The 124,261-nt window shown below is 39.3% G+C and overlaps 2 protein-coding genes and 1 non-coding gene across 3 annotated transcripts; 2 read left to right on the forward strand and 1 right to left on the reverse strand.

Moving 5' to 3' along the window:
- The first annotated feature begins 3,350 nt into the window (after positions 1–3,350).
- LOC104379105 (bifunctional heparan sulfate N-deacetylase/N-sulfotransferase 3) lies at positions 3,351–62,985 on the forward strand. Its single transcript, XM_009986302.2, has 13 exons — positions 3,351–4,331; positions 25,564–25,651; positions 28,492–28,646; positions 32,273–32,458; positions 34,849–34,977; positions 47,718–47,900; positions 49,888–49,984; positions 50,847–50,970; positions 54,872–55,046; positions 56,076–56,246; positions 60,878–60,987; positions 61,571–61,673; positions 62,866–62,985. The coding sequence occupies exons 1-13, from the start codon at positions 3,351–3,353 to the stop codon at positions 62,983–62,985; spliced, it is 2,622 nt and encodes an 873-aa protein (XP_009984604.2).
- Positions 62,986–69,994: 7,009 nt separating this feature from the next.
- LOC147528674 (small nucleolar RNA SNORA24) lies at positions 69,995–70,125 on the forward strand. The gene has a single exon (XR_015222189.1). It is a non-coding gene; the product is annotated as a small nucleolar RNA SNORA24 (small nucleolar RNA).
- A 6,929-nt stretch (positions 70,126–77,054) lies between these two features.
- Positions 77,055–119,425, reverse strand: PRSS12 (serine protease 12). The gene is made up of 13 exons (XM_086611788.1): positions 119,086–119,425; positions 110,376–110,514; positions 107,941–108,119; positions 105,659–105,809; positions 100,908–101,086; positions 100,154–100,295; positions 98,989–99,185; positions 95,658–95,799; positions 89,381–89,586; positions 88,640–88,718; positions 86,437–86,559; positions 78,852–79,132; positions 77,055–77,362 (listed from the first exon to the last, which is right to left on the reverse strand). Exons 1-13 carry the CDS (start codon positions 119,423–119,425, stop codon positions 77,055–77,057), a joined length of 2,466 nt encoding a protein of 821 aa, XP_086467914.1.
- Positions 119,426–124,261: the final 4,836 nt, after the last annotated feature.

Here is a 124,261-nt window from a genome sequence, read left to right on the forward strand (position 1 = left end):
AAACAGTCCTTAAGTAAGGGAAAATTACATAAGCATCAAGCCGATTCAAGAGAGCATTTAAAACTTGTAACTTATACTGTTCCTTTCCCCTTCCTTCCTGTCTTCAGTGGTGGGGATGCCAAGTCTGACTGTGTATTGGAGAATTCCTCACTCTTCAGAGTCAAACCTCGCATCTGTCTTGATGTTTCCATCCGCTTCTCCTTACAGCTGCACTCTAGCCCCAGGAGGTACTTGCAATTAGGAACTAAGTATAAAATGACAGAGGTTTTCGTGAAGAAGATAGAGGTTTCTGGGCTGGCTCCAGGTTTTCTGCTCAGTGGAACGGCGTTAGGAAATGTGTCCTTGCTGCAAATATTTCAAGTGCTCCTGATGGCTTACTTTAGCAGCCCTTGGGTTGCAACCCTTCTGTAATACCTCATTCAAACAACTCGTGTCTTATCAGCCTTTTCTTTTTATGAGCTTAGGTCACTGTAAATTATTCCTGCTCCAGGCAGGATTCTCAGGTTCAGGTGACTGTCTGGTCAGCAGGCTCATAAGGAAAGAAACTTCTTAATCGTACTGCGGAGAACTTCCTCTCAACAGGACTTGGGTGGTTTCTGTCATAAGAATAGGAGTGGTTTAGGGCTATGTTAGAGGAGCTTAGGGCTAAAAGAAGCAGACAAGCATTGTGCCTGTTGCTTGTGTGGTGGGTGACTTCGTGTTGTTTGAAGAAGTGATTCAACACACCTTTGTCAGCAAGAGTTCTGCCTGCAGGCTTGCATCTCTCTTCTGTGAACCAGGCCTGAGCTCCATGCGGGTTAAGGCAGCCAGGTCTGTGGTTATTCAAGATAAGGAGGCGTATGTACAGCTTTTCTACAGAATGCAGTAAGTATTAATTTTAGCTACTAAAATTAGGAGTTTCTTGGCATGCAGGCAACTGAATTGGAAATGCTAAATGAAGAGAATCCTTTGTGTGTGTAATGAAAAATCATCTGTCTGGAAACATCTCTGTGGTTTTATTCATTCAGGATGGAGCTCCTTTGTCACCTGACTTCTTACCATATTAAATGTCTCTTTTCTGCTATCTAAACTGATATTCTTGAAGCTAGTGTGACAAGGATCGCACATCTCAATACTTCAAAATGTTCTTTGAGTTATTCTAAAGGTACTTTCAGATTCAATCTTTATGTGTTCTTTAACTTCTTTTTAGATATATGCCTCTAGAAACTGGGATTAATATATTTTTGTCTAACACTGATGAATGAGCTTATACACCTGGGTGAAAGGCAAGTCTCCTGTCTCAAAGCTTCGTGAAGGTCTTTGTGCAGCTGCAGATAAGGCTCAAGGCTGTCTGTTAAGTCCACCCAGAACGGAAAGGGTTAATATACTGGTAACTGAGTAGAAGGTGAAGAGAATAGAATGTATCTAGAAAGCAGGTTTATTTGGCGAGATGCAGGTTTAAAGGGAATCTCAATTATGAATGAGACAGCTTATGTATGCTTACTCTTGGTGTTTAATTTTGCTGTTTTGATAAATAGGATGCCATGTACTTTCTTTCCCTTTATCTCATTTTCTTACTCATTTATTTTCACTTTGTGCTCCTCATGGTACTGGGAGGATGAGTCTTTGGGATTTAAAGTTGTGAAAGTTACATAGGTGCTGTTAAGTACATAATATTTTTCGACTTTGAAAACCCAAGTGAAAGGCTGGCTCCTTCACAAGGTAGGATGAGGAGCTCTTGTCAAGTGGTTAAGTGGACCAAGTACATGACATGTTGTTTGGTTTTGTTGTGGCTTTTTTTTTTCACAACTCCTCCTTTTCCCCCCTTTATAAGTATGTAATTAATCTTTTATATACTTCAGTTTCTTTTGGATCAGAAGCTGAGTGTCTTCTATTATCATCTGCTCGCAGATTCGGTACTGAAGGTTGTCAGCCATTCTAGGAACCAAAATGTCTTAAAAAAAAAAAAGCTCAGTAAACCTTAGAAAGTAGAAAACATGGGGTAGAGTTTGAGTGGATGTCATTTATTATCATGATGGCACAAAAACTATTTCTGTCAATCTGTACAGAAAAGTTCATATTTGATATTGGTTATATTTACGGAGCTTCTTGGTATTCACTTTTTAAGCCCTGTTTTATTTTTTAAAAAAAAAACAACAACTGAGCATGGAAAGATTAAGCTCTCAGTCTGGAAACAGCCATGGTAACATTACACACATAGCTTATCCTAGTCCCATTTACAAATGGGAATGGATATGCACTCCATTGTGAAGTCACAATAGCATGTTCCAGATCTTCTTACCCTTAGTATTTTTTAAAATCTGCTTTTTCCCTTTATAACTTACGGTACCTAATTATTTTATGCTTGTCACATTGTTCAGTTGTTTTACTAGAAACTTTTGACAGCAGTGGTGCTGTTGGCTTGAAAAATGACTGCTTTCCTTAGGTACGGGTTAAAGCATAAGTATATCCTTAGGGTGATGTGCCTCTTAAGTTAGTTTTTGATTTATTACTCTGTTTTCTCAAATTTAAGACCTGGATTATTTTATGCTTTTTTAAAACAAAGAAATAAGAAGTGCTTCCAACAATTTCGAAAACAATACATGGTCTGGTAAAATACTATTTGTTTACTTCTAATGTAGGAAAAAGTGTAATTTCGTTTATAAAATACTCTTATAATACATGTAATATAGAGTATATCAGCATGTATGTATATAACAGTTAAAATGTGCGTGTTTTGTTAAGAGCTTCTTGGTTCTTCAGATATCAATAGAAGACAGAATTTGTTTGATCATGTAGACTGACGTTCTCTCAGCTTCAGGGTGGAAAGAAGAGGGTTATAAATTTTCTACAGTGTTTGGGTTGTCAGCAGTTATCTGCTTGGAGTTAACTTTTATCTTTGGGTAAAAAGTTCTCAGAAAAGCAGGAGGTTCTTTGCTGCGGTGTCTTGATTTTCAGTGCCTCCTGTGTTTACCCTCTTTACTTCATATTCTGGGGTAAGGAGCCTGTGAGAGAGAGAGATATTCAAATGCACAGGGCAACTAGTGGGAGCGGGAAGCAATAACACTACTAATGCAAAATTTTTTGAGAACCATCAAAGTTTTGAGCTGTTCGTTCCCAATCCTCTGATTGACAGTGATTTCTTTGCTCACCATTACTTTAAGTATGATGATACTTCACAAGTGTGATGCCTCAATTAAATCTATGATTTTCTTTTTCTTCTAGAATATACCTTCTGTAGAGCTTTGTGGAAGACAGACGTGTGTGCTGCAATGGTGACATAAATATTTCAGAGGACTGGCACAAGTTGTTGAGAATCTGTGTTTGTTTTTAACGCGGCTGTCGAGAACAATCTAAGGCAAGTAAACAACATGAGTTTTATCATGAAACTTCACAGACATTTTCAAAGAACAGTTATTTTGCTGGCCACTTTTTGTATGGTGAGCATAGTTATTTCTGCGTACTACTTGTATAATGGCTACAAACAGGAGAATGAACTTCCTGAAATCTCTTCAGAAGCAGAATGTGGTGATCTTCAACTGTTGCCATACAAGCTGATGGAGATGAAGACCATGAAGCCTATTGATCCCCTGAGGACAGATCTTGTAGTGCTGGTGTTTGTGGAAAGTCAGTACTCAACATTAGGCCAAGATATAATAACCATTTTAGAATCTAGCAGATTTCAGTTTCACATTGAGATTGCACCTGGAAAAGGCGACCTCCCGGTGCTTATAGACAAAAATAAAGGCAAATATGCTCTCATAGTGTATGAAAATATTCTAAAGTATGTGAATATGGACTCTTGGAACAGAGGCCTTCTAGATAAGTACTGTATAGAATATGGTGTAGGTGTTATTGGATTTCACAAAGGCAATGAGAACAGCTTGCAAAGCTTTCAGTTGAAGGGCTTTCCTTTCCACGTCCACAGCAATCTGGGTATTAAGGACTGTTGCATTAACCCTCATTCCCCACTGCTCCATGTGACTAAGTCTTCTAAGCTTGAGAAAGGTCCCTTGCTTGGAAATGACTGGGCCGTTTTCCAGATTAATCATACAGCTTATCAACCAGTGATATTTGCAAAAGTAAAGACACCAGAAAACCTGTCACCACCTGCTGCTAAAAGTGTTCTCCATGCCACAGTAATTCATGACCTGGGGCTCCACGATGGGATTCAACGAGTCCTTTTCGGCAATAACTTGAATTTTTGGCTGCACAAGCTGATTTTCATAGATGCCATCTCTTTCCTATCTGGAAAGAAGCTCAGACTGTCCTTGGATAGGTACATTCTGGTTGACATAGACGACATCTTCGTTGGGAAGGAGGGAACAAGAATGAACACCAACGATGTACAGGTAAAGTATGTGCACAAACTAATGATCATTACTGCAAAGTGCCTTTTTTTTTTGTCTTAAAGTGAACAGCTATTAATAGTTGGAACTCACGGAGAATGCAGGTCAGGAAGTAGTGATGCAGCCTGTTTGGGCCTTGAGAGAGAAGCCAGATTGTTTGGCATTGAGAAGTCGCTGGTTCCAGGTGTAGCAGTTCGTTCCACCTCAGGCTGGAGGAGAGTCTGTGCAGTGTCTCTTGTACCTGTACGAGAAAAGAATGTAAGATAGGACGACTCACTGGTCACTGTCACTTGTTTTCTCTCAAGTGACAGGCAAGTCCCTGCTTAGCTAAGTTTTGTGAATGGGTTGGTGGGCACCTCTGAATTCCATTCCCCTACTATATATGGAAAACAGTCTTCCAAAAGGAAATTAAAGATAACTAGTTGCTAAGTAACTGATAAAGAAAATGAGGTGAGAGTGGTAGTGTTTTCACACATCACCACACCCCACCCAACACTCGTAATTATAATTGCAGAGTGTTTAACTCTCTAGTCCGATGATGATGATAGCTTCTAAGTACATGCTTCAGTGGCGTTTGGAAACAGCACAGGACTTCTGGGCTGGACCCAAGAGCTATTCATATCTAATCTGTGTATTGCTAGTCTTAAAAGTAGGAGGTAAATGTCGTAAGCAAAAGTAAATGTCAATATAAATTTTGAAGAATAGACTGGATTATTAGCTGTTTGAAACAGGTTTCAGATGTCGGGAGTTGGTTGCAGCATTTCACCTGTCTCATCTCTGGTTTATGGCTCTTGTTTGCAGGCAAGGTTTGTGTTAATACTGGTCTTAAAAGCTTGTTCTGTCTCTGAATGACTTGACAATTCCCATTTTAACATTTCAAGTTGTACATTCCTGAAGGTTGTTTCTCACCCTCTGTTGTGCTGTTCAAGTGAGGTGGTGGTTATGGGTCAGTAGGAGTAACACCTTAACATTATTTCTTGCTGTGTACCTGAATTTCTTTTTGTGAAGAGTGTTGTTACAAAGCAGGTAGTTAGAGATCACCTTGCAAAACTGGTGCTTGGTCTAGAAGCTAAAAACCTGTAAGATGCTGATTGTTGCTCTGTTTGCGCTAAAAATAAGGGAGAATGTTCGGTTAGAACTTTTATAATGGAAAGAGAAACTGGGAAAAGAAAAGGCAGTGACAGCACTGCGTGCAGTTGATTGTTGTTTTTGTTTCATTTTTTAACTAGTTTTTTTAGTTTTCAGTGTTAATACATTTGTCAAGCTGCAGGAACTCTGCATATATTGCTTCCTTAAACAAAAGGGTTGAACTTGTAGTTAGACTTTAATTTGCTTTAAAATTGCAGCATGCACTCTTTTCCAAAACATTATTTGCACATGCAATTATAAATAACATATCCGTCCTAGACAAGTTGGTGTTTTCCTTATGCAAAAAAATGGCATGGGAGAGAGCTGAAATAAGGACGAAACTCAATAAATGGGGTTTCTGTGTAGACATGAGTTTGGGTGAGCAAGCATGCTTTGAGAATATCCTAAATGCAAACTCAAGTTGCAGGACAGAAGGTCTGACCCACATCACTGGCAAAACTCCTGTTGTTCTGCAGAAGCAGCAGTTTCTGGTAACAAAATATATAAAATAAAGCCTGAATAAATCTCTTGCTGTGTTGTGCCGTAGCAGTTTGAAACAGTATGTTTTGTATTGTTTCTCTTTGTGAGTGACACTGTAGGATTGTAATTTTTTAGGATAAGTTAGGATGATTAATTGCCAGAATTACTTACCAGAAACAGGAGGCTATTGAGGCAAATTTGATGAAAGCAGAAACAAAAGGATAAGCTGTATTGTTTGGGGAAAATAATTTGCGGTATGTCAGAACGTTATCTTCCCAAAATAAAAGTGTCAAATTAAATAGAATTAATATCAAAGTGGAAATAACTTCTAAGTAGGATAATTTCATTTACACAGAACTGTGTTCTGAAACAGTGGAATCTGGAAAAGTGTTTCCTTCTGTTTCTTCATCTACTTAATGTTAAAATGTTCTATTAAACATGTTGTTAGGGCTGTCAGATGCAATGCATCTTCATTACTATTAATATCAAAGGAGTTATCTTCTGTCACACAATGACATGTGGAAGGAATGAAATAAAAGCAATTTGGGGTAGTTGAAGATACGTTATTGTAAAGTCTATTCGTGGATAAATGACATCCTATTAACCAGGAGTGTTCTACTGAGTTCTGCTGCATTGGCTGTGACAGAATTGCGCGCTGCAAGTGTGAAAGTAGGTTGCTAAATGTAGACTTTGTATAATTTCAGTACTCATTTCTACTAAGCTTACATTTTAAATAGTAGCAATATAGAATGGGTAGAATGTTTTTTTGTGTTTTAATTTTGTTCTACATGTCTAAATATTTTCTGGATATGCTCACATCTGGTAGGACTGTGAGCTTGCTGAGAGTAAGGTGAATGTTTCTACATGTGGTCTGTTAATGCAAAGTAACCTGAAACACTTCAGAAAGCTGCCAAAATGCAGAGAACCTCTAGGATTGGTTCTGCCTATTCCTCTGGGCAGGACAGAGTCAGAATCTGGAGGGTTAATGCAGAACTGACAGCAAAAATAATCACTCATTAATGATTCACTACATAACTCAAGAAGACAGCGTTTGTCTTGGGTCTTCTGAGAAAAAGGCTTCTCTCTGTTGAGTGTACAGCGAACCCAGATTCGCCTTAGAGGGACTGATTCGTTAGACCTCTAAAGTTCAGGTTCAAGTTAAGTGAGCAAGTTAAAGATCTGTTTCTATCCTGTTCTTTCTTTGTAAGAGTTAAAATAGAGGGCCATCGTAACAAAACATATCCTGTAGGATTGATGTAGTAGAAGGTAGTTGTTACATTGCAGTTCACAGAAGTGCAGAATGGCTGAGGTCAGAAGGCACCTGGAGGTCAACTGGTCCAACCCTACCCTACTGAAGCTGGGCCATGTCTAGGCACCTTTTGACTGATCCTGATTGTGTCTAAGATCAGGTCTTTGAGGGAATTTCTTCTTCGGGTACCTAAATGAGATTTGCAAAGTGGCCAGAATAGTTAATATTTGAATGTTACGCTGAACCGCCCTCTTCTTTAAAGTTTATGAATTGAAATTGAGCACTTAGGAAAACTGCTGTCATAAGGTTAAGTGGTAATTTTTTGTCAGTATTATATATTGACCTCAGAAGAGGTCAAGTCAAAAGCACTCTCTAGAATAATGTCTTCTGCACCTCTGAAAATGAGGTAAAGTGGTGGTACTTCAGCTTGAGTATCTATAGCGTCAGGGACGCGAGTGTAAAGAGCCCTTCTGAAAATTTTTGACGTGGTTTATCAGCCTAAATCCTGTACAACTAATAAATGGTTTGTTTTAGTAAACAACAGATGAAGTTTATTCTAGTTTCACCACAACTACTTCAATTAAAAAAAAAAAAGACTCAAACAACTTGAGACCGTACTTCAGTTTTTTAGGCTACCTGATTGTTACAGATTTTCCTGTCACTGTATAAACTCTGGACTGATAGAACATAGTTCTTCAATGTGACATACTGAGTAGCTGTCACTTGGCATCAACAATAACTATCCATCTTCATATTTATTTACTTTAGCTTCCTCTGGCATAATAGAAATAATGGAAGAGAACATTTTCATACTCTAATTGCCTCCCACTTTGAAAATAAGCTTGGTAATGTCTTCTCAATGCTCATTTTTCAGTAACTTTTTTTCTCCCTAATGTCTGTCAGGCAGGAGGGACCATTATGCTGTGACAATGTTATATTTTATTTTCCTTGTGTCTTTTAGAAAACTAAGAGCCTGTGCAGTGCAAATAATTCATTTAAATGGACACACAGAGAAAATCTATCTAGATATCCACAGAGTAATTTTATCTTAATCGACCGTGATTGTCCTGGCTGACAGTCTACTAATTTAATATCTTTTTTGTTATAGTTACACTTTGTGAAACTTTTATGACTGTAAAGCATTGAGATTTTTCTTAGGAAAAAAGCAACTGATAATAGGAAGAAAACTAAGTATGATTTTCTTCCTGTTGACAGTTTGTGCGGTGCTGATGGTCTAGGGTGTAAGTTGGTCTACCTTTTCCTTCATTTCCCCAATACATGCACTTTCTGTGTTTCCTTGAGAGTTGGCCACATTTTCAAAATGAAAAATTACAACACCGTGAAATTATTCTTTCCAAATAATTAACTGTGTGATCTCCTCTTGACTGTATTGTCCTTTGTGTGCTTTTCAGAAGAGACATTTTGAATTGAAGTCAGGGTGGGGATCTCTTCACTTTCTTCCTGTAAGCCTGATCTTTTTCTACATTTGTAATTATTCTTTTATAATTGCCAAGGAAAAAGCTTCATATTACCTGTATCTGTTATTGAGGGGGGGGATGATTTTTTTTTTTCTTACTGTGTTTTGTGAGGGCTTAGGCAATGCATCTGTTAGTGTACGTGCATTGAAATGGGAAACACAAGCTTGAATCTCCAGTCTTTCAGCACTGGAATCATTGATTAGACAGCAAGAGCTGTCCTCTTAGGGATTCGTTTGCGTATCATCTGTGCCAAGCAGCATTTTGGTAACGGGGAGGATTTAACTAAAAAGAATAAGTCTGTAGCATTTTAGTCTCCATCACTTGTGCACTCTGTCATCTTGCCCAGATTTTGAGGTTTATAATGTAGACATCTAGATCAGAGCTAGTCCTCTGACTTTCCGTAGTAGACAACATAGGAAAAAATCGCTCCTCTTTTGGCAGGCGCTGGCTATGTGAATTGCACCTTAGGAGTATGTATTTGTTGGTTGTTCATAAAATGCTTCTAGAGTGACTAAGATCAAATGTGAACATTTGCATTTGATCAGATCAATCTTCTTCCATGTTCCAAAGCCAATGCTCTCAATTTTTTGTTATTTCTTTAGCACATTGATGGCCTGATCTTTTGTTTAATATAATTTTGTTTAATAACAAACTTCTCTCCTAAGAGTTTATTGTTTATTCACTGTATTACAAATTCGTCCGCATTAGTCAGCACAGCTTAAATTACTACAGTTGTTTAAAACCCATTAAGTGTCTTTTCACCCCATGTAGCAAATGTGGAAAAAGAAACTTCCCATGGTAAAGCATACTACTTGGATATAAATTTAAAAAATACAGTGACATGTCTTTTCAATTACACTTGCGTAGGAATGACCTAAATATATGCCTCAGAAGAGAGGCTTAAAGATATTCTGTGTTAAGGCAGAATGGCTAAAGGTGCCACAAAGCCTCAACTGTCAGGACACAGGATGGTTCCTGTCACAGGAGGAGGTCTAATTCTCTAAGTTAATTGCTTCTTTATCTATAGGATCACATAGAAGGTTAGAAATGATAGATGTGTCATCAAACGTGTCAGCTGCAGAACCACCAGAGATACTCATGTCTATTCATTTGCACTGAGCCGTAAATCTTTCCTTTGGGGAAATTCAAAAAATCTTTTTAATCACCTCTTTAAATGACATAATGAATTAACTATTAAGATCTTTTGTTCTGTTAAATCATTTTATGTTCCCAATCCATTAGCCTTAGTACCTCTATGGCGTTGTTCAATGTGCTTGCTCTGTGTGTACATATACCCTTTCTTAATTCGACCTGAAGTTCCTAAGGTATTTTATATTAACATGGCCAAAATAATAAGTAAAATTTCATAGATTTCATAGATTTCTAGGTTGGAAAAGACCTTAGAGATCATCCAGTCCAACCGTCCCTAATCCCCCATTAAACCATATCCCTAAGTAGTTCATCCACCCTTTTCTTAAACACATCCAGGGATGGGGACTCAACCACCTCCCTGGGCAGCCTATTCCAGTGGCTGACAACCCTTTCAGAGAAGAAATGCTTTCTAACATCCAACCTGAATCTCCCCTGACTAAGCTTATACCCATTTCCTCTTGTTCTATCACCCATCACTAATGTAAAGAGCCCTTCCCCCACCTCCCCACCATCCCTTCTCAAGTATTTGTAGGCTGTAATCAGGTCTCCCCTCAGCCTCCTCTTCTCCAGGCTAAACAGCCTCAACTCCCTCAGCCGCTCCCCATAAGTTTTATTTTCCAGCCCCTTGACCAGTTTAGTCGCCCTTCTTTGGACTCGCTCCAGGAGCTCAATATCTCTCTTAAAGCGAGGGGCCCAAAACTGGACACAATATTCCAGGTGCGGCCTCACCAGTGCCGAGTACAGGGGCAGAAAGTACTGTAAAAAGTACATTCTGCCCTTAAAAAGAGGCAAAGAAAAGGAATATTAACTGTGGTGTTTCTATAGCTGGCTGATGCCCTAGGAAGACTGATTTAACATCTTGAGTATATTGTTTCAGATATACTAGTGTGGAATATTATGCACCGTGAGGCAGCAGAGAATTAGAATTAGATCTCGGAACTAAAATATAACTGTAAAGCAAATTATTAAAATTGCTTTATATATTTTATGAGCTGCTACCAGCATATAGAAGGCTTTACCAGGCAATCATATTAACATTTAACTTGTAAAAGCAAATTGGTTTATGTACCAACTTCTGTGAGTTTTAATCTAGTAAGATTGATCCAACTGCTGCTCAGTACAGCCCAACTCTCGTTCTTAAAAGGAGAAAAGCTGGATAAAAGTCCTTGACCAGAGGAGGATGGCTGCGGAGGGGTGATGGGGACAACACTTCTGAGACTACCAGGGCAATGCTGGGAATTCCATGTGTGCTTCCTGCGTAGAGCTAGATACAACCAAACCTCCCGGAATAAGCTTGGTGCCAAGATTAATTATGCAGCTTATCCACGGTGCGCGAAGGCAAAAACCTTGCATGGTAACTGTGTGGGTGATAATAGCCAGGTTCCACGTGGTATCTCTGTGACTGCCAGGCGAACAGAGAGAAGGCTGCCGCCTTTGTGTGTTCCAATGCCCCTGGTCCATGCTTATGTTGACTCCATGTGGGAAGGATTGAGGTTCAGAAATGTTTGCACACACAGCACTGCTGACCCCCCTGAGGCTGTGGGATAAGGATGGCCCTCCGTAGGAAACGCATAAAGAGTGTGTATGCCAAATAGCAGCGCTGGCCTGCTCCTCTGTGGCTGCGCGGGGAGCCGTGCCTGTACCAGCATGATAACTGCGTTTACCTGTTCTTACTGGTTGGTTCAACTACCTGCTTCGTTCACCTGTGCCATGCTTCTCAGGCATGGCAGCTGTCAAAAGATGCTGTGTATCTAAGCCATCTTGTTCTGCGTTGAAAATGTGAGAGAAAGTGAGCACTGATTGACCAGTGGGTGTTCTTTCTCCCACGGAGGCTGTTCCTGTTAGCAGCTCCAAGCGTGAGGAGGTTCGCAGTGCCAGTGCTGCGTCTGTTACGAGCAAACCGAATTTCAGCCTTATTCCTGTTAGTTCAGTGCCTTGTGTTAGTTCTGCATTTGCTGGATTTCGTCGCTTGGCTTCTTTAGGTTGTTGGTGGTGTGTTGGACTTGTTTTTCTGAAAAATCACTTTTTGGAAAAATAAAGCAGTTGGATGTGGTAGTCCTTAGTTCCATTGAACCTAGGAGAGTCATCAGGTCTTAGACACCGAATTTTACAACTCAGTACTGCCGTGCTGCAGCCTTTGAGGCCTTCAGCAAAGCAGTGTTTCATTGTTAAGGAGGGTGATATTCTATGTATCCGTTTTCCTGCCTGCTTCTGCACCTCAGCTTAAAAGATGCCAAGTATTTTCTATTCCAAAGGAATCCTGTGGAAGCTCTGCACGTTCACACGTGTGCGCAGCCTGCACTTCTGAAGTGTCTCGCATGGGAGGGTTGGGTCAGGAGAGCAGTACCGCCGTGTGCTTCCCCGTTTGTATTTATTGCCTGCTAAGAAACTCGACTGCTGAGTGCAGAGTCCTCCGGAGTGTTAAGACAAAAGATATCTCAGAAGGACAAGGCAGGTCACTAATCATGAAGTTGTTTATAGCCATTTTTTGTTTCTTCTGCTTAGTTTTGCAATGCTGGAGTAACTGAATCTCTCTCTTTTTTTAAGAGCTGTGACACTATACGCTTTCATGCAAACTTAATCTTGAAACAGTGATTTTTCAAGGATTGTACCATTTCCTCCTATTATTAATTCAGTGGCAGGGAACTAAGAGAAGAGAAATACATCTTAATTGCAATTTTTTTGTTGTCAAAGATGCTGCAGAAACTGCTTCTCAGTATGGTGGTGAATCCCATGAGTTCTTTGAGGGCAATGAGGATTATTTGCTTCAAGCTCTTCTGCCCCAGCACCACATTTGACCATTTGTTATGCCCTCCCTGGTCCTTGGTCTGTTTTCATGTTAGAAACAAAGTAAGGAAATCATGGCTTCTGTGAATCCACTGTTGATTTCCCAAATAAGCAAATGTGCTCTATGGATGCAGTCATCTACATATTTCCAGAAAATTACAGTAATTTTTTTAACTTTTTAATTCCCGACACTTCTCTGTAGTGGTGAATGCTTTGCTATCCTTAGGCCGAAGGAACTCTCTTACCAATGGTGTCTGCCCCTTGTATTCTGATTCCTGTTCTTAACAGAGTTGTGTGATGTGAGAGCTATTTTATTTCAAACTTAAGCAATTATACTCACCCGAGATCAAGTGGACTAACCGAATACTTTGTAACACTGTTTCTGTTTTTTCCCTTGACTTATTTTATTATGGAGAGACATCTTTACACTTGAGCATAAGGCTTCCTTTCTAAAGAAATCCACGCAAGTGCTTGTGTCCACGCAGTGTGCCAGCCTTCAGTGATCAGTCTTGGTTCACAGCCATGTAGTTAGCAAGTTCTGTCTTCCTCTCTCTTCTCAGAAACTTACACTTTCAAAATGTGTGTGAATAATTTCATGGATGAGACAAAAATGCATGTGATTCTGCACGCTTTACTTTGAGTATTGTCCAACATCACCTGAGCTTGGATCTGTTTGGGTTGATCCATCCGGCCACGAAAGTGAAACTCGCCATTCTAAAATTTATGAAGTGAAATGTGTGTCAAGACGTATTGAAACCTTAGTGTGCACTGTTCAAATCTACTGGATAATTTGTCTCCACTGAAAAAGCTTTTTCAAAGTTTCGAGATTAATGTTTTAAAAGCTGTCTGTTGTATATACCTGAGTTTGTAATGTAAGCTGGTTTGAAATTTAAGCTGACTGTGAAAAATAACATTTTACATCAGGAAAGTACTTAATCTTACTGACTGAGGAGGCTTCTAGAATATTGTGCTCAGTTCTGCACCACTTAATCAGAAATATTTGGAATGGTAAGAGACACCAAGAAATGTCTGAGCAAAAAATGAAAAAATGAAGGCTAAAGAACTCAGTAAGTAATGATGACCAGAGCAGAAAGCAATAGGCTGCAGATGTCTGCAGGGTATAAACAGTGAGAATGGATAAAAATATTTCATGTAAGGCACAGAGATATTTAAATGTAGGCTGAATAGCCATAAAAGTGGCAGAACAGAGGCTAATATCCAAAATGAAGTAAAAGGATTATGTAAGTCTTTAAAAATTAGATTTGGCAAAAGAGGATGCAATATGCCATTGGAAGGAATATAATATTGGCAGGGAATTTGTACTAAGATGTATTCTTGATCTCTTACAGTACCATCAAATGCAGAGCTCAGTTTGGAATAGTGCGTGTTGGTTTGAGTCTGCAAGGGTAGAATTTAGCCAGCTGGGATGTTTATCTACATAGATCTAATTTCTGTAATCTTGTCTTGTAGAAATGCAAACACTCATGCAAAAACAGGAAAGCTCTGTATTAACACTTCTAACAAAATCATCCTCCCATGTTTCACTAAAGTCTTGGGTCTTTTCTGTGTATTACGTCCCTTAAACTGCGTACTATGTAGGGATCAGTGAAGCTGTCCAAATTTTTCTTAACTTGAACTAAGTTCTTATCATGTCTTCTCCATGTTTTCTACATATAAAAAATATGGCTTGAGAAAAGAGTTCCTGTTATTCTATTGTCTTGCTTTCTCTTTTTCTGCCATTTCTTTGATATGGATGGTGATGTAGCAGGGGAGTTTCACTCCGCAATTCTAGAACTACTCATAAAGAGAAGAGAAGGGAAAAAAAATATTTGTGACCCTTAGCTGGTGAGCAAGCTGAAGACTGAATTCCCAGCTGTTTCCCACGTGGAGCTTTCAGTCGGAAAGAGAAAATTAAAATCTTTTGGTGAAAGATTTTTTTCTAGAGATGAAGCTGGAGCATAGAGAGAAAAAGAGTTTTCAGTACACCTCAGCTCATTGCAAACATAGGGACAAAGGTAGACAGAAATTTTTAATTAGAACAGTATTAAGGAAAGCACAGGAATCTTTTTTGCTCTATTAGGAAAAAAAAACAACACAAAAAAAAACCCCAAACAAACAAACCTAAGAAACATTTGTGAATTAATTGTGTCATCAGCGTGTTGCCCAGCCTGTGGAATAGTCAGTTTATTTAACATGCCGGTGATGTGGTAACTGTTGTCCTTTGCTAAACAGGGAGAGCAACCACCTCTATTGTGGTTTTTATACAGAGGGTTTGAATCTTCATTTATTTGCACTTTATTTGTTCTCTAACATGTAAAACTAAACTTCAACAGAAATATTGTGCTTGTCTTACTAGAGGGGAAAAAAGTGTAAACTAAGAAGTGAACAAACCCCAAACTGTTTCTCTGATTACTACCAACATTTTAGACATAGCTTGTAGTGTCCAATATCTCTTTCAAGGTACCTAAAGAGCAGCTTGTTATACCTTGGTCTGTGGCCTTAAGTTTTCCTGTGATCATAGAACAGATGTATATCGTGATTGTAGCCACTATTACTCAGTGGCTTTCTAAATACCAGAAAAATACTGTAAAAAATTAAATGCTTTGAATTTTGTGTGCTCTGAAAAAATAGAGAAATACCACCCACTATTGAGCTGCGATCATCTATATAATGATACAGACAAAATTTTGAAGTCTTGTTTATTTAAAATTCTGCTGAGCAGGAAGCGCAGTCTTCGGGGCTTACAGGGACAGGTGAGTCTTAGTTTATCCAGGCTCGGGCACTGAGGTCCAGAGAATACTGACAATGAAGAAAAAATAAGACTGAAGTTTTTTTGGAAGGCCATGTTCATGGACTGCTGGACTTTGATATATACAACACTGACACCCTGTTTTTACTTTCATTTCCTAAAGAAATTGGGTTTTTTAATGTCCCTGTTTGCCTTTGTCAGTTCAGCAATTAGACTGGAAGAAGGTAGATGGAGATAGGGCATAAGGAAGGAGTTTTTATGATGAGGGTGCTGAGGCACTGGAACAGGTTGTCCAGAGAATTTGTGACTGCCCCATCCCTGGAAGTGTTCAAGGCCAGGTTTGACAGGGCTTTGAGCAACCTGATCTGGTGAAAGATGTCCCTGCCCCCATGGCAGGAGATTAGACTGGGTGATCTTTGAAGGTCCCTTCCAACGCAAACCATGCCGTGATTCAATGATCAATCTAACAATGTTTGAACCTGCTGGCCAGTTTTGGTCCAATGTGACAGTTACGGGCAGTTCTTAAAGACAGTTGAATTCCTGCTGATGTTCTGAAGTTCAGCGTCGGGTAGGACATACACAAAGCAGTGCCTGCGCTGAAGCAGAGGTTTCAGCGTGAGCTCTGCATTTATCCTTCGCTTTGACCTGCCCCTGGCTGATCCGTGTGCTGTGTCTTGGAGCTTGCAATACACATGCTGTCCGTTTTCCATCTAGCCAGGGTGTGTGGGCAGAGCAGGGAGGGAAGGAGGTGCTTCAGAGACCTACCTGCTGGGGAGGGTAGGTCCTAGGCAGCGGTGCAAAAGGGAGTGCTGGCTATTGCACTGTGGGAATAGCGATTTGGGAAGCAAATCTATAGGAAGCTAGGTTTTATGGAATGAATTTCTTATTTTGTATGCAGGCCATGGGTGTAAAGGTAGACTAAATTGCATCTCTAAAAGTGATGGTGTTTTGAGCAAAGTCATGTAGCCACTGACAAACTCATCAGAGAGGAGCAGATGTAGTGACCCAGCTGCAGCTTCCTGTGCATTCAGGTGAGGCCACCATGGTCTCTGCAGCTGAGAGATTAGGCCTAGGAATTCTTCCATCGTTGAGCCTTGTGTATATTTTCACATTCCATGGCTGTACAGAGCCACACGTTGCCAAGAGCAGGGCGAAGGGGCCCTGAGCAGCAGAGCCAGGCAGTGTGCCGTGGATACGGAGCACAGGCTTTGCTGCAGCAGAATTAGGTCCACACGGGCCAGCCCGTGCAGCGGAGGACTGTCTTGCTTGGAGAGTAGCCCTTGGCCTCCAGCCAAACTCTGCTTGCGGTGCTTGTTGGCTGTAGTGAAAGCTGAAGCTGGAGCTGGCGTGTGAGGAAGCGTTAAATAAGAAGCAAACATGCTGTTGATAGCCAATGTGGTACTAGGAGCCTGGATAATAACCTCTGTGCTTTCTGAGCTGGATGAGTAGGAACTATATGCACCATTGGACTGGATAGCCACGACATTGTGTTAGCTTGTACGGCAAAATATTGTGCATCCTACCAAACAAGATCTGAAGCTGTGGAAGTGTAGGTTGTCTAATGAGGGAGTGCAGATATGAACGCTTTGCATCTGAGGTTATCGCTTGAACCCGAGTTTTTGAGGTCTGACATTTACTGGTAGCTAGACAAGTGTCTACATGAATCAGTGAACAACTTACAATTTATCTACTGGGATGCAATGGAGACGAGCCAGGCTAAGCAGGCACAGCAAAGTGGCCCAGAAGTGAACTGGAACAGGATTTGAACTCCTCTGTCACCCTGAGAGGTGGCCCGTCGTGCTCGGAGCTGAGGCAGCTGCCGAAGGGCTGTGTGCGACACTGCAGCGCGGCCACCTGAATGCTGTGTTGTGGCTAAGAAACATCAGTTTCCCACTGTTCGGGTTCCAGATCACAAGAGTCTGACCGGATAAATATGAAGAGATTTGAAATGCGTTTTAGAGTCACTTGGTTTTTACTTTGAGTTCTGTTATGCTCTGAGAATTTACCTATTCGTACTTGGTGTTTCATAAGCAGATGAAGTGTTGGGCAAAAAATGCAAGAACCAACAAATTTTCTATTTAATCCTGTCAGACCAAAATCCATAGAAAAATATCGTATGCAGCAGTAGGATGTTTATTAGTTCTGCTTTAATTGGCTTGGAGGGGTTTTTTGACCTGTAATTAAAAGAAATGCAGGTTTTTATTTAACTGCAGAATAATGAGATCATTTAGCTGTTTAGTAACAGTAGCCTCTTTTGTCAAAGTACAGTTTAATTAAGAGCTAATAATGCAGAATTTCATATAGAATCCTGAAAACAGCATGCTAGTTACTTTATTAAATAGTTTTGACACCAAGTATTTAAAACCTTCAACTTACCTTGCCATAATTAGCTTATTCTCATTAGCTGCTATCTCAACCTCAAATGAGAAGCTGGTAAAAGAAGTTAGAAATATTTCTTAAAACTCGTGGTTGTACAAATGATTTACCTAGATGAAAGAGCCTAATTACTTGAAAATGCATAATTGGACTGTCATCAAGATCATTATTGTATGCGATATTAAAAAAAAAAAACCTCTGAAGGAAGACCGAATAACATTAAAATAGTGTATTCTGATGAAAAAAACTTTGCTTGAAATCATCTGAGACGTTTTCCAAAGTGGGTACTTATATTTTTAGTATCCCTCAGTGGAGCTCGAATTCAGATACCTAGTTACAGCATCTGTGCACGGAAAATAAAGTTGTGGCTCCTGAATTTTTTGAAAATCAGGTCCAGCGTGTCTTTTATCGGACACTGAAAAAATAAGATGCTTATAATTGGGCTCCAGTCTGGTATCTTATCCATGCTTTGAGGAGAAGCTGGGTTACCCAGTTAATGGTGCTTGTTGAATTTATTGAAAAGACTCACACTGACTTCTTTCCCTGGTGAGAGTGGGCCATAATGTTATAGGAAGTCAGGTGAGATACTCAAGTGAACGGATCTGGCGAACAGTCCAAATTAACCCAAGCATCAATGGAGCCTTTGCCTGTCCTGCACGTGAAAAAGTCGGGCTCCAAGGCCCGTTTCATAATTTAAAAACACAAAGCTGCAGGTAGAATCTAGCTGTCGGTAAACTACAACAATTTTTAAGTAACTGAAACCAGGTACTTTGTTTTGTCTGCAAGGAATTCTTGTGCAGGTATTTTCTGTTTTAGTTTCCACTATGTTACATGACCCTTCGAAAATAGATACCCTGCTGGTACTTTTGAACTGTTACATCTTTTGAAGGACTTGGTAGACTTAACAGAATCCATGTTTTTAATCGAAAGGATAATTTGTTTTTTTAAGCTACTGTATCTTAACAGTTCCCCCCCCCCATTTTAATTTTGTTGTACAAAGTAGCAGGAATAGTTGTCTTCAGCTCACGTGGAATCTGATTCTTTAACTTGAACATATGTATTGTCAGCAGTTTAGATTTTCTGTCCCTGTTTCATCAGTCTTTCTGTCTTTGCCGAATTGTGTCCTCTTGGACAGCTTGCTTCCACCAACTTGTAGAGGAGCGTCCTTTCCCCACTTACACAGTTTAGGATCTATTACTAATTTATGGTCTCTGCCAGCTAAACAATTTGCTGAAAAAGCTGAAGATTTTTTTAGTTTTCTTCTCTTGTCCTCTCTGTAGTGTCAGCTCTTTTAGGAGAGGTCACAGTCAAAGAAAATTTTAAGCTTTCTCCTTCTTTTGTCTGAAGGATATTCAGAATGTTTTTTCAGATACACCCAGTACACCCAAAGCAATTATTCTCTCTGCTGCATAGATTAAATGTTTATGGTAATGGGTGTCAAAATGCTAATCTTGGAAATCCGGAAAGAATAGACATTGAATTTTAATGATGTTCCAAAATACATAATTTATCATGAGGGGAAACAATTTTCCTCAGAAGCAAAATAGTCTGTCTAATAAAATAATGATTCCCAACCATTTGGGACAGACCTTCACTGAGGCAGCCTTCTGTTTCTTGCCACATTGCCTCTCACTGCCTCCAAACACCCCAGATCCTTGCCCACTGCCTTCCCATCCCCAGTCATTGCCACAGTTTCTTGAACGCCTGCCATCACCATCGCAGCGCTTCTCGCTTTCAGGCCTCTCCCACACTGCTGCTACGACATTTTGGGTGGATCCCCACTGCTCCCTTGCCTAGGCGGTGTGCCCCCTCCTCCCTTCTCTGCCATCAACCTCAGCAGTGCCGGGACAGACCTGGGACTGATCATCAGGCACAGCTGGTCAGCCTGGGCTCTGTTCCGTGCCACACCATGCCAGGTGTTGCCTCTAATGTTGGACACTTTGCCAGTGCCTCTAAGCTTATAGGGGCTGGTATATAAAACATGATAAAGCAAATCTCAAAATATATCTGGGAAATTTCAAATACTGATTATTGAACTCTGAATAGAAGCAGAGTGCTCTGAAAAATCATAGTTTTTTATATGCATCATAAATGCAAGCTTCAGTCACGTGTATGTTATGTTCCTGAATTCTCTTTTCCGTTTCCTCCCCAAATTTCTTTCCCCCTCTCCCTTATAAGCAGGTGAATTTTCAACGTGGATAGAAGCTGTAGAAAAGACCAAGTTTTGCAGAAGGGAAAATCAAAGGAGGCAGGTGGTGTGGGTATACATGTGCAGGCAGCTTCGGTTGCAGGACTCTTCTCAGAGCACGGGCATACTCAGGAAAGGCAAAATGATGTCACAAAAAGTGCAAAGTAAAAGGACATCTCATCAGTTACAGCTCATTAAGCTGCTGTATTAAGAAGTCCACTCGGAAGTTAGAATGGCTTTAGTCCTGTTTCATCCCTCTCTTGCAGGGATTAAACTAAAGAGGAAACATGGTACAGAAAATTAAAGGTACTTCTGCATAAGAGCTCTCATAAAGGGGCTTCACGTGCTTAACTCGTGCTCTCACATTACACCTTCTACCTTTTCAGGAAGTCCTTACCTTTATTAAAGAGCCAATATGGCATTAGGAGTTTTCCTCAAAAGCAAAGTAGTTCTTCATTTAATGGCTCCTTTAATAGCAGCGTTAGGCTTGAAATAGTAAAGCAAGTGTTGAGAGATGAGATCTGCTTCCTGAAAAAGGGGAAAGGAGATAACGCTTTTTGGAAAATTATGGAGCTGACCTTTCTTGCTTTTGTTACTAACATGAAAGCATGTACTGATTTGAAGTTTAAGATATTAACGCTGCAGCATTGTGAAGCTGTGTCTATCTGCTTGCCAATTTAGTTGAAATCCGTGCAATTACGAGTAAAATTAACAGCGTTCCAAATTATTTCACTTTTCCGGTGGCTAAGTTCTTTCATTTTGAGTAAGAAAATAGTTGTAAATATGCTGGTATGACTACAGAAACAAGTTATAGGTCCTTTTTGGTGAAGCAGAGTTCAACAAAGCATTCTTGATTTGTTTGTTTGAACAGCCAGGATGTTTAGGTCTGAATATTTTTGTTGATGCTGGAGAAATTACTACGGTCTGTTTACCAAAGACAAGTTGACACTTGTGAGACTTCTCTGACAGACTATAAAGTGAAATCATGTAAAGAGATATTTGAGGACAGGAGGCAGGATGGTTTCCTGGCTATGGAAATGGAAAGCAAGTGTGGCAATACAAGTTTTATCCTTGGCTTTACTGTTGGTTTACTTGAGCAAGAGCTTTTGACAGCCTGTGTCATTTGTCCGTGCCTCTGTTTGTCCTGTCTGTAAGATGAGAAAAATCAAATAAAACTATTTCCTTTATAAACAAAGTTGGTATTTCTGAATGACAAGTGATAAAAAGAGCTAAACATTATGGTTATCAAGAAAGGAGGCCATCTATACAAAGGCAGGAATTTTCATACATTTTCATTGCATGAATATTTCAGTTAAAGAATGACTCTCTTGGTTCCTTCTGTTCCATTTGTGTTCTTAGAGTCCATTTTCTCCTAAATTCCTCAGTCAGTGAGATCCCGTTGGCATTTACAGCAGCTTACGTTTGCTGAGATGTTTCTTCAGAAATGAAATAGAAGCAACTTAAATGGGATGATGCTGATAAATCATCTGAGAATCTAGCTTTATTTACAACATACATGATTTCTTATCTTCCTTTCAGTATACTGTAAACTTGTCAGATGCAAGGACTGAAAGAACTCTGTTGTTTTGCTGTTGGGATAACTGCTGCCTATTCCTTGGTTTTAAACAGGGCCTTTTGCTGAGATTATTCTGGGCTGTTGGTGAAGGACGTCTTTCATCATATATTGAATTTTCACGTTTGATTTCTGGCATAAAGAATTTCCTAAACCTAGTATGTGAGTGTAGGAAAAGTTGAAATGCAAGTCCTCCATTGTAGCTGTGTACATGAAAGTGAGTATGCAGCCAGCAATTTATTTTCCTTGTAGTGCCAGTGGAAGTATAACATATGTACTGAATAATTATTTATAAACATATGAAGGCTTTACTAAACATTTTTTAAAATATAATCTACAGTACTAGTGTATTTATGTAACATCTCATACAGGTACCTAGACGGGCTGTTCATAAACCAGTCATAAAATGTACAGAAAATATCACCAGCTTACCTTCAGCATATAAAATAGCATTTAGAAATGAAATTTCAGGCTTTTCTTCCCCCTACTTCTCTCTCTTTCTGTCTTTCTGATAGCAACTCACAGTAATAGGCCTTGCCATCTGCTGCTATATATTTTTCATGAGTTTTAACATTTTGTTTTTAGAACCTGAAAGATGAGTAAAATGTCAAGTCACCCAGAAAATAATCATAGGCATGACAACTCAAATGTTATCTCGGCTTGTCTGTACAAGAAGTGGTTCACAGCAGGTCTGTGCCCTCCCACTTTGCAGACAGAGCAGGTGAGCAGGTGCACCATTGGTATTGATACGTTTTTGAACACCACCCCAAGACTTTAGCAGATCTCCTGTTGATTTTAACGAGAGTAATGTGGCCAAAAAACCAACAGCATCGCTTTCAGAGTTCGTTCTGTAGAAAGTGAACTTCAGATTTCCTTTAGACTTTTGTGGTTTGGTGTGTCTTAACGGGACTGCAGCCACCAGGTGGTCATTGAGGCGAGAAGGTGGTAACTACATGAGGAAAATTAATTCCTAGTGAAGAAATAAACTCCATGTTGCGTTACCATAGAAACATCGTGGGCTTTTTGGTACCCTTCTTCCTCCTCCCGTTTGAGATCCTGGGTCTGCAACTCGCCCTTCAGCCCTGTAGCTGCCACGTGCCAGGGAGGTGCAGCAAAGAACTTCCAGGTCATGTTTCTCTGACATTTCCAGCTGCTCTTCGTTTTTCCCATTCTGTTTTTCCCTCATGCTGAGACTAGACTGGAGCTGACAAGCCGAGAAGGCGCTAGAAAGGTACAGGATAAGAACCTTCAGCTCAAAAAGTGCTCACAGTTCTTCCCTTAATTTGGAGGGAAAGAACTGTGCAGCCCATTGCTGCTGCCTTGCTGCCGAGCGGCTCTCAGGGTCTCTTTCATTTGACAATATGTACTGTTAACATAAGAAGTGTGTAGCCATGTCATTTGCCTCCTACATTTTTAACTGTGCAAAGATAAAATTATTTCATTGAATAGGTTCCCAGCAGCTCAAGGATGGTTTTCATAATAAATCCTCTGCAGATTTGCTACCTTTCATTAGAATAAAAAGTCTTCTCGGTGATCTTTGCACTCTCAGCCTGCTCAAAAGCCCTCGTTACAGTGTTGCAAGATTTTTCTCTTAATATTCTGCTTCAGAAGTCTTGAGCTTGTTTTCAATTATCTCCATTCTGTGCTTCATTTTACTTATTCCTTTAGAAAGTCTCTTGTTCACAGGACATTTTTCAGGCTTTCCCGTGAAAGAAGATGATCTTTACGTTGCTAGTACTGTTCTTTGAAACTGCCTGTACCGTTCAGCTACACTGCTGAAGACAGTGGGAGAGGCGAGTTCCTTCCTGATCTGAGAGGACCTTAAGAAGTGATGGTTCTTTCACAGATTTAATTTTGTGATTAATATCTATTTAATGAATATGCTTAGGCATAATGTTCTAATCTGCTGAAACGGTGAACTAGGCAAATACTACTGATGACTCAGAATTGAAACCACTCATGTTTCGTCAGCCATGACAGCAGAACTCAAGTTTGCAACCTCCTGGGATGGGGAAAAATGGCTGTCCTGTCGCTGCAGATCAGCTCCCTCAAGCAGCAGCTTCCCTGTGGCAGCTGGAGCTACAAGCTAAGTGAGCTCACCAAGGCCTCAGACAGAGGATCCAGAGGGCTGGAGAGCGGCTGCGTTCCCACTTTGGGCAGTGCTGTGCTCTCTCAGTGGGACCAGGCAGAAACACTCAGTTTTGGAAAGGGAGCGTTTGGAAAGGGAGCATTGGGAAAGGCAAGCACAGAGCAGGCAGAGGTGCACCAGCTGCCATGTACAGCCACCTCTTACTGGGAATGGGAGGCACCAGTGGGCATGCTGCCTTGGGCCTCTCTTGAGGCTGGTGCACAGGGGAGCCCCTGCTGTTGGCACCCTTTGCCTGGTTTTGTCACTGTAATGTTGTAGGTGTGATAGTGTGAGGAAACTGGAGAGCCAGTGTTTGCAGATGGAGATCGTACTTTTATTGGAACTGATATAGATGAGCCCTGGAAAAGATCCAAAGAAGAGCTCATATGCCCAAGAGTTTCTCTGGTAAAGTGGATATTGCCTCCATCTGTAAAATGGGTCATGTTTTAAGGAACTGTAGCTTGACTATTCTATGCCTGTAGCCAAAGCTGGACTTGACTTCCATGCTAATGTTTTGTTGTCGCTGGCATTCCCGTTAAAAAAGTAATTGTAGACAAATTATGGATATAATGAAAATGTCCAAAGAAACTGTAAATAAAATTACTGGCTCATATTTTTCAGAGCACCAAACTGTCATTGAATTTTAAGAGTGGGGAGCCTACTAGACCTCTATCTAAACTTTTGAAAATCTACAGTGATTTTAATCTTTTTGTGCTTTTAATTACATTCCCCTTTCATAACATGCTTAGAGTTATTAGAGTCTTAATTTCTGACAAGAGGATTACTTTAATCACTTATTAGAATCGTTGTGCTATAATGTATATTTACTTTGAAAAGTCTTTGGTGACCTTTGATGTATGTATATTTTCCTTCCTTTCAAAGGTACTGCAGGAGTGCCTGTCTCCAAGTGTGTGTGTGTGTGCTGTAGCTGGCTGTACAGTTCCGACGGGCTGTGTACAGTGTCACAAATCTCCAAAAAGTCTCATGTGTTCATAAATGACCGACTAGCAAGTGCTCAGTTGAAGGCAGGCTCTTTGAAGGAATGTGCACTCCAAGTCTCATTTTAGAGGAGGCTTTTTGTTCGATTTTTGCATTGGAAAGCTGGGTTTCTTGGTTACACCTGGAAAACTGAAAGAGCGAACAGCAGCAGAGTGTTAAGAGTTTGGGAGGTAACTCCTGAAAGTAGTATGTAAATCTCAGGAGTGACAAATCCAGAAGAGCATATTGAAATCCAAGAGTGAAGCTGTATCTGATGAATAACAGCTTTCCCCTTTCTTCCTGCATGCTGTTTTTTGTTTGTACTAATTTAGTGCAAGTACACGTATGCTGACAGCCAGTATGGTAACTGTCTGAGAAATGAGTCAGAATTTCAGGGAATTTAGAATTAAGTTCTTTGATGTGGAGTAGGCTTCATCTAGCGTCTTTCTGGATTTTTTTTTTTAATTGCCAGTAATTTTGAAACGTGACTAAAATGCTGTGTATGTACTTGACCTGATGTAGAGAAGCATGATTCTAATCGATGCTCTTCACCCCAGGGAATGAAGCAGTGGTTGGAGGCACAAGAGATCTGAATTTCATTCCTGGCTGAGTCCCAGGTTTACTGAGCACTCAGTGGAAGGTCTTTTTTCTGGCTTGTACCTTTGTTTTCCTATCTCATAATACAGGGAGCAAACTATCCTCCCTATCTCCTAAACAGGGAGCTATCAGAGCTATCTCTGGTAGCTAGTCATCTTTATGAGGAAAACGATGGAGTTTGCATGCTTTTTTTAATCTTTATTGATAATGAAAATATCTAAACCCAGCAGTTTTTAAATAGCAAAACCCATTGAAAAGATATATGCCTGTAAAGATATTTATATTGTTATATTAAATTTCTCTGCCAGGTGTCATTTTCTACAGATATGTTTATGTGGTGTTTTGTTGTTTGTTTGTTTTTTTTTTTCTCAGGCCCTGCTTGACACTCAGAATCTTTTGAGAGCTCAGATTACAAATTTTACTTTCAACCTGGGATTTTCAGGGAAATTTTATCACACAGGTAAGAAAGAAATACGAAAATCACTTACATTCTGATGATGATCTTTGTAGTATGAGGAAAGTAGTAGTGATGGAGACAAAGGGTCTGCGTAGAGAGAAGAGTTTCCTTCATAATAGGGTAACTAAAAAATCAAATTATTCTTTCTTCCAGGTTGCTTTGAGACATGCATTTATGTGATTTCCCCAAATCAAGTTATTATACCAGATTAACCTTTTGTTTGAGCTGTAGTCTGTCTGGAAATAACCATGTAGGTAGAGTCTGTAAATACCTCTTTGCAGCAACATTTCTCTTTTTAAAAACAAACAAACAGAAGAATAAGGTGCTCATTCTTTGCATACTAGTTCAAAAAGTAATGACATGGAAACAGGAGAGCCAGGCTGCAGTTTCTAAGAGAAAGACTAAGCCCTTCAGACAAGTGTCCTGTCAGACTGCTAAGTGTCCTGAATAATGGCAATGATGTTCTTCCTCCTGCAAGCTGGGACATGCAGAAATGGCAGTCGCAGGTCCTGGAGGACACCTTGCAAGAGGCAGTCCAAGATGAGATGACAACTTTCTGTAGGAGTTATATGTGTGTCATTGGATAACAGTAAAATTAATCTGAGGGTGGAATTAAAAACATCTCTTGCTGTTTCTTTATCATTTCATTCAACTTGAGCTAGCTCAGACACTTACTACAGAACCTCTCCCAGGAAATGGATAGAGGGAGGCACGTAGAGTAGGTGGACTGGATTTTTCTCTGCATCCATTTCCTGAGAATTTAAGTGAGAATTTTAGGTGGGCTGGAACATTTTAGGATGAAGCACCTATAATTCTAGTATGCTGCAGTGCCTGCATTAGGTGCCAATCTGAAACGGATTTAATTCGTTCTTTCCTTTTATTAGAATTCTTTTCCTTTCAACCTGTTATGGAGTGGTGAATTCCACCAATGAAATGAAAATTTGCTGTTGGCTTCATTGAGAGATCTGTTGAGCTACCACAGTTCATCCTTTTGGATAGTTCAGTCTCTACTGTAGAGATATAGCAATATATATTAACCATGAAAAAAAATTTATACTTAAACCACTGTAGAAAAATACAAAGGGAAAAATAAAAGATAATGTTTTAAATAGGATGTGATATAGAAGAAAGAATGTGCTCTCTACTGATGAACAGAAAGACACTCATGCAAAATAGGACAGCATCAGAGCCTGAAAGAGAGAGAAGAGACAACAGACAACACAAGCTAATGTCATAGTTAAGGGATATTAATATGAAAAGAGGGAAGTGAAGTGACATGTTCGCTGAGATGAGGAACCAAAACCAGATTTGTTCAAAACCAAGGAAAGATAAACAGAGCTTGCACACGCTTGGCTGTTGTGCGTGTCACATAGCAGAGGGATGAGCACACCTTTTCTTGTGCTCAGCTGTGCGCCTTGGTCAGTATTCCTTGTCATGTTAAGAAGAGAAGAGGCAGGGAAAAAGTCTGTTATTTAGAGCTGAACAGAAGAGGAATAAAATCACAGCAGTGAAGGTATGTGGTCTGCTGAAGGAAAGAGGAGAAGAAAGCTGGGGCTGCACAGTCCCTCTCACAGGTCCTCTTGGGCTCAGCAGACTTCAGCTGGACTCGGTAATTGTCCAGGTTTCACCCTGCAATCCAGGTGTCACCTGCGCGGTTCAGAGAGACTAGAGATGCCTTAACATATTCGTGTTCAGGACATCACTTGCTCCATCCATTCCCATCCCTTCCTCCCCTTTCTTTTGCCTAGAATGGCCCAGCAAAATGATCCTGACTGCCAGGTTCATCACCTGCCAGTGTCTAAGCATGCAGAGGTACTTTCCAGACCATTTCTTTTGCCTCAGTTGACAGTTCTCATGCTCTGGAGGGAATATGCACATGGGTCTCCTGGTTAGGGCTGAGTAGGATTTGGCAAAGGTATTGCACGTTTGTGGTACAGACTGACCCAGTAAACTGTATGAGTTGAGCCTGTCTCTGTTACAGCCCATCCCTTCCTGTGGCTTTCCTCCTTTCTTGATATGGTTTCTTCTCTCCGATCCGGTAGCGTGTGACCTTTAGGTGCTCCTGTCACTTCTTTGATGCCATGTGAACATCACACAGGGCCCCGTGGACTCACGTGGAATCCTAAAATCTAATGATCTGACAAATATTAACACATCATTACGTATGTCTGCCCGCATTTTTCATTCACTGCTGCAGTTCCCCCAGAGGTAATGAGGAATAAAATCACAGCAGTGAAGGTATGTGGTTTGCTGAAGGAAAGAGGAAAAAGCTCTGTCCCCGTGGGGAGCTGGGGTGCAGCTGCTTCTCTCTCGTGCTCCGGCCACCCTTAAAGTCTCTTCAAAGATGCAGGTTTCTGGGAACTCTTAGGCCGTGTTCACAAAGGTAAGCATTAGCAGGGAAGAGAAAATAATTGTATTACGCAAAATATTTTGAAAAGGCTGCTGGAAAAGATACTTCCACATATCATACAGGTAACAAAAGGAAAATAAGTTTGATTGGGAAGTGAATTTAAGAGTCACAAGCATTTTCATTTATACTCTATCAAACTGTCTCGTATATAGTGTCTGTGACTCTGTCCCTTAGCTGTGGATGTTCCCGATCCAGCACGTGTGTGAAGGCAGCGCTGTGCCATGCGTTCAAGCTGACATGAAAATGAGGCGCCCGGTCTTTTACTTGGCTCTAATTACTGCAGGAAAAGGAATATGTACGTGGAAACGTTTAAAATCCTCGGCACCTTAATTGGCACATTTTATTATGCTAATTTCTTTCTTATGTTTTCAGACATTTGTAAGACTATAATAAAAGTAGAGACTTGACTTCAGAGATGTTATTTCTTTTTCAGGCACTGAGGAGGAAGATGAAGGCGATGACCTGTTGTTGAGGTTGGTAGATGAGTTTTGGTGGTTTCCCCATATGTGGAGTCACATGCAGCCGCACCTCTTCCACAACGAGTCGTCATTGGTGGAGCAGATGATCCTCAACAAAAAATTTGCCTTAGTGAGTTATATTTTTGCTATTTATATTGAATGTAGGTACTCAGAAACCATTATTCCTGTTTTGTTAGAGAATCAATCCTTGTAGAATTTGTCTTAATTTCAATACAAAAACTTTTTCTTCTCAATTCAAAGTGCTTTTTGCAATGACTCTATTTTTGTGCAATGAAAATTCTGTTTCTCTACAATTTGGATTTCCTTCTCAATTGAAGTTTGATTTTTTTTTTTTTTTTGGTATTGCTTTATGAAAAGCTTTGAATGGAAAAATTATTTCAGAATGAAGAATTATTATGTTCCCATCTTGGAAAGTCAATATAGATTAAAATGCTTCTATTTCAATATTTTCCTAAATAAATTTTTGTCCAAAGAACCCATTGTAAAGGTTAGAAAAAATTCAGTTTTCTGAAAGAGTAAATACACCCTCAAAACATGCCAAAGGACTTTATGAAAACACTGCATGTTAAGATTAATGAAGTGTGCCGCATTTTCAAAGACGCTTTTCTGCAGTGGTACCTAATAACATCTTGTATATTCCCTTTGGATCAGCTTTATAAAAACTTATTTTGAAAAGAATTGCCTTTACAAATTATTTATTCACAGTAAAGCTTTGAAAAAAAATGTTTCATTGAGAACATAAGAAAAAATAAAACCAGATCTTTAGGTCTGAGAATACTGGAGAAATACTTAACTTTTCTCTGCAGTTAATTTCGTACAGTAAAACCAAACCGAACTGCCATACATAGTACATATGATTTGTCTGAAGAAATGGTCCAATGTAAAGACAGAAAGAAGCGTTATCTCAGAATATCTCAGCAAACATAACTTGTTTACTGTAATACATCTACTCTTCCAACAGCCTAATTTCACTTCTCCCTTTTCAAAATATCCTGGTTGCTTTTTAGCTGGCAGGCAATGACTTTGTTCCTTGAAGAGCAAGGGGATTTGAAATGCCAGAACAAAAAATATAGCACTTATGGTCATGTGTCAGTGAGTGTAGGAAGAACTTACAGACTTAGAATATCAAGCATTTAAAATCTGTATTTGAAAACTTTGCTTTTAAGTAAGAACAGTATATGCTTTCTTTGACCAAAGATTATACTGAGTTTACTGTAAACTGTAGTTGTACTGAGTACAGACCAACTCAATTGTATTGTTTCCTTAAAAGAAAGCATTTCAATAGAAGTTAGAACCATGAAAATTTAAAAATCCTGTGTCTGGAATTCTTTTTTTTATATGATTTTGTGTACTCTTGCAAGCTCCACTGGAAAATGCTTTAGTTCTTGTAGTTCTGATGTGACCTAGGGCATCCTCTAGGATTAGTCTACGGCATGTATCCATTAGAGTATTTTATTAAAATAATTCATATTTAACCCTGTTTTAGGTAACTTTATCAATTTCTGTTTTCTTCACTACTTTCAATGCTCTTCATACTTACAGATACCTTATATTAAATGTTTTTCGTGTCTGAAGCTGTGTGTAGATATGAAGCTACTCAGTTTCATTTGCTTAAAGCATTTAAATTAATAACAAAGATAAATATCCTGCTTTTTTGAAAAGGGCTGAAATAGCTGATGCTTCATGCATTATCAGACTGAAAGTGTATATTGTGTGCAACATGCTCAACTTGGGAATTACAGTCACTGAGAAATAATGGAGACACTGATACATTGAAGATGATAAGCTCATAATTAGAATGAAAGATTTTAATTACATATTTATTACTGCATATTGTAAAACTTGAGGGAAAAACCCTTAAAAATCAGACGTTTGTTTATAGCTGAATGAAGGAGATTAAATGGGACATTAGAGAATGCCATTTCTTACGTGTTCTGTAAAGATTTTTTTCTTTCCAATGTTTACACATGCTTAAGGGCAGTACAAAAGATAAAAGGAAGAGGAATCGGAATTTCTGTGATGCAATTAACTGGTGTAAAGCTGTGTAGCTGGTGGTGTATCCATTCTTTATCTCCCCACGCAGTAGAACCGATAGGCCAGATGTTACTCATTCCTGCTCCGGCCGGTTACGCCCAGTGCACCCCAGCTGCAGACGCACTCCCTGGGTGCAGCGGGGTCACTGACGGGCTGTTTGGATCTCACCCAGGAGCGCTGCGGTCTTACGAGAATTCCAAAAGCTGCACCAGCCCCGGGCGGTAAAATCTTAGGCCCCATTACGTACGCCAGAAATTGCTAAGGGGAAATAATAATTTCACCAGTTCTTACATAGAAAAAAATAGGATTCTCAACTGTGATGAAACCGTACCTGTTACACACGCCATTGCACTAGGTTCAGAGTAACCCTTTAACGAGGGAAGAACAGGTTTCTTCCCTTGCAGGCTTCACATCTTTCAAGTCTTATTTCTCACGTTCCTCCAGAGCAGAAGCAAATACTGCTTTTTGTGAATTCGTGTTGTTTTAAGCTGTCAGTAAAAGTCGTTGTAGTTAAATTATAACAGATTTGTCTAATATTGAATCCTGACTGTTTAAGCTCTTTAAGTTCAGTGCATTAGCTTTCCTGCAGTAGTCCAGGCCTCCTTCAGAAAAGATGAAGAAAGATGATTTTACTAAGGTCACGCACCCATTTTTCGTTGAGATTAGACTTAGAGAGTTTTTCATATTCCTTAGTAACTAGTTTATTCAAAGGAAGAGATCCAAGTATCAACCATCTCTTACCTTTGCGTGCAAAGTAGGGTTAGAAAATATGGTGAAGATGACCACGCAAACACAGGCAATATAAAAAACTCTTAAACAGAATTCAAAGGTTGTACAAAGGCAGTTTTCCTAGATCACTGCTACAGAGCAACATCTCAGGGACAGTGTATTCTGCTAATCAGACTATCAAAGAAATACCTGCTCTATACCATTTCTTTGAAAACTAACCTGAAAGAAAGGAGAAGAGGTGTCAAAATTCGTTAGGGTGTGTTGGAAATAAGAAACTGGAAAGAAAATATATCGAATATCAAGAGAATGTAATGCCTGCAAGGTCAGTGTGTAAACAAGATAAAGGACAGGAGCCTGCAAACATACAAGATGTAGTACAGAAGGGGTTAGTCTGCAGATTCTGCCTATTATCCTCAGAATTTTACAAGTGATTATCTTTTTTTCTTTTATTAAAATGACACTGAAATGGTTAAGCTTGTTTTTGAATACATTTTTATGTTTCTTGTGGACTAGAGAGGAAACGTAGTGACTCTCTATGAAATGCAGCTAACAATCCAAGTAATTGTGTCGGGACATGTAGTGGAAATCACGCTTCGATCATTGTATCGGTTGTGTTGAATATGTGCCAGTAATTTTCTCTCTGAATTCGTAGTTTGTGAGCAAATTCCTTGCAAGAACTAGAGTGCAGCTTTCTGTGTAATGTATATTGAAGAAACCAATGTAAAATACATCTGTATCACTCTTCCCTACGTACTCATCAAAATATTTATTAAAAAGGCATTGGTACTAAAATCTTGCGTTTCATCTTCACCATGCTGCCTTCCCTCTCACTTACATATCAGCAAATTTTGATATCGCCGATATTTGCATTTCAGACCTGTTCTTGATGTCTCACAAACAAAGGATTTGAGAAATGCCAAAACATCAAGTTTCTTATGCTTTGAAAGCAGTCATTGTTCTGTTATTCTTTAGGAACATAGTATTCCAACTGACTTGGGCTATGCAGTGGCGCCACACCATTCCGGAGTCTATCCAGTGCACGTTCAACTTTATGATGCCTGGAAAAAAGTCTGGAATATCAGAGTTACCAGCACAGAAGAATACCCACATCTGAAGCCTGCAAGGTACAGACGAGGCTTCATCCACAAAAATATCATGGTGAGTTGTATTTATGATGTTCGTATTTTTGTTCATTTTATGAACTAGTTATTTTTAAGTGGAAAAGCACAGGATCCTGGAAGTTCACATTGTGAGAAGCACATATTGCTATGCATAAGTAACAAGATATATTTGACGGTATCTTGTTAATTAAAATCAGTCTGTTGCTGATGAAGGTGGCCTCCAGGCACCCTGCTGTTAACAGTTAACAGGCTGTTAACTATTCTAGTCCTACTGTTAATCTGAGATCAGAGATTCTCTCTGAATTCAGAGATCTCAAGGAAAAAGTCAACTTCACGTCTTTTAACAGAATATTATAGGTTGGATTTCTAGCAGGTTTTAAATTTGCATAGTACTATTAACTGCAAAAGAGTTTTGTCAGTTTATGCCATCTGAGAATCTGCATTTTCGTGCATAAATATTTCTGCCATTTGAACAGTGCACAGTTGCCCTCGTTTTGCTTCCTGCCGTACTGGAATGTGAGCTGTGCTTGGCACTGTGGCGTAACCCCACAGCTAGGCTTTGGGTCGGGCAATCCGTCTGGATGCGGGCAGACACTCAGGGTGGAGGGAAGGAAGGCACAGACATGCCACACCCCCTCTAGGCTATGAAACTGCTCTGTTGAGGCAGCCACAAGTCAGATCACATAATTTTTTTTGTATTACATAATTCCCAGTGTTGTTCACTGACGGCAGTGTTCGCCAGAAGGGCTTATGCACAACCAACATGGAAGGAGTTGTGCTAATACCATCTGGTCACTGGAGTGTAGGCTATTTCTGATTCACGTGTTGTCGTTATTGTCTGAGAAGTGTTTCAAAACAATTTTCCAAAAAACTGGATGGTATGTTCTCAAGCAACTTCCTTTCAGAGCACGTAGGAGAGTGGTGAATCCCAGTGCGTGTACTGTGTTAATACCTCTGGCTGGGTTTTGGAGGGTCAAGCACCTTAGCACAAGACTGCCACTTAGCTTATAACAGAATTCCAGTATCGCCCTCAAGTTACCATGGATACCACTTTTCTAAGCGAAATAGTAATATTTAAAAGTTTTTATGTATTTCTGGATGAAGCAAACTCAAACGGTCTCCAGACATCCAGAAAACAACTTGACGCCGTACGGGGTTTGAGCTACAGTTTGTTCTCCTCAAAGCAAGAGCTGCATGTAAAATAATGGGTTTGTGGGTATGCTCAGGGGGCGTGAAGCGTTTGAGGGAGACTGATTGACTCTCAGAATCTCCAAAAATCTCTTTCATAAATTTTTGTAAAAACATGTCGTTTGAAGACACATTATGAGATTTAACACAAGGACACTGGGGCCAAAAATCAATTTCCGAGAACAGTCATGTAAAACCACCTGTTTTGGGAGTCTCAAGCTTTCAGTTCTCCAGGGCAAATGCAGTAATATTTTACATCTGCAGGCTTATAGTGATGAATGCATTCAGTAATAAAACCATTGTGTAAGATTTGCCAGAGCATTTCCCATCCGGTACAGCTTCATTCCCTGCCTCTGTGAAGAACTGTTCTCATATTTCATTAGTGAAATCCAAAGGTTTTTAAAAAGCATATGCAAGTTTGTAGCAAAAGTACAAATTCCATACATTTTCTGACAACACAGGATTTATGATCTGTGGTCACAGTATCCTGTACATTACAAAAAAGATATTGAGAAATGAAACTACAAGAAATAAGAGAGTATCTACAAAACCACAGTCTATGTCAAGTAAGGGATTTGTGTGCTTTAAAAGTTTAAGCTATCATATAATACATGTTCTAAATGGGACTGAAGTGTTTGAGAACAATCCTAGTTTGAGAATTATACACGAACATCAATACTCAGCTGTTGATTTTCCATGAAAATAGACATAATTGAAATACTCTCCAGCGAATTATTTTCTGAAGTTGATAGAAAATATTTGAAGTTCTACTGGAGAACGTGACTGCATTTATTAGTTCTTCCTATTCAAAAATTGCCTTTCAAACTCCAGTTTAGAAATCTTTGATGAGCAGACTTCAAATACTTGGTTTCAGGATCAGGTGTTACAGATAAAATTAAATTGAGGAGATTGCTGAGTTGTAACTTAGTGATTGAAATCAATCTGCACTTTCAAACAAAATGTGGTGAATTTTTAGACATTATGATTTCACCGATATAAAGAATGTTGTTTCTGTCAGTAATCACTATTTATTGATCTGCCAGTGTATTAATTCAATTAGATCTTTAGTGACTACTGGCAAAGATGTTATGTCAAATCTACCCAGCAATTATCACAAAGGAACATTATCAGTTATGTGTTACTTATCTGGCATTTATTATCTCATTAAAAGCATAAACATTTTTGTTTTGTGAATTTCTCTTGAATCTTTTTTCTTTTTTTTTTTTTTAATAAATTTAGGTGCTTCCTAGGCAAACTTGTGGCTTATTCACCCACACAATTTTCTATAAAGAGTATCCTGGAGGCCCAAAGGAACTAGACAAAAGCATTCAAGGAGGAGAGTTGTTCTTCACAGTGGTTCTCAATCCAGTAAGTACAGTGTAATTTCGAAATGTTTTTAAAAAATTAGTTAAAGAAGAGGTTACTGAATGCTTCAAGGCTAATCATCTGGGTCTCCCAAATAGTAATGATTAGTCACAGTGAGCTCTTCTGCTTTTTCAGTTAATTAACTTAAGATCTAATATTATGTATGTTCTGTTAGTTGTGCAAAGATAATCTCTGCTTTTATTGAGAATTATTTTGTTAGTAATGCAGTAGTAGCAATTTTTCTTGTTCTTCTTTACTTTTGCATGAAATAAGAACCCTGAGATTTAATTTTTAAAAGAATTCAAGCATTAAGGATTTTCAGTTGCTGATTCATGATAGCTTCAAAGAAAAGATCCAAGTAAATGAACCACGTAGTTAATACATCTACTTAACCTTTCATTTATCTTTAATGGAAGAATAAACAACAAACAAGGCTATGAAACTACAGAATCCTGACAGAAGGGAACAGTGTAGTACTTCAAAATGGCATGGGATTAGGTCATTTGGATCCAAACTGACCTTTTAGACAAGCTTTTAGGTGCGTTTTTCATCCAAAGTCCAAATGAAACCTACAAATTAAATTTACCAGTTTTATTCAAATGTAATAACTAGAACTCGTATTTTTTCAGAAAACTAAAGGGAACAAAACACATTTCCACTGAAATCCTTTGTAATAATAGGCTAAATATTTTTGTGCCCTATTTTAATCTTCTATAATTTAATGGAAGTCCAAAGGAAAAAAGGTTCTGTCAGCTACTTCAGCAATTTATATGCAGGTCTATTTTTCAAGCCTCTTATTCTTTCAGTCTATGGTTTTGGTTCTTTGAGATCAGTGACTGTGCTTTGTTCTCCTTTTTCATGTTCATATAGCCGAATTAGGAAATAAAAAACTGACTTCCTCAACACATGTGTGGTCTCCCTTCTAGAGGATGGCAGTAGTCCCAGTCCTAACTTTGATGATATATAATTTCAAGTACAGCATGGTAACAGAGGTGAAACCTGGAAAATTCCTGGGATGGGAGGGTGTTACTACCATAACAATGCCTTGGCAACATATGGATTTTAACTAAGAGTTACTAGCTTAAAAAATGAGACTTAGAGGAAGACATATAGCAACATAATTTTGAGTTGGGAGAAATTGTATTCCATATTTGAAACATAGCCACAACTTAGCCAAAAACTATTTTACCATCTTACAACAGTGGGGAGACAGCTAAATTTAATATGGTTACTTGAGGCATAAGACTTTCAAATTAAAGAAGGGAAGAGAATGGAGGGAAGACAAGATAAGCAGTGAAACAATCGTGATTTTTGGTATTAATCATAGAAGTTGGATCATGCTGGCCTAACATCCTTGACTGTGAGTACAGTAATGTCTTTTTCTATATTACAGTTAGAGCTTTGATTTATGCATTGCAATGTAGACTGTATGATCACCTATTTCTGAAAATATGATATCCAAATACAATACAGACTAAAAGAAGTTAAATGCACTATTTTCTAAATGCAGCCGTAAATTCACATCAAACCACAATTTGCCCAGAACACATTGTTGCAGTCCTTTTAAGGAGTGCCTTTGAAAAGGTGATGCCTCTGGTTTTAAATATCTGCTTATAAACAGTTTCTAAAGTTCTAAGCACAAGCCTGGCATGTAACCAATTCAAAGATTAGGGTTTGCGTCTTTGTGTTTTTAAAGTATTACATGTATTTATACCGTAGCTTGCAAATCAGAGTTGGGCAAAGATTAGGAATTAAAATGAAAACTAAGTAGCTGTAGGAATTTTTCTAATTATGAAGTGGCATTTTGGATTTCATAAGCTTTCCTGTGTTTTCATTAAAATTGCTGAGATTTCCTAATGTGAAACACCCAGCTTTTCAGAGGATGTAAAAATTCCATTGTGAAGCATTTTCTAAACGTTCTTTTTCACTGGTGTAAAACTACAAAGAAGAAACGTTACCTAGAAATCGTTGCAGTATCTGCTAAATAATATTCTCCACAATAAGTACGTAAATATTTCATTTCCAAAAATGGAAAATGTGGATATAAATTAAATGTAAATCTTAACAAAGACCTTCATTACATTTCTTGTTTTAATTTGGATAACTGATCTTAAGTGAATATAGTTTCTGAGGTGTAAGTTACTAGACTGAGGCTTTAGAAACTGAGTATTCTGCACTGAAATAAATGCCTCTAAGAATAAAGCCCCAAATTTCTTTGTGGTTTGGCTGTGTAATGGTAGCTATTCACAAGAGAGACTCTGCTTCCTTATAGTATGGTAGATCAACCATAATCTGCAGAGTAAACCACAAAAAAACGCGGGACCATATGTGCATCTGTAAGCTTTTGGCATGAGAACCGGCGTTGTCACTCTGTTCCCAGGGTATTGTACAGTCAGAAGTCCTGCAGGTAAGAAAAACACCAGGAAATCCTGCTCTGCAAATGATCTTTGCTAGTTATATTTTATATGGGAACTAAGAGTTGGTTTGTTGGAGTAGCTAATCTCGGGGTTGGCAAGCTGTATTTCTGTGTTACGCATTTATATCCCCACACTGCTGCTTCGATGGCTGTCTGATGGTGGCCGTAAAGTGATCTTGACAGCTGTGCCCATTGTGTTCATAAGGCATCTAGAATGCTGAAGTGCCACCAAGCTGAAAAAGAGCCTAAGTAGTAATATAACATGCTATCTGCCCTTCCAGTCGTATTTTGTATGTCTGTCTTCTGGTAGAGATCTTGCTGACTTCAGCAGCCCTTCGGCAAGATCGTGCTATATCAGGATCCTGTACAAAATGTTTTACAGGAAGGAAAAAAAAAAAAAAAGAAAGAAGCCTTCAGCAACCTTATATTATTAGGATACTGGCATTATTTTCCCCACATTATTGGTTGAATAATTGACTTAGAGGAAGGTTGTGTGACTTGCACTAATTTAGCCAGGGAATTCTTTAGCAAAGCCACAAGGAAAACATGCGTCGTAGAAGTCTTTGGTGATGAGTATCTTGTCCAGTCAGACAGCTGTCTTTGTTTTATTATTTTGCATCGTTGCTATTTTTCCTAGTACTGTACTGACTTCAAAACATTTTAGCAAGTGTTTTTCCTGATAAACTTGTTAGAATCTTCAGTGACTTCAGATTCATCTATCTCTGTCTGCAATATTCAGTGAAGTTCTTGGATTAATAAAACAAATTTCTGTTAAACATCTCTTAGAACGAAATTATACCAGTCTCCTGAATGTGTCTTGTAAATGATGAAGGAAGTGAACAGTTAGATTTTGAGCTATATATCATGATGAGGTAGGTATAGACATTGCCATCAGCTGTATCAGTTCTTCACAGGTTTGTTAGTAAATCTCTGTCAATACTAACAAGACTCTATCAATACTTCAGAACGGCTCTGAAAATAATTAGACCTAAGAATGAAGCCAAACTAAACATAGCTGAACTGAACATGCCTTTATAAAAACTGTTTGAATATTTCATTCTGTCTGCTGCAATGCATTTTCCTCATCTGCAACTAGGAACACATATATATATATATATAAAAGTTATATATATACTGCTTCTTTATGAAAATGTCTGTACTAGTTACTGCTGCGTGCTATAGCCATTGTTTCTGTAGGTCACTGATGTGGAACATGTACGATAAAATAAGCTAAGTAAGAACTGGGACCAGAGTAGTTCAAAAAGCACTGATACAATGAAGTGTTCAGAGCGATGAGTTACAAATGAGCTTCTTTAAGCTTGCACGTGTGTTGCAATGGATTTAAGTACCAAAACTTGATTAACTGAGTAACTAAGGCTATCTATTGCAAAGTTATTTGTTTGATATGTAACAGTACTGTTCAGTCATTAACAGGAACATAACAAACCTGACTGTCTCGGTGAGTTACAATAATACATATACGTAAGGACTATACGTCCTTCGCCTTTCCAGGAAAAGTAAAAATCGTGACTGGAACAGGATTCTGCTGAGGACAGCACTGCATATTGCAGCATTTTCTCTAATGATGTGCACGTTCTCCCATGAGAGCAGCTATTAGAGATGAGCTATTAGAGCAGCTATTGTCAGATGAACACTTGAAATTCACTCACCTGTCCCATGGGGCTGATGGAGGCTACGGAGCGAGCGGCAAACATGTTGAACAGCTCTTGTTCTCCTTGAGGCTGCATGGGCAGCAACCGAAGTTGATGTAAATGGTGTGTTAGCTTACTCCGTGCTACACAGGCAGTAGGAAAAGGAGTTCACTGCTCTGTGTTCACTGTTCTAACTTGCTTGTAGTTGAGCCAGTTTAAAAAGGCATTATTGCAAACAGCATGTTACCTTCCAGTAACAGAAGGGAGAGACTCCTATATGTAAGTCTGTATATTTGGATTCTGTGGAATATACACAAATGAGTAATCTTAACATGGATCTGCACATTCTGCGCAGCAAAGTCAGTGGAATTTTTCCCATTCCTATTAGTGGGATAACACACAGATATATCCATGTTCCTTTAAGGCATTGGCACCCTGTGGAAGGAACAGAGTGGAAGGTAATGCAGTGTTGCATAATGAAGTTCAGGAAATCCGTGGTACTCTGCAGGCTCAATCTTATAGGCAAAGCTGGAAGCAATTGACTGAAATGGACTACAAAGGACTGAGAAAAACTCCAATTTGAAGAGAAATCAAAAATTATCAAGATTGATTATATTTGAAGAGAGGTGACAAACAGAAGTAACTACGAAATTGCGCGAAGAACCTAGACAATGAACTCCTGTTACCTGTCTTGAAACAGAAAACCAGAGGATAGCCAATTAAATGAGGATGAGAATTTAAATGAGAATTGTATCGGGATCTTCCTCCAAGCTAATGTTCTTGACATCAAGAACTTATCAAGATTTGAAATACAAAATTAAATTGTATTGGATATTCATTCCTGGAGAAGTTGATAAGACGTGGATTCCATATAAACTTCCATAGTTCATGTAACCCTTGAAAGCAGGGAAGACTTTCATAGGGGATTGTTTTTCACACATCTCCCAGCTGTAGAGTATCCTCTACTTTCCTCATACATAGCTGATAGAATCATAGAATGGTTTGGGTTGGAAGGGAGCTCAAAGATCATCTAGTTCCAACCCCCCCGCCATGGGCAGGGAAACCCTCCGCTACACCAGGTTGCTCACCACTGGCCTCTGTAGACAACATGCTGCACTACTTAAACAGGCCAAATGCAGGACAGGTCTACTGATTTTATTCATTTTTAATATGGAAAAGCTTACTGTTTTTCGAAGTTTCAATAATAAAAATAACATTCATGAAGCAGATCAACAATATGAAATGGAGTCTCTTTCATCTGCTTTCTACCAGTTCTTTAGAATTCCTAAAGTTTATTCCAATTTGTTTATCTGGTTTAGTTTTCAAATGATGATGTGGAAAGTATGTTTTTTATTTCAAGTCCAAGTAATCCCAATTTTTCTTAATGTAAGGCTGCAACTTGGATGAGAGACATCGTCTAAAACAATATTGTATGCTGCTTTTCTGGTAGCATCAGTAAAAGTTAAAGGATCTCAGTTTAACTTTGTAGAAGGCATACGTAACCCAGTCCTAAAATATCCTTTGAACTGTGGAAGATACAGATCAGGAGCTTTGCTGCTGTACAAGATGAATGTTTAAGGGAAAATGGTTCATGAAAATCTTCCATACATTTTCTGCCCCCAAGAAAAACAAGCAGAACAGAATACAGTAATTGCATTACATGCACTTACATGCGCTTCCTTACAAAGTACAGTGTGTCTGCAGATCTGAAGAAAAGGGAAAATGCCCTGTGGAGACGAATTTGGTGAAAGCCTTCAAATGGTTGACAGCCCAACAATGAAGCTAATGTGTAGCCAGCTGTGTGTTCTCCGTATGGTTACAGCAGTGCTGATCAAGGAGGGAAGACTGTTGATGGTTTAGGCCTTGTCTCTGATAGATTTTAAAATAATTATAATCTTTGTATGCATTCAGTTCTAAGTATTATTTTCCTCTAATTTTTACCTCTCCCAAGTTACAGTGAGTAGAGCTGTTATTAAGCTAATTGACTTGCAGCAAGGGAGAAATTATCTCCTTTAGCACTGAAAATGAGAGGATTTATATCAGCATCAGCAGAACCTACTGTATCTTAATGTGACCCTGAACAAGATGAAAAGCCAGGCTTTGGGACTACAGAGGAAAATACAAAAACAAAGGCATTCAGGCTCAGATCTTCCCCTTCTGTCTGTCTTGCTTTGCACAACCTTGCGTTTAATTGCAGTGAGTGTGAGAAACAGGAAAGATGATACGTGTTGAGGAGCCCACTGATGTGCAGGTACCTCCCTGAGCTTTGATGAGTGGGATTCATTGTAGGCAGCAGAGCCTGACCTCTCTGGTGGGCTGGTTCAACTCAGCAGGCTTGGCCCACTTCATGGGTGAGTGAGAAAGGCAACAATTTCATCTCTTCCCTGTCCTCTCATGCCCATTTTAGGAACTCTAGGGAACTGCAGCAATAGTTGCGGAGTTGCCATGAATTAAGGCAGGGGGAAGTCAGTTTTGCGTAGCATTTTGGTTGACTGCAAAATGCAAGTATTCCTTCCTTTCCTATCTGTCTTCAAAACCCACCCAAAAAAGCCAGACAGAGTCTGGTATTTTGTGGGTGGAACAGACAAAATACAAAAAATCCTAAATGAACAGGCAGCATGGAAAGGCTGTGGAACAGACAGGATTAGCTGTCTCACTAGACGTGATTCCTTTTAACAGTGTGCAATAAATACATTGAAATTGTGGGCAATAAGATGACTTTACCCCTCTATGATTCTTCAGAATTCTCAAATGAAAAGTCTTGTACAAGTAGTTTACAGCTATTAGTGAAGCAAATCTTTTGGACAGTACTGCCAACTGGGAAGTTGAGTCACAAGGATCATGAGCAAATTATAGAGAAAGGCAAAAAAACCTTTGTGCAACAGCTGAAAATAAACTCACGTTTCCTGACTGTCAATTCAGAACTACACCAAGTACGTAATTTGGTTTGATCTTATAAATCTTACCTGGCTCCATTAGATTTGTAGTGGAGACACTGCGATGAAAATGAAATTCAACTGTTGAATAGTTGGCTTGCTGTCTTTGCAAGCAGACAGATCCATGGCAGCTGTAAAACCCGCAGAACAGCCCCAGAAGAAAAAAGCTGGAATCTCTCTGTGGTGGAATGGAACACAGCTTTTCTGGTAGTGTACAGGTCTAAAAGGACAAATATTAAAAATACATATTCAAGCATAGACTGCAATCTAATTCATTTTTCTATCACTTTGTTAGTCTAATGGAGCAAAACCAGCTGTTACTGAGTCTCTGAATACCTGAAACAAAACTGTTCTGAGTAACGTGGAGACAATATCAGAACTGCAGGCAGAGTATGCACAATGCCAAATTAATTGGAATATAGGCGTTCTGAGAGTTAGACGTACTCTTGTGGCCTGTAAACATTTGCTCAGTAGCTAAAATATCAGCAATATACTAGATTGGTAATGCATCTGCTTCTAGTGCCTAGCAGAGATCACATAATTAATTGTCAATCATAATTTAACTTCATTTTCAAGTGTTGTGCTTAACTTCATCGAGTTGGGAGGCCTCAATGTTGCCTTTTAATGTTGTTGCACAGATTGGAGGGTGACACAGTGCCCATGACAAAAGTACCGTGACGACTCGTTTAGTAGTATGAACTTACTCAAGTTGGACTATCTGCAATAGATTTATATATGGTGAAAAAATGAAAGTTGTGCCCAATCCATAAGAAATGGTTATTACAGATTTTTTTTTCTTATACCAGCTCTTCTAGTTCCAGATTTAAAATGCCCAAGTAATAGTAAGTCTGTTTAACAACATTAGTGTCACTGCAAGCCTCAGTCCTCCCTCCACTTCCCGCATGCTTTCCAAAGAGGGTACAGCTAACCTCTCAAAAAGGAGTCTTCTCTCTGCTCCTGGCTTGTCCTGACAGCTTAGTGCAGTGGTCTCCAAAGTGGGGTACGTGCGCCCCAGGGCGTGTACAACATCTCTTTTGGTGTGGCAAGGAAATACTGGAACTTTAGTAATTTCTGAATAAATATACATTCATTGGGAGTGCATGCTCAAAAAATTTTTGCCAATAGGTGTGCACGATCAAAAACGTATGGAGGCCACTGGCTTCGTGAACTACAGTTCTACAGGCTTTTTGCTGTTCTAGAGGCTTTTGTGCTTAATTTGTTTCACTCTGCTGTAGGTGTTGTCACTTCTTTTCTTTCCTGCGTTATTACTGTAACTGAAACCAAATCAAAAAGTCCTCCTGATGCGGTATAACATTAAAGAGGTAGAAACAGAAAAGGGGTATGAAGAAGAAAAGTAGTGAGGTTTAAGTGCAATGTATTCATCTGCAAAATTTTTGTGTGAAATGGAGTTTGAATATACAGCAAGGTGCATTTTACTTACCAGGATATATGGAAGGGAGTGGTTGCCCTTTTTTTTATTTGCAGGTTGCCCAGCACAAAGATACCCACTCTGCTGCTTTCCATCAGAGCAGCTAGTCTTCCTCACCATAAATCATTTCTGTCCGGATGTAGAGAAGCTTCATAATTCACCCTTCCAGACCTTCTCCTGGAGCTTAGTAAGAAGAAAAAAAAGAAAAATCTTTCCCCCTATCCTTGAGTGGTTCTTCTCATCCCTGTCTTTCTCAAAAATAGATACCCCTTGATTCCAAGGGGAAGAAGCCGGGAACACAAAGATGTCACAATTGATTGATATTTTTTAAAATATCTAACCTACTAGTATAACATCCGTCACTAGAAACTAGATAGCTTGTTGCATTTTTTTTGTTTTGTGTAAATTGTTTGTCAAGCATCTATTGTTTTCTCTGTTCTTGATACATAAATTAGATCATGCTTGTTCATCTTTTCCTGATACATGTGATTTAATAGCAGGAAGTCAATCTTGGTCTCAGCTCTAATTTGTTGACCTAGAATCTAGCACCTCTAATTGGGAAACGTTGTTGTAGTAAGGAAATAGGCAGCACAGAATGAGAATTCAAAAAGATGAAAGCTGTTTCTCCGGAGTGCTTGTCCTCATTTCCCTACATCTCTTCTGTACTAGTTAGAATCCCAAATAAAATCAGGGATTGGGAAGGAGAGCAAAACAGAAATAGCGCTTTCATTGTGGGGAAGAAGGAGTGCAGAAATGCTGAGAAGCTGAAAGGAGCAGGTCGTACACCTGCCTACAAGGCTCTGTGAGAAGGAAGAGTAAAGCACCTTTGTTACTCTGATCCAGAGATGGGTAGGAGCAAGAAAGGAGCTGCTGCCCACAGGCCAGATTTAGTCCCAAACCATCATTTTAAAAATTGACTGCATTGCATTTCAGTCCCCTGTGAAAGATATTAAATCCTATGTGGAGTGTGCATTGAAGTGCAACCAAGATGATAGTTTGTTTATGAGGAACGGCTAAAAAGGGTGATGCTTCTTGCACTGAGATAAAGAAAATGCTGAGATGCCCTGAAAGAAATTATTTTAGAAGAGAGCTTGGAATAATAAAATCAAATAAGCTCTTTTTAACTGAAAGGGAGGCTAAAATGCTTGTTAGAGTAAATATAAATCCGTTCACAGCTGCTTCCCTTTTGAAGAAGGAATAAAGAAATACACGAAGCTCTATTTATATTTTACAGCGTTTCCCAGAGGTGCAAGATTATTGAATAAATAGTGTTATTTACTAGATCTGGTTTTCTGAGATGCCTACAAAGGATTCCTTTTCTATCTCCTAATCTGTGGTTTTAAGAGAGTGAATCTTTAATAACGTAGCATGCTAACTATTAGCTGGCAAAGAAAGAGTAATCATTCTCATTAGTTAGAGCTTGTTTGAATGAAACAGAATGTGGTGTGATAGAACATAAAGCATAACTCAATATGGAAGGCAAAAAGTAGTGATTATGTTTTGTCTTGGTGTGAGACTGCACACCTGCAAATGGAAGGGTAACGATACGAGTTGCCGTCCTTCTGCACAGCTGGGCGGGAAAGCAGGGAGGTGGGTAGCAACATGCCATCACCTGCAGCTAGGCCAGTGCCAAGGTGAAATCCCTCACAATGGCACTTGGATTTCATTTTCTCCATGTAGCCAGGGAAACCAGAGGATCAGCTTATACATCTCTCCTTCTGCCGTGGCTGCGTAGCTGTTGTTGACAAATGCACAGGAGTGTCCATGGAATAGGAGAGAGCAGCGGGCAGGTTGGCATCACGTACTGTAAGGCACCTCTCATTGGGATCCCTGGCGTACAAAGTGGTCCAAGGTCCTTCTCGGAGAAATGTAAATGCAGCTGCTGCAGCATCACGCTCCTGTTAGTTACACAGGCTGCCAGCTTAGCCGGCGAAGGCCTTCTGTGGCTGAAAGCAAGAGTGAGTAGTTCTTAGGTCAGATCAGGTGAATCAGGCCATGGACCAGCAACATTTCTTTGTTCTATGAACCACAGGATTGTAGTTTGCTAGTTTTACACAAGTAGTGATAGTGATTTTACTAAGAATTTGTTTGTACAGGAGGGGAAGAAGCTTTCATTCAGATTTTCCTGGACGATAGGCTCAGCGATCGGTGATATTTTGGATGCCATATAGAAGTAAAGGAGACCTTCCTTACAATGTAAAGTTGTGTATTAGAATATGCATTTGATTACACTAAGTTACAGTTTGGTTACACGTCTTTACAAGATTTAGTCATTTATGTTTTAAGTGAGCATTTGATCGTCTGTTTTTGTTGTAAATAATTAACCATTAAGTATTTGATATAAAAAAAAAACTAAGGAACTAAGGTCTCTGATATATTTTTTTTCCCCTTCATTGATACAGTTTTATGTGCTGGAAGATATTTATGATGATACATCCCATCAATTTTTCAGCCTCCACTCTAACATTCTTAAAATAACAGTGATATTCCCTTCAGGGAAAGAGTAATACATATTTTCCCTAAACTTGCAATCTTTTCAAGTTCTCTCGCTTTTTCTTCCAGTGCAGTGCTGTAGTTGGCAGGTGGGTTGTTGCCAGGAGCTGAACTGATATTATAAATGTCAGAGGTCAATCCACATGTAGGAAAGAAAGAGACTGTCAAGAAAACAAGTTAACCTTTTTTATGGAAACCCTCTGGTAGTATCTTTGCTGAGAACAACGTAGTCCTGTGACTGGTCCATTCTGCTTTGAGAACTGAAATAAAAAAGGAAACTTGAAAAGGTTATACATTTGGCAAAATGCTTATTATTGGTTGCCTAAAAGGGAGGTGGTTTTTATTTTCAGTCTCACTCCTATCTGAAAAGAAGGATTGTATCCCAATTATTTATCAATGTATATTTTTTAATTACTTGAATCAGACAAACTGAAGCCCTCAGCTTACTTTGTAGTGTTACCGTTAGGTGGTGTTTAAAACAGAAGCCAGTATTTTGAATACTCTGAAACAAAAGAATACAGCTGTAGATTACTATTTTTCATTCTTTTTTTAGTTTTTAAACTGAAGACTTCAATTCCTTTACAAAAGATAAACTTCAGTTCCTGAGCCTATTTCAGTACTGTGGCCATGATAAACCTTTTTCTTTTTAAAGTGGTTTACCTCAAGTTTTACTTTAAGTGAAAATTGCTCATTCATGGCATTAGCAGATTTATTTATAAAAAGAGTCATGTTCCTAATTTTTTAATGGAAATTAGTCTGGAGAATTTATCTTGGGAGAGTTCTCCTATTATAAAAAAAACTTTGAAAAAAAAAAAATCCCTGCTACAGAAGCAAGGGTTTGCAGATTTTAGTGTAAGAACAGACTGTTTCATCAGTGAAAAATTACTTTAAAAATGAATCATTTTGCAAAACAGGTTTCAGTCTTCAGCCCTTCCTCAGTCCCTGAGAGACCATCCTTGCCATCTGTGTATTCCTGCTCCGCTCATCAGCATGGTTTACATGCATCCAAATATGCCCTACCTGTGGGAAAGCTTCACGGCAAGCGTTGCTTCCATTGGGAGTGTGAGAGTGCAGTTGGAGCAAAGGATGGATGGAGAGGATTTATCTGAGTAGCAATTTCACAGTAAGGTGCCAGAAGAACAAAATACGAGTTGCCTTATAACTGATGACTATTGAGCTGGCTGATGGTTGTTTTTTTTTAATTTAGAATTATTTTATGCACAATTATTTGAAAGTAGTAAATCAGGTTTCAGTAAGGGTTTTTTTTTTTTGTGTTCTGTATATGATTCGACTGTCTTTCCAGTGCTTGAAGAATAGTTTTGTAGAGGAAATGAGCTACTTATCCTATAAAACTTACAGTTGGAGCAATAAGATTTAAATCACAGCAACAGAGGTCCGCTGTCCTCTTGGTCTCTGACTTCCTTACTCTTCTATGAAAACAGAATTCATGTGTTTCATATCGATTTGTATTCCACTGGAAGTAAAACTGTGGGTATTGTTTTTGCTGTATCCTCCATTAGATAAACTTACATAAAGACTACGTAAATATCGTACAACCCAACGGTAGGATTGCACATCCTAGTTCGCACAGAGCTCGTAGTACCTATTCCACTATGTTCCTCATCGATTGCATTGAGTTGACTTGAGAAGAAGGATGTAATTCAATGAAGAGCAAGGATATTAAGATCTACGTGAATGTGATCAAAGTCTTGCAGCTCTAACTAAGAGCAAAATGCAAATTAAATTTGTATTATCTGTGGTTACACTGCCATCTAGTGATACACAGAGTCAATGTCTACTTGTTTTCTTTCCTAAAGATCAGCATCTTCATGACACATTTATCTAATTATGGAAACGACCGCCTGGGATTATACACCTTTGTGAATCTGGCCAACTTTGTTCATACTTGGACAAACCTGAAACTGCAAACTCTTCCTCCGGTTCAACTAGCTCACAAGTATTTTGAACTATTCCCTGAGCAAAAGGACCCTCTCTGGCAGGTAAGCAGGCTTACTGATGAAGAGATCAGAAAAAAATCATCTTGGTGGTGTTTGTTGTGAAGCTCTTTGTTTCAGTTTCTTGTAGAGAAAAGCAGTAATATTTTTAGACTTACTAGTTGGTTCCATAAAACAGCTTACTGAAGCTTCAGTGTACACGGTTGTTTTCCGTCACTTAAATTTCTGTAGAAAGGTCATGACATTAATATGTATTAAGCTGTGTAATTAAAATTATATTTAATTCCTTTTATTTGTGATTTTACTTCCTTTTAGAAATATGGGAAGTGCAGGAAAGGCATGTTGTGTTCTCTTCTTCTCTTGGAATAACAGGAGATGTATATGCATGTATTAGCAATTGGCCATTAAACAAAAAAACTTTTTTCCAAGTGAGTGAGGGCATCCAGAAAGAGAAAATAGCTTTAAGACCATGGCTACCTTAATGCAAAAGCTGGCCAGGCAAGTCAAAATAGGTTAGATAGAATGGAAAGTTATTCACCAACAGCTGAGAACGGCCCAAGCAAGAAGTTTACCAGCACTTAATACATTAATATTGTCAGCTCTGCTGCTTGATTATTCTGCTCTTATAAATGAGCAAGTTATAAATATCAGGAATGCGAAGACCTGCCAAGGCTGGAACCTGCCCTGGCCTTGCACTTGACACATCTTCAGCCCATAACCCAGCTCTAAGAGCACAGTCCCTAAAGAGAAACTACTGCACCAAGTGGTGAACGCTGTCGTGTTCTTTTTTTAAACCCTCAGCGATGGTTCAGCCGATTCAGTGGAACGTCGGAGTGCTGTAGGTGCATGTGTCCCAATAGTGATAATATGTATCCCAAATATCATCCTTTTGAGGTGACTAGGTAGAAATATTCTAAGGAGCAAGCTTTACTAAATCAAAAATAAAAATGTATTGAAGCTTGCTTACTCAAATTGCATTGCCAACTTAGAACCACAGTATGAGATTGCAAATTTGGACTTAAATATACATCTTGAAATTCATGCTGTTATTGAATAATACATTGAACTAGGGGGGAAATGTCAAGAATTTTGCATGATATTAAGAGAAAATGAGTTTAAAAAATGGAAATTAGCCTGTAGCCAAATGACTTGAAAAGTCAGAATTACTTAGAAAAGAAATTTGTAAGTAACTGTGACTAATATATACTGAATGTGGTGTCTTTTGTCTATAATGCACGTAAATCTGAATTCAGTTACCTTTTTTTAGGCCTAGAAAACTGGTAATTCCCTTTGTCTCAGTGCAGTATTGCCAAACAACAGTGTCAAAAATTGTTTGCAAGTAATGTTTCTAAACCAAATTTAAACTGCTTCAGCTGTAACGAGCACATGAGAAAACAGGATTCAATATTAGATACGAATTTGAACTGGAGGATCAGAATACGTATTTGTGAAAGGGAGTCTTTACATTATAATTAGTTTGCTAAAAACTAGAGCATGTATAGGGTGGTAGCCATTACAGTAGTGTAAAAGAAAAAGACAGTAATTACAGAACTCATTAGCAATTTTAAGTCTTCCTAATTTGTATGTAATTGATCAATTGATTTTGAATGATTCCCATATCTTAAGTAAGCGCGACCAAATTTGTCTTTGGCATAATTCCACTGAACATACTGACGTTTCATAGGAGAAATGATCTTGTCCCAGGGTCTGTTGGGTACATGGGGCTACTATATATATATGTAAGAATGAGCTAAAAGGAAAACCATGTTTTTTCAACATAGTTGTCTCATCAAAAAGAAAAAAAAATACTTGAGAGGCAGTTTCTGGCCTGGTTACATTGCAAATACCCTTCTGAATCACTGAAATAGTTCATTTAATACAGAACATGGTTTTCTGTGCTAAGGGAAAATAATATTTTCTGGTAAGAATATTTGTACATTGGTGAGAAATTGGTTATTTATACCAACGTAATGTGAGAACCTTATCAGGTGTGATTATCAATGAAATTCTTCGTTGTCCTTCTCTGTTTTAGAATCCCTGTGATGACAAACGGCACAGAGATATCTGGTCTAAAGAAAAAACCTGTGATCGATTGCCAAAATTCTTGGTTGTAGGACCCCAGAAAACCGGTGAGTTTTTTTGTATTTCAACACGATAAGCTATTTGTTAAGTTCAAATAGTTATACCGATTAATCACTTCTTACTCAGACTATGTAGAGATCTTGATCATCTAATAGTATTTTTTGATTTTCAGATATCATCCAAATGTAGTTCAGTAGAGTAAGTTACAACAACAGACAGTACACATTCTGAAAATGCAGAGTTCAGGTGTGTGTCAGAATTTTTTGGCTTTATGTCAAAACGAGTAACACTTTGATTAAAGAGCTCAACAAGACAGACAAGATCTTGTCAAAGTGGAAGAAGGAAAGGACAGCCACTTTTCAGATGGTGTAGATTCTTAACTGCGAGTTCTTGTCTGTCCTGCAAGTGTCTTGTTTATAGAAACTTGATATTTCATGGCATTTATTTCAAGTCAAGAAGTTCCTAATGGACAATTTGAACAGCAATGTTGCCATAGTTTATAAATTAACTTAATGGTTGATTTTTTTTTTTCTCTGTAATCAGAAAATTGGATATGTGCTTCCTTTCATCTTTACCAATCCCCAACAGCTACTGAGTGCAAGATTTTTAAATTATTTTTGTGACAGTCTCATGAAAAACAGTAATTACTTTTAAAACATGGTGATTAAAAGTGTGAAAAACAGATTTCAGTATTGACACTCCAGTTTCTGTGTTAACTATTTACAGTTCTTTAAACATCTTCAATTTAAAAGCACAGAAAGCACAGATTCTTAGGTGACATAAATCAGCATCCCCTCACTGAAATGAAATGGAATTAAACTTGTTTTAGTCCATTTGTGGGTATGACCCAAAAAAAAAAAAGGGTGTGTGTATTTTTTTTTAAATCTTGGACTTTTCTCCTATTTGTAGGTACCACAGCCTTGTATTTGTTCCTGATCATGCATCCTTCCATCATTAGTAACTCCCCCAGCCCAAAAACCTTTGAGGAGGTACAGTTCTTTAATAGAAATAACTACCACAGGGGGATTGATTGGTAAGATGGGTTATTAGTATAAATATAAAAGTTTATATATTGTGACAATACAAAAAATGACATTACTGTTGGTAACGGTAACTGTTTATATAGAGAGTGAGATAAAAAAAATTCTAAAATGATAAATAAATGCAAGTGATTAACAGTCTTACTACAGGATATCATAAATGCAATAACTTTTGTGAGGCTTTCTTGTAAATATCCATACATTCATATATGCAAAACAGTAACAAAATATGTATTTCTCATTACACATGCCTTTGAAGTTGGGACAGCAATGGTTATTATGGATATATGGAAGCAAAAATTGTGTGCCTGTCGGAAATCTTATTTCTTAAGAGAAAAAAGGTAATATCAGGGAGAGGCATTTTTTTCTTTAAATAGGATTTAGAAATAGAAATCAGGTAAAAGAAGGACAGGGAAAGCCTCTCAAAATGTTTTTCAAAGATCAGGTAGTTTAGGAGAGTGTTAGCGTCTCCATAGGGTTAGTAACGGTGCTAAAAAAGAGTATGTATCCCTGCTGCCATGTTCGCTATGGCCACCAGGGAATCACCAGACATAGCTACACCCGGAAGGTCATTCTTGACTTCTCTTGCTTGCAGAAAGTGCTGCAGTATGAAGCACTACAAGTTGAAAAGCAGTAACGTGCTGTAGTGGTTGGAAAACACCAGTAAAAGACTATTGATACTTTGTCTTGTTTCTTTTTTTCTCCCAGTTTAAGGGAAATAGTTTTCTTGCCTTTGACTTTATGTTCATCCATAAAATTAACAGGCTTAACACTGTTATATGTTCTTAGTGCGGATATGTCATATCCAATTTCTTTCTAAGTCACTTAGTTTTTGAAAAGTTTTAATTGTTGCAGCAGATTCTTATTACAAAGTGTGGTGAGTCAGCCAGTTATTACCAACAGAGATGCTGGCTGAATGACTGGGAATTAGAAAGCTGACTCCTTGCTGTGGAGATTTTTGAAGTCAGGGAAGATGACATGCACACAAGTTGTAGTGGGTCCACACTGATGGAGGCAGCCTAAGCACAGCGAGCCAATTCTTCCACAAAATCAGTATTTTTGTGTTGCTAGAAGACCACTTTGCTGCTTCTGTCATTCCTCCTGCCATGGCCACTTCCCTGACCTGCAGATACAATTTGTTTGCTAGACCTCTGCCAGCTTACCTTCATCTGAACACAGCCCTGGTGCATAAAGCATAAAGCTCCTCGTGGTCAACCTGTACAGACCAGGTACAACCCTGCTGCGGGTTCTCCCTCTGCAGCACCTATTTGGCTATTTGCACCTCTGCACTACTTGCCCCACTCACTCCTACCAGGTTCTCACAGTTAAGTCTTGGGTGCCTGGAACCACCCGTTGGTGTAGTTGCTTAGCTCTGATTTCCATTCTGTCTGCCAGAGAAATCTCTCAGACCTTTGGTCTGATAGTGTATTTTAATGCTGGCATGTAATGAGCTGAACAAATGGTAATGAGTTGCAAAGTCTCTCTCCTCATTAGTCCATTAATTGGCTAGGATTCTTTCAAGCCAATAGTATTGACAAATACAATCAGTTCAATTTCTTTTATGGTTATGGAGATACATCTTTTTCCCAGAGCTGACTCAGTCTTTGTCCGAGATTACATTTAGACTAAGGCTGACTACCGAAGCAGGAAAGGGTTCTTTCAGCCCTTGGCACCCTCAGTATTGCCATCTTGAAAAAGGTACAGATGTGTATTGTAGACTCCCAGTAGAGATAACAGAACAGTAAGATGAGAACTTATCTTTCTGGTTTTGAAACAAAGAAGTCTAAATAGACCAGACATGCATTTCTTTATGTAAGCATTGTTACGGATTTCTTAGGCAAGTTTCTCTAAAACCTTCTCAGCTTTGCCCTTGTTGAGTTTGATAATTGTCTCATGAATGAGGTACTAAGCGAGAGTTCAGCAGAAATGTGGAGCCTAAATGTTACCACCTCTCCATGTCCCACCCTGTTCAACCTCTTCACCATTTTTCACTGACACATCGACTTCTACTTTTTTCAAATTTGCCATGTTATCCAAACAATCAATTAACTTCTCAAAATTTGGTGTGGTGCTGTATTAAATGTGAAGTGTTTCCTTATAAGGTTGGATTCCTCACTGCCTTGTATGTACTCAGTCTACTACCAGGATTTCAGTACAGCAGCATGATGACACCGTTCATGATCTAGAGCAGATTTGCCTTTAGTGCCTATTGCCTCTTTCAAAGCTGGCCTTTTTCTTGGCTGTTGATGATCTGGTGGAACATTCTGAGGTCACACAGTCAGGTTGGGTCATTAGTTTCTAATAATTTTATTTGTGAGCGGAAATTGTTATAACTTCATCGTTTTCATCAAATCAGCCCTAATATTTTTGGGAAGTGGAGTCTGTTGTTTTTTCAATGAAACACTATCATATTCTCAGATACTTATATTAGCATTAGGCAGATATAAACACTTAAACTAGCAGGGCAGTGACAGCCTTTCACTCTGTTTTCTTGGGTTGTCCTCTTATGTCAGCTTTTTTACTGACAGTCTGCATGTGAGACTAGCAATAGCTATGCAGCGTCGTAGCAGAATTTTTGAGTGCAACTTTGCACATGTCACACAGGGACCTGCCCATCCATCAGCCCTTCTCATGACGTCATTTAGGTCTCTCTGATACAAGGTCATCTACCAGCTGTTACTCTTAAGACCTTGAATGAGTCCACCACTACTGTTCTTTATCTAGTGCATAGAAAATTGTCATCTGAAGGCCAACCCGCTTCACTTGTGTAATTCTGATGACAAGTGTCCCTTCACATTTCAAAGCAGCACAAAGCAATAATTTGGCAATGTTTGCTTATGTACGAATAAAAGTCACTTATAAGATTTAGTTTCTCAGAATCAGGTGTCATAGAGTTCAGTTTCTTTTAAACTACTGTTCTCTAAGTACCTTGTGATCGGTGCCCGTGTGCTAATCCTCATCTTGTGAGATCCATGTCCTAAAGAAAACTCTGTGTGTCGGTTCCATCCTACCGAGTCTTCTGGCCTTGGCTGCAGTGGTCACAATTTCAAAGCCAATAAGAGCACGTCAATCGTACTAGAAGTAGCTCAATTCAATGAATAGAACAAAGTCTAAGCACTGGAAGCCATTTCAGTCCTTAAGCATGATCTTCAGAAGAGGTTGTTTTAAACGGCATTTATTTAATCAATACAAAGTTTAACTGAAAAATCAAGACTACCAACATTTCCCCGTTTATTCTTTTCCCCAACAATAATGAAAGGTGGTCTGAGAGCCATGGATAAAGAAGTCTGTATGTGACATAGAAGATGGCTGGAAATTAACTGCAACTTCATAACAGATTAGGAAAACTCACAAAGAAAACTTAAAGGAATATAACCCATGTTTCCACAAAAATGGGACTCTTGGAACAATAAGTGAAAGATGCTGTCAGTGCTTAGAAAGCTTTTACCTGATGAAGCTGAGGTGGTTTTTTTTTTCAGTGCATCTTCTGCACATAAGCAAACTCTTTTCTCTTTTGAGTAAAAGCAATTCTGATACTGAATATCTTTTTCTTATGGTATTGCACTATAATTGATGGCAGCAAAGGCCAAATTTGGAAAACCTATTTTCTGGTTTTGACTTTGATAGGAGTTTGTTATGACTTGAAGTGGCATTTAAAGAAGATACGTGAATATTGTAACCAAAAAATAGCTGCAATGTCTAGTTATCTGTAGTGAGAAGAAAGCTAGTACCAAGCAAAATATGATCAAAAATAGAATGAAAACTTCTATTTGTTTTTATTTGGCAATTAGGCTATTATTTTTAATTGATTATTCCAGAATAAAATATATTTAACAGATTTGTCAACCTTTGTGTGGCTTTTAAGTAATTCTGAGAATGGTGTTGCTTTCCTAGGTACATGGATTTCTTCCCCACTCCTTCTAACGTCACCACTGACTTCCTCTTTGAGAAAAGTGCCAACTATTTCCATTCTGAGGAAGCTCCTAAGAGAGCTGCTTCCCTCATCCCCAAGGCCAAGATCATCACCATCCTCATCGACCCATCCGATCGGGCATATTCCTGGTATCAGGTACGTGCTTGTAGGAACACAGGCAGGCACAAATCAAGGTTTCCACCTTGAATCCTCTCTCTATGTCTTTTCAATGTGTATGTATATAAAGGGTTTGGATAATACAAGCCTTTATTTGTCAGTCAGTGCACCATATGTGATCACCCATGGGCTGACATAACTGACAATGTAAACATGAAAATCTTTCAAAGGTTAAAATACCAGAAACCACCTTTTCAAAATCTACCTGTAATATAAGCATGCAAAAATGCTTGCTTACTTGATTAATTTATGTAATCAGCACATACAAAAATTAATGTGTAGACAGTTATCTAGTTCACGCTCAGAATACAAGATAGATTAAGAAATTTTTGTTCTTGTTATCCACAGATTTCAACAGGAATTTGGCAAAATAAAGATACTAAAAATAATTAAAAAAAAAAAAAAAAGAAAGTTAAAACTCCAAAGAGATCCAAGTTCTTAGAACTTCTGTGATGTATTTTATTTTTTTCTATGATGAGTGGTAATCTCAACCCTGAGTCTGAACTCATAGCTTACCCTGCTTTGGACAGGAGACTTGACTAGAAACCTACTGAGATCCCTTCCGACCTGAATTATCCAATCATCCTTATAAGTACTAGTGTTCAAATTTGCCTTTCTGCATAGTTACCTTGTGTAAGCTGGAAAAGGAAATATGAAACTACTAGAAACAGAGCTTCTTAGTATTTGTGTTTATCATGCCTGATTCATCTGTACAAAACCTGCCACTCAGTTTATTGAAAATAAACATTTATACGTTTGATTTTGTTGTTGCTAGTCTAGCTTCTGATTTCTTTTGATACAAACAATATTTATTGATACAAAACCATGTTTATCCCAGCATTTTCAACAAATTTATACAGATGAACACTTTGTAACCTTAAGTAACTTTTGGTGTAAATAATCCCTCATGACAAGGTCAGTAAGGCCAGGTTGAAGACCAACCAGTTTTGTCTTATTTTCCAAGCTTTTGTGGCCTGTAAAGTTCCAGCAATGTAACTTCTTTTACAGCATCAGCGATCACATGAAGATCCTGCAGCTCTAAAATTCAGCTTCTATCAGGTGATCACAGCTGGACCTCGAGCCCCATCTGAGCTTAGAGCTCTCCAAAAGAGATGCCTAGCACCTGGATGGTATGCTACCCATATTGAAAGATGGCTAACTTACTTCCCACCTTACCAGGTGAATAAGATGGTAACTTCGCATTCTAATCTTATATATATATATATATAATATCCTAAAAGGTTACCTTTGTTAAAAGTCTTGCCTACTGAATACTGATCCTCATGGGTGTCGTAGATTTTCTAGAGCATGTTTTAGGACATCGATTATGATTATTCATATTTGGTTGTTAGGAATGTCATGTCTTAGCACCTTACAGGTGGGAGCTGCTTCTGCAAAACAAATCAGAACAGTAATCTGGAAGCTCAAGGAACATGACTGCTGCTCCTTGAACTCTCTTGTACCCTGAACTGCCTTTAACTTCCAGCTGGTTTTCATTTGCTTAGGCTTCATCACTCTATGTCTGGCTGTTTGTCAGTAATGTTGAAGAAAAGATAACCAGGCATGCAGTGCTTTGTGGCCTCTTTAATATCAGATGGTCCATCAGAGTTCCCAAAAGAAAAAGTTGAAGGAAAGTAAAGGGAAGCTGCTCAGTAACATTTCTGTCTACTCTGAGCGGTAGCAATTGTCAGCTCGTGTCAAGGGAAGTCGGCTGGAATATTGCCCTCCCTGCATGGGTAGAGAAGAGTTCTGGTGTCTGAACACTTTAGGGTGTAAAAAATACCTTTTCTGTCCAAAATGGGGGTTACTGCATGGAAATGGATGTAATGTAGTGGTTTTGTAACACCTTAATATTTAAATGTGTTAGTGTCTTCACTCACTTGTTGATCCTTTCATGCAGTGGTGTCCCACTGTGTCAACTCCTTCAGGCTGTGATTGTAGTAGTAAATAAACCTGTACCTGTGCAAGAGTTCACACGCTGATTTTTAACACACCTCTGGCACAGTTTGGGCCCATAGCAAAAAGCATCTTGCCAGTCCGTTCCAGAGCACAGTTAGAAAGATAACAAGAACCGTTACCGTTGGGAAGTGTGGACACAACCAATTGGGTTTTGCAGGTGAGAGAGCTTAGCAACATGGATCCAGGTCATGCTGTGCCATTTGGCCTTGAGACCAGAAAGCTGTTTCTGATTTGTTTTAGTTAGCAATGTACGTAAAGCCTTTGTGTACATCAACGTGTTTGCCACCTCAGACATCACTGTTTTTTCAGGTGAATTCATATTTTGCCTAACATGACTTTTCTGTAACTGTCAAAGCACTGGGTCTCTTTTGCACACTTTTTTTTGGGAATTCATCACACTTTGCTGCCCATAACATCCACATATCGGAGCCCCTATTGGGACTCATTCATGCACTGAAACAGTTTGACTTGTTGCTATTCCTCATCATCTACATTTGGTATCTATCAGTGATCCTGAATCCTCAACATATTCTTGGTGTCAAGACTAGTTTCTCTGTGTGTCTTTGAGCCTCAAAGGGTGTGTGTTTACGGACCCATGGGTTTCAGCACATGTGGCACATTAGCAACCTGAAAATTGGATCTCCCTGCAAGCTTCTGTTGGCATACGAAATACAAATCGTTGGACTCCCTCTGGCCCTGTGTAAGATCAAGCCGCAGAAGGTGCACATCCTAAGCCCTGAAGATCATGTGATATACAAGACCAGACAGACAATATCACGTGATCAGTATCTCGTTGGTAGATCTATTTCTGGAATGGATTTTTCTGATGGTAGTGGTGTGTGTGGCACTACTCCCCACCCAACGTTTAAAGATTACTTTAGTTGAGGGAGGCTGGCTGCAATCTGAACCTTCTGTTTATCCTGGACTCGCTCAGCTGAGACAAGTTGACTGGAGTCTGCACCTTCTGTTTTCCCAGAGCGTGTCAAGGAAGCTTTGATGCAACTAGTTGGTGTTATTGTCCACATTATTCTCTTTTGGGCCAGCCTTGCAGACTTCATGAGATACGCAATACTGTAATATCATGATACTCGTATGAAATTCTGTACATTAAGTTTTCATTAGCTTTTCTCCAAAAGTAACCCATGAATATTGAACCATATGGGTTGTCATACAGATTTTTGCCAAATTTTACATCCCACGGTGATAGCAAAGAACCAGCCCTGGTAGCCTTATGTTTTCTCTGTAAAATATCCAGGGATTAACTTGAATTGCAAAAGCAATGATACACAGTAGGCCATATCCAAACTGTTTACCAAGTTCAAGGAACTGCCGAAGCAGAGAACAGTTATATAAGGCAAATCTAAAGTCAGCTCAGCTTAAAAGCACAGCCTTATCTAAAAAAATGAGAGCCTTCCTTCTCCAGAAGAGTTCTCACCTCCGACCAGCTAGGGCTATCTATAACTTTTAATGCTATATAAATTTAGGAGTCTCTAACGTGTGACTGAATTGAAGTCTTAATGTCTATTTTGAAGTTAGCAGGCATACAGGAAGTGGTAGAAGCAGCAGCAGGAATAGGTAAGGTTCCCCTTTTCGTTAGAAAAGTGGTAACAGCACGCTTGTCTTACATGGTAAGAATTTGCCAATCTCAGACTACTTTGCGAGTTTGAGGTTCAGATGTTTAGAATTTTGATTAACTTAATTTATTATCTCATAAGTCATTCAAAAGTCCTCTTTTGTCTGGCCACCAAAACATCTCTAGAAGTTCAGAAAGCTCACGTCTCTTAAGTTAATTTCCTGCCTACAACTCTTTGCTTCAGTGCAGTCATACCGAAGAAGAAAGGACCTAGCATGACAAACTCCCTCATGAGCAAAAAGATAAGTTCATGCACCAGCCCTGTAGGAAATGAAGCTGATTTTGTAACTACCGACATTAAATGGCCAGTCTGACGCTGAAGAACTCAGGCTATTTCTAAACTGTTCTCTTCTGCAAACTGTCTCCCTTGCTACGCTCACACCGTGGTGACTTTTAGACATGAAGGCAGTCGTGTGTAGTAGGAGAGCAGGGACTTAATCTCTTCAGCTGTCAGCAATATTACAGTAAAGTGATCAATACACTGTAAAGTGGTTCAAACTATTTAATCTGTAGTATTTTCATTATATATGAAGCTCTCTGCTTTGTAAAAATTACGCTGTTTAATTTTTCCACCTCACCAATACATGAAATGCCTTAGATTTTGAGGAATTACATGAAATTATCCTGAGATCAGGATATGAATAAGTCAGTACAAGTAAGGAAAAATTTCGCCTAGGTTCCTTACAACCTCCCTGAAGGTTGAGAGAGAGCATTTTTTGTTACCTGCTTATTGGGAATGTCAGGAATTGGAATCAATTTCCACTGATAAAGCTTTTCTTAAGTGTCTTTTTTGGAGTGGAAGAAGTGGGAATGGCACAGATATTAATGTGTTTTTTAAATAGCAAAGGAAAAAAAAGCTCACTCCTTTCCTTTCAGATGGAAATATTCCCTATTTGAGATGTTTTTTGACCTTTGTGCTATGAAGCACTTAAGGCCTGTTTTCAAAGCTTATTTCTTAGGAAAGCAGGGAGTTCTTTTCTCGACTCAGACATCTGCATCATGCATCTAATTGCAAAGACTTCTGGAATGAGCTACTGCTCTCTGAACAGTCTGATACTTCCACTAATCCACATTTCTAAATCTAATGCTATCTATGAGTGATCCCAAAGACTGGTCTTTTGAAAGAAAAGGCGTTCTCTCCCTTTTGGTTCTGCTCTGAAACTTCATGGTCTTGCAAAACTCCAAGTTTCATCCAACTCTGGAAGCAATTCATATGATTTTAGCCTCTCTGCTTGCATGAAAATGTAAAAACAAGCTTCAGCACTGCTTGCAGAAAGAGGTTGTTGAACCATCTGCAAATCTATTTCCTCCCCTTTTCCTCACATGATGGAAAAAGTAGAGGTGTTTCTATGACTGGGAATGAATGCTTGGCTAATCCATTTGGGACCTTGCTTCTCTTCCAACAGTCACAAAGATCCTTGCTGACCATCAGTGGGTCATTTGGGCATGATACCACATCCAATAAAATTCTCCAGTAGTGTCTGTTTCCCTGCAGATTCATCCGCAGGTAAAAGGGTGCCGCTGCCTGAAGTAGTCTACTGCAGGTGTGTGTATGGTCAAGCACTGGAAGAGAAAGAAATTACCTACCAGTACCTGGGGCTTTCTTAGAGATGTGTCGCACATTCTGTATTTATCTACATCCCTTCCTTAAGGTCCTCATAGATTTGAGGACCACACAAATCAAAATAGATTTGCAGATGGTTCAACATCTGCCTTTATTCGTATTCTCAAAGAAGTTTTTCTCATACAATTATGTATTGTTGTATGGGTTTAGAAGTAAGGCATTTCACCTAGCACCTACCTACTGGTTTCTGTCTTTCTGGTCATTTCCAGTGACAAGCTTTTCAACATTACTGTAACATACATATGTATGTGTTTATGAGAATTATAAGTTATTTCTCTAGGCATTAATACCTTTTTTTCTTGGCTGGACAAATCTCACTCAGTTTCCTGCCAATATTTCTTATCTTTCTAGATCCTTCACTGCTATTTCTCTGTTATCACAACAGCTTCCAATTTAATATAATTTCAGATTTAATTAACATGCCATTTACCCTGCTTCCAGGTCTTTAATGATGATGACAATTAAAACTGGACCAATTATTCTCTGGGGCAGTACTCTCCATGTAGCGAATGAGTTGAAAGAGGTGGAAGTTTCAGTTTGAAGCTTGAAATAATGAATTTTAAATCAAACTTCCTTTTATTTTATTTGTTGTAGTTGCTAATTATTGATGGACAGCAGCTGAGAACCGACCCGTCTACCGTGATGGATGAAGTACAGAAATTTCTGGGAGTCTCTCCTCATTACAATTACTCTGAAGCCCTAACGTGAGTTAATTTTAATCGTCATTTCCCCATATTCCTAAAATACCAGTTAGTCTGTAAGTAAGCTCACTGCGAAATAAAGCCTCTCATACTTCTCCTTCGAGAAGTGAGTGGGACGTATTCTTCAATGTCTGCAAAGAACACAATTCAGGGTTAGATTTTCTGTGAGTCACCCATTGAGCCACTCAGTGTGGAGCTTGGCTGTTCCAGAAGTAGACCTCTGACAAACAGACAAAGTAGTGTTGCTTCGTGAGAATTGCATATGAATTTTGGATGAATCAAAAGGAATTTTATTTCCGTAAGTGGAACACGGACTGCTGACATCCATAAACAGAAAAATTCTCTTTACTTTGACGTTAGCTGCAAAACAGATTCAATGGTATCAGTCAGGAATGTTAACATCCATTCTGTACATCAAAAGTACACAAGTACGCAAATCCTTTGGATTCTGACATTTAGATTTGGTTGCCCTTAAAATAAGACCGATAACCTTAGGTTTATTCTTTCGAGTCTTCTGTCTAAACTTGGGAGATGCATCCTCCTTGCAATATCTCACAGCCTTTACACCGCAAAATATTTGTTTCAGGTTCGATTCACATAAAGGTTTCTGGTGCCAGCTCCTGGAAGAAGGAAAAACAAAGTGTCTTGGAAAGAGCAAAGGTAGAAAATACCCTCCTATGGATTCTGAGGTAAACCATTATGCTCATTATCATTATATAGGGATTCAGTTGTTGCACATGGGACACCACACAAGCAAAATTGTGAGAAGGGAAAGAACACAAAATTAAGTAGATGTTAATTGACTACCTTTCCCTACAAAGGAAACATTCAAGATAGCTGTGGAGTGCATAGACTTTTTCATTTCTTTATTTCAAATGTGAAGAATTAAAGTCATTAAAAAAACAACTTTTAAAACTTGGTAACCCTTAGAAAAATAAACTTGGCACCCCTGAAATTCACCTGGAAACCTGTCGCCTTTACCTAAGTGACTTAAGCAGCAGAGGCTCCACAGTGCATGGTTTTTTCTCAGACATGATCAGATATTTGTGTCTGGTCCCTCGTCTTGGAGAGCAGTTAGACTCTCAGGTAATCCAGTCATAAGACAGGTTAGACTCTGTTTCTATTAATTTTATAAATACCTTCCCCAGACAAATGCTGAAATGAAGAAATTTCTATCAGACCAAATGCTGCAGCCTGTACCCAGGGGCAGTTTAGTCTCCTATTCTACCTGTAACTTGTATGTTTATTCTGTCCTGTATTTCCATCTCATTTAGCTGGCTAAAACACAAATAAAAACTTACAGTTTGAACAGCAGTATTTATTAGTGTGGCAAGCAAGCCAGTTTTTTTTTTCTCACAGTACTTAAATTATAAGTAACTTTACATCAGTAGAATCATACTGATATAAAATCACTGGGTGAGAAGGCTTTTGGCCAGAGAGAAGACAAGACTGTGTTTGTTTATTATTGTATTTTTCAACTCTAAATACTTCTGAAAAAAGAGTTATAAATTGATACATGCTTACATACAAAGATATTTTAGAAGCTTTGGTTTCAATCACACTTCAGTAAATTCAGAGTAACTGCATCAACTTCAGTGCAATTCTTAATGTACCTTACTATCTGAGAGTAGAATCAGATCCTTCACTTTGACTTCAGTGTTTGTTTTGGACAACCTTTGTTTCTCCCAAAGTTATCTTTTACAGTTCAGCTCCTAACTGAAGAGTTTAAACTTGCATGCAGTAGATAGCATAAAACAATAGAAATTGCATAAGAGAAAGAAAAGTTTTGACACAGGTAAAACAAACTTTGAAACCTAGAATTCACAGCAACTGCAGTACAACATTTTATTAAATAAAAATATCTCCTTTTGTATCCATCAGTGCAGGGCTTTTCTGTCAAGCTACTACAGAGATCACAACGTGGAACTGTCAAAACTCCTACACAAATTGGGACAACCCCTGCCATCGTGGCTGAGACAGGAGCTGCAGAAAGTAAGATAGCATTGAAAAAACGCTCTCCTCCACACTTCAGTCATCGTACCTAGTCTCCAGTAGCTACCAGAAGGTCTTGTAAGATATACCTCTTCAAAAAAGAGTGAAGGATAGAAATTATTTCCATATGCTGGCATGTGGATTGTGAAAATACTTGTGTTTCTTAGAGCTCTGGTGGGCCAAATCTTTCTCATAAACATTTCTGGGCCTGTGGACTTGTGGACTACTGTGCACATATGTGAATGTTATTTGCAACTGGTATAAGCTTCAGAGATACATGACCTGTCCAATTTCACGGTAAATATTTAGATTTTTATATATCAGTTTAAAAGTATTGTGTCTCATGTAGGTTTTGTAGCCCATTGTTAGACTGCTGACAGTTTTTCCTACTGTTTGATTATTGTCTTGCATAAAATAAGAAAACTTAATGTAGCACAAAATGCCAGGTGTACTTCTGCGTTTGGAATCAGCTTGCTAATACCCAAAATGTATACTTACAAGGGTGAGAAGTACAGTTATCATATATGATTTAGCTGTGCATAGCAACAAAATACATGGAGCAAAATCCGGAACCCACAGGCAAAGCAGTGTAGAAAAGAACAAAACACACACAAAACACATTGCCTATGACTACAGCATGTAACAACAGACCCTTACAATGTGGTAAGGGCCTTTGTCCATTGTCCTGACTTTGTACTGGCTGAAATACAGAATATAGCTGTCACCTGAGCAGAAATTTAATTGGACGTGCGAAGCGAAAAAGTTGCAATATAACCCTGAAGAGCAGTGTTACACTTGAACGCTTGTGAACCAAACCGAAGCAGTGCAATGAACGGGCTTTCATTCCTGGCTTCTGTGAGCCGCCGGATCCGGATACTGCACTCTGGGCTTCCATTTCTGTCAATCAGGAGTGACTCCACTGAACTCGTAAACAGCAGGAACAGATCCATACTTAGATTGCCTTAATTTGCACCAGTATTTTTTCCTTAACTTATTTGCCTTCAATCTATGCTTTGTGTATTCCAGGATCTCTCAACCTGATCAAAATCGTAGCATCTTTCAGTAACCTTCAATTTACATCAGCTGCAAAAATCTCTCAGATTTCCAGATGAAAATACTGGTTCTGGTTCCAGATGTGTTAAACATGTTTGGTAATAAATATTAGGAATAAGCTTTAGGGGAAAAAAATAAACATAGTGTGTAATCATGGTAGAAATTACGCTCTGATCACAGAAAACATGAATATTCAGGCTTGCATTTATGTGGCACATTTCAGTGATACATCTCATAGTGCATCAGTTCAGATGCGAGATAAAGTCTAATTAATAGTACTTAAAAGTTGAGAAAGATCAATGAAAACTTCCACTCAGTATGGCCTTGATGCTTCTCCACTGAACTTCGGCTCTGAGTTTTTCTAAAGGCATGAAGAGGCAGTGAAAACAAAAGAGAAGTACAGTACTAAAAGCAAGGCTTTCTACAGCAGCTCTGTAATGTTCTCATGATTTGTTTTAGGGTGAGTAGTTAAAAACACGCATCAAATGGTGGAAAATATGTCTCAGTGTTGTTTTATGACATTTATGTAACATATAATTTAACTTTCAAGGTAATGGAACGGAAACCAGTCTGTTATTCCCTAACTTGAAAACAGATGGTGAGATCCTTACTGTTCCTCTAACTGGTTATCTTTATTTATTGATTTTGTCTTTGTACCTGTAAAGAAAAAAATCTAGTCAAATTTGCTGTATATAACAGTATTCTTTACGCAGCACATTTTTGCTAAGGGAATATGCATGATTAATGATGAGGACCTACTAGAGTAGACTTTTTTTAAGATGAACATCTTTATTATTTATCAGACAGAATGAGAATTTTCATTTCACTTCAAATATTCGCTGTCACCTGGATTCGTCCCAAAAGCTGACTTGTCTTAAAGTACTTCTTGATAAAAGAAACACTCTGGATTCTGAACATCTGTAAAAGCAAATACTCTGCATGCTATGGGCAGCTCATGTGTCCTGCAAGCATCCATATGGATTTCTTACAACTAAATTGAATAACTGGAGAAAACACCCAGGGGTGTGATTGATTTTACCCGTGATATAACCTGATGTAATGTTACTCAAACATTTTGAAAACAACCACGAGGATTGCACAAGCTCCTGCTTTGTGCACTGCTGCCTCAGTTGCTCCGTGTTCTGCAGAGCAGCGATTGTAAAATAGAAGAAAAACCTTGGGGCGCTATCAAATGCCTGAAGTTTTCATGCTGAGAGGACCCTCTGCACACAAATTGGGTGCCTCCTACATACAGGAGGAATGGGCTTCAGCCACATTCATAGTTCATTCCTTGTTTCCAAGATCTCCCTTTCTGTCTTCATTCTTTGGGAAATCAAGATCCCTGCAGAACAAGTGGGCGATCAAGGACATGATGAGGGTGATGAGGACACGCACTTTAGTCACATTGTTCCTCTAGAAATTTCACAACAGACAAGACGACAAGCTGCAGACAGCTACTATGAAGTCCTCTCTGAGGTACGGCAGGGAGCCCCCTCCAGTTGTTGGTGATCTGGTAAAACAGCCCAACTGCAGTCACCAAGTAGCACTTGGGAGCTAAAGCCCCCCACGGCATGGCCTTGGCCTTGGGTGGACTGGGCTTGGTCTGGCAGCTAAACACCAAGCTTATCCTCCAGGAAGGAGTGGCATGGTGACTCTCAAGTCAGGAACAGCAGGGTGGAGCTCTTATATTGTCCCAGTGCCCTTCCTAAGGGAGTGAACTGGGAACAAAATGAATGAGTTCCTAGGGAGATCTCCAGTGGATTCTTGTGGTAACTTCACCTGAGTCGATGCTGTGAGTAAAGTAGCTTGATGTGGAACTGTGTGTCTGAAAGGGCATGATCTTGAATCTGTGTAAGTCCCAGCTCCTGTTGAGACGTGTCCGTTAAGCACGAGCATCTTCGGAAAAGGTGCTGCGGGGTCAGCTTCCCGTGCCCTGGCTGGGCTAGTCTCCGGCACCAAAGCAATAGAGACGTAGAGGCAAACTGCTGGGGCTCTTTGCAGTTCTGAATTTCTCGTGTTCGCTTATTACTTGTTTATACAAAGATGGCATGAAGCCACTTTTTTTTTTCTTCAGAATTATTCTATTTAAATATGTTCTTACATTTAACAGGAGACTTTAAAAAACAGAATGACTTTTAATGTGCGGTCAACTTGGTGAAGAATGAAGAGTGAGCAAAGCATGCAGACAACAGCTAGATGTGTTATTCCCCAAATCATAGGATGCACATGAGTACAGCTGAGTAAGCAAGTCACACTACATGAATTATCTGACCAAGTTTAACCTCTTCTATTCACAGCTTACCTACAATCAGTGTTTGATTTCCCGAAATAGACTATCAATATTAACAGTCTTAAATACTGATTCTTTACAGCGAATTTATGTTTGCTAGTCAAAGTCAGATGTTTAATTGTGGTTGGTGACACAGCCATGGTTTCTGTTCCCCTGGTAGATAACTGCACAAGCAATTTCTTAAACAAATGCTTGATAATGTGAGCTTCACCTTTATTTTCATAAATACCATTCTGAAATTTGCTTTCTGCAGACAGCCATGCCATTAAAAATCAATGTGTGTTTATGAGCAGAAGTGACCATTGGGGGGTGTAAACACAGAGCCTGATATTAAATCACTTAATTGTTTGAGCAAACGTTCCTGAAAATACTGTGATATTTTCCCAGTTCTACTTGTGCAGAAAGAATTAGTTTCAATGATTTGCAGACTATCTTGTACAGAATATCCTTTTTCATTGCTTAAAAATGTGAAACTTCCTCAGGAAGAAATTAAATAGATATTTCAATGTTTATAGATGTAATACTCTTGTCATTCACATTGAATGAAATTTGCTGGAAACATTTTTCTCCAAGTTTTTTAAAATAAAAAATAGATATTATTCTGATAGTGGCATGGTATCTGAAGTGCAACAATAAACTCTGATAAGAAAATGTAGCACTGTGTGGAAGTGATTTTTATGTTCACAAAAGTTGTCGTTTTCCAGGTTTGTTAGCAGCTTTTGCAGCTTGACACCGAGCTACAACACAATCCGGGAGCATGGGAGCAGCATGAAATGTTTTCAGACATGAAAAATATTGCTTACTCTCTCTGTGAGTGAATATTACTGCTTTATGCAGCTGCTTGTTTTACTGCTTTTGCTTCCTGCTTAATTTATTATTACTTGTGCCAGAAATTGCTAATGTGCTATAGAAACGTTTCCAGAGCTTGCTATTTTTAAGATAACAAGCAGACTTTATTAAAATTATTTGCCTTGGGGATTCAGTAGTTGTGCCAATGCATCAGCCTACACAGACATGAGAGAAGCTTTCTTAGGAGAAACCTCTAAAGGTGGTATGAATGTCCAAAGGAAAATTCACTGTTATCAACAAGTTCAGAACAGAACAGGGTACTATCTAAGAGCTGGACAAAAGCTGTTTAATATCGTCATAGAGGTGTAGAAGATAGGAAACCTACATTATCAAAATATTCCGTTCATTACAGAGAAATGATGCAGACTTACAGAGTTTAGAAGTCTAAGCTTCTTTTACAATACTCGTCTCTATAATGTGTGAGAATAACAAAAGTGGATCAGTAACGCAATGAGAGAAAGGTACTAAGCCAAGGGAAAAGATCCTTGCTACAAATAACACCTGCCTGACCTCTATCTCCAATTTATCTGCTTTCTTTTAATGTTTCTTTTCAGTTCTTCCAATCCCCAAATTCTTAGAGCTCAAAGGTGAAAGACACTTTTTTGTCTCCGTGGACCACATGGATGAAGAAAGCACAACAGTCAGCATCAAAGGATAAATAACAGGAACAGGAAAGTAATTAACAGCTGAAGCCAAGGGCTAGGGAAACCTGAATGGAGGAAGAATTTAGACAAAGTAAAGGTGATAGATCTGAAAAGCATATAGTAAGCTTGAGTCTTCACTGCTGTTTTCTGTCAGGTTACTTCTTTTCTAATACTGTTTTCTTTCTTCATTTCCCTTTTTCTATTCTGATTCTTTCTTCCTCTTGAGAAATTCAGATGGGAAATAAGGCTGATGTACTTTTAATTGCTCAGATATCTGTCTGTCTGCCTAGGAGAGCTGTCGATCTAGTAGCCGAAGGTCACTATCAGATCTCTTCCAAGAGATATGACACAGAAATGACCTAGTTCAACCATAATGTAGGAGCTTGAGTCAGAATTACTAGTTCAAATCCTATAACTTGTGTTATTCAGGAGATAGAGAAAGGGGCTCTTTAGCCCAAAAAAGAAATCTTAACTATTGTCTCCTCAATTATCTCATCAAGACTGTCTGTCCTACTAGGTCTCTTGTAAAGCTTCTTTCTTCAGTTAAATTCTGGACTGATTTACTCCTGTAACAAAAAAAAAAAAAGAGACAGAAAAACATTTTTTGCGTAACTTCTTATACAAACACAGTACATCTATTTTACCTATAGAACTCTGTCTGGAAGGAAGGCTTATGAGCTAAAGGCAGGAGCCAGCTCTTTTATGCATTTCACAGAGTGGAAATAAAATTCCTGGACACAGATGGTGCAAGGTCAGAACAGCTGAGGTTTAGCTTACGGCACAGGGAGAACTGTGGGGCAGGGTAGGAGCGTAATTTGTGTCTTTTTGCATAGTTCTAACAGCAGCTTTGTTATTCTACAATATTCCCTGGTAGTCATACATTTGAGTCATCGTCCTCTGAAAACGATGAAAAACACTGAACGTGGCAGATACGCGTTAAAATGATTTCCTACCTTTTCCACAGAAAAAAAAAGGTAAGAAATGTGGATACTAAAATACGTGCCAAAAGGCAGCTTCCTTCACTACACCAGTGATCACTTCTAGTCTCTTGTGAAACCTCCCTGAGGATTCAGATACAAAGTCATCCCGCTGTAGCTGACTGAGCCAGATGTTCAGTCCCCCGCTGGGTCAGTTCCCTGTCATCTGGCCTGCAAAAGCCACCATCAGCTGCCTCATCTCTCCAGCACACCCATGCACAGAGTGCAGCCTCACCTCGGGGGTGCGGCCTCTGCCAGAGAGCAGCAGTGTGGGAATTTGTCCGGCATTAACCAGGTACACTGGCTTATGTGGACTGGGAAAGGGAAATTGCCTGTGTTTGTCTAAAGAGATGACTTCATGTTTCTAGCACGTCTTTCCTGACCTCTTCTTTCTTCTTAGTCCGTGGTTATCAAATAGCAAATAGTGGTGGTTTAGCATTTAAGGCGCATCCTATGGCGTGCGCGCACATACGCACGTATACGTGCATACGGGTATCCTGGCTATCTATGGGGAGCAGCATCCATGTCTACACCGGCTGAAGAAAACTCTCTGGGTTTGGGGAGCACCTGCAGCCTCTTTTCCATGGATCCCTTAATCCGTTTTCTGCGGGAGAAGCCGCTCAGTAGCCTGCGAAAGGACGAGGGAGCGGAAGGGAAGGTTTAATGCGGTTCGCAGTGAGCGCTCACCCGCGCTCCCCCCGCACCTCCGCCCCGCGATACGTTCGCCTCTCGCTTGGGCGGGGCCACCGCCCCGCCCTCCGCCCCGCCCCCTGCGCGCGCAGGGGACGGCCCCGCCCACCATGGGGGCGTGGCCCTTTCCCAGCAGCGCTCGGTTCGCGGCGGTGCGCGCGGCGGTGGTGGCGCGCCGCGGGCTTTGGGGGCTCGTGGCAGGCGCGGGCGGGTGCGCGGAGCGCGGCGCGCGGCGGGCCGGGGAGGCTGAGGGACGTGCGGGACGTGCCGAGCGGGCGCTCTCTCGCTCGCTCGCGCAGCCGTGAGGCGCCGCGGCGCGCTCTTTTCCGCAGGCGCGGTCGGGTCCGAGCGGAGTCGCCGCGGCAGAGGAGGGGAGCGAGCGGCAGGTGAGCCCCGTGGTGAGGAGGCGGTGGGCGAGGGAGGAGGCGGCGGCGGGAGTGGGGGCCCGCGGCAGGGAGGGAGGGAGGGAGGGAGAGAACATGGCGGCCGCCACGTGGCCGGGGCGGGAAGGCGTGATCCATGACTCCATGGGGGCTGCCGCCCGTGGCTGTCTCCCTTCCTAGGCATGGAAGAGCAGTTCCTTGCTAATTGGCAAAGCTTCTGCCCTCCTGTGGGTATTAGTCGTTGACTGTAGCAAGGAACAGGCCGAGTCGGCCGCCTGCCCCCCTTTTGCGTTCTTTGTTCGTTCGGTTTTCTGTATTTTCTCCTTTTTTGTCCTCCGTAAGTGGTTAGAGCCCAGTTTTTTTAATATATTACCTTTTTTTTTTCCTCTCTTTTTTTTCTTCTCATCAGGAGCGCAGAAGCTGGAGGCGCAGAGACCCATCTGTTACTGTTGAAGATCCTTCCCCCGCAATGTGTATGACTAGGTACGTGTTACGCAATAAGCTCTAAGAAGCGAGGTTTTGGGCGGGAACAATACCGATTTGATAATTCCTATTTAGCGACTAAACTAGTGAGAATTGTCTGTTGAAATCAAAGTATCGGCTTGGTGTTTTGGTTTCAAGGCGTGCTTTGTTTGAGTGTGTTTTATTGACAGGAAAACAGGAGGAAGCGCACTCAAATCCCAGCGTGGCTAGGAAGAACTGGGTTTGGGTGAAAATGTGCTACATAAGCTAGGAATACTGGATTATGGTAAAATGTATGTTGCCAGTACTTTTGCCCGCCAAACTGGAGAACTGGAAGCATCTGAATCCACAGATACCTCAGGGATGTCTGTGCAAGAGGAATGTCTTTTTTATAAGTATGTTTCTGATGTACTGAAGTGAGTACTGAGAGTAATCTGCAACTGCAGGAGTCGAGGGAGGTGTCAATACTAATAGCTTTGTTTCAGAGCAGTTTACAACTCTTAGGAGAGCATCTTACAGTTCAGTGATGTTTGTTGTCTTGCATGTGTTTCTGGTAGCAATATTAAACTGCCTCAAACTTGTTTTTACAGGGGAAAAACACCCTTGAGTTGTGATGACAGAAGATGGGGCTAAATTCCACATGTGAATGCTAGGAGTAGCTGTGACTAGAACTTTCAGTTTTTACTTAGAGTAAGGGTAGATCTGTTTGATCTTCTGGAATTGATGCTTTTTGTGTATTTCTGGTTATCAAGCAGAGCTAGCAAAAGCTAATTTTAGCCTAGGTCTTAAAATCTCCCTTTAGACTTAACACCATTTTTTAATTAAGTTCAGACTTGGAGCCTAACTGAGATCTTCTGCAGTCCATCAATTATCTTTGCAAAGAGAGGCTGAACCGTAGCTTACTGTGCCTGAAATTAGCCTGAACTGTTTCTAGACAAATAAAAAATACAGTTAGGATGACGAGGTCGTTTTGTACTGCTTTCAGGGATCTGCTGCTATTTTTGGGCTATCACCAAGTCTTAAGCAATTATAATAACGCGCTCTGTAGTTTCGTGGCTGTGCTGCACTCTGTCATGTGGCTGACCATACCGCAATATTACTAATCTGATGACACGTGTGCCTTCAGTGGTGGCTCTTCTGCTCTTCACGTGTGATGGAAGGGTTGTTGCAAGGAGTATACGTGTACTGCGTAAGCTGAAGGTAAGTTTGTGAAGTCTAGAAAAGGAACGTGAAGTCTGCAGTCACAACTTTAATATACATGCTAATGTAAAGCATACAAATGTATCAATAAAACAATAAAAAGACCTCGACTTTCACTACAAGTGTCGCTTCTTCCTTACAAGACTACTGGTAACCAAGACTGGACCTGCACGTGTTCTTTTGGAATTACTGGTACATGCCAAAAGTGTCTGTGGTGGAGATACAGCTTTTGGTAGCTGGGCCTTACGTTTATGGCTCTGTGTGGTTTCAGGCCAAAGCAGTGGCTGTGGCTGATGCGTTGTTTGGGAGCCATTCGCGAAGTCACGATTTCAGTCAGAGGTTACTGCTGATGGGGAGAAGCTGACTTGGAATGTAGCTGCTTTTTCCATTTCGGTTGCTGAGAGATCTTTTATTTAATCCATATTCAAGAAAAGAATATATGGAGCTCCAGTAGATGGTGAACCATTGCAGAATCAGACAAGGTAATTTTTTTACTTAAAAGTAGATTTACTGTCTTGGCTAATACCAGCTGTGCTGGCACAATCTGTTGCACAATGTCTTCCAGTTAATAACTTTTTTGCAAATCATTGCAAACTGAAAAGTTAGGGGGGAAGTGGGGGTCTTTGAAAGGACTGGGAAACAAAATCTGAAGCTAGAACTGGGATCAGTAGATGGTGCAATTACTGCAAAATACTTGGCAAGTGAGGGGGGTTTCCTGTTTAAAGTGGTTGGGGGCAGAATTGTGGACTTGAATTACAACATGGGTTAGATCTGAGGAAAATTACTTCCGAGAGTCATGTTAGTCACACTTCGGAATAGACTGGTAGAAGATTAGGGAGCTGTCATAGGAAACTTTTTTTTTTTTTGAAGCAGATACTTTTCCTGCCCTTGCCAAAGTGTAGCTGAATGCCTGTTCTGTGTTGGAGCTATGGTAAGTGGTACTACACCTGTTGAATTGGTGGTGTGTGATTTCTCTTAAACAGCTCTGCATACGACCCTATCATATGATATCTTCACTGCTTAGGATTCCAAGTTTGTGGCTGCTGAGCCTGGTAGCCAACAGTCAGTGCGTACTGAGAATTTCCTTTTCTCTAAGAGTGGATTTATCTAGTAACCTTAGTTCTTTTAGAGATAAAAGAAGTTAACACATTTGTTCTACAAGTTCAGGCTTTCTGGTGTTGGCTTTTAGCTGCTTTTAGCATTGCACTGATGCAGTTGTCTGATGTGTTACCCCAATTCCCTTGAATTTTAGCCTTTGCTTTTACCAGACAGCAGCTGCGTTTTTAATCTGTTTTAACAATTTTAGGGCATAATAACTGAATTATCTTTTTTTTTTAAACAAGTTGTCCTTTGAAAACTGACTATCCTGTTTCTGCCACCTATAATGGAGGATCCTCTTGTGTGAAGCTATCTTAGAGGAGGACCATGTAGCTGTCCAGCTAGCCCATTGTGTGAGCCATCTGATAAAGTCACTGGTATTTCCACCTGAATAAACTGGCAGGGTGGCTTGATCTGGCCTGCAGGTTAGATCTGTGAACATTCAATGTTGAGTTCTTCATCAAATACTTAGAACTTGCAAAGATAAAACAGTGGGTTTGATTCAAGAGAAGGAAAAACCGAGGTTTAAGGTGATGGTCAAATACAAATGCATGAACTATAATGTTTGCTGTGGGTATCGCTTACTAGTTTTGAGTGCTTAGTGAGGTTACCTAGCATCTTCTGTGACTGAAGCTTTCCGTGAGCATCCAGTCACATGCACAGAGGGTAGTGAAATCTGCTTTCCCTTATCTGAGTACAATAGAGGTTTTCTTACAAGATGTGGCTTTCCAAACAACTGTTTTCCTATCTTTCCAGTCTATTCCTGTTGCATTTTAGCTCTTACCTTTGTAGATGCTCCATATTTTTCTGCACCCTGTTCCATCTGCAGTTACATCCAGCATCTTCTACCTCTCCAGCTTTCACCCAACCTAGTCTTTCATTTCCTTAACATGGTTACAAAGGTAAATACTTCTTTTCAAACTCTTTTAAGTCATCTTTTCCCTGTTCATACTTGCATGGTGTTGCATTCGCAGGAGGTTACATGGTCAGTTTCTGTGTTCTCAATAAATGGAACAGGAACTACTGCATGCGAGCAGGGGTCTAATGTTTATGAGGTGGGTCTGGTCTTTGCCAGCTCATTTAACTGCATTCACTGTTACCCAGGAGCTTGAAGCACAACCAGCCATTTTTCTCTCCTGATAGCACAAACTCCGTGCTTTCTGGCTAGTTTCTTATACTGGGATCTGCTACTTCAGCCTAATTGTTTCACCTTTCTTACGTGTTGTGTTCTGTGATTGCCACTCTGAAAGAATAACAGCATAACATGAGTATGAATATTCTAGCACTTGAAAGCACGAAATACTTGAAGTAACATTTGAAAGAATGGAGAACATGGATTCAGGACTGACTTTTTTGTTAAATATAAGCTATTCTAGTGCTGTGAATTTTTCTGGGAATAAGACAGCTGAGGTTATAGATATTTTCCATGTAATAATCATAAAATGGGATCTTGGTTTATCTGTGGTTTACAGGTAAGTGCCCCTTTATTTTGTTTAAGATTGAGATAAATGCATATTATATAGGCTTTGTGTGTCACTTGCAGTAATGCTTCTGTTCTTTATTTTATTTGTATATTCTCTGGAAAATGGACAAAAACTAGGAAGTTCAGGGGAACTGCATCTAACTATAAATCTTCACAATATTTGGGAACCTGGATAGATCACACATCAGTGTTTTAAGATGGTTGTTAATCGGGTAATAGAAGTTAATACTTTTGACCCTTCCCCTTTGTTCAACATTTTTCTTAAGCAGTTTCAAGAGTGTAGGATAAACTCATTTATGACGACCTAACAGGTCTAAGTTAAAGCACACAAAGCAGTAGGAATTCCATCGTACAGAACAAACTTCCAGCTCTGAGAAAATGGCCCCAAGCTTATATGCTTTGAAGAAAATATTCTCAAGAGCACCCTTTTTCACTTAGGAAACCTCACATGACGTTTACCCAGCTGATGTTCCTGCAGCATCTGCTTGTACGTTATCCACAGGATTAATGTATAAAAGTTACAGTCGGTGTGGCAGTTTTTATTGTATACATTTACATCATCAGGCTCAGTGAACAAAAATTAGAGTGGCGTAACAGAAACACAATTTCATTTTATGTTAGCAACTGAAAAGGCATGCTCTCCGCATGAAAATGGTAGTGCAACATTTTCAAATCTAATAAAGCATCCTATTGAAAGAGCAAAACTAATGAACTACTGCACTAAATCTGAATGTTTACTATGTTTAGTATCCAGACTTGATTCCCCCCCAAAAAGTATCGCATTTATGTGATGCAACTTCTAAAAGAAAATTATTATTTCCCCTGTACACATGTATTGCACTACATAGCCTACTTCACCACGGTCTCAAAATAATGGGTCTTGTGTAGCAAAGCTTTGATGGTACAAGTAGATACATTTTGTCAGATGTACTTCCCCTTTCCTTTAATTACAAGGACTACGTCTAAGTAAAAACATAAATGTTTTCAAAGTTTACTAACAGTGTTTCACATAGGTCTAGCAGTAGGTGGTCACAGTACTATGATTTTTGACATGTTTTTAAATAAACTATTTCTCACTATTTCAAATAGTGTGGAATTACGGAAAACTAAAATATATTCAAGCACCTCATGTACTAGTTTAGCACCAGTTCCAACAAGATATTTAAACCAGTCATGACCTTTGAAAACTAAGTTAGTGGTCGGAGAGAAATTAAGAGCAAATCTTCAACCACATGGACTTCTGCAGTATTATCACCACTTTTGTATGCAAGATGAGTTGTCTTGGATATTTGTCATGACACCAGAAGGACACAGAACCATACAGAAACGAATGATTGCCCACTTACAGCATGAGTACAAGCAGCCCTCTTTGTTCGCAAAAGGTCACGTAACACTGTTGTAGCCAGAGAGTTTGGGGACAGGAGACACAGGAGCACAGTCACTGGTAGTCACAGTTTGCACAATTACTATGTGGTGACGCACATCTGCCACACTTTGTCACACTGGAGTGTTTCATGGCCCACGGAGCCTTCGCTGTGTCTTTTTAAGCAGCATGTTAATGTAATACGTAGAACACGCGTGCGGAGAGCCAGGGACCATCGAGGTAGCACTGAACTTTCCTGTCTCTCGACTAGTTACTCGCAGATATTTTCCAGGCGTGATATCTACGAGTGCTGCACTAAGGTGGTGATGACTCCCTGTGTTCTGTGTGGTGACTTCAAGGGGCTGGCCCTGTCTGTGAGGATAGTGAGTCGGTTTGTGTTTGTCTTGTGCATCAAGAGTAACTTTATCAGTGCATTTTTGTAATAAACTATTAAGGTTTTCATAGCGTAAGGAACAGTATTTGTTAAAGGAATTTAATGGAATCAAGATGTGTCAATACTTTAAAAGTCCCTGAAAACTATCTATTAGAAAATAGTAGTTTAAGACTTTATAGACCTTCTCAGACAGGTTTTGGCTCAACATCTCTAGTATTTGCGTTGTACAAAGTTATAAAACTTTGTCTTGTGGGATTGTCAGAGGTTCTGAAGTGTTACTTGAGTAAAGCTCCTCCAAAACTAGCAGTGAGAGGATTGAGATGTTTGTCTGTTAGTCTGATACTGTACTGACAGCTAGTGGTAAATAGGAAAAGTAAATTCTTTCTGAAACGTTGTATGTACTAAAAACTATGGATTTCAGAAAGAAGACAAACTATATTAACCTAGAGGAAAGAAAATAAGAGGTAATTTGTTTTTGATCTAGCTCTTGCACCTGTGCAGGATGTTTGCAGGGAAACTAACTTCCAGAGGACTAGCTGTTTTACTTGGGAATGTACTTTTTGCACAATAAGCTGTGAGAACTCATGTCAGAATAGCCGGGAATCTGGTTATTGACAATTATCTTCCTTCTCACGTTTAACACATAATCAAGAATTACTTACCGAGAGTGAACCTGCTAATGGTCTCCTTAGCTAATGAAAAGTGAGTCAAAACTAAGAGGGCTGAGCGTAAGATCATAGGAATAATAAGAAAACAGTCAAGAACTGATACCATAAACTAGACTGAAGATTAATTTTGAGATCTGTAATTAATTCTAGAGAAGCTTGGAGCATAAATAGCTTGGAGCTACTACAGTCTTCCTGTGGGCGGTGAATTTCATAGTGAATTCTGCAGCTGTCCTGCTCCAATATTACTCTAAGCTGGCTATCACTTTTCCCCTTATCTTAGATACATGGTAGCTTGTTCGTGGAAGATACAAACTTCCTTAACACAGAGGGATTTTGTTTGGATAGTAATCCCTAACTGGAAAGGTTGTGTGTATACAGCTTGGATTTAACAAAAAGAAAAACACATGAATCAGGACAGTGTGTCTGTTTCCACCCACTGTGGGCCCCAGCTGTGCACTGTCTGTGCTGTTCAAGTTGTTCTGCCTCAAACTTTGCTAACAAAGTTTGGTTTTCATTACAGACATTCATAGTTTGGTCACACTTTTTATCCAGGGTACAAAAGACGATACTTTTGTGTAGACACCTGGAGAATCTTTCACTCCACAGCCGTAGCCCCAGGAGGTCACACCATACACAGCCCAGCTTTCCCCTGGACGTTCACACATCAGTGGTCCGCCACTGTCTCCTTGACAGCTATCAACACGTTTCTGTTCCTGGACGTTCCCAGCACAGAGCATTCTTCCTGTGAATCTTCTTTTGTAACGCTCTTCACATACCCTCTTGGGAAGTAAGGGGATGGCAGCCTGTTGTAATGTTCTTGAATAAGCCCTTCCTGAAAAGAGGACCCAAATATTGTATCATTATGATGACTGGTCTTGGAAACAAATGTGATTTAATCAAATTTTTGCTTTCTGGTAGAGATCAGCAATATTGTTTGAATCTTTTACAATCCTGGCAACTTCTGTGTACCAGAGTACTAATGGGACTCCTGACCAAAAGGAATCTTCTTCATTTTGTGGTGGTGACCAGAACCTGTCCTTTGGCTTTCTTTATCTGTAGTGAATCCTGCATTGTGGAAGCAGTGCTCTGCTTATAAAATGTCAAGATTTCAATCTTTTGGCTTTTTTTCTGTAGTTTGCACCTCTTTTATCAGTTGGAAATATGGGAAATGAAAGCCGGTGTAGGGCTTTCTTAATACTTGTAAAGTAATTACGATTCATATGGTAATTTCACATATGGTGTGAAACTTCAACTGAAGTACTGCGATGATCTAATTTCTTACCATAATTAAAGCTAATTAATTGCAGTGGTTAATGTGTCCTTAAATAGATGTCCTAAGTAAACGGTATTGCAGAACTTCTAGTGGATTGTGTAAAAAGCTAGGCAGAGCTAGGCAATGAACGAGCAATTGTTTTTAACAGAAAAACCACACTACAAGTCTATCTCCTTTATTGTGGTACAGTGACCCAGACATCTGTGCACGCAGATTAGTGCACGTGAAGAGGAAGAACTGGTCCTTGCTGCCTTGTCTCCTTGCCAGTTTGAATGAGTCAGTGGAACAAAGACTCAAGTGTGGTTGCTGACTTGCGCTGTATTCAGCACCACAAAAACATGAAAGTAAAACACGGCTATTAGTTTGTAAAACATCTAAAGGACAAAGACTTTTGAAGAGGAAGAATCTTGTACTGACCTAAAAAGTGACTGAATAGTTTATTCGAGAAGCCTGGATAGCAGATTGCATTGTGGCTTTTGTAAATTTTGGCAAGATGTTCTCTATTTTAAATCTAACTGCTGATCGAAAATGTCAGTGGTAACAAGACAGACTAAAAACGTTGTTTGAAATTCTATTACATGTATATTTTCTATGCATTTTTCTATTGAAGTAGTGTAATTTAAAGAACCTCTCTAGAATATTCATTGTACTTATCTTAAAAACCTGAGATATGTTAGAGCGGTTAGTTATGTTCTGAGGCAGGGGGTGATAAGCTACCGCGCGGGGTGTGCTGGCAACACACAAGCTTTTCATTCATGTTTGTCAGTCTTAATGAGGCCATTTTACTGACTGGTTCTGTGATTCAGAGTGACGTGGTTTCAAACAAACTAAATTCAGGAAACAAAGTGGTGGTGTTCCTGGTTAAGGATTAGGAGAGAAAATATTCCCCTATATAAACAGGGCAAAATTGTTCCATTTTGAGAATTTGCTTATTTTAGGTATTTGAGGGTTTGGGGTAGTTTTTGTTGTTGTTTTGTTTGTTTGTTTTCTAAAACAAGCAGTCTCAGATAACAAGATCAGTGGATGGAAATCATTAAAACGTTTTTACCTGTGTCACCCCATCCAGTGATATAACAGTTGGGAGCAGTCTTCTGCGGCCTCTCTCTCCTTAGTGGCAAGCAAGCAGGTAAGACGTGGGTACTGAATCTGGCACACTGCTCCTCTGGCCCCTGTAGCCTCACCAATGCAATGTCGTAGTCGCTGCTGTCGGGCCTGTACTCCTTATGCATCACAATTTGTTGGACTCCGATTTCTTCCTCGTACTCTTCTGGTACCAGTGTGTGATAGTCTCCAACTCGCACAGCGTAGCTCTGAGTGTTGTTGCCGTACCTAAGATCGAAGGGAAAACAAACAGGGCTGGCTCGTGCAAAGTCAGATCCTAAGTGTGCAAATCCTAAGATTTGATCAGAGTCTTTATTGCTCATAAATAACAAACCAAAAGGTTTTTCTTAAAGAGCAAAATGGCTTTCTCAAAAGGTTCTAAAGAATATCAAAGAACTTCTCTTGAAGTTTCAGGTTGGGCTGTGTTCGGTTTTGTATGTTCTCACAGGCAAGGCTTCTTAGGGCCATCTGCCATGACTGGCGCTTGTTTCAAAGGTGCAAGCAAGGTGTGCATTATAGATGTGTTTACTAAGGATAACAGAAACCACCAGTAATTGTAATGAAAACCTGAGCACTAACATCATTGTGATGCTCCAAAAAATTACTGAAAACAGAAAAATTGAGAAATTCTGGCGGCTTAGATAACTTGATAAAATCCTCTTACGTTGACTGAAGTCATAATAAGGAGAACAAAGCATAAGTGCGTCACAAGCACCTATTGTCAAAGTGACAGAAGGCCCGTAAATCTTAGACTTGTTTTGCATCTAATGTGACCCCCATTTCTTTCACATCATAGGCTAAACGGTAAATACCTGACAGATGGTTAATGTGGCTGAAATAACAATTTTCTGTGCATGCCTTTGGAGATTTTGGGATTATGGGACACAACCCTTCTCAGGAAAATGCAAACAAAGGAGTACTATTGGGTCCATTTGTTTATTTTAAAATCTGGCTAAGCTAATGCAAATATTTTTCCTTTGACCCTCCCTTTCCCTCGTAGCCTTCAACAGGAAATTTGTAATACACGTGCAGAAAATACCCTACAGTGTTCCGTCACCTCCTAACCCATACCTGTTCTTTTTATACCCTCCAGCACTGTGCTGGTCTGCATAGCTTACTAAAGCTTGCTTGAGGAGCAGCAGACAAAGCAGGAACGTTACAGGTTTCTTCTGAACAATCCAAAACTGTACCACTGAATATTTCTTCTAATTGTGGGTTGCATTCCTGGTTGCCTGAAGAGCTTTCTTTGTCAGATTCTGCACATCTCCTTGAGGTCTTCTGTGAGAAAAAATTCACTTCTAGGCTCGTAAGGAGAGAGGGTTGCAGGCTGTGACCAAACATCTGTTCATCTGAAGATGACCTTCTATATAGGAAAAATGAAGTAACTTGTCTACCACAAATCTCTTTCCAAGTCCTCCTCCATAGCAGTCTGTACGAAATACTCTCCAGGTACTGCATTTTCGTTGCAGTTGCAAATAAAAATTCTATAGCAGCTGAAAGTGAAGAGATGCAACTGTTGCAGATTTTTTAAAGTTTACAGAGGTGTTAAAGTAAGTATTGGTACTGATTTTAGTCTCAGAGGGAAAACTGAGAAAAATGAAATTGTTTATTCTACCAAATACATTACTTATTTTTTCCCTGAAAAAAATAGCTGAAGAGCTTTTTTAATTTGTGGATCAGTATGTTTATCTCAAAGATATTTAAGAAAACACCTCTTATTTGCATGTGCCACATGACTTATCTTTCTGTTTTGACTACAGAAGTGCTAGTTTTTTATAACTTGTCACTGAATTAATTTTCATTAGGAATTTTCTATTAAGAAATGAGAGCACGAATAGGAAAAGAACATCAGAAAAGGCAGAAGCATGAATCCTGGCTCCCAGGTGTTCTGACTCGAGTCCCCTGACGTTTCTAGAACAGAGGTATTTCTTTGTAAGCTTTTTCAAAAAACAAATAGTTGAATCTTGGTTTCTCTTGCACTATATCTCATGTTCTCATTTCCATATCATCTTTTGTGTTTTTTCCAGTTTTAAAAGCTCGCTAAGACTTCACAGTTGTGTCTTTTCCTGATAAAATAAATGATAAAGTTCATGGAAGTAGGATTGGCACCTGATAAACTGCTTTTATTTTTGCTGCCCTTAAGGAGATTCTTCAGAGTAAGAAATGCTGTTAGGTCTTAACTAGTTTCTAGTACTAGTACTCAATAGTACAGGCATTCCTTAGGGCAGCTTTCTTCTTGTATTATTTCTGCAAAAGTGACTTTTTTAGGAATAAGTTGTTCATCTTTACAATAATTGCTTGGTACATTTTACTACCAATTTGTACTGAGTAGGTTTTATATATTTGCCCAGAATTGCTTCTGATAATTTTTACAAACTATAATTCAGAGTCTAATTTAGCATCTTTACATGTAGATAGTCTTGAAAGCAAAATTTCCTGGCCCATGTGCAAAAATTTCCAGAAATGCTTTGGCAAAACCATAGCATTCAAAGTTAGAAACATATTTTGATATAAATATACAAATTAGGGGGGAAAGTATTTTTTATTTCTCTAGTTACGGGAAATATTAGTAGGGAAATTAATTCCTGAATTGTGCTCTGCAGAAAGTTGCATCTGCAGTTCAGTATTTATATATACTAAATGGTCATTTGTCTCTTGACGTGGAGGCTACGTAACCTCATAGGCAGTGTATTTCCTAGAACTACAGTTTAAAGATTTTGGAATTGGTTGCAGCAAGAAAAACTACCAAATCGAGGGCAAGCGTATTGCTCACTTTGGCCATCTTTTTCATGGAAGTGCCCGCGATGACTGTTTGACAGAAAGCTGCTCTGGTATATAAAGCAGTTTGAGTCCACTGGGCAAACCAGACGTACAGACCCTGGTAGCTGGTTTTGTGTCAGCTAAGCGATGCGTTGGTCCTCGGTGAGACTGGTGAAATAGAGCAGTGAAACACTCAACCATTGGACGTTTTGCACGCTCGTGTGCCCCTCTCTGAAGTGCACGGGCCCGGTGTAGAGGCAGGTGGCTGCATGGTCAGGGGGTGCAGTATCAGATTACAATCAATCTTGGCTGATAGATCAGTCAGTTTGGTAGGATCTCTTCTCCTTAGAGTAAAGGAGAAAAGGAAGCTGGCACAGAAAGTACTTTAGTTACTACTGCAGTAAAATGGCTTTTTAATTTTCATTTGAATTACTCTAACTTACATGCAAAACTCCCAAGAAAGTAAATGGAAGTGTTGCTTTTGTTCCTGACATCTCAGGTACATTCTTCTGCTTGAATTTCACAACTGCGATGATGACGTTCCACTTAAGAATCTCAGTGATGCAGCCACTCAGCCCAGTAAGTTGAGTAAAATTATGCGATTTTCTTTGCCACTTAAGCAATATCAAATAGTTTCATAATTTTTACTACAGCGATTGTTCATAACCGTTGATCTCGTGGCCTTTAAAAGCTGTCATAAATAGGATTCTGTACCCTAGAATGTATTGCTAGATACAATCTTTGAATGTTTGAAAGTAATATTTTAACGATTTTTGGTACACGTCTGAGTGTCATATTAGAATACAAATGTGCAAGGTCATTAGCGTTAAATATATATTCGCCTGGCATAATCTGCCAAAAACGTTTCCAAAAGGTCACTGAAAATACTCTCTTACAATTTATAGACACAGTTTTGGCTCTGTGCAACAAGCCACATATTACAGCTGTGCTGATAGTTTCTGGATTATGAAAGCTTTTGTACTTTCAATAAATATTTGCCCATTTAAGTTAACTGTTGTGCACCTTGACAGACAGGTTTTGTATATATAAACAGACACAGTCACAGTACTTTGCAGATGTCTGTCATCAGTGGTGCAATGGAAGTCTGGCTCTCAAGTAGAGAAAGGTAATTTTACATGGTATAAATCTTTCTTCTTAATGTTTTTTTTTTTAATATAATGAGTACCTCTGCATTTTTGTTTATAGACCTTATCCGCAGCATCAATTACAGGATTTATCATTTACGCCGTGTGGTATTTGTATTGTGATTTGAAGCGGGGAGGGGGTTGTGTGTTTTTTTCATCTTTTATTTTTAAACCTCATGGAAGTCAGAGTACTACAGAATCACAAATGTATTAGGTGTTGGTAATCCAGATGAGAAATGAACACCCTTCCTAAACTGATTTAATAATTGAATGAACTTGATTTTTAATTGGTTATTTTGATTCATCAGCCTAAGCATGAAGGAAAGTTGTTTATTACTAGTGATAACAAGTGCTCTCCTGTCAGCCATATATCAGATAGTACAGTAGAAAAGTTGCTGCTTCTATTTAATATTACATCCTTGATTTTGACAAAAGGAACAGTGTTCCCTTTAATAGGTTCCTGCTGTTTTTCTGGGTTATGGATGATAGTCATTTATAGCAGAATAATGAAGAGAAGAGATCCAGGAAACATTATCTTAATTAAAAGTACTGATTTTAAACATTTCATAGAATGAGAAGTGTTGCTTCTCATGCAAATGTATGAAACTTTAATAGCTACAGTGCTTCTAGGGAGAAGCTTAATGAGCAGTCTTTGCACAGATTTCCCATGTTTCTGTGCACATTCAGACACATAAGGCTTAAACAGATTTTTTTCATCTGTAGACAATTATATTTTCCCCCTGCAGTGGCTGGTATTTGCCAAATGTGGAAATACAGTCAGAGAGCATCAGTACATAAAAAAGGCAAAGTAGTCTAGCTCAGGGGTGTCAAGTCTTCCTCACCTAGAAGTCACCTATGAAATGGCAGAGAACCACCACACACACATCACATTTGAAGAGTGGAGGCAGAGGAGGAGTCTGGGAGTGCTTCATGGGTGGAAAATGATGTTGCTTTCAGGGTATTACCCTCTGTTGGATGGCTGGGCTGGGCATGCCTCTAAGCTCTAGTGCAACCTGGCAACATTAACCTTAGCACCTCCTAGAAGGTTTCTTTCCCAGCCAGCTGGAGGGTGGATTGGTAATCAGCCACCATGCTAATATCGTGCTGCTGCCAGTCAAATAATGTACTGACATCGAAGGCTCACCTTAATTCATCTCACCATTCATGCTGAATTTTAGAAAACTGAACTTTAATTCTGATGTCTACTTTGGTTTCTGGTGTCTTACCAGGTATTTGGTTCCACTGTGCCTCAGGGTCCCTAGTTGTCAAAACAAAATTATCAGGACCATGTTGAAGTACACATGGGCATTCAGGAATGCCTAAAGAAGCACTTAAATGAGAGTTATATTTTTAGAAAAGTACAATGTTCAAGTAACACAGTATTTCCTAAAATGACATCATGGTCATTATAATTTCCATTTTTTCTATACCTCACATTTCTGATTATCCAAAGTTAACTCTTTTTTTTATGTATAGACCTGCAAATTCCTTATAGCTGTCAAAACCAATCAGGATAAAAATTGCTGATAAGATGGATGGGTTATAAAGGGAAAAATAGCTTCAAACAATTTCTGATCTTAAATTATGTTTCTGTGAAATTACAGAAACAAGTAATGCTGCCATACTACTGGTGAACAATTCTAATCATCATGCATAAAATTGTATTTAATTTTTATCCATAGTACAAATGAGACCACTTTTGTTACTTAAGCAGCGTTCCAATATCCAGGATATGAGAAATGGTATCCTGGCCTTTCTCTTCTCTGTCCGTGGAAAATATGTGAAGAAGGCGCTTGATCTATAGATAGCTCTTGGAAACCTGGCCCCTTAGAATCACTCTGAGATGATCAGGAAGTTCAGCCCAGTCTGTCCAATGTCAGCTTAGAGCTGAATGTCCCTTCTCTCTCTTACAGTAAACAGTCGTGCATCCGCAGGCTGTCGGGGTTGCACACTTAGGTCCAGCTTGCACAGTTTTAAATGCAACACCGGGGGCAAAACACTACTTGGGTCCCTGAGACCACGTGTCATGGTTTGAGGGTGGCCTGTAACAGGCTCCTGAGTGACTGCACTAGTCTACAAGTATCACAGTGCACACAGAAAACAGAACAGGCTTCCTGTGACCTCCCTTTTTCTTTCCTTGAAGAGGATCTTTGAGGTAAAATAACAGAAAGGACTGCTTTGTTTTCAAGCCTGTAATCAAAGGCTTTCTCTAAGTCGCGTCCTTAGTAATCGCAGGGGAACAGGAAGCCGTTTTCTATAAATTTTGATGGTAGGAACTGAAGTGCTTTCATAGTTTTGCAGACACAACTGGGACATCATTAGAAGTAGGCAGAAATGGTATCGGTTTTGACCATTTCAGCTTGAAATATTACCAAGAAGTCCTTAGTGATTTTCATGAAACATGAAAATGAAAAGATGGGCGTTTGACGCTAAGCAAAGGTAACACTTCCCAGTCGAGTAAAAGTTGACTCTTCTTTCTAGTTATTGGCATGCAAAAGGAAAGGCTCAAATTCTGGAGTTAAAACATTTGCAGCCCACTTGAGCAAATTCTAGCAAATATCCTCGAAACTGCTATGCCATTCTTCTATGCTTTTATTCCAGCCATCCTGCCATCTTTTGTAAGGATTCCAATGAAATAATTGCTGTTGAAAGCTTTAAATACTAGACCAGCTTCCTTACTGCGCAAGTTAATGCTTTTATACTACAGTAGCTTCATCAGCAGTGAATTCCTGATGGTAGAATTACTGGAGGGGGTATCAAAAAAACTGCATAGGAGAGTTATCAGTAACAGAATATCTGCCTCTGCAAAAATGGGACAAGACACTTAAAAAAGCTAAATAATAGCTCAGTACTGAGAATTGCAGAAGTCATTAGACCAAGTAAATCAAATGTGATTTACAAGGGAGTTTAAGTTGCAAACCAGTTGCTAAACATGTGGAAAGGCGTAGTTTTATTAGATGCCAGTGTCAGAGAATTATACCAGTATAATAATTTCTTTGTTAAAGGGGATAGGACCTTTGTTTAGATGGCTGCAAAAGACAATTCTTCAGGTACTGTAAGATAACAGAGTAGAACAACCAATTTGTGAAGAATGAGCAGAACAGCTCAGTCTCACTAGCATCCAGCAGACTGACTTTCCTGTTAGACTCAGCAAAATGCATAATAGTGCTTTACCCTAAACTGGGTTTCGGGGCACTAGTTCATCTAGTCACTGCAGTGTTACAGTAAAAATGTCTTGTCACTGCCGATATCTGTCATTACCAAAAATAACCTGAAATATTACAGTCCCTGTTTGATGTTTGCTTAGTTGTCTTCACTATAACCTGAAAACCATAAGCTCCAGTTTTGTTGGAACAGAAAGCTGTGTTAAAATGTCACAAGTATTGTCTATATTTTTTCATGTGAATATAAATCTCACGAATGATGACACCCAGAATAATTTCAGTGTATTAGGGTTTTTTGTTTGTTTTTATTCGGAGGGAAAGGAGGTTGGTTGGTAGGGTTTTTTAAAACCAAAGGCCACCTCTTTGGAACAATTTTCAGTGGGCTTGAACTGGCACGTTTTTGCCTATACCTAGAATAACAAAATAGTTTGAAAACACACTTTACTATGGAAGAGAGAGCTACCTTTTAAAGCAGTGTGCAGCAGTGAGGACCCAGCAGCTGCTGATGAGAGTAGCACCACACAAGAGTCTTCCATCACCATGAGAAGATTTCAGTCGGAGTGCAACCTGCCATGGCCAGCCGCCCCTGCAGAGGACATAAGACATTGTGTCCAGGGTACCACAATGGGAAAATAAGGAAGCTTGTCAGTTACCTCGAATGTAAATCCTATTTAGTTTCCTTCACTGACATAGCTTGCAAACACTGTTATTTATTGAATAACAGTCGAGAATACCTCTATATTCCTGCAGCATTGAGAATTGCATTTAACAATGGTCAGGATTACTTTATGAACTGTTTGGGCATCCAGCATGCTGAGCGCTTTCCCCCGCTGTCAATTATTTTAATTTTCCCTTCTCAGATTGTATTTATTGTGCCAAAAATACATTCTACGGGTTCCTCGCCAAATACTGTCCAAGTCAACAAACCAGAAATTTCCTGTCAACTGGAGAGGGGAAAGAAGGGAATTTCTTGAAAAACTTAACCCAGCATCCTTTCCTGTCTGCGTTAATATCTAAACCAAGAGGTCTAAAGCAACTGTAGAAACCACGAGTAAGATATTAACGCCCTTTTTCAGCCTGTGATCATGGGTTTTGTATAGTAGATCTGAGATACGTGTTTGCGGGCATATGAAGACCGAACGGATTATTTTTCATCAGTTTAATAGATTAGCAAAGTATGGAATCAGAGAGAAGGGAAAGGGAGAGAGATGCACCTGTAAGCAACAGCAACATCCAGGAATAAGCAACAGGCAGGCTTAGGTGTTTCCTGACTACTGTCAATAGGTAAGCTGGAGTACAAGAGCTGCCCAGAATCATCTGGTCCAGCATCCTATGTCAGAGTTGCCAGTGCCAAATGTTTTAAAGTAAGGTTGAGGAATTTACTTCCCATAAAGCATAAAACAATGTAGACTTTTTTAGTTTTGGCAGATGGAATTTACTATGTCTTTCCAAATAGGGTAATTTGGACATGTTAGGATTTCCTTGTATGTATATAAGTATCCAGTTCCTTTTTGAACTTTGTCAAGTTCTTTGTCTTAATGACTTATACTCTGAACTTAATGAGTCCTTTTCTGATAGCGTTCCTATGTTTTCTCGATTTTGAGGCATTTCTAAGTGCACTATTGGATTTCTCTCACCCTTTTGCTTCATCTAATGTCCCTGTGCTTATTTATTAAGAGATCAAGTTTCTTTCTCTGACTTAATTGTGCAATCCATTATTTGTCACCATTTCATTTCATCCAGTGTTCTTTGTACACCTATTACGAGACATTAATTCTCAGTCTTCTTTTTCTGTACAATGCATTATTTATTGTTTTCATTTGTCTTTTTACTAAGGTAACTAATCCTACTTTGCTCTGTCTGACTGCATTTAAATGTTTTTCTGAGCTCCCACTTGTTACTGTTCTTTGAAGCTCCTCCACTTAGGCAGTGGCTGTTTTGAAATGGATTGATTGATGCTGTGCACGTACTTTGAAATAGATTGCACAATGAAATGTAATGAAACTGTATTATTTACAAGCCCTTTCTTAAGATTCTGTGAATATAAATTTTTGTGGTTACTCACAACTGTTAAGAATGAAGCCTATACTTCCTGATGTAGCATTTAGTAGTATTAGTATTCAGTTAATCTGGTTTTATTAATTAAATGCAAACATGTCATTAAAGGCTAAGAAAAAAGTGTTAACAAACAAAAGTGTAGTTTTATAGCTGTGTTATCGTCAAGGCTTATTTTGTGCAGGAAAATCGGGTCTTAGGCAGCCAATCATACTCGGGCCTTTTTTTCGGTGTAGGTAGCATTTAAAACCTTGTGTTATATTCATAGCTCTCTGCTTATAGCTCACATCCTCACACCAACATGTCCTTTGAAAAAGTGACATAGCTAGTTTGAAAGTAAGAGGTTTAACCCAATCAAAGACTAAACCTGTAAGCATAAACAGATTTTCAACTAATGCTGCAAATATTTATCAATGACTATTTTTTAATTTCCTGCCAAATTTGCTTTGAGTATGTTTCTGAGTATATTTGAGTATATTACCTCATGGCAAACGAAAAGAAAAACAAACAACAAACTTACAATAAAACCATAAATTAGGCAAACGGCTTATGGCAAATACATGTCTTAGCAGCTTTCTATTCAAAATTACTTGTCTTCACCAAATATTTACCGTAAAGAATTCTTCCCACCAATTATTCGCTTTTGTCGACGATGTAGTAACCTCAATCCACAAACCGAAGCAAGAGAATCTAAGCCAGAAAGGGAGATGTAGACAGCATTAAACTCAAAATGAAAAGCAGCCAATCTTTGATGACAGTTAAGTAAAAAAAACCCCACGAATGCTGAAGTTATTCTGTGTTTCATGGTAGTTTTTAACAACCAAATTTTGCTCAGGGAAAATACACTGAATTCTCTCAGGTTTAGAAATTCTTTTCATCTGAGATCTTTTTACTGTGATCACAGAGCAATTCACACATTTGTGCTCTGCTTCTCAAGTGTTGGATTTTTTAATAGGGTTCTTCCTTACTTCACGTAAGTGGAAGCAGAGCTTGGCATGCCACATAGGTCTCAGTCCTCAGCTGAAGATCACCTGTACCTTGAAAAGCTGAAAGTAGCTGTCTAGGTTTTTGCGTTTTCATGTCCCTCATGCAACTTAAGAAAGATGACTGCTGTAAACTACGGTAGACAAATACCCTATATCATCTGAACAGTCTTTTTGATTCCTTTGCGCAGCTGGCACGCCAATAAGATCATGCAGTGTAAGCAGAGAGGATTTCCTACCGCTTCTGTTCCTCTGATTCTTTTGGTATAACTGTTTCCTCTGTGAGGGGGATTGTTTACGTCCGTTTCTTCCTACCGTGACAGTTCCCCTTCCAAACCTGTGGGTCTGCCACTCACAACAGGGCTTCACCTTTGCTGCTGTTCCCAGGGCCCTTCTTGCTTAGGTGGTCACAGATGACCCCCGCGTCCTCGCTGTGACGGCAGTTGTGCCTCCCGATGTCCTGCTTAATGCAGTCTGCCAAGGATCTCTCGTTTCCTGTACATTTCACGTTATCCACATGGATCGGGCCTTTGCCCTCTCCGAAATATGCCATTGTCCTTGCTCTGGCGGGACCTCTGGAAACAGAGCATATAGTTTTTTAGTTAAATATTCTGACAAATTATTCCACGCGTGGAATAGCCGAAGTATTTCAGAGTGAGTAGTGAAAGACATTGAAGTTTTATTCCAAGTCCTGTCACCGACTCACTTGATGGCAACTTTTCTTCTCATTGCCTCTGTTACTCTGTTAAGTAGAAAAAAAATAACTGTAACAAAATTATACAGTTCATTAATGTTTAACAAGTGCTTTATGTATCTAGTTAGAAGGCACTATGCAAAGTATTTTACATTGTAACAGCATTACAAATATCTATAAAAGCAAGATATGTGAAAGCTGCTTTTTCATAATCTCTTTAATCCTCGTATAAAATCAGCATCTGTGAGTGCTAAAAATAATTTGTTCTAGTCTGATTCCCTCAGAAAGATGGGCCAGTTAAATACAGTGTACTTGCGGTGTAGTAGGAGCTATGATTTACAGATCTATTAGTTGTTAATAGTTATTAACGTACATTGTTATCATGCCATTTCTAAAGTGCACCCCACAGCTGAATTCTAAACCGGTAATATGTAACTGGAGAAAGACTGAACCCAGTTCAGTCTCAGCACCCACCTTTTCCTGGAAGGAACCCCGTACTTAGTGCTCGTGTAGCTTTTCCGAACATAGACCTCAAGGCACTTTACAGAGGTCACTATGATAATCCTGTGCTTGTATAAGGATAATTGTCAAACCTCGTGACATTTTATTAGGGTTTGACATCCCGATCCCTGCAGCTTGTCTGTAGTGCAATGCTGCTTCAGCAGTGACTGCCGTGTCGGTTGTGTGAATGACCTCTTTGGAACGATGAACTTTTTTCCCCAATAAGGGAGTGGGTGAACAAACACAATAAAAGCCAACATGAATTGTGCATGAAAGCATCTAATTTGGTAACTTTTGTGATACATTACTACTTTTAATTACTGAAGATAATGCTTCTTAATATATAGACATGCTTTGTTGTATATGGTTTAAAAGTCAGAAAGAATTATGAGTGGGAGACCACCCGAGCAGCTATAGAGGGAAGTGGGGCAGGAAGCCACAGCCGCCTCTAGGAATGTCTGAACTACAAGTTTACCTATCGATTAAGAGCAATTCACTGATATTTTATTGTGATAAAAACATACTGAATTCTAGATAACTAAAATGCTGCACTAAATCATAGGTTTCCATTATAAAGGATATATTATAATTGCCTAATGTAAAGGACAGTATTTCTATGTATACAAAAGAGTACCCGTATGTACAATGATATGCTGGAGTAGGGAAGGGGAGTTTAACAATGAAAATGTATTAGGCAAGAAAGTATTTCTTTCCCTTTACATCTCTTTTTACATCTATTTTAATAGACGCAGTGTTGGGGAAGATAGATGAGAATGGCATAAAGATTTTTATGTCCCTTCATCAGCTAAAGATTTTCTGTTGAGAGGGAATTTTGATTTGCCTTACCATTTTCAAAGCTTTGTCGTACTAGAAGTGTGGCTGGATCAAAACTCAAAGAATCCAGCCCACATCCATGTAAATGAAACATGAAAGTAACACATAGAAGCTTCCTCCTTTTTCAGACTTGCACACAGAAAGCCTTGCATGTTTGGATTTTTTTACCACATATTGAAGGGTAAGCGGGCAGGTTTTCTAAGTAGAGAACATCGGTTAGAATGCGCGAATTGTAAAAAGCTGGGAGAGAGAAGCATCTAAATCATCTGACAGAGATGATACCACAAGGTCAAGTGTACTTACACATTTTTAATTTCCATGGCTAGCGTATATTTACCAGATAATCCAAAGCCTTAGATGACTTTGGAACCAGTATAGAACAGTCTTTGCCTAATGAGTTTAGTATGATGTAACTTGTCAGTCACAAGCAATGCGTCTCCTACTGCTCCAAATATTTTTCTTTTTTGAATGATAACTCCAATTACAGATAACTACAAAAAATGCCCAACTCTCCGATGCCTGTGGGCAGCTGATATGTCCGTGTGTGCTATTACAGAATAGTGAGACAGTACAGGCACTCGTTGTGAAACCTGGTTTTGGTATCTCTGTGTCAAAAAACAAAGTTTCTGCTTTAGGGCATTGCTCTAAAGTTCCTCAGGATATTGAAAACTTCTTTGTTGTGAATCATCACAGCATTCTTAACCTTTCCCAGAGAAGTTTAGTACAGAATTGTCTCTGCAGACTCTTACTGGCTACTTAATAAGAGCACTGCCTCCGTTGGCTTACCAGATAAATCTCAAAGAATACTCTGACATCTATGAGGTCGCATATGTAAATATTTTATGTGAAAAGGGATGTAGAGAGACAAAGATGAAAGAGGGAACTTAGTGTGTATGGATTGCACTCATGCACTGACATGAACTGAATCGTGGGACTCGGACTGCGGAGGGTCTTCATAACTTCATAGGAAAACTCTCTCTTACTGTGCATCAGTAATCTCTCAGTTTGCTGGGAATTGCTATGAAAGGTGTGTCATACTCACTCTTAAAAAAAAAAACAAAACAAAAAACTCCACTGTTTAAATAGAACATCTACCAGCAGCAAACAAATGTAAAAATTGTGATGTTCTAGAGCAAGGAGTGCAGCTTACATATAATTTGGACATTTCTAAATGTAGATGTGTTAAGTCTTATGTGTTACGTGCTGGAATGTGCTCTTACAACTGGTTTAGTCCACCCTTAACAAAGGGTGTACGTCTTCCTGAATTGCTGCTTTCCAAAGCCAACTATTTATGCCCAGATGACCATCAGAGAAACAACCTTTTTGCTTGCTGAGATCTGTCCCTAGAGAGAAGAACACCTTCAGGTCTTATTCCCTGGCTTTTCCCAGACCCAAGGCCATACACAGTAACATGCTGAGCTCTTCAGATGAGTAGTGCCATTATTCATAGTACTGTTAATCAGGAGATCCAGCTGATTAGTACAGATGGCCAACTACCCTAGAACTTTTTCTTTCCTGTAGGAGGTAATTTTTTGAGCACTGATGGCAGGATTTTGTTTATTTGTTCTGTGTGTGTGCATGTGCCTAAGCATTCTGATAAGCCTGTCCTAAATGAAAGGAGTCCCGTTTTACTGGGCCACTTAATTCACTAAAATGCAAGAGCTTCTAAAACTGTCTTGTCCTCTTTACTCATTCTGTCAAAATACTTTCCTATGTTAAACCAAATCACATAGTAGATAGTACTTCAGAAAAGGTGTATGTTCTCTTAGTGTTTATCTTGCTACAAATATACTTTGATTAGAGTGCTATTAATTAGGATTTCATGACTGGCTTTAGCCAATTAGTAGGGCTGTTATCTAATGTTCTTTATGTTTTTCTAACATTAACCATTGAATTGATAAACTGGCTTAATGAGACATATTTAATACTAGTATTTCTTTGAACCTAGTGATTTTGCCAACTCAGGGATTTTCTTATTTCAGTCTCAGAATGAGCCCTAGTAAATGGCTGAGAATGTTCCAAAGCAGGATTTTGGAAAACAAATGTACAGATAAGCATTGACAATATGAATAAAATATGCAGGAAAAACTCAGTCCATTTTCTCAGTGTTTACTCGCTTACACAAGTCTTCCTTTTAAGGCAGTCTTTTCCCCATTAACAATAATAAATGTGTGATTTTTTTTTTCCCAAGCAATATAATTTCCCAGTAGGAAAGACCTGAGAATTAAATATAGCATTGTAAAGGGAGTTGAATGATACTGTTTAGTGCTGTGATCAGTCTTAATGAAAACTGATGTCAACTTTAGTATTAGGTGCTTTTTGAATTCCTCCCGGGGAAAGGATATGATGTGTTTATTTCTAAAGAAAGAACATTTATCACCCCTTAAGCTCAGGTGCACGAACCCAGAAGCCCCAGCCTTGCTTTTGTACAGTCAAGTCACCACTGAATATAATTGGAACTTCAGCAAAAGGATCTGTGCATGAACTCCTAGGCCCAGACACAATTCCAGCTCATCAGTGCACATAACAACATAGTCAGGTTTGTGGAATGCAACTGTCTAGACATAGGGTCACCAAAATCCAGCGTTTCCGACAAGCTCTCCCAGTTTCTGGAACCTAATTTTAGATTTCTAAAATGTGTCTATCCTAATCCTTCAGGAAACATGTGCTCCGTTGTATCCTATAATCTTAACCTCCCATTCTGACATGACACAAATTGAGAATCCAGCCAACTGTCTGTCCTTGAAGAGATTTAAAAACAGAAGGTGGGGATAAGTGGTTGAGTTTGGTCGTCTGAGGGAGGCATACAAAAGGCCAGAGAGGCTGAGGTTGAAGCAGACAAAATGAATGATTCAGTGGGAGATAATTTTTTAGTTTTGAAACCATAGTCTACCACTACTTATAGATATGCTTTGCTAAACGAATACCAGATGGTCTTTAAAAGGCATATATTACATGTTCAAATGTAATTTGGTGATATTTGGTAGCACAAACTTTACACTGTTAGATACAGCAAACAGATAATACGATTTGTATTTCTTAAGCTCAGATTTCCTTACGCTCAGAGAAGACATTTCACTAGTTTCCTGTTGTATTTCACTAGTGTTCTGTATATATTTTTCAGCTCGTGTTAGCTCTGCTATTTATAGGTCTGCCCTATAGTAGTTATATCTTTACTGCTCTTAGGTGTCTAGAAAAAAATTGCTTTTGAGTGATGTAAGCCTGATTAAGCGACTTAGATCAAAAGTGACACAGATACATTGTGGTGGTTTTAATTAGAGGGTGCTTTTGTCTTGTCAGGTCTATTCCTATATTAAATAAAGCTTATTCAAATTGCTGTCATGCAGGCCAAAGCAATAATCCTTTGTGTAACAGTTTTATCAATCTCCAAGGTACATCGAGTCAAGCCAGATCAGTAAATGAAGGAAAAAACCTTTGAAACTAGGAATTCAGCAGCTGGTGTGCGTACATCTGAATCTGCAGGAATCATACCCACGCTTTGTGACAGTGGACACTGACATGCTGCTATATTTAATTTTAAAATATAACAGTTATGTTAGACCCTATCAGGATTTCAAAGTCATCACTAAGGTTCACAAAACATAAATATTAACAATACGCAAAATTATACATTCCAGTGAAAACAGACCAGGAGCTTTTTGAAACAATACAACCATTACCCATGGATTTTTACCTAAATTCCAGACAATTTCAGTAAACTGTGGTAAACCTAGTCTGGGTTCTGAATATTTGTATTTTCTCTGCTACGAAAAAGGCATTTTAAATTTCCCAGGGTTTTTCTATGTATACTGTTACATCAAAGCAGTAGAATTTAGGTACCTTAAGTTTTTCTGTGTTGACTAAAGATGACTCAATATAAAAATTGTTACACAAATGAAAATTGTCACTTAAGTATGGCGAAACACAGGGCTCGGACACAAAGCCACAAACAAAACAGAGAATCTACATAGTTCACAGAATACGTAATCATCTGTGCTATTCTAGATGTTAGTATTAGTTTCCCTCATTTTTTCCAAAGTAGAAATTCCACGCTCTTAAAAAAGGTTTAGAAATCTGAAAACTGAAGATCAAAGAAGTAAATTAAGAACAGCCCCAGTGGCAAAGACCACAGAGTAGATGCACCAAATCAAATTCTCTTCTCAGTTACAATAGTGCAAATGTAAAAAAAAAGGCAAAATAAAAATTTGTTTTAATATGTTTATACCATACAGATATGTAGCACTGTAAGTGACAAATAAAATACAGTTATTAGTCAATAGCTCAGTAATTTGGAATATTTAACTTCTTAAAAATTACTTAATAACTAGCATTAATTTGCCTTTCAGTTGCCAGACAGACTGTGATAATGCCTTTGAATATTAAAATTCCTTTTCCCAATTATGCTACTTAATGAATACTCCTTTTTGAAGACATAGCCTACTACTTCTTATCTGAACAGTATAAACACACTTTTCTAAAAGAATGCCAAACAGACAAGTTTTAAAAGGAATATATTATGTTATCAGTCATACGTTGGTGGTATTTGGTTGCAGAAACTTAACATTTTTAGATTCAGCAAACAGATAACTTGAGAAACAGCTTAATGAATTTTCTTACTTGTAGCCAAGCTGTCGACAGACTACAGCTGCATCCTTATCAGACCATCCATCATCACAAATTGTGCCCCACTGGCCATTGATAAAAATCTCTACACGTCCTTCCTTCTTATTCTCGCCATCCATCAGCCTGATGGGAGGACCTGGGAATAAATTACTGCTGTCAGCTCAACAACAGAAGCAAGAACTAGTACTTCAAGTCATTTTCATCACGTTCAGTATATAGAGTCAACTGATGTTTACGTTCAACAAGCTAATACCAGCTGTTAAAGTAGTCGTATTTTTCCTGTCTGGCAAAAGGAAGCAGTTTGTACACATTACAAGACAAATATGAAATACTACTGAATTTGGAGCTTCAGAGTTCATCTGGTTCCTTGATTTCATACAAATATGTGACATAGCTCAGAATTTGACCACAACAGGCAGAGAAAAATTCTTCCCCTAAAGGCACGAGACACCTGAGGTATCTTTGATATGATACCCACAAAAGCTGGACACGTTCCTTGCAGAAACTTTATGGATGATTTTAACTATATCTCAGTTCACAAATCCATTCTCAAGCTGGTTGCTACCACTCCTCTTAACCACCGTCTCAGCAAAAAAGTGCAGCATTGTGTTGAGCTTCAGTTATATTTACCATTAGGCACGCTGTTCTGTAGCGTATTTTGTGTGACAGCAGAATGTTCTACAGCATGTTATTCTAGACTTATGCTTGATGATTCTTCTAGCAATTTAAATTGATTGCTTATTCAGATACGTTCTTCATACAAAATCACACTTATGGGGATTAGTCAGACTTAATGAATCATGGTTCGTTCAGTGCTTGGCCTGTAGTTAGATTTTGAATTGTTAACTCCTTCAGAGCATACAAGCAAAGAAAGTAGCCTTAAAATGGTTCTGAATTCCTCTGAGGCCTCTTTATAATGCTTAAGTGAGAATCACCTTCTAAATCTTTTAGGATGTCATACTTGATAGTCCTTAATGCACTGATGAGAGTTTCTTTTTAGAATAATTGGAAAGACTGTTTCTCATTCTTCTAACCTGTTCCTAATCTTTTCTAAGTCTGTAAGGATGAGAAATTACTTCATTATACTCTTAAATAAAGCAGTATTTAATTCAGATTAATCTAGGCTATGAATAACTTCTGTATACCAAGCCTTTCTTTCGATCAGAGCTAGTTAAATCTGGCCTAATTCATTAATTTAAAGAGCAAATATTTGAAAACAAAATTAAAGTCTGTTTGCTTCAAATGTCATCTAAAGCATATTGTTTATACTGGAGTTCATGCTGTCTGGACAGTTAGATGAATTAGCTCCATCAGCTTTCTATTCAGCTACATTGTCATGATCTTACATACTAAACAAGTGTGTAGTGTATTTTATCTCATTTTTACTGTTCCTTTATGTCTCTATTTCCTCAAGTCGTATCATCTAGTAATTCCTTATATATTTTTCCACTGAATTAATCCTTACAGGGAGGAAAAAGGCTTTTTCAAATGCTGGGAAATAGATGGTAACAATAGAGTCTTTATCCAGTTTCCCATCAGAAATCTTGTAGGAAATGTCAGATACACTGTCTTCATTTGCTTGCTGAAATGATGTGTTAATTCTGGAAGAATATGATTTAAGTTAAAATTATATTACCTAGCTAGAGGCATGGTATATTAATGATACAGTATATTGTTATAAATATACTGATATTTATATTAGTATATATATAATATATATTTATATATTATATATAAAAATATATATTGATAACAATATATTTTATTGTTATCTCATCTTCCTGTGTTTTTGAAAAAAAATATATTTATGAGCACAAAATTAATCTAACTTGCTGGTAATGGGGGATGTGAGAATGTTACCATATGGATGCATTTAACTGAACCAGACCTCGTTCAGCTAAGATTATGTTTTATAGGAATTTGAGCAAAGCAGCACAGATGGTTTGCATCTGTAAAGACAGCAGTCATGATTTGAATTCCTGTTATTTTTGGTCTGAGAAAATTCTTTCTACCTAATATGATTTGACATCATCTACGCATAATGGAACTGTACTGCAACATAAAACATTCATTGAATTGTGAGAGGTCAAGAGGCTGTAAAGAAAAAGACTGTAAAGAGGGAGAGACTAGAAAAGTACATATGGAAGTGCTGATTGTTGTTAAAACAGGTAGCAATGTCATGCAGTAATATCCATGTCTTAGTTTGCAGGATAGACCTTCAGTCTGTAATTTCCAGAAACTTCAGGCACTCAGGCACACAATCCATTAGATTCCAGTAGAAGCTGTGAATCTAACTCTACTAGTTAGATTCTAATAATTCTAATTAATAATAATAATAATAATTCTAATTTCAAAATTGACTAAAATATGCTTGGGTAAACTAAAGAATATTGGCAACAATTTTGTAAAAGGCTACCTCCTGACAAGCTACAAACTTTATATGTAGCAAATTTTGAAAATGAAACTGTTTTTCAGAATTGCAGAGCAACCTATTGTTCCCCTGTTAATTTTTACTGTGCATATCTGATAGCCAGGATTTGTGTTTAATTATCTACATATGGATTTAGCAATCTTTAGAATTCATTGGTATATATTTTGTTCTACAATGTCACTATGTAATTAGTGTTTTTCTCTTATTTATTTTCTTATCTGTTTTTTTTTTTTTATTCTTCTGTCACACAAGTTTGAAGGCTTTTTGACATTGAAACTGGCTCTTTGATCTGTGTTTGTAGTAACGTTCTGTCCTGGTCAGCAAGTGGAGCCCGTTCACCCAGGCACAGTATAGATGATAGGCAACAGTAATACAGAAATAATTTCATGCTTCTCACACTTTCTTCTTGCTATCTCTGAACTTCCCTCTTTCCCCATCTCTCTTTTTTCATATTATCTGAATGTAAGGCAATAGGAGAACATGCTATTGATTTATGTTCCTCAGTGCTCCGGTACGTCTCCAACGTTCAATAGCACAAGGCAGTTACTTAGAACTTGGAGAGTGCCGAGTGAAATGCATTATACCATTAGGAAGTGCTGAATAGGTCTAAAATCTGGTGAAGATGGAGAGAACAAGATCTCTGGAATCAGACTTCGTTCCCTCACAAATTTGTGTTGATCTTTAAATGTTTTGGCTGTTTATGTTCCTTTAAACAAAGCTTGATAACTTCCTATGATCTTCAGGAGGAAGGTGAGCTTTTTTTCCTTCCTGTTCCTTCTTTGCACTCATCTGCCAAACACTACTATTTTTGAGCATCCTTAAGTATACTGTGCTTGGCTCAGATCTGCACCTACCGCAGTATTCATACTGCGAGTTCACCAAGAGGTGCCTTACCAACTGAGAGTTTATGGCTGTCGTTATCTGGGTAGCAAACAAGCCTGACATCCTCCTGATGGTTGCAGTCGTGCTGTCCCCACTCTCTCCTTGAGCATTGCAGAAGGTTTGTCTCCTTCCCTGAGCAGCTGACATCATCCAGCCAGATGGGCCCAGGGCTTCCTTCTGAGTAGCTCTCAGATGCACTTTTTCCATACCTGGTAACACACACGTATATGTCACGTTTTGGTCTGCAGTCATCAGAGGGTATGTGATACGTGAGTACTAGAAAGGAAGTAAATTACTTCTGAAGTAATAAAGGTTTCTCAAGTAGTAACAGTAAATAGTGTCAACCATGACAGAGCGGGTTCAGTTAGCATTAAGTGGAGTGAGAGCACTGTACGCTGCTGCTTTGGTAATGTTTTTTTAAGGAATTACTGTTACATTAATACAAACTTGAAAATGTAACACCTTGGATTAAAGCCTCCCTTCAACTACACATACGGTTGTCTCACTGACTTTAAGACTTAAAGCATATTCTTAGTATTATATATACATTTAAATGTCACAGTCTGGGGAAAAATGAGACCAAATTATTTTCTGAATGTGAGCTGTTATAATCCAAAGGCAAGATGACAATCACTGAGTGAGAATTTATCTTTGTAGCCACAGTCAGTAAGAAAAGTAGTGAAGAGTGAATGCATGAAACTGTAATGGGATTTTTTCTAAAATATGCTTTTCAATACATAATGTTGTTCCAGGGCCAGACTGTGGGGTTTTCTGAGCTAGATCCAGAAGGACTTATACCTTGAAAATGTCTGTGATTTTTAATGACTGTTCGACAAGCTAAGATTTTGAAAAATCAAACTTTTATAGGCAAAATACAATACAAGAAATCAGTTTTTGTCTGTAGCATATGCACTGATCTCAGTTAGCCAAAAAGCTGATTGGGAGGAACTCAGTGAATAAAGACTGCTGAATCACAACCCTTCCTCCTCCTAAAGTGAAGCCATAAATATCTCTTTGAGACTGAGGGAAGCAGGCTTTAATGGATTTCAACTCAGTAGTTTCTGTGAAGCACTCAGGTAATATTAAAAAAACAAACTCTTGAATAACGTAGGGTTCATGTAAATGTTTGTCATCATTGTCAAGTCAGAGTCAGGTATCTAATATCGAGTAATCTTACTTAAATCCCAGCTGCCGGCAAACCACCTGGGTGTTCAGCTCTGTCCACCCATCATCGCAGATTGTGCCCCACTGCCCGGTATAATAGACCTCCAGGCGTCCCTCACGACTGCCTTTCCCACTTGTTAGTCTTAATGCACCATCTGTGTCGTTCACAAGTAAGGAAAAACAAAAACAAGAATCAGTTTTTTCTTAGCTCCCATTATTGTTCTAAAACAAAATCAATAGCATTGCGTTCGCTGCACCTGATCAGAATATTCGACTACGAAATCCAGTGCTGATGAACGCCCTGAGGCGCCCGGTCGGCTGTGCAGTGTCGCGTTAGGCAGTTGCTCAAGTGCACGAGACACTGATCCCCCGAGCCCTCGTTCCATGCCAAGCCTGCAGGAGCAGACTCTAATTACGTGATTTCACTGCACATACACCTTATGTTTCTCTCCGTGTCTTCTGTCGTTTGCCATTGCTTTCATGCCGAAATGCTGGCTGCCGTGATAGATGGGATACACAGCTAAGGCATGCCCCACACAGTAAGTGGCAGTTGGTATGTTGCTGAGGAACCACGGCTTTGTGTTGAGCAGTGAGATTTTCTGTACCTGCAGAATTTCCATAGCCACCAGCCCGTTCGTTTTGATACTGCCAGAACACTTCATTACTGTGGGGTTCTGTGCATCTGCAACCTTTAGACATGCTCTTTCCAGAGCTGGGAACTCTGCATTGTCATTGTTTTCCTGTGTGAGTATTGGCAACTGAAGTACCTGTAAGAGGTGTACAGGAAACGCCAGCATCTTCATGGTGGCCGCAGTTGTGTTCTCGCCAGGAGCTTTTCGGACACTGTTCTATGGATAGTTCATTCCCCGTGCACCGCACTTCATCCAGCAGCACAGGGCCCGAGCCTTCTCCAAAGTAAGCCTGGCTCCACGCCTTGGCAACACCCCTGTGGGAACATAACAAACACCCAGTCAAGGACAAGCAAGTGGAAGAGCCTCGGAGTTAGCAGGAAGAGCTCAAGTGTTGCATATACAACTTGTGGAATGGCAGATGGGACTGCCTCCAGAGCTGCTGCTGGTGGCTGACAATGCAGCTCATGTTGTGTCGTGTCATGTGATGTGGTTTCACAACAACTTCAGTCTCAGCTGAGGCTATGGAGTGACTTAAACATACCATTTCCACACTTTCACAGCCTGAGCATTCTTAGAACATCAATTTCTATTCTTTCGTATCTATGAGATTGTCCTTTTCTGTCCCTTTCGATTTTTAAGCATAACTTTCCTAGAAGAGATTATAGATGTGCAGCTTGGGTATGAGGATTCTAATTTTAATTTTCATTTAATGTTTATATGTAGCAAAAATATTCCTATAGATTTCTACAATGATTTTCATCTGTTGTCCTCAAAGCACAGTAATAAAATCTCAAATAGCCAGATGAGAAAGTTAAAAATGATTGTTCCCCATTTAGTCCTGTAAAAACCATGGCAGAGAGATCTGAAGTGACTTGAAGACGTCATACCTCCAGTCAGTGGTAGAAATAAGAACGGAAAGCAGACCAGTGACTAGCCGTGTGTATGTTCCACTCCTCATGTCAGCATAGAGGATTTGGGGCACAAAACCCTATGTAAATTGGAAGTGCTCCATTGTTTCGGCATTACAGAAATTTTGCAGTGTCTAATGCCTGATGATCTGTCTGGATTTCTCCACTTCTATTTAAGGTACCACGTCTTTCGTACGTAAATGTTTTTCATGGTTTGGTTTCTTTCCACTCCACAGGTTCTCTGTTATTTATCCAGTTTAGTTTTCGTAAGACTATTCTCCATATCTTTCCTCTTTCTCAACTTGTAAGACTGAAATGTCTATCTAAATTTTTTTACTATAATGTATTACCTATCTGAAGGATTTGTTTAAATTCATTAACATTAATTAACATACAGTTTGGGTGCAGGGCTCTGTAGTAATAGTTTGCTCCTACCAGCCGTATATTGTCACTTAACGCCTAACAGGAATGGTATGTTCAGCTTATACTGAAAACATGACAGGCCTTGACAATTTTTTGGGGGCATGTAATCATTCAAATTCTTAACTGGCTTTTGCAAATGTGTGTCAGAATAGTACATTGCCGTGATTCTATTTTTTTTTAATGTGAGTTGCAGTACTTCATGTTTTTAAGACACTGACTCATTAATCCATGTATGGATTTAGATAGATGTGGATTTCATTTCTAGTGCTTTGTATAAATATGTAACAATCTCTGTTCTCCCTTTTTTTTTAAAGGAAAACAATACCAAATATACAATTAGCAATCATACAGATTCTTGATGAACAGTAAAGGAGTATGCGGAAAATCAAAACAGTAAGAGGCTTATAAAAATTAAATTAGGATCAGGAAAAAGTTCTATAAAAAGGAATGATGTGGAAATTCATGATAGACACTGTGTAGATGACAGTGCTCAGTAAATAAAAGCACACACAGGAAAGGTAAATTAAATAATCTAAGTTTTGCATTTTCATTTTGTTTAAAATTCATTTGGTTTTAATATTTTCAGGTTCATGTGCTTCATTAATCCTGAAAATGCACTGTTAATTTTCAGACTGTTTCTTTGATGATGAGATGCCTTCTTCAAGTGGTGGAGAACATGGAAAATATCAAAAAGCAAGTTTATTTACTCAGTAGGCAGAAGACTTAAAATCTGCGATTGCTTCAAAGAAGCAGGTAAGCAAACCAAAAATACCCTCAAACACTCAGCAACATTTTAGCAAAACGCCTGGCTTCAGTCTGAAGTTAGTAGCTTATTTTTGATAGAGATTTTTAATTAGACCTTGCTTTTTCTTCCAAATCACCTTCTTAATTCTAAATAACATATTAATAGGTATCTTGCTCTAATTTTTTTCCTTTAGCAATGCCAAGAGGAATTTTAATAGATTAGAAATTATACTTTTCCCTGAGCTTTGCAAAAATTTCCTGATTGCCCTAACTATTCTTTCATTTAGTTTTTTAAGTAACCATGCATTTTTATATGTAGCATTAATTTTCTAAACGCCTGTATTTCACAATCTTGGTAATGGGAAAAAGAGCCAAGTCCTCCACCTCTGAGATTTCATAGAGAGCTGCTTTTCCAACTGGTTGAAACTGTGAGTGACTGTAGAGTAAACAAAGAAAATACAATCCACAGGATACGCTAAGGGTAACACTACTTTCAAATCTGGGTATCCCATTTATATTAAAGCATCTAAATAAATAAAAATGTCTTGGTTTTCCAGTGTATGGATGTACCAAGATAGGGTCTGTGAGCTCTCAGCACTTCAGGCTATTTTTGTAGAATTGAAATATGGACTGAAAAGCCTACCTTCAGGATACCTAATTTTATTAATACTACCCTAAAAACATTACAGGCTTATTAGAGAAAGCCTGGTTTACTGGTAGTTTTTAACATGATTGTACTTGGGAACATTTATATGTATAAAATAAATCATTTAAGTTTATTGAGTTGTATTTGCATATGTACAAACTTTACACAAGAGAATTCTCATACATAGCTTCCATTTCTTGTATTTTTTTTAATTCTGATGCTGGTAGAAATGTATAGAAAATGTTAGAAAAAAAACCCTTATTCATTAAGAAACTGGCAGAAATCAAAGAGATAATGCTTGACTACTCTGTTGAAATTAAATTATACCATAAGCTATTGAGACTCTCTGAAGTTCCAGTAAAGCAGAGACAACAAAAACAAGGGCAATTTGTATCAAGCAAAAAGTATTTATGAAACCAAATAATAAAATTAATTATCATTATTTTTCACCTATGAATGGCAGATTAATATTCTGAAGTTTTATAGGCGTGCTACAGAACAGTCGAAAGGGTGTGAGAAGCTACTTACTGAGATGCTTTACTTCCACAATTTGTGGCACATTTCCAGATGGATTAACAGTATGTAAATTCAGATTATTTGTATTACTTCATAACTGCTCTACTGCCACTGTTGGTAAAATTTCACAGTAATGAGCACATTCGTGAAGATATCTTGATTACTTGAGAAATTCTGTAAATCTCTAGACATATTACAGAAAGACTTAGCACCATCTTAATACCATTTATTTACTCAGAAAAACGAATCATATTAGAAGCATCTCAGAAGTGCAGTTATTAAATATAAGTAATCAAATGTTTTGGTGTAATCAGTAAGGAGGCAGGGTAGGAGCATGACATTTGTCATCAGTATACAGAAACGTAAAGCATAGCTTAGTAACTCCCCAGACTTATTAATAGGGTCCCAATTCAAAAGCAGAAAAATCCTGTAAGAAGACAGGCTTTCTGTTAGGTATTCCCAATCAAAAATGTACAGGAATATAGAAGTATAGCATAAAATAAACTGGGGAGAAATTAAAATCTGATGTCAGAGGAGCCTGTTGATTCTCACATGGCTCACCAGGAGATCTAGAAGCTTTGTAAGCACTGCACGGTTCTCATCCTTTTGAACTAATCTGAATGGCACCAGCAGTCCAAGGCCTCAGTTTCAGGTTATGGAACAAGTACACTCGGGGGGCCACCCGTTAATGCCACAAAGCTTGCCACCTTCAATGCCACTTCTTTTGATTCATTGTAATCCCAGCAGAGTTGAACGGGCAAGTTCTGTTCCAGTCTCCTCTGCACTGACCTGCTTAGTTCTCATCCAGTCTGTCTCAGACATAATCCCCTCTACTCCTTGGGTGTACCTCTTAGTATCTTCTCTGCACCTTGCTCCTAGTTCTTTCCGCTTCAACCCATCTGGCCTTTCTTCCCAATTGTCCCCATCTCCTTCCTCTCTGATCCAGCAGTTCTCCTCTTTGCCTCCCACTTCTGCAGCATCCTTCCTCAAATACAGAATACTTATCTTCTGTGTGGTATCAGAACCACCCCGGCGGTTCAGAAGAGGAGCAAGAAAATCCTGTTCTGCTGCTGTGACTGTATTATAGACCATGCTTAGTTCAGACAAAATCGCTGGCAAGCTTAACTGTCAAAACTTCAAACAGATCTCTACTCAGTATATGCAAACTAACAGTCTTCAGACTCGTGACTCAAACAAATCTTGAGAGATTCTCACAGGCATGCCAAAAAACATACTCTTTCTGACAAAGCAGTGCTCTTACACCAAAGCTAGGAGGCTGTTAGGCTCCTCAGTAAAATGGATGTAAGGATTTTAACAGTCAAAGCAATTTCCTTTTCTTCACCTAGGGTTTTTGATTGAAACTTTACTGAAATTGTAGTGAGTTTCACTAAAAAGTCAGCATTTATTCTTCTCAGACACATCCTTTGTCTGTCCTACAAAATTGCCCCTATCATATGAGACTAAAAACTGGATCCTATAAAACAAAGTTCTAGGGAATTGAAAGTAATGGCTCTGCACCTGAACCTTCTACAAATAAACTTAGTTACTGCTTCAAAGTATTAGTGCAATTTTAAAGGAGCATCCAAGCTGTGTATCTGACTAACTCTCCTGCTTTGCTGCTAGAGTAGAAAACAGGTAGAAAAACAAACCCAAGGCCAAGCTGCCGACAGACAACTTCAGCATCTGCATCATCCCACTGATCATCACAGACAGTCCCCCACTGGCCAGCATGGTAGACTTCTACTCTTCCTTCGTGAGCGTTGTTCCCACCAGCCAGCCGGATCGGAGTAAAGACAGAGGCTGTGATCAAATATATAATATAGGAAAAGGTCATTTCTTCCGAAAATGACATCCTGATAGTAAAGAAAAAAGAAGACGGCTTAATGGTTTTGCTGACATCACTCAAGAACCACACTTTATTTCTTCTAGTTAGATGGAAAACCTGACATTAAACTTCTTAGGAATGAGTTCTCCTAAGCTCTGCTCTCAGTAGCTGAAGACTGTTATACAGACAGGTAGTGATACTGATTCTGAGTTACTTCAGTTTCAAAGCGTTCACAGATACTTAGGGCCGTAAGGCCAAATACTCTACTCAGTGGAGTTGCACCCTAACCCTAACCCAAAATTGGCTCCGTGTAGGCTTGGTCCCAGAGGGTAAAATCGGAAGTAAGAGGCAAAAATTCTCTCATTGCCACAGAAGTAGAAGTTGATCCTCATGTTTTCTCATTACTTTGGTAATTACAGTCAGAGCAGTGAAATCTCATTGACTGCGGAGTCTCACTTCAGTTGTGCAAGTATTGTTCCATTCCGGTTTCTGAGATACGGTTTGAGTTTCGGTCTTTTCTAATCATTAGCCCTTTTCTGGTCCACCAAGAAATCGTCTTGAAAGCTTCACTTCTGCCTAAAGCTATAATAATGGAAACAGCTTAAAACCTAATTAAAAAAAAATCACTCTAGTATTTAAAAGGTTATTTTAAAGTTTAACCATATCTAACATCTGAATGATTTAAAATGTGGTTAATTTTTGTGTAAGCCTTCAAACCAATTAATGCTACTATTTCATCTATTTCATAGCTTAAAAGAAAATTCAGGGCATTTCTCCAATTTCATCTTACTGTTTCACTGGTATGAAATCTGGGGGTTTTTTAATTATTTGAAAAGGATGGTTGCAGTAGAACCTGCAAAACTTGAAAGCTTCATCTAGTCTGCTGAAATTCAGGATCAATTTCATTCATTTCAGATACCCTGGAGTCTAAGTTACTGATAAACTTCCTTTGGGCGTTATTGAAACAGACAACAGTTCTTTAATAAATTTATCTAAGCAAAACAAAGTTTTCTGGTGAAAATGTCTATAAACAGAAGGAAAACTTTATGATCTAAAAAGAGAAATTGCAAATTTGTAGTTTTCAGTTTCTTTAGGCAAAACTATTTCTCTTGCTTTGGTCCTTCAACTTGTCTCCTAGCTTAAAAAGATCCTCCCTTCCCTCTACACTAGTTATCTAAATTAAGACCAAAACAATTTTTTAAAAGTCATTTGTCAAAATATTCCTCATGAATAGTGGAGCTTTAGGAAAAAAATGCCTTTGGATAGGAATGTAAGTAGGAGAGGAAAGGGAGCACAGAGTTGGCTGCAGCCATACACGTTTTAGTTACAACTGAAGAGGTTGCTGTTGCCAGCTCCTCAGCACTGCCAGCCTAGCCTTAAGGTCAGCAATATCTTAAATCTCATGGCTTAATTGCCCATTTAGTTGTCATTTATCATGTTCATTAAAATAATCTGAAGTATCTTAAAAACATTAATAATACTTTTTTCCTAACCGTATTATTTTGACTTGTGTGAGGGATGTGTGAGGTAGCAATCTTCAGCTAGGAAGACCTGGACCTGTTGTAAATGTACGCAGAATAGGGCAAAAACTTTATGGTTTCTTGTGCCATGTCATCCAAATTCACAATAAAGAATGTCATCCCAACACTTCTGTAACAAAGGAGAAGGCACAGCCTGTTTGTGAAATTGCTGCTCCTCCCTGTTGTTCAAGAAAAGCTAACGAATTGACATGTAGCATATGTAGCTACCAAAGACAACCTCTGAGTAAATAAATAAATATTTTTTTAATAAATGTTTAAAAAAACGTGGGAAGAAACAATCCTACCTCTACAGCTGGAGATTCTTGCTGCTTCAGCCTTTCTTACAACCTATATCTCAAAGCAACAATTTTCTTGTTGATTATGGAAAGGTAAAAGGTTGTTCAGCAAGTTGCTGCTTGCACAGCATAGAGGGATTTGAAGCAGTTAATGATGCGATGATTCAGTCTGTTTAAGTTCCTGTTCCAAGAAGTCTTAGTATTTTTTTCTAATTTAATAATGAGTAATTAATATTACTTCTGTTTAAATAAGGTAAAGAATTAACAAAGCTATATATGTTTTTTTTTACCCAGGGAAGAGCTACACGTGACAGCAGCTGCCATTTTTTGAGGACATGTTCCATCCTGCCAGATGTCTTTTTCACACAACAGTATATTTTCTTCATCCCCACGACAACGCACTTCACTCCAGTAAACAGGAATAAGGCCCAGTCCAGAAAACGGTACGTGTTTTGCTATACCTTTTTCACTGTAAGAAGAAGAATCAGGATAGGACGTTAAAGCGGGAGGAGGGGAAGTAAAACATCTTCTCATATATAAACCTTGGAGTAAAAAAGAAAGTGCTTTCTTCAGCAGTGTAAATTCATCACATTTTCATACAGTTCAGCATTGTCTTCTGGACAAAGAAAAGTAACAGATGTGACCCAGTTCTCACCATTTTGTGCTCGGGTATTTTAGTACAATGGCCTGTGGTGCTACATTCCTGTTCTCCTTCGTAACTACAAAAATCAACACGGAGTCCTCAGTCCATAGGTGAATCTACAGCACCATCCCACTGCAGTTACACTTCCAGGAGAGGTAATGCTAAGAGACCTTTCACCCTTACCTCTCCTTTACTCCATTAAAACATACCAGTGCTCTGCCCATACACATCATATAAGATGGTTGTGACCATGGGGCAGTAAAACCACCTCATACTCCATGACATCCAGCCCGTGTCCATTATTCTCTATTCAGCCATTCCCATCCATCCAGAATATTTACAGCTTCCTTTCCTTCCTATACTGAATCTACAGTGACAATTATTGAGCCATCTTTTCTTCCATATAATGGCCAACAAAAATAAATTCAAACCAAAGCCCAAACACTGTCAAATCGAAGGAACAGACAGATGGAAGCACCTGAAAAACACCAATAATACCTAGTGAGTTCACCTTGTGGTACATACATCCAAATTTCTACCAAACACTCATGATAATGGAAACTTTCAACTACTGTTTGCTTGGGGCTTTGTGGCCTGGATTCAGATTTAAGCCATTTGTGTTGAAAAGACCAAACCATTCACTCACATCACTGAACTGCTTTTGCTAATAGTGGTCATGTTCAACTGAAATGTTTAGGGTGTGGAAGGCAAAAAGAACTCACATGAGAATGAGGAAAGGAGACATTGCACGTAGACAGCTGAAGTCATAAGCACAATCACGGCCTCCAGATGGCTGAACTTTTATCTCATCTAATCCTCATATTTTTACAAGTTGGCATGGTGTGTCCAGATTAGTATGGAACATTATAAAACAGCTTAGATTTAGTTCTGGCTAGCAGTCTTAAAAAGTGGGATAATCATTAGGAATGTCACAGTGCGAGTACGCTATACAAGCCCCTTGCTACTTGTAGCAAACAAAATCACTGCTTTGGTATGTGACTGAAAGAGACGCTAGAAAGGCAATAAAGCCGGCTGCACTTTGTGGCTTACTGAGGAAGTGCCAGCTGAATGGAGTGCTAATGGAAGGGATTAAGTAGTTTGGTTGCCTAACTTGAACAGCACTGATTTTCTAGGACCTGAAATTGCATTTTATCTTTAAAACTCCCTTTTGGTATGGGCATTTTCTTCCTTACCTCGGTTTCATCTTACTATTGCAAGTGCAGCATCACTAGAGGCATTATCTAGTGTTGAGTGACCAAATTATGTTAAAGGGTCCTGTTGATGAACTCCATCCTGACAGCAGTGGGAAGTAGTGGTCACTGAGGACAATGCAGGGACTTTCAACCTGTCCAGTATTACTATAACTCTGTAAAATGCTTCCGTGAAAATGTAAAGCTGCAAAACTTGTCTGGTTTGGGGTTTTGTTATCAATGCGCAACTCTGAAAGCAAACCTTAGAGATTATCTAGTTAGATGAAGATGTGCACAACAAAAATAACACATTTTCCAAACACCTAGGATGAGTCCCAGATGTTTTTGGCAGGATAGATTGGACGATTACCAGGGTAACCTTGTGGTCCTGAGAACCAGGAATTTTCCTATGATTAGGAGCCCATGTAGACTCTAATTCTGGCCACATTTTCATTTTTATAGGTAACTCAGTAACCTCACTGGAGCTTGATTGACACTTACATAAGTGAGATCAGGATCAGACCTCATATTTCTGCCCTTGTGGACATCTCCCAGGTGTCTAGTAAAGCAGTTCTTGTTTGCCCTAAGCTTTTCTGACTTGTTCACACTTTTCACTTTGAAAGCAAAGCATCTACCCTGGCCTGCTCCTCTCCAGATCCCATATGCAGCTTTCAAATGAAATACTGATTCTCACAAAACCTCTGTCAAGTACAGTGCAACTGAAGGAAGCAAAGGATTCTGGGAAGAACAACTTCAGCAACCTTCAAACAGATAAAACAATCATCAAAAACAAAAAGCCCTCAATTTGCAAGCTATATGGCCCTTTATACTGAAACACCAGGATAAATACATTAAAACAAATTGACTGATTTTTACTCAGGCTGAAACTTACCCCAGTGCAAGCTGTCGACATATGACTGTTGCATCATTATTGTCCCAGTGGCTCCCACAGATTGTTCCCCAGATTCCATTCAAATAAACCTCCACTGTACCTTCAAACTCATTTTTGCCACCCTGGAGTCTCACTGACCCTAGTTTTAAAAATAAATAAACAAACAAACAAATAAATAAATAAATAAATAAGCCTCCAAGATATTCCATTGCTCAGTTAATGTATTCCACACAAAAGACTCCAAACCTGATTTCCCCTCTGTAGACAGAGTTCCCGTTTCGTGTATTACCACCTTTGTGCTCTTTGAGTGAGCTGCTTCTAGGAGGCACTCAGGCATATCTAACATTCTTACACAGTGATATACAAAAGAAGATAACATTATTTTTTACATGAGGAAAATGTTTTGCTGCTTACACTGAAATTGCATCACATTTCTGATCCTTCTGATGCTACAACTTTGTTAAAGATCTAACAAAATAAGTGTTTATAGACTACACATAATTGTCTAAATGTGTAGACCTCTAAACAAATGAGCAAGAAGTATATATATATGTGTATATATATATGAGTGCTATACTTCTATCTTCCACATAATTCCATCCATCTTAAAGGAATCAGAAAACAACCACATGGATTGCATAGCTTTTGCTCTGACCCGTGTAACGTTATGCATGTCGTGGATGTCAGCAGTTTATTTTAGCCACAGAATGCATTTGTTCGTACTTGTTCTCAGACAGAAAAACCTTGGATGCAGTTCTATTAATTTATGAGAGGTCTTTACCAAATTCTCAGACAAAACAAGCTAAAAACATGGGGAATCATCTAAAAGAAGTGGAAAAAAATCTGCTTCTTGAGAGCTACAGAACACAGAAATCCAAGAAAAGTAACAGATTTTGCATTTTTATATTAAAGTAGTTTTACTTGAGGTGCCAGATGCATCGGCTGCTGAAAGTAGCCAAGTGCCACTGCTAAAGGTGGGGAAAAATCTTGTCATAGGTACAACTCTACAGAAGCAGAACAGAGAGTCATAACAGAGCAGTATTTCAACAAGAAAGAATAAATTTCTGTTAAATGATCCAACATAGCCTAGCTGTATGCATTAGTATTGCCTGAAATCTCAGTTCTGTGATCTACTTAAAATCAGAAGCTACACCATCATCCAGTTTGCAGGGGGCTTAGCAATGAGAGAAAACAGGCATTTCATTGTTTATGTGTTCATCTACGTGTGAATAATAGTAGTAATAAAATAATAAGTAGATCCACTTTTTCTTCTCAGCTTTCACTCAGTTTGTGTCCTGGTTTTAATTTAGTTCAGTATATTGTATAAAACCAGGAAGCCAAACGACTGCCAAATAACTTGAGGAATTAATTAACCTCAGACTTGGTTTTCTGTCTTACTTTTTGCATCCTATTTACTTTCTCAGCAGTAACTTACTGTGTGGTAAATTAAAAACAAAATTTATTCAACTGCTGTGACAGAGTGAGCTATCATTCCAAATAGGGAATTATTAATGAGCTAATTATAACAATACTGTAGACATGTTGCACGTTGTTTATCTGTCTTTACAATTTTCCTCTTTGTGTTTTTCTGTTACATACAGACAGTCTGGAATTGTGTTTATTTCTGCTCTTCACCAGACTTTTGTATAGACTATTATTTTCACTTGAAACATCAACTGCAGTCATAGCAAAGTGATTCCTGACATACCAGAAAGCAATTTTGAAGATGTCATCTCCAAAAATAAGTTTGTTTTTGTACATGGTTGTTTACAGTCCTGCATGACACCTAGTGAAATCAATGCAGTGTTTCCCGAGTACACTTTGGACAATATTTCTATTCAAATATTTGAATAAGGGAGTACTTGAAGAATAAAATTCTCTTCTAAGGTCTCCATGGCAGAATGTGGCTCACTCCTCTTTCTGTATTTACAGAATTCCCAATGACAACAGTGGAAGAATTTAGTCACACAGAGCAAAAGATAGCACAAGAGAGAACTTTTGCACATCAGAAACTCTCTTCTCAACAATTAAAAATGAAAGAAATCTGAATTCCTTTGCATGGAATTCAGAAGCCTCAGGAAAGAAGTTTGAAAAGCACGCAAAAAAAACAGCCTTTCCCTTGCCCTCACCGCCCACTTCCCTAAAGAACCCCAAGTGACGTCTGGTCCCTGTTGAAGTGGGAAAACACGCTACTGGTATCAGTTGGTAAGGAAAGGAAAATGACAGGAAGGGACAGTGCCTTATTTCCATGTGCCTGTGGGAAAAGACATAGATGAGAACAATAAATGAGGGATTTTTTAAAACTTCATCTAATATCTCAACAAAATATTTTGGTTTGCCTTTTTTCTGTAGATTTACAGCTGCGTCTAGGAATGCCAATGTTTTGTGAAGGGCAGCAGCATTCATAACAGACCTTTGTTGTCTCGCAAGAAAATACGACAAAGAACCAGCCTCTGTGGTAGAGAGGAGCAAACATACAGCAGGATTGCTAAAGGTAATTTTGTATCAAATTTAAAATATTCATGATTTTTGCCTGATAAGTTAATCTAGAAAGAAATACAAAGAAAGCCTGTTTTTACATGTAACTAATATTAAACCTTTTATTATGCCTGCTGTTTAATAGGGTTAACCAAATGTATGGTAGTGGTTGCATTGACTCACTACTCTCATCATAGGACAATATTGTTATCTACAGCTATGGTTAACTAAACCATCCAGGGCAAAATCCAGCATTCTCTCCTCAAGCAAAACAAGAATTAAAACCATTTCTTTTAAAGAAAAGTCAGAATTGAAAACCCTCTGAAAGGTTAACATCTCTAATGTATTTTTCTAAGTCCAGTCTAAGTGTTTCTAGCTCAGTATTTCAGCACTGTATCCAACAAGAATAAAATGATACAGTATTTTTTGTTTCATATGCACTTTGAAGTATGTATCAACCTATATCATATGACAAATCATAAGTATGTAGCAAACAAATCAACGAGCAAACTAATGAGAACATGATTGCTCTGTTGTTTACTCAAAATGGTGCAGTATTCAGACCCCTGGTAGTTATTTTGCTGGATCAAGAGATACATTAGTTAGAGTAACATGGATACCTCATAAAACATAACAGAACTTTAAAACACAGACTTTCATTTCACTAGCTTATTTTTTCTTTCCAATAGATAAAACTTAATTCATAATGAAACACAGATCTCTGTTTCATGTGTAAATTGATCATAGGGAATTGCAAGATGACCAACATTATCTGCCTTCATGTATGTTTATGCTGTATTAGCAAGTGTCTATTTATTACTCATGATTCAGTCTTTGTTAATATCTTATTTGCAAGATAATCAGTGTTTGCATTGTTAAAATGACCAGGAAACACTCTTTCACTTCACAGGCAGCAAGAAAACTAATATTTAGCATGATTAAAAGGATACTGGTTAATTAATTTCTCTGGTTAAGTCTTTTACTGTTACATTTTAACACCTCAAGCCCATACTGCACCTCAACACGTGTGCCCAAGGAGTTTCCTTCTGTGCTCCCCCTAGGGCACAAGAACTCTGGAGAAGACCATCTGAATTACTTTTTAGAAAACTGGTCTGGCTTAAGTGTATGCATTGGAGGCTCTAGATCTCTGGAGTCATAAATATGGTAGGATCTCAATTTTTTAAGCGGTGAGTTTTCAGCTCTTTTAGTTGCTAAAGAAAACTAACCATGTTGGGAGTAGAGCGAATGCAGTAATGTCTACTCCAGATTTTAGGCAATACTCTGAGGAAGCTCACGCTCTCTCCCCTCTCCACCAGCTCAATACAGTGTCAAGCCTGTGCTTGAAGTGCTTATCAAACCTCCACTGTCTCAACACCAAGCTCAACAGCAGGGAACATGAATACAGGGGTCCTGCCCATGGCTCTCTATGTCCTCCTCTGCACTGGTCAGGAAGAGGACGGATGAGGAGAGGTGAACTGACCCCACCGGAGTTAGAAACAAGGCCACAGGACCACAAGGCAGACCTACTAGGCAGCTCTAGGACGCATACTTTGGTCAAACAACTAACTTAATTCAGCCCAATATTGAAGAATGGAAATCTACTGTCTTGACAGAAACTCCTTCATTTATATACAGTCAAAAAAATATGTATATGTTTCTTCTAATTATGTTCTGGCTGAGGTTACTGACGGTCAATTCACGTTGCTTACACACAGTCTGGTAATTTTAGTTGCCCTAGTATCTGCCTGAGTCAGAGTCTTTCCTATCTGCTCTCACTGCTTCAAAGAGATTAAGTTATACTTGCAAATGCGAGGAAGTCAGGGTATCCAGTGGGCGCTGCTGAGACTTGCTCCGCAACACCTGCCGTATAGGCTTAAGATGAGACACAGGGAAGAAAGGAGAGGAGAACCTCTCAGCCAGCTTTTAACTCCAAAAAGCAGAAGAGCTTCAAAGGAATTGTGCTGTTGTGTTTGGCCTCTTTTCCCATCCCATTCTCATGTCCAGAGATGCTGAGTAGCTTCAAACCCTATTTTATTTTCTACATCTCACCGAGAACAAGCATTGTTACTGTGTGTGGCTGAATTGCAAATGGAATGGGAATCACTTCCACTTCTGCTGTGTGTTTAAGTGCTGCAGCAGTGCAATTTATGGTGTTGGCTAAAGGTATGCCAGTAGTTTTTTCTCAAACACCTGCGTCCAAAGGTTTGTAATTTGGCTGTAAATGTAGATTTGGAAAAGAGGAATCGGAGTGAGAAGTTGCCTGTGCCTTTCACCCTGGTGCTGAGTGCTATGAAATTGCAAGTTTAAAGCAAAGCAAAAGAAGTATTTAGAATTTTGGAAATCTGTGACAACAGCAAATATTTTTAATTCTGCTTTCATTTCCAAGGCGTTCCAACATGGGATTGTGCCACAGAAAAGCCCTGCACTGATAATTCATCGTCGTTGCCTTGGAGTCAATTAGGTAAGTCCAAATTGCCACATAGTGTGAGGGTCTCCCATTCATACATGCAGTATGTCCCATGTAACCACATGACAACGCGCGATATCTCAGAACATCGGTGGGTGACTCATAATGCATATAAAAGAGTCTATCCCAGTCTCAGAATGAAACTAATTCTTGGGTTTGCATGAGGTACTTGTAAAAGGCCACCTGTAGTACAGGTCAAATCTAACACCGCTTCAAATCAATGGAAACTTTTCTTCCCTGGCATGATCAGGCCTGGCTAAAATCAGAGAAATGAATCCTGTTGACTTCAGCAGAACTATGGATGACACTCGCCATGGTAAGGGAATGCTGTTGTCCATCGCTTTCCTGAGCACTGCTCTTGGTCTAAAATTATGATTATTTTCTCCTGGTATTTTAACCTTGAAAAAAGGCTGAATTCATCAGACCTACTTTTTAAAACTATCTTAAGAACCTTAGCAGATAGCAGTATTGCATACTGAAGGATCCTTATATTAGAAGTTTCATAAATATTGTATATATTGAGTGTATAATGTGCTGAATTGGTTCCTCTGCAGCAGTGAGATTCATCATGTCAGTGATCAATGGTTTAAGGCTCTGAAAAAATAAACTGAAGAGTTAGGAATGTAACGGGCTCTAAAGGACTGTAGTTGACTTAAGTGGTAAAAAGCTGTAGAAAATGAGGGGGTCTCATGCTGTGCAGCTGTAATAAGAAGGGTTCCAGAAAAGCTGCTTCTTAGAAGGAAAATACAGACATTCATGTTTAATTTTTCATCATATTTTTTTTCTTTAACACTATGCTGTTAAAAAAAAAACAAAACTCCAAAAGACCTTCCATCAACTGCCTGGACTGTAGTATAACAAATGGGCAGAATAATCTACTGTTTATACTACGAGCCTGAGACTTGATTGTTCTCTCACAAAACTTTAGTGAACCATTATTTGTTTGGCATTACTGAAACTACTCTGTGATAAAAGCAATTTAAATGGAAAGCCTCTACAATCTGGCCATTCTGGAGAATTTCCAGTTCTGCCACTGATGGGTAGTGTGACCTCTGGCAAAGCCACTTACCCTCTCTTGTATTGTTTCCCCTTTGTAAAATAAAGAAAAATAGTTAACCCACTTTACTGAAAAACTGGGGATGTAACAACATATCGTGCAGAATACTGTGACTACATACCACATAAACATCCTGTGGCAGCAGCTGCTTCTGGGTGCTGAGGTTAGGCCTCTTTTTTGAAGCATGAGTACTTTACAGGTAAGTTGTTACTAGCAATAACTAAACTACTAAATTCTGCTGGACTTACGCTGGCTCTGCGTAGAGTGCTCTTTTACTCATTTATTTTCCTCTATGATTTCCTTGGTTAATCATGATAATTTATATATATTTGTATTAGGTTTACTTGCTTTCAAGGCATGAATAAATAATATGACTCAGATGTCTCTCATTTTAGAAGAAAGGAAATGAAACACCAAAATCTATTATGTTAAACTATAAAACTGATTTTTAGACTGGTACCACATAGTATAATTGCTTTTTTTTTTTTTTTAATTTTTTATCATTAATGTTTAAACATAAAGCAGTTTAATATATACACATGCACGAAGTTCTGCCAATGAACTTTGCAGGTAAGCCTTAATATTTCAGCTAGAAAAGCTAGGAGATTTATAGTTAAGGCTTTGAACATGGTATTGTATTTTGTTATTGCAGGTGCCTAATAACTTACTATGGGCTTCCTTAGCCCGTGTACTAAAGCAACAGATGCAGTGAGCTGTAAACTGCATCATAACATTGCCATACACGCATTCCTTTGCTGCTTGTAAGAAAGGAGCATACTTCAGGATGAATGTTAGAATAATGTTTATTTCTGGGCAAAGGGCTTGATTGATTTCCACGTTCCACCTTAAGTCATCTCACAGACTCTCTACTTCTTTCGCATCACCTCCACGAAAGCTTTTGGACAGACGTGTTTGCCCTGCTGATGTCACTGAGAGTTTACCACTGACTCCAGTAGGAGCAGATGACCTTTCAATTACAAGTATTGGCTATTGTTCAGTAGCTATGTCCTCCCTCTTAACAGGGGCTAACCTGGATTTCTCTTTTTCTCGGGGAAGAAAAAAGCAGCATTCTGAAAAGACTGAAGAAACACAGCTAAACCCAAACCATGCAGTATTTTTGGCTTTTTTTTTTTTTCCACTTAAATCACTTTCGTGCTGAACTTACAAGGGATTCTGGAATTTACTAAGTGCAAGATTATTCTTAGCAGTAAAATGCCACGTTCCTCACTGTAACATATTAGACCAAGTCCTCACAAAGTATTTTGGGAACCAGACTGAAGAATTCTGAAAAAAGCTGTAAATACGATGGGCTAAATCAAAGAAGCAGCTATGGGACTCTTTACCAAACTGAGCCCAGTTAAAGGGTGTGAAGTTTTCTGGATTTTTTTTCATCTGTGCCTAGTTATCTGTTTTCTCTCTGTGGCATCAGCTGCCTGATATTCTTTCCAGGGAAACGTCTGTAATGTATAACATCATTCTATCTTCTTGAAGGAGTACAACATTTGACATGGAACACAGCTTTGGAAGCTGCATTTTTTTAAATGCATAAATAATCAATATGGACGTTGGTACCTCCATTTGCTCTTTATGTGGTATTTTATACCAATATGTACAATTATCACATTGTTCAAATTATCATCTTTTTTTCACACACCTTCTAGGGCTATTACTGGAAGAGAAAGGCATCAATCTTCTTCAGAGATCTGAAAGTAAATTAATTATATAAAAACAAAAAAACAAACCAAACCAAAACTAACTTCCACAAGAACAAAATTATTAATAATAATATTAATGATTAATTTCATTGCTGACCTTGTGATATTAACAAAATATGTAAAAGGAAGGCAACAAAGAAGGGAATTTCTATTTTCATTGCAACAATTATGCTTGATCATTTTTAGTATAGATATAGAGAAGACATAACTCTTATTTAGGTAGGAAATAATACCAGAGCGATGCAGGAATGACATGAAGTCATTCAAAACCAGACTGTACAGAAATATATTTAACCCTGTGGAGAGGTGCCAGCACTGAGGAAATGCAAAGCTGATGAACTGCTCAAGAGCTGAACGCTCAAATTGCTGTTCAGCCCTTCTGCCCTGAAAGCTTCCACTGAAGTCAGTGAGTTGGGCTGGGACTGTGGGAGAGGGAAGCAGAGGTCTCTTGGCTGCGTTCGCAGGTGGCCGCAAGCACCAGCACGAACCTGCACACCCCATTATCCCAAGATGTGGGTGGGGGAAAGAAAGAGGTTTGGCGTTTAGAGCAAGGCATCCTTTTGCCTTTTCTTCTGCCTTCGCTTCTGTAGACCAAGTGCTTCCCAGGGAAGTGTGCCCGATTACAAAAAGGAGAATGCCAGTCTTGGCTGACTGAGCCTGCCGAATACTTAACGGCACAGCTTCGTGACGCGATTTACCGGGTACGAAAATAGCATCGGCGTAAAACGAGGTGGCACCTTCGTCTTCCCGATGCATCGGCTGCTGTAGAAGTTCACGCTCTCCTCTCAGAAAAGCTTTTGCTGTCGCTTTGGCAAAAGGTGCCCGTCCCCCCGTTCCCTCCAGCGGCGGGGAAGCGGGTACGGGATGGCGAGAACGCCGCTGGCGGGCTAAGGCTCTCCGTCCCGCGGGGCCACCCGCGCCCCCGCCCGCAGCGCCGCTCCGCCGCCGCCCGGCGCCCCTGCCCCGCCGCCCCCGCGCCCCCGCCCCGCTCACCTCGCTCGCAGTCAGCGCGGCCCCGCTCCGCCCGGCCCCGGCCGCCCCCGGGGGCACACCCGGGCCGCCCGCCGCCGCCGGGCAGGGCGCAGGAGCTGCGGCGGCCCCGCGGCGCCCGGCCCGCCGTGCCCCGCCGCGGGAGGGCGGGCGCCGCCGGCGGCCAAGGGCGCCGGGCCGCGGCGAAGCCCCCGGCGGGGCAGCCGGCGGGGGGCGGCGGCGGCGCCGGGGCGGGGGGCTGCGGGTGGCGGGCGGCCGGGAGGCTGCTGGAGACCTGCCCCAGCCCGCGGGCTCCGGGGATCGACCCTATCACCAGCGCCACCACGAAGCCGGCGAATGTCATGGTGCCAGTCCCGCCGGCTCGGGTCCATCTCCCCCTCTCATCGCGCCCGGGATGCGGAGGGGGAAGGCGGGGCCGCCGCGTCCCACTAATCCCCCTCGCCGCACACCCCTGCCGCCCTCCCCCCGGCTCCGCTGCCCGCGGGGGGCTGGGCGAGCAGGGCGCGGAGCGGCGCGGAGCCCCCGCGGCGCGACCGGCAGCGGCGTTGGCGGCTACCTGCCGCAGCCTTCCCGAGCGCGGCAGGGAGCGGTGCGGCCGCCCGGCCCCGTGCGGGGCTTCCGACGGGGCCGCGCACCGGCTCCCTGCCGCGCCCCCGCCAGCCCCGGGCGCTGCCGCCCCCGAGCCTCCCGGCCGCCCCCCGGGCTCATCGCTGCCCGCGGTCCCGCCGCAGCCCCGCAAGGATGCCCTCCGCCCCGCTTCTCTCTCGTGCTCGGGGCTCCCCTCCCAGCAACCTTCCCCTCCGCCCTCGCCCCCGCCGCTGCGGCTCCCCCGACCCTTCCCGACAGCCTCACAAAGAGCAGACGGAGCCCCGGGCAAAGCCTGGCCCGGGGCGGGGGCGCGCAGCTTCGAGGAGAGAGGGACAAAACGGACCCGCCGGGCGGCTGGGGAGGCAGAGGGATGGAGAGAGCCCCAGACGTGTCTGCGGGAAACAAAGGGGCTGGAAACAAATGCCGTGAAGAGAAATGTCTTCGAGGGTTTAGCTTTATCCCAGCCCCATGTGCTCTGAATAGTAATCTGCTTATTCCCAACCACTGCGGAGTTCTGCATGACCTGATCATCTCCGATTTCCTTTTTCTACCGGGATGGCTGTCAGGTTTGCCCCTTTGTCTCATATTGTTCAGTTTTTAGTTTGGGTTAGTTATTTTTTTAATTTACCACTGTTTTTAATCTATGCCATGTTTTATGAAGTCCAACTCTGCCCCATAAAGCATACACCCTTTATTTGACTATTTATCAATAGCATGAGTCGGTAGATTCACCTCTCCATAGGATCTTTTTTCCTCTCTAATTTTTTAGCTGAGAACGTTAATCTGGTTTCCGGGTGAGCGCACTGGGGTTTCCACAACCTTGTACTCTGACTAGAGGCTAAAAGAAAGAGAATCTATTTTCCACACAGGATCCCATGTATCTCCAGTGAACAGTGGCCTTCCTTTAGCAGCCTCCAAACTGTTTTTGCACCAAAAGGTGCAAAATGCAACTTTATCAATTCAAGCTTTTGTTCATAAGAACAAAAGAGATCCAGTGTTAAGGAAAAGCAGGTCCTACAGTGTATTATTACCTGTATTCATTTTAGTTCTGCTCATCTGTGATTAATTTATTATTGCAACATTATAGTTAGTATCTTAATCACCAAGTTAAAAAATACTCTGCTGGGGTTTCTACAGCGACATGATAACTGCTATCATGTGTCTGTTGCACTTCTTTGTGTGTATAAGTGCACAGATATTTCATTCTGAGGTTTCTTCTGGGGGTATGTATATGCATTAGTTTAGAAACTGTCAGGACTGGCAAGAGTTTAATTTGTTTTCAAAATATTTGAATACGTACAAGACATTAGCCTGAAAGCAACTCATTATGGCCTTTTTTAAATTGTCTGAAAACTTGTTGCTGTCATGACAAGTTGTTTTTATCCTTTGGAAGAAATGGTTAAAACATGCTCAACATAGCTGGTTAAGGCTTTCTTCATTGCCTAGTAAACAGTTTTTGGCATCACAATAACAGCAAAATTGCATTTTCCCTGACCTAAGCTCTTTTTTTTATTTTTCCCCCCTCTAGCCTGAAAGTGGAAGGGTTCTGCTGATCAGCACAGGAGGAAGAGAACAGGTGAGTAGGATGAATCTTGCAAAACCCTTCAGGCAAAGCTTTGAGTCTGGTACTTATTTATGTATTCTGATTTCACTTGTCTCCCCTAGGTGTGTGGGCCAGCAGGAATCTTACATGCAGTGAACTTTCTTTGCCTGTGTAGGGTAGAGGTGTTTGTGCTTGATGTTGCAAAATGGTACTGAGCAGGAGGTGGGGGAAAAGAGGTGGGCACAGGGAAAAAGGTTCAGAAGTAACTGGAATTATAAAAGAATTATCAAGAAGCAAAAATCAATTGTCGTAATGATTCCCTCCCTAGACAGGGTTTAGATTTAATCAAATGATCCACATGCACAGATTCACTCTTGAACATTTCAATTTTTGTCATGATTGTTATTTTTGATGTCATCAAATAAGGAGGATGAGCCTTAATTTGTTTTAATAACTGTAAATTAGCTTTCACTGTGATGTGAGGTCTGTTAACGCTACAGGAAATAATGTTAAAATTTACAAATTAGGGACTTGGTCTGGCTTCCATTCCAGACATTGATAATAGTTTCACAGTAAGTAGGGAGAGGCCCTTTTGTAAGAAATACCAGAACTGATGCAGTTAGTTTTTTCTCAGGATGTATGGTTTGCACTTTGCTTGCAGCTTCTGTCTTGGCTGGAGTGTTTACGAGTGTCTCCCCCATATGGTTTCTGTTGTGTTTTGAACCGTGTGAGCTCATGTTGCAGTTTTTCCTTTGGCTGTGGCACTTCCAGGTGCCGTGTATGCGCTCACTCTCATCTGCCTGGCTGCTTTTATTACACTTGTAGGAAGTTCTCTGCCTCTGTCACATTTCTCACAGTCGATCAGAAGTCACATGGACAGCCTGTCTTTTTAAGAACCTTGATTCTTTTGGATGTCACAGAATTACAAGTGTGCCTAAAATGAAACTGCGCTATGCTGGAAGGGTGGACTTTACCTTCACATGTTTATAAACAAGAAACAAAGGCTTATTACTTTGATACAGCTGATAGAGCTTTAAAAAGATGCCAGATACAAGGTGTTCTTAGTGCATTTGGTTGCCTTAAAAAGTTTTGTCTCTGGTTTGCAAAAGTGTTGAAAACTCATTCACAAATTGAATTAGAAATTAAAAGGAAAGAAAAAATTATTTTTGCTCAATTAAGAAAATAAGCAAGTAGACCTTTGGAAACCTCATAAGGCCTCAATGGATCTAGGTATTATGTACAATTTTAATTCTGAAATTATAGTATCCAACTTTTCAGAAAAAAATTGTCACAAAATATTGAGAAAATAATAAATCTTTGGAAACTGTGCTGGCTATACTCCTGCAGCAGCACTGTGGGATTTAAAGTATTTAAAGTTAGGAATCTGTGTTTAACAAGGCCTGCATTTTCATATGAAAAGAAAGTCTTTGTTTTCGTCTTTCTAGATTGGTAGAGAAAATAATCCACTAAAATGACATTACAGTGGGCAGACTGGCTCCAGCTCTCCCTTTTGCAAAACATTTTCAATATTTAATCTTAGCATTTAGTTTGTACCTCTTGCACACAGAGGTAGTATGTACCTATTGACAGCTATCCCATGGAAGTCCGTGGAACAACACTCGTGACCAAAGTTAGCAACTCTGTGCTGCGTACCTGAGAAAGTCCATGAGAGCAGCTGTAGGAAATCATCTGCTAGAATAGGTCTTGATTTCTGTACAATTCCACAGGGTTGGCTGCTTTTGTCTCTCCTGATACTTGGCAGCCTCAATACCAGGCTGTTGGTAAAACAAAGAAAAGCCAATAATTCATAGTTATGAACTGATCTGACCACTCCAACACCCCGCCTCCCCTGCTGTATTTCTGTGCATATATTCCTCAGGTTACCTGAGAAATGGAAATATTAGAAATACTCGCATAATACAGCAGCAGCATGGGTTATGCATATATGCAAGGCTTAAAGAGCTTCCTTCATCCTAATAGCTTTCTAAAAGCACTGGATAGCGAGTCCAAAGAAGGGCGACTAAACTGGTCAAGGGGCTGGAAAATAAAACTTATGAGGAGCGGCTGAGGGAGTTGGGGCTGTTTAGCCTGGAGAAGAGGAGGCTGAGGGGAGACCTGATTACAGCCTACAAATACTTGAGAAAAGATGGTGGGGAGGTGGGGGAAGGGCTCTTTACATTAGTGTTGGGTGATAGAACAAGAGGAAATGGGTATAAGCTTAGTCAGGGGAGATTCAGGTTGGATGTTAGGAAGTATTTCTTCTCTGAAAGGGTTGTCAGCCACTGGAATAGGCTGCCCAGGGAGGTGGTTGAGTCCCCATCCCTGGATGTGTTTAAGAATAGGGTGGATGATCTACTTGAGGATATGGTTTAATGGGGATTAGGGACGGTTGGACTGGATGATCTCTAAGGTCTTTTCCAACCTAGAAATCTATGAATGAATCTATGAATGAATGGATAGTTCTTCCCTGTCACTGACTGCTTTTGCATGAATTGTATGAGGGTGCAGGTTATCAGAGGACTAATTTTCAGTAAATGGTTCTTGTGAATAGGTGAAGGTATCCGATGTGTGGGTTATACATGCAAAAATAGTAGTCCTGCGTTTCAAAAACATTTAATACCAGGCATTTAAAATTCAGCTGGAGAATCAGTCTAATTCTGCTCCCATTTAAATCAATAGCAAAATTCACTGATTAGCCTCTTCCTGTGTTCAGTAAAGCTGCTCACCTTTATTTTCAAGTAGTTCATACACTATGCTCTCAGCATAGATTTTAGGAAAGCCGAGCACTTCCAGCTGTTGATGGAATTCAGTTCCAATACTACTGACAAGTAAAGGCCCGAGTCAGTCCCGCCTTATTGCCACTGATAGCCCTAACCTCCTGACCAGGTGAGGGTCAAACAGCAAGGTAGGTGTGACAGATCAGAGCAAGGGTTGACTTCAAGCAATGCGATAGATGAGAAATTCCCCCAGGAAATAAGGACAAGTACGGAGCAGAGAGAATGTAGCCAAACAGCCAGGCACAATGCGTTGTGCTGAAATGACTTTCAG

Source organism: Tauraco erythrolophus, chromosome 5 (genome assembly GCF_009769465.1).
Source record: "Tauraco erythrolophus isolate bTauEry1 chromosome 5, bTauEry1.pri, whole genome shotgun sequence".
Lineage (NCBI taxonomy): Eukaryota > Metazoa > Chordata > Aves > Musophagiformes > Musophagidae > Tauraco > Tauraco erythrolophus.

Bases quoted from the DNA above. Each gene is read 5' to 3' on its own strand.
- LOC104379105 (XM_009986302.2), top strand. From the start codon at position 3,351: ATGAGTTTTATCATGAAACTTCACAGACATTTTCAAAGAACAGTTATT. The intron at 25,652-28,491 runs GTAAGAAAGAAA...TTTCTTTTTCAG, and splicing joins AGGGAAATTTTATCACACAG to GCACTGAGGAGGAAGATGAA. The intron at 47,901-49,887 runs GTAAGCAGGCTT...TCTCTGTTTTAG, and splicing joins AAAAGGACCCTCTCTGGCAG to AATCCCTGTGATGACAAACG.
- PRSS12 (XM_086611788.1), bottom strand. From the start codon at position 119,425: ATGACATTCGCCGGCTTCGTGGTGGCGCTGGTGATAGGGTCGATCCCC. The intron at 105,810-107,940 runs GTAAAAAAAAAC...ATTTGATCACAG, and splicing joins CACGTGTAGCTCTTCCCTGG to CCTCTGTCTTTACTCCGATC. The intron at 88,719-89,380 runs GTGAAGCCCTGT...TTTCTGGCTTAG, and splicing joins CCCTGGGAACAGCAGCAAAG to ATTCTCTTGCTTCGGTTTGT.